General features: G+C 39.6%; 1 protein-coding gene, 1 non-coding gene and 4 pseudogenes across 7 annotated transcripts; 3 read left to right on the top strand and 3 right to left on the bottom strand.

The window, feature by feature from the left end:
• The first annotated feature begins 1,739 nt into the window (after positions 1 to 1,739).
• Positions 1,740 to 74,001, top strand: LOC145906580 (protein NLRC5-like). Of its 5 annotated transcripts, none has more exons than XM_082994012.1 (14): positions 1,741 to 2,280; positions 2,827 to 2,890; positions 3,053 to 3,162; positions 3,240 to 3,425; positions 3,690 to 3,849; positions 8,275 to 9,923; positions 13,756 to 13,917; positions 18,206 to 18,367; positions 18,614 to 18,838; positions 20,947 to 21,108; positions 65,708 to 65,869; positions 66,116 to 66,340; positions 71,026 to 71,187; positions 72,528 to 74,000. In XM_082994012.1, the coding sequence occupies exons 2-14, from the start codon at positions 2,863 to 2,865 to the stop codon at positions 72,690 to 72,692; spliced, it is 3,558 nt and encodes a 1,185-aa protein (XP_082850138.1). In that variant the 5' UTR covers positions 1,741 to 2,280; positions 2,827 to 2,862; the 3' UTR covers positions 72,693 to 74,000. The 5 variants fall into 5 exon arrangements, with proteins under 5 accessions (XP_082850140.1, XP_082850138.1, XP_082850143.1 ...); XM_082994013.1 differs by lacking the exon at positions 1,741 to 2,280 and adding an exon at positions 2,306 to 2,442 and having other exon boundaries at positions 72,528 to 74,001; XM_082994014.1 differs by lacking the exons at positions 71,026 to 71,187; positions 72,528 to 74,000 and adding an exon at positions 70,262 to 70,658 and having other exon boundaries at positions 1,740 to 2,280.
• Positions 40,396 to 41,164, bottom strand: LOC145906239 (uncharacterized; annotated as a pseudogene).
• A 1,657-nt stretch (positions 74,002 to 75,658) lies between the features above and the next one.
• LOC145906424 (small ribosomal subunit protein uS5m-like) lies at positions 75,659 to 78,451 on the bottom strand (annotated as a pseudogene).
• A 3,664-nt stretch (positions 78,452 to 82,115) lies between these two features.
• On the bottom strand, positions 82,116 to 82,189 carry Trnat-ggu (transfer RNA threonine (anticodon GGU)). The gene has a single exon. It is a non-coding gene; the product is annotated as a tRNA-Thr (tRNA).
• Positions 82,190 to 84,192: 2,003 nt separating this feature from the next.
• LOC145906425 (uncharacterized) lies at positions 84,193 to 85,116 on the top strand (annotated as a pseudogene).
• A 13,702-nt stretch (positions 85,117 to 98,818) lies between these two features.
• Positions 98,819 to 123,934, top strand: LOC145906586 (protein NLRC5-like; annotated as a pseudogene). The gene is made up of 12 exons (XR_014402830.1): positions 98,819 to 98,903; positions 98,993 to 99,042; positions 99,252 to 99,310; positions 99,475 to 99,584; positions 99,659 to 99,844; positions 100,110 to 100,263; positions 103,910 to 105,565; positions 106,622 to 106,783; positions 109,936 to 110,097; positions 110,367 to 110,591; positions 118,107 to 118,268; positions 122,940 to 123,934. The product of XR_014402830.1 is annotated as a protein NLRC5-like (transcript).
• Positions 123,935 to 144,179: the final 20,245 nt, after the last annotated feature.

A 144,179-nucleotide genomic window follows, 5' to 3' on the forward strand; every position in this document is an offset into this window, starting at 1 on the left:
AGTAGACATATTTTGAATGTTAAATTTGTTTCAAAAAAATTAAAATCATTTCTATTTTACTCTAAACTACTATGCGGATAAACAAGGAACACAGGAAATTAAGTTGCATGATGAGTTGTGGAGTGATAAAACTGTAAAAGTTATCGAGTCAAGTACCCACGTGACTGTGATTCGTCACCATCTGTTGAAGGATTTGGTCTGGACAACATTTATCACCAAGTAACAACACGCATATAAGATATGTCCGTTACAAACACTCCAATACAATTGTGTTTGAAACGACGCTAGGTGTCGCTCATGAGTAGAAACGGTTCGCATCAGATGTCGGTGTTTGACGCCAACCACATCGTCCCACTGTGCGGTGAACTTTCACCTAAATCTCCTTCCCTTCTTCTCTCCAGACACAGTAGGTGATTCTCCCCGCCTTCAATCTGATTCGCGGTGAATATTTTTCGCTTCAAAACAAATTTCAGATCATGGTCCAAACTTGAATTTATATTTTATTTTCTACATCCTTGTGTGTCAATGAAACATTTTACAAAAATTAACAATTCCACAACCGAAAATGTTTTTTCGCTCCGTTAAATTTTTCACTGTTTTTTTGTTTTTTCCGGCCTTACATTAAATCCCCACCATTCGTAACCAGGCGAGTTGTTAATTGAAAATCGAAATTTATGTCACAAATATTTTAATATTAAGATTTGAATTCAACGTTTTTATTACATTTGATTTCTTTAACTAAACAAATTGGAAATTTACCCACTTCAAGATGTTGAAATACGTAAACATGATACGTGCTATAGGTTTATTGACGTCACATCAAACGTATTGCGGCCAGTCTGGTCAGTTGGACAATCCTGTATCGCAAGTGGTTGCATGAAATGCTTATGCGTTTTCAGATACAAGTTTCATTGACATTCCTATAATGCATTAAAATCGTTACAGTTCGTATAAGTTGACGAAACCTTAATCGTTACCAAGCGTTCGTTACAGGTGGCTGCTCACAGAATGTGGCGTCTCCCGACGTTCCTCTTGACTTATCCTGACTTATCCTAGTTCAGATAAAAGCTCCCAACCTGACTGTATTCGTTCTAAAACCATTCCACTCAAACAACGCGTTTTGAATTCAGGCGTCATTTGTAAAGTTTGGTTGTCATTCCTCAGATGCATTTAAATAAGAATCACCAAAAAAAATATTTAATCGAATATTTAATTAAGGAAGCACATGCCTGAATTTGTGCGTTACTTGTAACCGTACCAATCATAACGTCCATACAAACCGTTTCCGCACGTATACAATATCGCGAAAACTAAAGCACAGTTTTTCTCACTTATTGAGAAAAGCGAAACCAACAAGATATGTGTTTGGTTGACGTTCTCATGCAAATTCTGGATTACTAACAATTGTATGGTATTGAACTGTCATTTGACTCATTATTTAAAACCAACTCGCAACAGCAATTGAAAAATCTTTAATATTGAAGTCCAAACAATTCTTGTACATTTATCCGGTAAAGGTTTATACGCTTGAGCGACGATGTGCGTGTCTGGGGCAAACGTGGCTGGGGTAAACCTGACTGGGGTAAACGTGACTGGGGTAAACGTGACTGGGGTAAACGTGGCTGGGGTAAACCTGGCTAAGGTAAACCGTTGGCTGGGGTAAGTGTGGCTTGGATAAACCGTCGGCTGGTTAAAGTGATGCTTATGTTCCACTCTGATGAACACAGTAGAGTCGGTTGTGATTAAATAGCTTTTGACAGGCTGGGTTTAGATGAACGTGAAGTTGCTGTGGTTGCGAAAGTTTAAGAACTACTTTAAGGAAAGTACATTCGTGATATTTTGTTGTTTATAACTTCAGTGAATCTTGCTCAAAGTTTGCAAATATGCCATCGCCTTATCAGTTTTAGGTTAGGTTGATGTTTGTCAAATAAGGATTTGTGAATCCAACGTCAGATAAAAGTTGTGCAGCAGTTGGGTTTGGGCGTCTTGTCAATATCACTTTGCTGGGATGTTTAGTGCGAATCTATAAATTCCCTTTAATGGGCGGTGGTCAGGTGATATTGCAACCACCATGCCTACGTGACTGCCAATATCTTGCCAATGACCTTGGTAACACAATAAAGTTAGCTTTAGGTTGTAGACAATGTAATTTTTCGATGAAAATGTTTGTTTTTTTTAGGTTACTTATGTACTAGTTTCTTTAAAATCTCCATTCCGCCTAACGTCCAAGTGGCGATTGGTAAAAGGATTAAACTTTATTCAAGCTAAACCCGCGGCCAGGTTGGTTATCTTTATATTCACAAGGACCGTAATGCGTCTAAAAACGATAAATGCATAGGAGTAACTCAACTTTCGTTCAAACTGGCCGCTAGCATTAAACTGTACACCACTGCAGCAACAAAACTTCGCATCATTTTTTCTGCCAGCATCCTGACCATTGAGGTTTAAACCACATTACTATTATCATTATCATTACATTCAATTATGTTGGAACAAACTTACACCGTTAATTATCAACAATGTTGTCGTGTCACAAACTATCCAATCAAACTGGTTGTTGATCAAAACTCTAGTGTATGTTGTTATAATATCTCTATGATAAGAACAAGTTATGTAACTTCCACGGAATTAATGTTACAGACGTATCGATTGTTACTACAATTATTCTCAATGTGAAATGCAGGCCAGCGGAAAAAATGGTGCGGTGATCATTGTAACGACCGAAACGTCGTAAAATGAATATCTTAACTGTCACATGGTCTTTGTTTGTCTTGAAGATTTATAAAATCGTGAGTTTTATTTTCACATTAATTTTTTTATTTTCAGCAAACATAGAAGTAACGTTGAAACTTGAAGACAAATATGTCATCTCCTGCTCCACAAGAACCAGGTGACGACGAGTCAACCTTTATAAATATATGAGCGCTCCAGAAATCCACATGAAATAGTTTAACTGCTGTAACTTTAGCTTCATGCAAGTTCACAAATTAGTTAAATGCGATTAAAATTAACATGTTCCATACAACACTTAAACATATATCTATCAATCAAGTTGGGAGTTCAAGAGCTGTGGAAGATCTCTCACAAACGTTGGATGTTCTACCAACGACCAGCCAACATGACATAGTTGATGTTCCAGGGACATCTGCACGTCGTGTAGTGGTAAGACAGAACAATGCAGAGATTGCAATTAGAAAATATAACTTTACTACAATGTTGTAATGTGTGATTTTGCTTAGTCATCACGAACGACGGATGACTCATCACAACATAGCTCCAGTAAGGAATCGAGTGATGGAGATGAAGATGTGAATCAAACTGTTCCTAAACGTGAAGAAAATCCAGAACAAATGTTGGATGTTGTACCAACGACCAGCCAACATAACGTAGTTGATGTTCCAGGGACATCTGGAGAACGTGAAATTGTAAGTCGGTGACTCCCCTGTGTGGTAAACGTTGCTGGGCCTGCTGGTATTTTCAATTACTGCGTGACGACGTTAGATTTTCCTTTGAGTCCCAACCCATATGTTGTTTATTTCTGATGAACTAGAATAATTTGTTGATACAAAATATTCTGTTTAAGATTGGTGTAACTTTTCGATAGAAAAGTTTCGTTACATCAACTACACATCGAGTACACGTAACAGCCTCTTATGCTTTTGATTTTTATACCACATTACAACGTGCAGAATATCCAGAAACCTCGCAAAGTTCATTTCGGGGAGAAACACATCCACACAACTGGACCGGTCTATACCGGACCTGTTATGATGATGGGACAACAGGTCAACGTTGTTCAACATACAACACCACAACAGCCCAACTTACAATCACAAATACAGGAAAAATGTGAGTAAACATTGGTAGAATAAAGTGTTGTCACACATGGGTTACTTGCCACCCCAGAATGAACAAAGGCTGTACAGTACGTCAAAATCCTTGGACATATAAGCGCATTGAACACAACAATTTGTGACACAATGCATTTTAAATACTTAAAAATACAGTTACATACTGTTTCGGTCTCGATCGAAAGTACCATGCTCGCTTCACGCGTTTAGGTTGCGATACAAATCCGACATTTCAGCGGCGTGGAATAGGCCAAGGCATGTCATGATAACAATTACTTGATACAAGGTCTGATGAGTAAAAGGAGAAGATTTATGGTCAAGCCCTGCAGCGCTATCAGTTCCTCAGCAAGGAGCAGGCGAATAAACCCATGGAGGTGACGATAATCGAGCGCCCAACCGACGACGCTACCGAACGAAAGCAGTCGATTGCACAACGCGTCATCCGGACGATGCCCAAAACACTTCAAGTTAAAGCGGATTCTTTAGTTTCGTTTATTCGGGAAGCGCCAGGTATTGATTTTTTGCCGTCGGGCGAATTAGTTTTGAAAGGAAAACGCGATCTCATATATATTGATGACCTGATACACAGTGTGTTGCGGAAAAGGGAACCGCGAAACTTGCAACCGACCGGTGAGGCTGAATTTATCGTGGCTCTAAATCACCAGAACGCGCCCAAGACGCTTTTGGGTAAAAGGTCTGCGCCGGCTCCAATCCCTTCCACTTCACACATTGTACGTGAGTCATTGACGCGACGGCAAGAGATTTAGGTGCTACTTACCTTAATCCTGCTCATCCTGGTAGCTTGGATGGCGTGGACCGTCTGCGTGCCGCGGTGGTCGTCAGCCATGCTATTGCGAAGCGCTGGCTCTCCAGTCGACCGGATCCGTTTCAAACCGATGAGGGTCGTGAGTTTTTGAACGGGGTCTTTCAGATATGGCTTTCAGGCATCAAATTCGATTTTACGTCCCATATATTCAGGAAACGAAAACGTCTGTCGTGGAACGATTTAATCGAACGCAGAAAGATCGAGTGTGGCGCTATTTGACGAGCGTCGACAGTGAAAAGTTTATCGATGTGCTGTCGCAAATAGTGGCGAGTTACAATCATAGCCATCATCGTAGCAATGGCATGACCCTGGTCGCGGTCAGTCATGCGAACGAGGAAGAAGTTTGGAATAATTTGTACGACGAGTAGTCTTGTCCGGATACCTGTGGGCTTCCGATCGATGCACCCGTTCGCGCCACAGCTCGCTTTAAAAAGAGCAGCGTTCCCCAGCGGAGTCAGGAGATATTTCTTATTCATAGTAGTGGGCGCATACCGACTTACTAAGTGCGTGATTACAGCGGTGACATTACAAGGGGAACATTTTACGAGCAGGAATTACAGCATGTGGAAAGGAGACATACATTGGAGGAGCTGAAAATTTTGCGAACGAGAAAAAGGCGTGACGTCAAACAATACCTGGTGAAGTGGCGACATTACGGCGAGCAGTTTAACTCCTGGATCGATGGACGAGCGATTAGAAGGGTTCTCAAGAAGAAGCGTTGAGTGGTGCTTTTTCGGCTGAGACGTACCTCAATCGAAGGTGGTGTTCGTGCTTCAGATTATCATGAAATACTCCGAGGTTGTGACGAGCTTGCTTAACCTAACGGTGGGGAGCCCTTACCAAACCCCGTGGACGCCGATATCACAGGGGCACCGTCGAAATATTTTGCGCACGCGAATTTCTGTCAAATAGAACTATCTCTCAATAATAAGACAGTGAGTCCAGCCAGCAACAATTATGCATACAAAGGGTAAATCGAAAATCAATTTGGTCTATCAGAAAACGTTTCAATCTCATTCGGCCGTGTACCCACTGCGTCGTTCGGAAGTTCGCGTATATTTACGATCGTCGGTGGGAGTTTAAGGACCGTGTGCGATACACTCTTGACCGGGCAGGTTCCTGTCAGGGTTGTCGTGGACTTCGTGAACGGCGTCGCTTACAACGGCGCTTGGGGACGAAATCCATTTGAGTTTAAGCACATGAACATTAATCACTTATCGTTACACGTGGTCGGACGTATACATCCTGCAAAAGCATACCAACCGGATTTTCAAAACGGCCGATACAGTGGAAGCTGTTTATCGCTATTTACAGAGACAAACACTCGTCACACGAATCAATCAAACGGAATATCGCTCGTACCCGCGCGGCTACTGCCTTTTCTGTGTGGATCTGACGCCCGACCACTGTGACTTGGCAACGTTTGACCTCAGACGTTCCGGTTCGGTGCGCTTGGAAGTGCAATATAAAACGGTGCTCGCAACACCAGTGGCTATAATTGCATTTTGCAAATTCGACAATATCATCGAGTTGGACCACTTTCGAAAAGTGATTACGAATTTCCCCTCGTGAACTTATGGACGAATTAAGAATCGACGGCTTGCTGGCACGTGACCCTGCAACGTCACAAGTATTTCGCAGTGTTTACGCACGTGACGAGCTGGCGTCAATACGACCGCAATCGACGGCTTTGCATGTTGCTAATAGTGGCTTGTTTTTATCGACCCAACAACCTTTGGTTTGTATTTTATTTTGATGTAGTAGGGTATAGTGAATCCTTAATAATATCTTTGGCATCAATCTTTAGTAACCCTTTTTTTTTCAACACAACACATGACACGTTTCCATGTGAACCTTTTACAAACGTAGTGTGGGCAGAACCACTTACCTCAACAAATAAAGAAATACAAAGGGGTGGCCATTGAATCCCACGCCGTTGTCCAGCCTGCAATTTCAATGCAACGTCATTCCTTACATTCGCCCCGTGGTCATTCCCAGCTATTGTGTTGGTTTAGTTCAGGAATTTCGATTCTTTGGCTAATTATGCCCCCTTCATTATAATCATGCATACACGATTACCTCACATGCAATTTGAATGTTCATAAATTATCGATGACTGGATTATTTCATGACACAGATTATCTGCTTTCGGCTTTGTAGTATAACGGATTGTTCTTATTATTATGCTGGTACTCACATTGATTCGATACAAACTGGGATTGCGTTGTTTTTATTAACTCACTCTTGCAATGTAATATTGTTGTTTGATATTTTATTTGATATTTTAGCTGTAGTTTGCTGTTTGTTTCATTTTCCTTCTTTTGTTTATGTTGTAGACATTTGTGTACAATTTAATAAAGTTTGGGTCGCAGCTATTAGAATTTCTCGTATACCTGACCATAGTGGTGCTCGCTGATAAGGACTTCATTGTCCTCCTGTCAGCATCAACCGACAAACATTTAGTTCTTCTCTCTCAAATCAGTTATGTGATTATTCTTCGTTGTTTGCGGAATAAATTCACTTAAGATTATTCTGAAGGGAACACAAAACATTACAATAATCTACCTGCACAATTTAGCCCCCAAGTTTATCTCAAAACAATTTCAACATCTTTATGAGCCACCACAAGTAAACAACCGGGTTATGTCACTGAATATTTAGCCCGCCATCATCTCGACCAATCAACGCGTCACACATCTACCTTAAAAACAAAACTACTCAAGCGTATCAAACTAAGGGTAAAACAAATCATGACAAACAATAAAGTGAGTGAAAAAAATAAAACGTATAAGTAGACGTGAATAACGAATAAAGGACCTAAGTGGGTATTAAATTGCAGGAATCCTGTTTCACTTTGGCACTTTTTCAGTAACCAAATTCGATGCCATTGCATAGAGAAGAGTTGGAAAAATGCAAATGAGTGGGTAGTTGAACGATTCATTTTTCTGCAAAATCAAGCTTAAATTTTTTGTTGCTTTTTTGTCAAAATATTGACTAACAGGGGGTGGCTAAACCAATTTTTGTGGCTATTTTTGAATAAAATATGTTGATCTAGAATGGACCTTTCATAAAATCACGAAAGATCGGCCACTCAAAAAACGATTCATTTTTCCACAAATACAGCCTGAATTTTTGCTCCATTTTTACCATAATTTTCAGCAGCACCCGCCAGTTAGTAACAACCTGATTGAAATAGCCCAAAACTCCACCAAAACAGCCCCAAACACGCTAAAATTCGCCATGGCAACGGCACACGCATCTGCGATCAATAAACTGAAAAATTGAGCCCTATGCATCCCTGGTTTGGTTTGTGACGTGTCCTTTCCATTGTGACAAAGATGTACACGGTGGGCATTTCCCGCGTCCAACACTTATTTTCATAAAAATACCAATATGCGTCCTTCAGGTGAAAATAAAGATCGATGAACCTCTTTATTTAAAGAAAAAAACAAAAAAAGAAAACGAAGAACAAGTGGTTTATACTTTAACTTACAACTACGATCACTTGTACAAAAACTAACGAGTAAGCAACCATTTTTTGTTCTACTAAAAACCTGACACGCTATACAAAAAAAAGTAAAAAAAACCTTGTTGTAGGCGAAGAACTGAAGTCAATTTTATTAGATAAAGTGGAATCCATCGCCAGTGAAGAATCATCACTTGCAGAATTTACCCAACGAAACATAACACCAGTCAACCTATCCATAGTCAGCAAACCACAACAAATTGATGACGAGTTTCAAGCAGAAGGACATTACCATCGTAGAGAGGAGTTGGCTAAAGTTTTTGATCGACCATCTGGTGACATCAGCCCTGAAGAAATGTTTACTCGTGCAAAGCAAACAGCACAGAGAGAAGCAGAAACGAAATTTGAACCCGAACAAGTGGAAGCAAAACTCGAGTACGTGGAAAAGCATGGAAATATTGTTGGCGTTCTCGGTCAAGCGGGTATCGGAAAAACTACTTCATGCAAAAAATGGGCTTTACAAGCTTTGCATAGAGAGTTGTTTGGGAAAATATCCTTCATCTTCTACATTGTAATCCGAAATATAAATTTCAAAACAAACATGACTTTCCTTCGGTTTCTCCTCCATGCAATGCTACTTAGCTGGGAATACAATCCAGAGGTAGCTCTGGGCATAATGCAAGCAATCAATGGTGATCCAGACGTTCTCTTGGTTTTCGACGGAGTTGATGAAGCAGCTTTTAAATTCTCAAGTAAAGCTCCCACACCCCTGTTGGATAAAGAGAACAAAGCAGAAGTTTATCTCAAGCATTTATTGAGTGGAAATTTGCTTCCACGTTCCCGGAAGATATTCACGTCACGACCAGCTCCATTCTACAAACTCCATCCTTCACATCGACCAAGGTTTATTGCTCAGATACTCGGCTTAACGCCAAACTCACAGAGAGAACTTGGACAACAGATATGCGGTGCAAGATATGACTCTGTACAGAACAAACTTGAACAAAGCACCAATATGTTCTCTTACTGTTACGTTCCGGTTAATTTCATACTGACTGTCAACTATCTGATGAGTCATGATGATGATATTCAGCATATTTCGCTTACCCGTGTTCTGGCATCTACTTGTGTTCAATACTCACAGACTGAACACCTTAAGGATGAAAATCCACAGTTGAACAAACTATCAAAACTGGCCTGGGACGGGTTTCGGAACAAGAAAGTTGTATTCAAAGTACAGGATTTCAAAAGCGCAAAACTGAATGACTCCACAGTTCATGCTTTTCTGAATACCTCAATTACAAAGCAGGGAAACTTAAAGTTGACAATACTGGACGGACATAAACGTAGATATTTTTCACATCTCATTTGGCAAGAATTCTTCTCCGCGGTTTACCTGATGACGATCATGCCTTTAAAAGAATTCAAGAAACAATACACCCGACTTACCAAGGACAGATGGGAGGTTGTTGCCAAGTTCGCGTTCGGAATTTGTGATTCTTCAGTTTTCAACGATATTGAAGCCGTAGTTCCCGGATGTTCACTTGAAGATTGGAAAGCTAAGAAGAAGCTGCTGAAGAATCTCGCATCGTCGTATGTGGGGGAACCAACCAACCAAGCGATACTTCAATGTTGCAGCTGGGCTCATGAAGCGAACGATGAGGAGATAACTTCATCCGTGTCCTCCTTACTCCCTGATGAGCTCGACCTCAGTCGTTCATCGCTCATCCCGACCGACCTAGAGAATCTCACCTTCGTGATTCAAAGGAGAATCAAACCGGTAAGATGTTGTTTGTGCATTTCTGTAGTCATGGCGGAAATCCTGGGGAGGGGGATTCATTGGACTTTCCCAAATATTTGGGTTGGTTGGGACATAATATGTTTGGTCCGCAATAAAAAAACCACGGTATTTTGTGTATGGTGTTTTAACTCTTTCCAATATAAAGTCTTCTTCGTCAGATAAATCAATTATTTAAAAGAAGCGCGTCCATAGCTGCATCGTTTCGGTCCTAGTCGTCATTTTGATCGCAATATGACACCACAGTCGTCAATTCTTGTTGCACAAACAACTGAATATTGTCATTGTTTGTGCGCTTAGTTTTGGCGTTAGATATGTGTTATTTCGATGTTTGGTCATTTTGTGATAACGGCATAAAAGATTAGAAAAGATTAATTTCGTTTTAAATCAAATCTTCTGAATAACGTCCACGATAATAACATGCGCAACCACGACGGAGTAAAGTTATAAACTCATGGTAGCTGTTTACTCGTTGCTGACGCTACCAGACATAGTGTTACCTTAACTCAAAACAGATTTTCTGTCTTTGTGTGCAATGTGTATTTCGACGATATTATTCGCCATCATATTATTGACGGTGGTAATCGAACAGAGTTTAAGTGGTGTCAGATATAAACAACACATCATATTTTGTGTTTCCCGTCTTGCAATGTCAAACATAAGTGAATTTAAATGGAGCCGGTGCCCATTCTTGCAAACAAACACGTATTCACGAGTGATTTTGTACTTATGAAACGTAATGGTGCGACGGGTAAATGTTATGGTGAACGTAATAACGGTAGGGATTCTATCCTATTTCAACAATAAAACTGAATTGATGAGAAAAGCGCTGTGATAGATTTCGGGCATCCGCATCTGACGGCTGAAGAATGCAAGTGCCTGCAACTATTTTTTTGTGTGTTCCACACGGATGGAGATAATGTGAACTTGTTAATATTATCGAGAACGACCGCATTCGGAACATGGTAACTAACTTAGCTTTATGACGAGCGAACGGACGAGCTACAAATTGGCCTCGCGCTCTCAATCGACCCCGCAACAGCGCGCGTGTCTCGCGGTGTGTACGCACGAAACGAGTTCACATCGTTACGTCGTCGACACCGTGACAACAGACGCACACCAAAGCGAAAAACATTGCTCAAAAATGTTGTGACGAGAATGATTTCCGTTCTACGCTACAATGTCGGTTTCTCAGCAATTCCTTTTGATCCGATATCTCGGACCAAGCTGAGAACATAATTGCTCGATGATATTCATAACCGTAACAGACACACAATCGGTGAGCAATCTATAACCGAAACATTAATAATACTGGCAATCCAGAGCAATCCTAGCTAAATATTTCATCGAGAAAAAACGCTTTTGGCCTAAATATTCTCACAGGAATCGAGGTCAGAGTTCAGCATCGTCATAAACTTCATGCAAGCTGATGTGAAAAATATCGTCGAACACAGTACAATTTCAAATGACATGTTTATATTCGCGAAAAATTACACTTGTTGCAAGGAGTAAATAATACATAGATTATTTCATGAATCAAAATGAACAAGTACGATTGGTAGCGGCAAGTTGCATCGCAAGATACCGGACAAATGCGAGCAATTCGCAACACCTCCGGGAGGCCTATTTGCTCGTCCCCAACATTGGCGGTGGAACCGGTAACTGTGGCACATTGTAAAGAACTTTAAGTCGAACCAAGAACCAACTCGTATTTATAACAACACGGGTGATTCATTCCAACGTATTTGGAATACTGCACACTCGTGCTTTGGCGCATACTTTGATAAAAGACTTTTAATTCAACCACAAGACAAACGTCTACTGGATCGGTAATTGGGGATGGTCTGCTGGTGTTTGACAATCCGTAACAGTCTTCGATTGTTATGATGTTCGACATTACTTGGAGTTCGACACCGGTAAAGCCAATAGTCTGGTGTCAACTTTATGGCATTTATTTCTCCTATAGATGAAGATTTTTTCCATTCTCCTACGACTCAGGCAGTGTCTGGTTAGACGCACAATAATTCCCTGTCGATCATTAGGTTAACAAACGCGGAAGGGATCCCGGGACAACTGTCTCGGTTGCGTAGATTCACGCGTTTCAGTTCGTTGATTTCGAACTACATCGCCCGACAGTGGCTGTTAGTTCTTCTGCCGATTCGTTTCCGTCTCAATACTTTCTGGATTATTTTTATTCAGCGTTTATTCTAGTTTTATGTGATTGCACCGCGGAAACCTCCAAAGTGGCTGGGCAAAGCAAGTCCAAGCCAACTTAAGCGGATGCAACAAACCTTCGCTCGTAACTTGATAAATGTCGGAAAGGTTTAGACTTAACGAGAATCCTGCATTTCTCGTGTTAGAGTGATGTACAGTACCTGAAGAAACGCACCATTCCGACAGACAAAGTTGCCTGCGCAATCCAACCAACCAAAGTTGGATGCAATAAGCTGCTTGGTGATGCGGATAGATGGGTGAGAATGTCCATGAATAACGTCAAACACACTTTTCGTCCATGTTGCTGGGACGACCAAAATAAATTTACAGGCGAAATTTTTTTGTCATAATCTTGTGGCCGTGGTGGATGCAGCAATCGAACTTAGCAGATTTCAATGCAATATCTCTAGTGTTTGTGGAGACATGGCACTCACTTCGATGCCCGTGTCGATTAGAAAATTTCGGCGGGAATGGCGTGCAAGGAAAAGGCCGGCTGGTTTGCCATTACAGGCAACGACTTCGGAGTTTTGCTTGAAGATGGTGGACAACATTACCGTGCTTTTTGACCGAAACGTTTATGGTAAAAGCACATGTCAGGAACGTCGGGCTTGCCAAATGTTTGCAGAGTTGCGCGACTCTTTTCTCTGTTACAAAAAAAACTCGGACGTTGTGGTTCGTGCCTGCCACAATAAATCCGCACGTTGAAACCCAAGGTCAACCAATTACTCACTTGCAATAACAATACGAATGTCTTCGGGCATGTTTGCTTAACAAGTGTTTAAACAGGAAGCACGTGTAATGATCGGCTAACAAAGCCAGCATCTCGTGCATTAACGCCGATGGATTACGGTCGCCTAAGGAAGGTAAGTTGAATCAGCGTGAAGCGCGCTCCTGGCGAAAAAGATCAAAAGTGTCTGCACATTTGTCTCTATCAGTTGGTGATTCCAAAATACCAATCTGTCGACGCACTGTGTCCTAATCTACTACAAGCACTACGCGGAAAAGCTTTGTTTTATCGGCCTTGATGTTCCTAAGTGTAAACTATTCTTTTACATGCTGTAGGGATACATGTGGTTATGAAGGCCAAGATGTGGTTAGCTTGACGGTATCGGCATTTTCAGATTCCAACTTGCGTGGAATATTCCAGTAAATCTTCACCAGTTAAAGTGGTTGCAACTTTATGTTAGAACGCCTCGAAGCGAGTCCATAACCATTGACATCCCATGTCATTAGGTTTTCGTGAACCTAAAATCTAGCCTTGATAAAGTAGGTTACTGTAGTTAGTGACGTTGGTGTTTTCACATACGCCATGTTCAGTTACCAATCTGTTTAACTGTTGGCGCACAGATCTTACAAATGGAAGGGAGGAAACCAGGTCGATTCCAACGCATTAAAACGTAGTTGGTTTCATCTGTACGAAAGTACCTTGGAAGCTTGCGGTTGCAGCTTTTATTTTTAGCGCTAAGAAATAGTCAGTTACAATGCATGCGAACAGCAGATTTAAAGTGCGAAAAATGCATGGGTAAAAGGCCAATATATGTTTGATTCCTTGTGTTTTTTATATTTGCATCATGTTTAACTTGGATGGTATTTCATTCAGCTGAAGATGCTCAACCTCTCTCTCAACAATATAGAAGACCGTGGGGCGGTTTACGTGGCCGACTGCATCCGAAACATTGAACAAGTGGATCTGGGTAGATGCGGTCTGACAAGTCTTGGTGCCAAACATTTATCCGAGAAGATTAAACTGTTGACGAAACCGGTGAGTGATTTCATGTCTTAGTCGGAATTCGTCCAACACACACGAACTTTTGTAAGTGTCGCGTGCATAAATCCACGCACGAAGAGAAACAAAGTTACAGAATTAGTTCTTTAAATGTTTACTGTCGTCATATCGCTATGTAATGCTTCACCGTTGTATTTCCACTATACCCCAACTATAATTTAGTGACATTCTGAAGATTATGCCATTTTTAGATCTATCCTATGCACCAAACTCGCTACAAGCTGCTAAGTCGTTGTTCCCGTAGACTCACGCTGATGTTTTTTCAGTCGTGTTCGTAATGCGCGGTCAGTCTCCCCAATATCGACCACGTCGTAGTTGCCACAGTGTGTTTAGTACACCACACCTTACTCATCGGGCATAATTCCTGCGCAGTCCGAAGCACGTAGTGTAACATGCGGGTGTTCAAACACTTGGATGTGAAAATCTGTAGAAGGACGCATCAAGGTGTCAGATAGTTCTGCAATATAATGCAACACAATCACACCCATGTGAGTCCCTTCATCACATGTAGATGGGAAGGACGTTCGTTCGCCCTCTTCACGTTACCAACGTCCTGCTCCTCTGCCTCCTCCCCTGAAATCAGGGTCTCCCTTGGGAGCATTATACGTACTACAGCGGAAAACCCTTTGACATAAATTAGTGTCCAACTCCAACTAGCTTCTAGTTTTGGTTAACCTGCAGTAACAAATAACCGCTAAAAGCAAGGCTAGAAGCCACACAAAAATTAGCGGCTCTGTTTGTTTTAAAGACCGTAAATAGAAGTTAACAAAATAGATAGAGTTGTATTGAAATCTTCGTAAATACATGTAAAAGTTAGTACCAGTGAAAAATTGAGGTGTGTTGAAACAAACAAAACCACAGAGATGATAAAAAAGAAAGACGAATTATTTTCACAACCACTTGTGACATTTGTTCGGTCGTCGGTTTTCGGTCCAACTTGATTCCCAGTAACTCCTCATCGTCACGCATCGTTGGTATCACCATCGCCATCTATAACACTCACTGGGAACAACCGGTCGTCTGTTCGTCCTAAGTTTCATCGTTGGTTTTACGTGAACTCATACCACATGTTCACATGATACGTCCGCTCATTTCCATCGATATCCTGATCAAAGTCATTAAGTTTTATCGTAGGTTTCACGCAAACTCATCCAACATGTTCACATGATACGTCCGCTCATTCCCATTGACATCCCGAGCAAAGTCATTAAGTTTTAACGTGAAACTCAAATCTAGCTTTGTTGAAGTAGCTTACTGTAGTTAGTGACGTTGGTATTTTCACATACGCCATGTTCAGTACAAATCTGTTCAACTGTTGACGCACAGATCTTCCATTAGCAAATTGAAGGGAGGAAGCCCCCGTTGAATCTTTCGAAACAAAAGCAAAGTCTAAATTGCCTTTGGGTCCTTTAACGTTTTCAATCCTTACGAGTCTTCGAGGTGGTTTCAGGGGATAGCGAAGACACTGAAGTCGTCTTAATATTTTCTTACATCGTGCGAAAGTACCTTGCCATGTATTGTTAGCATGAATTCATCAAAATTGTGGATTGCATCACCCCCCTCCAGTAGCGGGCAGTCGTCACGCCTGGTAACGTTCTGGTTGGCGTACGTGACGTGAATGTCTTCCTAGCGGCCTCGGGCGCGCTACCTGAAGTGGATTACCAAGTGACACGTCGCGTAAAAGCTTAACACCAGAAATATTCACGTCCCAAAGGTGAAAGCCATTCAAAGCTGTTCTATACGTCTGTACTTCGCAGGTTTGTTGCATAGTTGACTAAGTTTCGAAGATGAAATCCAAGGTTTGCGTTTGCAAAGTAGACATGGTAGCACGCGAAAGAGTATCGGCGACTTTATTGCATTTCACGTTGATTTGCTGCACATCAGTGGCAAACTCCGAGGTTTATGGTATGTTTACGCAGAAAAATAAACTTTTAAACTTTTTGTGGTCAGCAATCAGTTTACCTCCGTCAATCATTCTGATACAAACTTTCCAACTATTTTGTCGGGTTTTCCACACGGATGGAGATGATGTGAATATGTTAAAATTATCGAGATTGATCGCTTTTGGAACGTAGTAACTGACTTTGCTTCACAACGGGCGAACGGACGAATAACAAATTGGCGCCGCACTCGCACTCGACACCACAACAGCGCGCGTGTTTCGAGGTGTGTACGCACGAAACGAACTCGCATCGTTTCGTAAATATACCCCCTGTGTTGTATATTGTGAACAGCGATCTTCAGGAGTTTAGCACTTTTTTAGAAGCCTCACAACCGACTTTTGACGAATGCGCGATGCGAAACGCATCCATAATAAGGAACAGCGTGATTTGGTGACTGCAACACAATAAGAACGATTGTAAGTGGTGTCGCTTCAACACGTTTTCTTTAAAGCCACAGAAACACAAAGAGAGAGTTTACTCAAATTGTGATACGATATACACACCGAAAAGCGGTTTATTTACACGATTCCATGCGCTCTCGACAAATGGCAGCGACAACTTATCTTGTGCGCACCCAGGTCAGCGCTTGAATCTTCTTGTTTGGTATTTTTGCAATAGTTGCAACAAACGGGATGGAAAAAACATCGCACGAAACTTCAAACTTTAAAAGCAAGCTAGAAAAGAACACGGAAATTGTCAGATAGACGCTTCTGTGTGCGTGTGCTCATATGGATTAATGTTTTGTCGGCCACTTGTTTCCTTTTTGAGACTTTCGGGCCAAATACTCATGTAACGATATGTACTAGGGATGATTAACATGTCAGCGAATACGATCGACAAGAAAACATTCGATTTGCGTCGAGTTTCGCAAAGTAGTTTGCGAGTAGTTGCCTTCCTATACTGAAATACAATCGTGATCGACGTGTTGGCCGCCTGTAATGTGTAACAAATATTTGTTTCATGATGATGTCCAGATCCAGGTTTCGCGTCGTAAAGACTTTTAGTAATTACCTGCTGCATTACTCTGTGCAAATTTTACGACATTTTCCATTTGAACAGAACTAAGGGCAACGGTGATTGGCAAAAGTCACTTTTAACCCTTAAGGTGAACTTATAGAGGGGATTCTACATTCTCACATGAATCGTGGTCAGAGTTCTGCATCATCATGTCCTTTAACGCAAGCTAATAGCAGATATGAAAAATAACGTCGAACACAATGCAATTTCAAATGACATGTTTATATTCGTAGCAAATGAAACTTGAAGCAAGGAGTAAATAATACATAGGTTATTTCATGAATCAAGATAAACAAGTACCTGTGGTTGCGGCAAGTTATACTGGACAATTACCAGGAATTCGCAACCCCTTCGGCAGGTCGCGTTTCAGTTCGTTGATTTCGACCTGCATCGACACTGGGTGTTAGTTCTTCTGCCGTTTCTTTTGCGTCTCAATTCTTTCTGAATTATTTTAATTCAGCTTTTATTCAAGGTTCATATGGCCTTGCACCGCGAAACCTCCAAGGCGGCTGGGTTAAGCGAGTCCAAGGCAGCTGAAGCGCTGCAACAAAACTTCGGTATTTCGTAAGAATGACTTACACACATCTGTTTGCTGCAACCATAGTTTACACGTATTGTTTGCCTAATATTTATGTAACTTGGATGGTGGATAGTTTATTAACTCTAGGGCTACGGAATATTTATTGGTTTAATTCATATGTTTGTGAATAATTTCATTGAAACATTAAACATCCTGCAGTTTTGAAAGTGGCGTCGCTCATCAAAATGAATGTAATTATATAAGCGCAAAACAAAAACGGTTAATAACCAAAGTTCTAAACCATCTCTTTATCCAAACCCGATCTTCGATGTAACTTGGTTTCTAACTCCAAATTGCGTAATTAAGTTCAATCCCTTGAAATGTTGATGTTTCGTCATTAGAAAATTAAAATAGAGAAAATCTTGTCGTTATCTGCGATGCAAAAGCAAAGCGTAAAGCGCCAATAATTCTGCCCCGATCACAATGCAGTTCTATTTTGGGTAGTTGTTAAATGTTTTATCATCAGGAATCAGTTTACCTCCGTTATTCATTCTAAAACAAACTTACCAACTCATTCGTCGGGTGTTCAACACGAGCATACAAAAATCAACCATTAAGTTTTCAGCGTAATGAGACATTTATTTATATCGGGAGAAAAAATATTTATGTCAAAGTTAAATAATTATTATTATTTTGTTTCGTGTTATCAAGCTATAGTTTTAATACCGCTCATTTGTAGTGTTGTTATTCATACCATGTTTTACTTGGATATTATTTCATTCAGCTGGAACTGCTCAACTTCTCCTACAACAAGATAGAAGACCGTGGGGCGGTTTACGTGTCAAAGTGCATCCGAAACATTGAACAAGTGGATCTGCGTGAATGCGGTCTGACAAGCGTTGGTGCCAAATATCTGTACGAGAAGATTAAACTGTTAAAAGAACCGGTGGGTGATTTCATGTCTGTCCAACGGAACAATGTTTATGTTTGTAATGCGTCCAACACGTATGAAAATGTCAGCGAACTAGATGTGTTGTTATAAGAGGAGCCCAGTGACGCAAAACAATACAAACAATAAAGCATGGTCACATTTCAGGTACTTTTAGCCAATTAAGTTGTTTTTCAATTAAAACATTTTGTCACGATGCAGGATTCAAGCTCTACTAATTTGATTTGTCTGAAATGTACCAAGGAAGCTGAGAAGAAGCTGCTGAAGAATCTCGCATCGTCGTTGTTGGGGGAACCAACCAACCAAGCGATACTTCGATGTTGCAGCTGGGCTCATGAAACAAACGATGAGGAGATAACTTCATCCGTGTCCTCCTTACTCCCTGATGAGATCGACCTCAGTTACTCATCGCTCCTCCCGACCGACCTCGAGAATCTCACCTTCGTGATTCAACGGAGAAGCAAACCGGTAAGATGTTTTTTGAGCACTTTTATACCAGTAAGATATTAGTCCAGTTATGAGACTTCGAAACGAAAATGAAATTTTTTCGTGAGCGACAAATTATACAATCTTTGACTGCCAGGGATCTGGGAACAAATTCAAGTGTTTTCCAACTAGTGGAACGTTACCCCCAAATGGGTCACATGCTATTTATTTTTTTGAGGGTGGAAATATGTGGGTCATTCATTATGACATCTATTAAACCCAGTTGTTGCAAGGAATGTACTAAAACAAAAACAAAAAAAATCAATTGGAATTTGTAAGAGTTTGGTTGTTCATGCTTGTAACGTAATATAATATGAATTGTTTTTGTCATACAAGTTTTCATAAATTTCTGCAAGTTTTTGTCGGAATAATGAAGCATGCTACAATTTTTGAAAGGGGGGCGCTAATGAAAATATATGGAATTATTGAAGCACAGGAAAGAGAATAGTTAACAAACCGATGCCAACTGGTTAAATGTTTGTTTTTGTTTTAGTGAAAATACTCATATGGTTAACATTTATGTTTCCGGTCTTAACTGGTTCCTTAATTTCTACAGAATCTACCCCTTCAGTTGGCATTGTACAACAACATGAAACAATTGTATATAGTTTGCTGCTTTTTTTTTTTACAAGAAATGATTTGTTGATTTTCGAATGTGGGTCCTTATAAACACACAAGATATGACATGATGCATTATGTAAAAAACAACCCAATTTCCAGACTATAAATATGTGGGTCACTTTATTGCCAACTGCTTGAAAATATAATCTTTTGTTTTTTTTTCTTCTGTAAACAAAATGTGTCAATTTAATAAAGAACTAAAGATGTTATCAGGAATACGTATAAATATCCGACAATAATAGTCCTTAAGTATCAAGTACAATCCAAATTGTGAGTATTCTGCAATCACTGTGCCATAAGATGATTTATTTTTTCGAAGTGACAAAACAGCATAGCTTTGTGGCAAACCATAAACAGCCACTGACACTACAATATTTAAACTTTATGTAGCTTGATTCTGTTTTAAAAATTCAATTACAGGTATATGCAATTGATGTACAGTTAAATTCCTGGTCCTAGTAATAGTAAATGACTGTAACAAAAGCACTTTTTGATAAACTACCGCTGCTACGTGCTAACATCTTGTACATATTTACTCTTACATATGTTGACTCTTAAAATTGCATTTATTTGTAAGCTATTACAATTGTTATAATGATAGTTGTTTCAATATAACAGATGTAGTTTAATAACACAGGAATCATTACAAATTTGCTGTAAAATTCATACAAAATGAGAAACAAATATTTTTTATATAAACTTCATTATTCACCAGTAGTGAGCATTAAAACAATCCTGAAACACTTTTGAACAGCACAGCGAATCATATTTTCAACTCTGCAACAAGCTATTTCGCTACGATGTGCTTACGACGTACGACGGAGTAGAACTCAATTCTAATCGATCGTAGCGTCGTTAGATCGACTTCTTTCGTCGTATGCTTCTTCGACGGCGCTCCGACGCAGTGGGCATATAACTGCTCCGACGGTCGTAACCGACGTATCGTAAGGACCTTACGACGCGCTTACGACGGCAGTGGGCATCAGCCTTTACCTGGAAACAACCGTCGCCTCTACAAGAGTCAAAATTCATGCAAACAGCGGTTTAACAAAATAGATACGAAAAGGCACACTGCACGCTTCGGAGCACACAGTGTGTAGAACGTTCAATGACGCCGCCACAGGACCCCCATCCAGTAGCGGGCAGTCGTCACGCCTGGTAACGTTCTCCCGGCGGCCTGGGGCGCGCTACCTGAACTGGCACGGACAAATTAACGTGAGCTGGTTCCAGCCGATTGATGGATACGTGTTGGTCGCGACTGCCAATAACAAGTTTGAGCATGAAACTGACACAAAGCTCACATCTGACACAAAGCCTACAATTACTTTTTCCATTCTTTTAAACAAATCGGATATATTTAAATCTGGTCAAGAATTATTCGCGCTTGATCAAAATAATTATTGCTTTTTGATATCACTTATCTGTGTTGTTATTCACGCTTTGTTTAACGTTGATGTGGTTTCGTTCAGCTGGAGCTGCTCAAGCTCCCTTACAACAATATAGAAGACCGTGGTGTGGTTTACGTGGCAAACTGCATCCAAAATATTGAACAAGTTAATCTGCGTGGATGCGGCCTGACAAGCGTTGGTGCCAAACATCTATCGGAGAAGATTAAACTGTTGAAGAAACCGGTGAGTGATTTCATGTCTTAGTCGGAATTCGTCCAACACACACGAACTTTTGTAAGTGTCGCGAGCAAAAATGCAACGCACGAAAAAAAAGAAAGCTTCAGGCTTGGTTATTTTAATGCCTTTACTGTCGCCATATCGCAATGTAATGCTTCACCGTTATATTTCACACTATGCTCCAACTATAATTTAGTGACATTCTAAAGGTTATGTCGTTTTTAGATCTATCCTATGCACTAAACCAGCTATAGACTGTTAACTCGTTGTTCCCGTAGACTTCTGGCAGTTAATTTAATCACCCTGATGTTTCTTCAGTCGTGTTCGTAATGCGCGGTCAGTCTCACCAATATCGACCACATCGCAGTTGACACAGTGTGTTTAGTACACCACACCTTACATATCGGGCATATCTCCTGCGCAGTCCGAGGAACGTAGTGTAACATGCGGGTGTTCAAACACTTGGATGTGAAAATCTGTAAGAGTTCGCAACAAGATGTCAGATAGCTCTCCAAAATAAGGCAACACAATCATATCCATGGAACCTCCCTTCGTCACATCTAGGCGTTGATGCCTGGTTACGCCGCATAAAGGAAGGTTGATAATACTTTGCCATCCACAACAACTTCCGCAGTGTTTTATATTTACCTGCTTTCTTGCGTCCTGGGATACTTTCAGTTTGTAACCTGATCAATCCTGGCTTCTTACACTAAACTTTATTTTGAGCAAATTATACGCTTTAGACAACAAAGAAAAGCTCGTGGCACCCCTGAAAGTTACAAATGGCATCCTGGTTGGTAACCACGGCTGTATTCGTTTGAAACAAACAAAATATAAAATATGGAAACTGCAATGAAACAAATGAACCTGACATAACCACATTAAAAGTGTGAAGTTAAAAACAACACCAGGAATCTGTAATAAATATACCAGAAAGTAAAATCGGCTGACATAACCACTCCTTATCCAAGTATAAGCAGGACGAGGTCACACCGATAACGCTAAAGAATTACAGCTAAATTTATGCTATAATTTTGCTGTTACAGGTGACTCAAATATTAACAAACCATTGTCTATATGCAAACAATAGCGGTTATTTCAAGCAATCAGCACTATTTCCAAAATCATTGTGATTTCCTTCATGACAAATATTTGAACCCAAATGTTGCAAACAATGATGAGATCACTGACGTAATAATCAGATGAGAAGAAACTTGCTGTGTTTATTTTTGACTTTTTAGTTTATGTTATTACAAGTTCACTCTGGCCATTTTATAACAACATAATTAGATATTTACGACCATAACATGATCCTAATCTCCAAGCTTAAGTTATTTTGTTGTTTAGATGGAGTTTCTTGATCTGTCCGGAAACGATTTGACGGATAAAAGTGCTGAGTCATTGGCTGCATGTGTTCAAAACATTGAGAAGTTGCGTGCTTGGAGATGTGGCTTCACACAAGCAGGGGAGAGTCTCATCAGATCAAAGTCGGGAGGAATAGTTTTCTTGTAACTTTCCATTCTAGCTTGCAGTTCCTTAAGTTATTTCCGACGAGATATTTGATGTAGATTCAACTGAATATCACCACACTACGCTAATTCAATAACGTAACACGTGATGCAATAATAACCAGGATTTACTGTGTGTTACGCATATAATTTGTAAACTCCTCATTTCGCAACATTAATTCTTATTCACATGTGACGTATACGACGTAAACTCGCCAATGAACCCCGTGACGCGTTAGGGTTTTCCGCTTATCGCCCGTCTGTGAAGTGTTCAAAGTTTCCACCAATTCTCATTGACTCTGTTACGCCACCACGTGTACAACTGTTCTTGCATCAATTTTATTTCTCAATTTTTTTTATTTCTTTCTGGGATCGTGAGTTCGAACCTTACCGAGAACTTGATTTTAAAAATCTCGCTCCGACTCATCGAGAAAAAAAGAGTGAACCTATTACCCACACTATAATAAACAAATCCATCAGAACCTGTATAATGTTTGTGGAAATTTCGGTACCCCGGTCCATTCTTAACTTATGCGCGATTAAATTTGAGATTTGTTTTTATTGGTTTGTGAATTATTTGTGGATTACTGACACGCTGTTTTTTGATTTAGCGTTTTTCAGCCACGTTAGTTGATTGTGACGTCAATCTATGTTCTGCATGATTAACTTCATAAAGTGATAAAATAAATCCAGTTAAAGATATGCATGAATGAACAAGATATAAAGTAGCTGCAGAAGGGACGAGAATATTGTGTGTTGACGACGTTGGGTATAGTTAAGTATTGTCACGAAAATAAAAACCTACTTCTACTCTGCACATATTTTCGACTCGTTTAGTTTAAACTTTCCTTATAGCTGTGTGCTGTGATCAGTGGAAGCATTTGAGATTGGCTTGGTGGGATTGTAGTGAACACGCATGTGTATGTTTAATATGTATTTCTATAATGTGCCGGTACGTTGTATTACTTGCCGATGTTATGTTTGTGCAAATTTTATACCCTGGAGAGTTTACGCACGCATTCACGTAACTCTAAACGACTATTTAAAACTTTCACGACCATCGCTCTAAAACAATTACCTCGTTTGCGACCCCGATAAAAACGTGTCAGTGTCTCCGCCTTGTCTGGACGCAGTTGTAGTGCGCTGGCACATCATGACTTGACCTGAGGGATTTTTAACTTGAAGAAGTTTATTGTTCGAAAGAAAGTTGCAAGCGGGTTTAAAAAGCGATGTAATGCATTGTCAAAAAAACAGTCATTCAGTCATTCAGATCAGACCACTCATTCTAACTATTTCGGTGCCGAACTTAAATTGATAACTCAAATCTTGGATTTTGCTGTTTTGATGTCTGTGAAGTTTTTGCCATCTCAATAAAAGATTGTTTATTCTGAAATGGTGTCAGATCTATACGGAGTTTTCTGAAATAGAACACGGATTAAAATTCGGTTAAACTTGTTTGTTAGCTCAGAAGATCACTTTCTGTCCTCGCTTTCGCACTCGTTTTCACATTTCTGTAAGTGGCGATCACAGGCCGTTTGAAAGATCGGAATGATTAAACTTCCACAGTTATCAAAAATCACTGATTCTCGTTAAAGTTTAAGAAGTTCGAGAGCTATCTTGGCATTCCTAAGCTGTTAAATCTTACAACATTCTCATATTCAGCAGCTCTGCTTTCTATCAAGTCTGTGTGGAGCTTATTCAGTGCGTAAAACTGTTTGAGGGCGTTCCCTTTCCATCTATTTTACTGTCTTTGCTTCGTTATTAAAATTGCATTCCATTGGTGCAGTTTGGCTGTTTGCAATTCTCTATGAGAAGTCATGTTGCCAATAAAGCGAAATTCTGTGCGACTAAAAACAGACTTATTTCGTGTAAGGATTCTTCTTTGATGCAAATGAGTTTCTTGCGGGGTTTTGATTTGATTGAACGTCACACTAACATCAATAGTTACGTCACAAACAATGGCGAATTACTTCAGTACAACATCAGACGATGAAACATATTAGAGCGAAGATTCAGCAAACTGGTACATGAGGAGAGTGGGAAGATTCAATTTAATTTAGTAAAAGTCCATCGGCCAGGACCAAATTTTCACGGTTTCCGTGGCCTTTTTTTCATGGTCTTTTTTAAGGCCAAATGACCATACTTTAAATGTGCAAATGACGCAAATAGAAATATCCGAACGACAAAATTGATTTTCGTTCGCGCTTTCCTCGGAACGCCACGTGGTCGACTTACATGGACATAAATCACGACGTGCGCGCGTTGTGGTTCCACTTACCCGTTGCGGTACTAATTAAGTTTTTACGATTTGCTCAATTGCGACTCATAGCTTTAGGTTGTCTGGGCTATGGTGACATCAAGGTCATAGGTTTTGTTTACTTTCTTGAGCGTCAGAGTGGAAATATTTTTCGCAGTAGTAGTTTTTATTTTTAGTTTTGTTTCATTCAATTCTTCACTTCCTACACAGTTTTCTTTGTCTTCTGCCTTTCCTGTTTTTTCCAGATATTTGCGGATTGTGCGATTGGTGAGAGCTTTGTAGAAAATGTTGGGTCACTGAGAGAGGAGCAAATATTAAAACTTCTCGCTTTGGTGGAAGTTCTAAATCTACATCTGCTTTGGTTCTCCGCAGTAGAAACGGTGCAAGGATTTTATGAAGCATCAAAACAACATTCTTCTCTTTATCTGAGCTCACTGTTTGACTGCTTTTCTGGATTTTGTTAAAATCCAACTCGTTTAGTTTGTTATTAGTTTGAAACATTTTTACGGAAGCAAAATGCATCCAGCCCTAATCATTACTTATCATGAAAAAGGTTTAATAGCAATTGGCTACATAATAGTTGGGCATAGGTTGAACAATACATAATGGTGAAAATACCGATGTACATGTCTGTGATTGCTCTGTAACACCTATGGTGACTAACGTACATGTTATCGTACGCTGTGCGTTCTTCATATCTGAAATGTTAAGGGTGTCTTTTCATCCGCAACACACGTCTAATCTTTAGGTATGTATGTGTATTACATAAATTTTTACTGAAAAATTTTTCGTCCTACAGTAACCTAGTGCACAAGCCTGGCAGTGTCATTTATGAAATATTACAGATAAATGTTGTGCTTTGTGTGGTAAACTCTTGTTATTGATAAAATTCATCCTGAAACCGCAGTTTTAAAAGTCCTGTCCAAATATTTACTAATGTAGAAACCTTTTTATAACCAGCAGGCTGTTAAATGCTGTATTCCTAGCTTTGCGGACTGCAGCTCCAATGTCATCCGAAGTGTTGCTGGCAACTACACCCTTTCCATTTCCAACAGCAATCATGCATCGCTGCCGATAGATTCGACCAACTTTCTTATCACGATGTGCGTCTCGTGCAACCTCCAACAACACACATTGAAAATCATCAAACGAATGTTCTTCAGTGGATGGGGTGGAGGGATTTTAATCCCACCCCATTTTCCCCCAGTCCAACCTCTAACTGCATCATCGCGCTTGAATTTGAACTTCCTTTCTTCCCGAACTGTTAGGTATTGTTCTTGTTCCTCAGGCGTGCGTTGGTAAACCTGATCGTTGGGTTTTGCATTGAGTCCAGGCCACATCATCCCCAACGTTCCTTCACCAAACACTTTATCACGACCGAGATCGATTTTCTTTCTGCTCTGCCCACGTTTTCCTCTTCCTGACAGTTTTTGACGGGAGAAACAGAGTTCCATAGTGCGGTGGCCGTAACTTGGTTGGTGAAAACATGACGTTGTCTCTGTGGTTGCAGCGTAAATGAAACCGTTTTCAAAAATGCAGCTGCCTATAGGAGTCCTTTCATTTTGAAATATCACAAATATCAAAGTGTCCTTTTTGCATTTTTATGCCTAGAAACTGCAAAAAATGGAAATTTAATGATCTTCCAGACAATAGGCAGCTTTTTGTAACAAAAATGTGGGACAGTGAATTAGCGTTCATGGTTCGGTTAACTCGGTCATTACTATCTGCAAATTTTAATATGAAGGAAGTTTACAATTTGCATATTCTTACAATGAGAGAAAAATCACGAAAAATAACTGGCTTTTGCATGAATTTTGTACAAAAATTTATTGGGGTTGCCGTTATTTAGTCATCTAAAGTTTAGATTCTAAACAGACAAATTTATTTTGGGTGGGAATCCCAAACGATGACGCCATTCAGTTTTCAGCACTACCTAACCGTTCACATAAATGCTGTTGTTTTATAGTGACTAGAAACACCAATTTATGCCCAAATAATTGTTCTTCGAACCAATTCTACCACCAGCATCTACGGTAAAAAAATGACTTGTTAATAGGAGAATCGTTGGCGTCCAATCTCCGAAAAAAAAACTATTTAGATCGATGTGAATGTTGCAAGATTGGCGTGACCGATATGTTAGGCTTCATTAAGTTATTATAGTAATTCAATTTATAGATTTTGGAAAAAAAACAATAGCGTTGGTCTGTTCGTGGTACTGCATACAGGTAAATTAACATTTATTCACGCCGCCCGTGTCGAAGAGTGGCGCCTCGTGTCGAACACTTAGAATGTCAAAAAAGGCATAAATCGACACCCTGCTCATCATCTGTAGCTGACATCACTTTGCGATCTAAAAGCTTCTCCAAGTCTTGGTCACTGATCGGCTTGCAACCTTTTTCTTCATCTGCCGACTTCTTCAGCATGGAGAGAATCTTTGTGGAAGTTGATGTTGAACTAAGTTATCAGATTTTATGTCTTCTTCCAGTTTCCCCTTAAACTTGGATCTATTCATGATTAACCGCTCAAGGACACGCTTGGCTTCAGCTCGTTCAACCATGAACTGGTCAATAGTGTTTGCAGACACAAATCTGTAAACTATCACAGTCCGTGTTTGGTCGATACGATGACAACGGTCTTGGGCTTGCAAATTATTTTGAGGATTCCAATCAGAGTCATAAATGATCACTCTGTTGGCTGCAGTTAAATTTATCCCAAGTCCTCCAGCTCTTGTTGTGAGCAAGAAAATAAACAACTCCGGGTCAGAGTTGAAACAATCAATGAAGTTTTGTCGAACTTTACACGGAGTCGATCCATCTAATCTTACATGATTGTGATTTCTATAGAGACAATAATCCTCCAGAATATCAAGTAGTTTTGTCATCTGACTAAACAAAAGAACCTTATGCCCTTTTGCTTTTTTACATCAAATGCGGTGAAAATTATTTCGTCAAATTTAACATTCTTTCGTCCGAAGAAAAAGTTAAGTACAAAAAACATTTACAAACATAGAGATTTCCAGCTTTCCTTTATCTTCCATCATTTTCCCAGGCCACCTAAACAAGCAAAGTATAATAAACGCAACATCACAACGATTTCAAGAAGGTCGGAAGCTTTTTCAACCCTTAACTCCTTATAGCGTGTCAAATGCCCAGCCTGCTGTATTGAAGTTAGGGTATTGACAGCACGTGGTTTAAAGTATCAGCATTGCTTTTGCTTCGAGCGATACAGGAAAGCTTTTCTCAACATTTAAAAGTGTTTAGTTTCGCAGTGCGCAGATTTTTCTTAACCCAGGCAAATATCCCAACCAACCTCATTAATAAAATAAGTAATATTTATATTCGTTTGAAAAGGACTGTTGCAATTTATTTGCGACTTATTGAATAGCAATCTTCGGTTGCAACACTATAAGTTAAAAGAACGTGCTTGCCTACAAGTTCGCGACAACTTGGAGAACAGGATCTGCAGTTGAAAACGTCGAGACAGTTGGGAGAACAAACCTTTCTGAATCTGCAACCGCCACAATTATCTGTGGAATGAGATCAGAATGGAGGAAAAACACTTTCGTAAATTGTATTGGTAAAGTGGTTGTAATTTTGTTCGGCACGACTGTGTTATTACAATACGTTTCTTTGTCTGTTTAACCAAATCTAATAGCAACGCAACCAATAAGACTGTTGTTTCGTCAATAAACCTCTGCTGTCATAACATACAATAGCTGATGGCTTGTATCAGGAAATTATGGTTGACTTAATGATAGGGTTTCCATTGAAACAAAGTCTAAAAGCGTGGGTTCGATTCTAGTTGTAGCCATTTTAACCGAAATTAAATTTTTTCAAAAAACAATCAAGTTCAAATATAGTCACAGATGACTGCTTTGTGGTCACGTGATATTCCAAATGTCAGACAGGAAATGTTTTAATTTCCCATGGCAGAAAAAATGCAACTTTCTCAGTGCTCGGTTAACGAAGAAGATAATTTTGTGGCCAAAATCGCTTCTAAACTTTAGACGAATATTATTTGAAAACCTGCCGTCGTGATGTACTCTTGTAAAGGTATTGAGGTTTGATTGGCATTTAAACTTTTTCTATCAGCTTAAGTGACCAAAGTAAATCCAGGTTTTGTATTTTCTGACAACCAGTAACGTTCGCGATTCTAAAGGAGCACTCACGTGTGATATTCCTGCCTCGGCACGACGACATATCGATCGCGAGCTCTAGGATTGTTCTGGGTTCTCTTATTGAGACGCACTGGGATCTTTCATCTCTGCAGTAACCTTTCTTGCACAAACACCCGTCCAGACACAAATCAGGGCAGACGCTGGTGGAGATGGATTGCCGCAAAGTCTTGCAAGATCTACAGCCTTCCTGGCAGTCGTAGCGTTGATGGTAAACTTCATTGCTGTAACAAGCTGTGAAAAAGAAGGTTGGACTTTTATTAAACACAACTTCAATGTTTAAAATTGGCTGAAAACTAAATTAACTTATTTTTTACAGGTACTAATAATCCTTAGTTTGTTTGTTTGAGAATATTCATACGTAATAATTTTTTAGTAAAAGAATAGTTTGTGACTTGCAAATCAGGGAAAAATATCGTATCTAGGTGTCCTTAATCAGCTTAAACAATTCCGGTGGATTGCCGAAGAAAAATAGAGAAGGTATGAACCTTCTGATGGGGACACAGGCGTTTGTTTCATCTCTGCAGTATCTAGGCTTGCAAATACAACCACTGCGACACCTCTTCGAACACTCCCTGAAATGAACTTGCTTTCTCAATGAAGTGCACGTGACACACCCGACCAATCGGTGTAGTTTTTCTTATCTTGCTTAACAAAGAGAACCTTTATTTTTACTTATGGAAAATTTTGTTTAAACATCTAACCTGGTTTAACCGACACACACTGGTTATTTCTGTCTCTGCAATACCCCTTCTTGCAAAGACAACCATCCGTACACACACTGGGACAAACTCTCTCCTCCGCCGAAAGTCTGAGAGACGCGCAGTTTGTGCAGCCGCTCTGGCATTTCTCAGGTGGATGAAATTCCTCGTTTATTCCACATTCTGTTGCAGACATATGTAGGTTGTTGCGTTAGTGCTTACAGTTATGATGTAACTGCAGTTCATTCTACGCATGAAGTTTTGAAACACATGACAAGTTTTGTGATGCAGACCATCCAACAACAAACAAAATAATATGCACTAAGAAAATGTATAAGTTTCTGTTTATGTAATACTGGCACACATCTGTTGTTCCCATCCCGGCAATATCCAGGTTTACAAAGACACCCGGATGCACAAGACGTTGGACAGAATTGAGGTTGAGGTTGACGACGAAAATCACAACTTTCGCATGGACTCTGACAACTCCATGGAAGGAAATAACGCTCATTCTGTCCACATTCTGTATTGTGACGAAACAATGAAGTTGCAGTTATCCGACATTATCAAGAATTATTTGTAAAACTACATAATCATTAAAACTGTTTGTTGGGTGTATAAGGATTATGTAAAAAAATTAAGAGACTTGCTGATAACGAAGATATCACAGTAAATTTCGTTTTTTTCATATATTCTTATGTATGTTTTCATGTTAAAAGTTTCATGATGATCTCGTTGAAAAACATAAGTTTTTGTAATTTTATTTCCCCACTTTATTCTCTTGTTTTATCATTGATACAAATATACATCACCTGGCACAGTTAAGACGCAAGTGTTATTGAAGTGTCTGCAGTACCCAGGTTCACATAAACAACCGCTCCTGCATTCTTGAGTGCAAACTCTGTTTCCTGGTGGTTGTCTTAACGACACACAATCAACACATCCTGATTCACAGCTCTCAGGGGTTCGATATGCTTCATTGACTCCACATGCTGTATTTAAAATATATTTACTTGCAAACAAATCTATTTTCAAGAATTATTTTAACTTAGAATCAAAAGCTCCAATAATGGTAAGTGTATGAAATGTAACTGGTGACCCGTGACGGTTTTACTCTCCAAATAAGCACACGGACGAATTTGGATGAACTTTTGATATGTCGAAACAGTGGCGCTGTGTGCAACTAATGTTTGTATCGCTTTTATATTTAACAGGGTGTTGCTGTAGGAGTTGAAAGGAAAGTGATTGATTTGTCTGAAACGAACCGCGCACTAGCGGGCTACAGTGTACAGAATATTTGTAAATTCATAGAGTTTTAAATGTTGCAAAATATTGTAATGTTCTGGAATAATAAAGCCATCAGTACATCAAAATATTGTGTATATTCCAAAAGTTTTAGTGTTGTAACCATCTTTAGCTGTTTTTGTATATATTTTTTTAAATTTGGGGTTCAAGTCTTTAAACCAACATGGTCGAAACTTAAAACTTTTCCGTATTCTGTGTATTTGGACTTTGATTTCGCTATATAAATATACAGGACACCTGACTTACGATTGTAATCACATTCTGCGGTAGTCATCCATCTCCCATTCGCGTAAAACCGAACAGAGCACCAGTAGATTCTACATACAGCTGTTGGGTATCTTGAGCATGTTCTACCGGTGCACGACGGACAATTCCATAAAACTGAAGAAGAAACAAACTTCAAAAATTCTATTTTAAGTTTCTGCTTTATTTCGCTGCTGGAAATATTTTTTGAGAAAAAAGCATGGAAGAAAATTGTGTTCAGATTAATAATTTTCCCAATTAGCCCTGAATCGACCAAGTTGAGGATTACGGCTGTGCTAGCGGGTCAGTCCGTACTTAGTAAAACGTTCTAACTGGCCTCAGGGGCTCAGACAACAAAAACATAATGCGAAAATATTTCGGAAAAAAAATCTACTCGCTTCCCAACAAACCCGCCTCAGGCAACAACTTTTCTCTTCAACAGAAAGTTTGTTGTGTCCAGAGTTGAACTTGAAACCTTATATTTGAGCCTTGGGATATTTTCAGTTTGGAGAAAATTGTATTCTGTGAAACAACAAAAATGACGTCGCGTGTTCGACAGAAAAAACATAGAGATCACAACAAACTTCATGTAAAGGTAAATTCGGGTACTTTCCCCAATTGGTTTCCCAAAAATTGTCAACGGTTAAAGTGGTTAATTATTAAATTATTTGTGGTCTGCTATTTGAAATACAACTCAACACCTTTTAGTAAATTCCTCATGTCAGTTCAGATAAAGTGTGCATTTATAACTTGTATTTGGTGGCAAAAATTTCGTATATCGATACTCTCTAAGGTGCAAAATACTTGGAGTAAATCAACTTGAATAAGAAAGCCAAAGCTATTATGCTATTGATCATTTTACGTAAGTTGGTATTGATCATTTTACGTAAGTTGGTATTGATCATTTTACATTCTAGTACTGATGATGAACCAGTTCGATTTCGAAACGTCTACTTACTTACGTAAAATGAACAATCGCATATTATACTCTCTAAGCTTGTTCATTATATGAACTTATTACTACGGGTAAAAACTATGCCTTATTTTATTTGTGTTAAATCCTCACTTAAAAGTGCATGTGACACGGAAAATTAAAACATATTAATAATTAAACTAAGAGATGTTCATAACTTTAAACCATTTTTGGCGAAAATAATAGCTTGATACGGCGACGTGTTTCTGAGATACAGCTGATCAAAGTCGCATTTTTACCGCTGCGAACAAAATCGTGCGAAAGCGAGATTGTTGTTACGTGACGTCATAGAAGGCGCTTTGGTCGTGCGAGTGCTGGCAGCAATCCTTATGCGTAGAAATGGAAAACATTGTAAAACTGGTTTAGTATAGTTTTGTATTAAACAGGGGACAATAAGTGAACAAGTGCAACAAACGGATTTTGATGTTAATTTGAGCTGCAGACAGACGGCCGCTGTTTCGACCTATTAATTCATATTTAGTTGTGTAATAATAAAACAGTTACTGGGACAGGGTGTTCTTGTGGTTAAAGCATTTATGATCGCTAACGTGATACATGGACTTTTGAAAACACGACAGAGAGAATTAAACATTGTCGTTTTGTCCACTCACAACAAAGGATATATTAATTCGCCACAATCAACCACCAATGTATTTTTCGCAATATAGTTTGTAACTAGAAATGTTGGAATTAACAAATTAAAGTCAACACACGGATGAGGTTAAAGTTATGACATCACACTCAAAATAACGCCATGTAATGTCACTGAGCAAAGAAACGCACCATCCCCGTCTTATCGAAGTACAGAGTAATGTCGTTGCTGCTATACCCTTCAGTCTTCCAATAATCAAAATTGTCTTTGGTTTGTGACGTCACAGTGACATATTTTTGTTTCTTTGTTGTAAAACCTTGACCTATTTGAGGTAACGTAATCTGTGGATTCTCCTATGTTTGAAACTATTCGATATCTGCAACATAAGGCGCCTTCTCCTAACTAAACAATGCATTTTGCTGACGTGAGCGCCTTGTGTAGCGTCTAATTCGTTGCAGTGAAAAAGGTTTTTAGGCTTGGCAGCCCAGGCATTGCAGCCTAGCTGGATCAGCCTCTTTTTCCTGACAAGTCGGAGCAAGATTTGAAAAATCAAGCTCCCGGTGAGGTTTGAACTCACGACCCTGGGCTAACCAGGCCTAACGCTCTACCAACTGAGCTACAGGAGCTCAGTGGTTTCAGGTGGTATACTGTGGCCAAGGTACACTGGTGAGCAAGCGCACAACTTGCCAGGCAACCTCCACATATACGTAGGGGATCTCTACCACCGTATCAGATAACGCAGTAATATTTCATGCAATGGCATGATTGGCAGGATCGCCCCACAGCGCAGGTCCTTGCTTGGCGAGATCACAGCTATAGTATCGCGATCATTAGGTTTGCAGGCTTGGCAGCCCAGACATTGCAGCCTAGCTGGATCAGCCACTTTTTCCTGACAAGTCGGAGCAAGATTTGAAAAATCAAGCTCCCGGTGAGGTTTGAACTAACGACCCTGGGCTAACCAGGCCCAACGCTCTACCAACTGAGCTACAGGAGCTCAGTGGTTTCACGGGGTATACTGTGGCCAAGGTACACTGGTGCGCACAACTTGCCAGGCAACCTTCACATATACGTAGGGGATCTCTACCACCGTATCAGATAACGCAGTAATATTTCATGCAATGGCATGATTGGCAGGATCGCCCCACTGCGCAGGTCACCAGTGTACCTTGGCCACAGTATACCCCGTGAAACCACTGAGCTCCTGTAGCTCAGTTGGTAGAGCGTTGGGCCTGGTTAGCCCAGGGTCGAGAGTTCATACCTCACCGGGAGCTTGATTTTTCAAATCTTGCTCCGACTTGTCAGGAATAAGTGGCTGATCCAGCTAGGCTGCAATGCCTGGGCTGCCAAGCCTGCAAACCTAATGATCGCGATACGATAGCTGTGATCGCCAAGCAAGGACCTGCGCAGTGGGGCGATCCTGCCAATCATGCCGTTGCTAGAAATATTACTGCAGTGAAAAAGGTTTACGATTTTTTGTCGACGCTACTTTTCGTGCAGTTTTCTACATTTTTATTTGACGTAGAACCGAAAACCTTTGGATATATGTTTGTTGTAGATGTACCTATAGTATTACGCAAAGTTGCCATGGCCGCGTCAAATGCATTTACCCCGTTGAACCAAATTTACCATAACATGCTAAAATTCCTACTGACAACTGTCCTAGTGACGCAAGATTGAACAAAAAAGGAATTTCCCATCAAAGAAACACATTCCAAATCAAACTCTGATATCAATTTTGGTCTTTCTTTGACTGTCTCAATTTAGGAATCTAAAAGAAATCCACTCTAAAACAAATTTCGAATGTGATTTATGTAAGAGCTTACACTGAAGAAAGCTTTAAGACAGATGTTAGACTTGTAATATATCTCCAATATGAATTCGGATATGGATTCACATTTGTTGGTGAACTTTCTTTACGTGTGAATAAAAATAAGAATTCTTGCTGAATGTATTTGAACATAAAGTGCACTTGTAAGGTTTCACTCCAGTGTGAATTCGTTCGTGTGTCGTTCGATGGCTTGATCGACTGAAAGCTTTGTCACATATTTTACACTTGTACGGTTTCTCTCCAGTGTGAATTCGTTCATGTATCGTCCGAGAGCTTGATCGGCTGAAAGCTTTATCACAAATCTTACACTTAAATGGTTTCTCTCCTGTATGAACTCGATGATGGGTTTTCATATTTTGACGAGTTTTGAAACATTTTTCGCAAAATTCGCATCTGAAAGGTTTCTCTCCAGTGTGAATTCGTTCGTGTACCGTTCGATCGCTTGATCTACTGAAAGCTTTGTCACATATTTTACACCTGTACGGTTTCTCTCCAGTGTGAATTCGTTCGTGCTCCGTTCGAGAGCTTGATATGCTGAAAGCTTGATCACAAATCTTACACTTAAATGGTTTCTCTCCAGTATGAATTCGTTGATGGATTTTCAATACTTGACGAGTTTGGAAACATTTTTCGCAAATAATGCATCTGAATGGTTTCTCTCCAGTATGAATTCGTTCGTGTGCCGTTCGATGGCTTGATCCACTAAAAGCTTTATCACATCTGTTACACTTAAACGGTTTCTCTCCAGTGTGAATTCGTTCGTGTGTAGTTCGATGGCTTGAATGGCTGAATGCTTTATCACAAATATTACACTTAAACGGTTTCTCTCCAGTATGAATTCGTTGATGGATTTTCAATTGTTGGCGAATTTGGAAATATTTTTCGCAAATATTGCATCGGAATGGTTTCTCTCCAGTATGAGTTTGAACGTGTTTGCTTAAATGGCTTTTCCTGGTGTATGCTTTGGAGCATAATGTGCATTTGTAGGGATTCATTCTTCAAACTTCGTCAACGAAATATTTCTGATAATTTGTATCCCAAATATCAGTATGGTTCGTCACTGATGCTACAACAGCTTTTGTATTTCGTTTGTATTTCGTCTTTCTTATACCTCACATGTATTTATTCCCAAGTTTTTCGCGCATATTAAAAGTTTTTCGCTGCGAAGCAAGTATATTCTCATAAACCATGATTGAAATCATTAATAAGGCAAAATTACTTTACTTGTTATTCCAATAATAATATCAGCGCGCAAAACAATATCTTGCATTTAAAATATAAATTAATCTGTCAATTCACCATTTGTTTTGTCTCTGTTTGTTGCCTTGTCGGCTTTAGCAAATATTAAGTTGTTTCAATCTCAACTCTTACTATCCAATCACTATTGTCTTTCCCTTTTTAAACTGCAAACTTAGCGTCACCTTCTAATCTTCTATGTGTAAAATACTTCTGCTTCTATTAAACGGTTGTTACGCGAATTCTTTCTTGCCTTGAACGAAGTGATTTTAACTGAGGCCAATGTTCCTCCACATGCTCGGTGTCAACACTGTTACGCTTACCCGAGGTTCACACAGTACCATGCGTAACTTTCACGTAGTTTGGTGACTTGTTGGCCACAAACACCGCAGCTTTACTGGACAGGAAGTTATTAATCCTTCACACTTAGTTCCCACCACGGCATGCATACATTTGCTGTTATTGTGTAGTATGTAGTAATAGATCTACCATACGTGTTTTGCACGTATTATCTAAAAGCATTGGGCGATATTTTAACATTCAAATATTACGTTTTCATCCACGTCAGCACCAAAGGAGACAAAACATTTAGATTTCCAAACAAACGTAGAAATGATGCAGAATCCACAATCGAACTCATACTGGTGGAAGAAATGTAAGCGACTAAGATACGTTGGAACTTACAACAAGAGAATCTAAAGGAATTGAAAGGTTTTGTAATGAGTTCGTCTGTTTGCTTCCCATAAAAAATGACCAGCGATCTCCACTATAGGGTGTAGAATGTTTAACCACCAGTAATCTTACTAACCGGATAAAGGTAGATTGACGTAAGATTCCAAAAAGAAATAATGTTTAAACAAGTTAAATATTAGAAATGTATATTGGAAATGCAAGGATTAAAACGGCCCAAAAATAAAACGGTGATAAATTGTTTATTTTGCGTTTATTATTTACTTCTGTCAATAAAGCTATTCTTGTTTATAGAATGTTTAGCAACATATTTGCTTTAGCTTTCTTGTTCAAATAATTAAACTCCACGTATTTTTCAAGTTGTTGTGTTTTGCAAAAAAATCGACACCATAGAATATATTCATAATATATAGAATGCAAATTTCATAAATTTCTCCGAAATGCAAAACGCAATAAACGTACGAAATAAAGCTTTGGTTTTTTTCTAACAAACTTTATCAAGATACAAAAGAAATATGCTTATTATTAAAGAAATTGCAACTTACGAAAATTTTCAAAATATTCAGAATCACAATGACTTTGTCGGCACGCAATATGACGATGTTCTGGTTAGCAAAATTACAAAATAAAATAACCTTGTGTCAAACACATTTATTGTAAATCTATTTGAATAAGAACTGAGGATGGTTTTGGCGAAACATGTATTCTTTACAATAAATGTAACATTTATATTTGAATTACTTTGAACAAGCCTACTTTCTATTTTGAAGTGAAGAATATTTTATTTGAATGTGAGCATGCCTTCGCTAACAATAAACAAGTGTTAGAAAATGTTGCTGGTTTTGATCACACCATAACAAAGGTTGATCATGTTTTGCATCATCTACCGTTTAGCTTTAATAATTGCTTTATATGATATTGTGGCGAAAATCACACACGGCACTAATGCTTTTCTTTATGCGTTGTTTGATTATGTGCGTTGTTTATTTAAAGCACTCCTTATTACACATATGTGCACAACACATCGCACTATGCTTTTGTTTTTCTTTTGTTTCTTGCACACACGTTTTATCAAATTTCCCTTGGTATTCATTTCCGCACTATAGTCGCATTCTATGTTTGCCACATTCCGCAACGCTCCATTGGTTCATGTGCAAGTCGTTGATTGGTTAATTGGTCGGTGTAAGGAGTGCATGTGTATGACCCGTTAGTATTGAGATGGGCGTCGCGCTGTATGGTTGTTTTTAGTGTTGCCAAACAAGTAGTTTGTATTGGAGGGTTTATTGGCGTTCACTGGTATTGTATGTACGTTTTATCGTCGTTTTTGGTTCGTTTATTAAAGAGACGCCCATTTAGTGAAATCAGTGTGAGATACTTTAGCTTTAGTGGTGAGCCGTTATTGCAGGGTCATGGCCTTTTCTAAACTAGGGATGCAGCGTTGGGTCGCAGCACATTTCTCGCGTTAGTGAATGCTTTACAAAACAAAGCACCAAGTGTGATAACTGGCAGCGAAAATACGCCGAGCGTGAGTGAGGACCCCGATTTTTCTTTACTTATATATTTTTACCGAGTGCAAACAAGCTATATACGTCAAAACTTGAGTAACCATTATTTGTAGGGTTATATTTATTCTTTGCTATGGTTTGAATTGAAACTCAAATATTCTTTCGAATTTAATTAAAATACACGTTTGGAAAGATATCTTCATTATAACTTGAGTTGGTCTTTCTTTGACCGCCTCAGTTTAAGAATCTAAAACAAATCCACCCTAAAACAAATTTCCAATGTGATTTACGTAAGAGCTTTAACTGAAGAAAGCTTTAAGACAGATGTTAGACTTGTGATATACGTCCAGTATGAATTCGGATGTGGATTCACATTTCTTGGTGACCTTTTTACGTGTGTATTTAAATTTGAATTTTTGCTGAATACTTTTGAACATAAAGTGCATTAGTAAGGTTTCTCTCCACTGTGAATTCGTTCATGCCTCGTCCGAGAACTTGATTGGCTGAAAGCTTTATCACAAGTCTTACACTTAAATGGTTTCTCTCCTGTATAAACTCGTTCGTGAGCAGTTCGATGGCATGAATGGCTGAAAGCTTTATCACAAGTCTTACACTTAAATGGTTTCTGTCCAGTATGAATTTGTTGATGGATTTTCAAATCTAAGCTTCTTTTGAAACATTTTTCGCAAATTTCGCATCTGAAAGGTTTCTCTCCAGTGTGAATTCTAAGTTGACTTGTTCGTTTGCTTGCATCAGTAAAAGCTTTGTCACAAATATTACATTTGTAAAGTTTCTCTCCAGTGTGAATTCGTTCGTGCGCCGTTCGATGGCCTGATTGACTGAACGATTGATCACAAATCTTGCACTTGAATGGTTTCTCTCCAGTATGAATTCGGTTGTGGATTTTCAAATCTATGCAAGTTTTAAAACATTTTTCGCAAATTTTGCATCTGTAAGGTTTCTCTCCAGTGTGACTTCTAGCGTGTATACTTAGATATTCTTTCTCAGTAAATGATTTAGAACATAACGTGCATTTGTAGGACTTCATTCTTCAAACTTCGTCAGAGTAATTGTTTAGGTCACTTCTATCCCAAATGAATGAGTGTTTCGTCAGTGATTGTGATCTATCAGGCTTTTACCAATTATGAGAAATAGCTTTTCTTGTCTGCTGGGGTTTTCGTTTCTAGTTACACCTCAAATATTTTAATTCGTAAAAACTTCTTTCTGCTGTGAAGCAATAAAATTGTCATGAACCACAACGAAAAGTATTAATACTTTGAACCTAAATCCTTCTTGTAAAACAACAAATATTAATCATACCAATTTTACCACGCAGTAATATTTCATGCAATGGCATGATAGGCAAGATCGCCCCACTGCGCTTGTCCTTGCTTTGTGATCATAGCTACCGTATCGCGATCATGGGGTTTGCAGTCTTGGCAGCCCAGGCATAGCAGCCTAGCTGGATCAGACAAAGTCGGAGCAAGATTTGAAAACTCAAGCTCCCGGTGAGGTTTGAACTCACGAGCCTGGGCTAAACAGATCCAACGCTCTACCAACAGTGGTTTCATGGGGTATATTGTGGCCCAGGTACACTGGTGCGCAAGCGTACAACTTGGCATGCAACCTTCACATATACGTAGGGAATATTACTGCGTTATCTGATACCGTGGTAGAGTAATTCCGCACAAATGTTGGACGAACAAGAAATGTTATACACATACATTGGTGTTAGATTGGGTAGCAAAAACCCTTGCTGTTATTATTTTTATTATATTATTATATTAGAATTATTAGATCGAAACATCAGTAACTTTGTCTGCAGCACCTAAATAACTGACTTTGTTTTGTTTGAAGCAGAAACAAGGAAACAAACATTCGCCCTAGTTGTATTCAAAATGTGCTGTTTCATAGCAATTCGTCACTTATCAAAAATCCAATTAAAACATCAATGGAAAGCAAACGAACGAAACAGCGAACCTTCACCATATCGCAATGAAAAAACAAATCGATAATTTTTGGACGAATAAAACCTTCAGGACGAATTTAGACGTAAACACGAAAGTAAAACATTTATCTGGTTTTACAGCAATGATTTGTGCAAGATTTGTACAATGCAGAGTACCGGAACCACAGTGGGCGCATGATTGGTTTATAATCGACACGCATCTTGTTTCGATAACGTTTTTTGTAGGCGGGTGATTGGCAACATTGGTCGAGCGCCCGACCCGTATACCAAGAAAAAAACCTGATCGGCCTTGAATCGTTTTTTCGTGTCGTGTCATAAAATATGCTTGTTCAGATTTCCTGCTGTATTAAATCTCTTCTCGCAGATGTCACACTTATACTGCTTTTTATTTTCGTGTTGCAGCAAATGCTGGGTGAGATTAGAAGCTTGGCGAAAACGTTTCTGGCATATCTTGCATTGGTGAGGTTGTTCACCGCTGTGTAACATCATGTGCTTTCTAAGGTGGTCGTTGCTTTGAAAGGATTTCTCATACTTCGCACCTATGTTTTTTCTCTTCTGTATGCACAGAAAAATGAGACTTCAATGCTGCCGTGGTTCGAAATCGCTTTTCACACACTTGACATTGGTGTGGTTTTTAATTACTATGAACCTTCATGTGATCTTTCAGATTGCTGGAGGTTTTGAAACTCTTGTCGCAAACACTACAACTGTGCAACTTCACATCTGTGTGGGTAAACATGTGGATTCTGCAGTGGCCAGCTTGGGTAAATCTTTTCTCACAAATCTCACATTTGAAGGGTTTTTCTCCGGTGTGAATATGTTGGTGCTTCAATAGATCAGAAGGACATTTAAACTTTTTTTCACAAACGTTGCAAGTGCGTGCAAAACGTTTTGTTTGACGCTTCGGCATTTTGAAAGTCTTTTCTTGATATTCTTCAACTGCATAACGTATAGTATCCAATAGAACCTCGTCAGAAACTCTCGGTCGTTTACTTTTTGGTGCACAATTTTCATCAATCTTTTCTCGTTTTGTCCAGTTGAGATTCTTATGTTGGATGAAGTCTTTTGAGGGATTTTGCATTTTAACTTTTCTGCCACAAATGATACTGCTTTAAAACTTCTTCGTGGTCGAAACGCAGGTTAAATGCGGTCAACTAATCATCAGATTACGTTTGATTGTGATTATAATTTATTATATCTTCCCAGTCTTAAGTTCCATTAAAAGAAAGAATAATTCAACTTTGAATACATTACGTTGCATACAATCCACTTCCTGGTACACAATCCTCGTAATATATGTTATCTTATTTGACTTCCCCCCCACTTCGCAGCACTTATACTTGGCTATCACAGCTATCGTATCGAGATCCCAGTCATTACAGCCGAGCTGGATCGGCCAGTTTTCCGATAAGTCGGAACGAGGTCTGAAAAAATCACAAAACTACTGTCGTTTAAATGGCAAAGTAAGCCCTGGGGCGGTATGATGAGCACACCTCGCTGAGTTTAGCGAGCTTCGCTATTGACGCAAAACCTCGCTAACGCAACTTTGGTATGACTAGCCGCGTTCTCGCCAAACAATTCTCTTTAAGTTCCTCGCCAACTAACGAGGATCCCAGATCTCTCGCTAAACTCATTTTTGTCGAAAAACTGCATTATGGCAGCATATTTTGCAATTATTTGTTATAAAAATAGGCCAAAAATAACCAAGTATTCATGGGATATGTTTCACTTGAGGGTAATAATTTAATTTTGCTTGCCTACATTTGCAATATCATTTTGTTTTATTAATTTTGCGGAGATTTGCAAAAGCGATAAAATAAAAGGTATTTAACAGCAAAACAATATATTTTAATAAGAAACAACAGTAATCCGTATTTAATCGTAAAAAGGTTTCCGATCGTTTAAATTCGAAACGATCAAGAAACGGCCGTTTATCAAAATGCCCAACACAACCAAGGCGGTTGCTGTCGTCAAAGGAATAGTTTTTTGCGGTTGCATTAATACTCGGCGTTGTGAAAATGATCGACAGAACTTTACACCACTCGAGAATACATTAGTGTCTTTTTTCAATTGGTTGTTTGATTGATTGCGCCGTTGTAGGTTATTGGTTCAAGTCATCTTATGCCATAAATTCATTGAATATTGTAACGTTTTTGCTATGCATTTATTCTCCTTGCATTTAAAGGAAACGTAACAGGTGACGCCATATCGACTCACCAAAGTACTTCTTATCTTAACGGCAAACTTCACACCATCTTCTAACCTACCATGTTTGAAATACTTGTGTTACTGATAAAAGCAGCTGTTACGAATAATTTCCATACCTCCCCATGCTTGGTATCCACACTGCTACTTACCAGTCGTTCGTTCACACAATTCCATGAGCAACTTTCACATAGTTTCGTATCTTGCTGCCAACAAACGCCACAGCTTTGCTGAACAGGAAGTTATTAATCCTTCACACTTGCTGTTGTTTTTGTGTGATGTAGTGATACAACTGCTACACTTATTTTGCACGAATTAACTGGAAGCATTTGGCGATATTTAAGTATTCAAATATGTCGTTTTATCCAAAGAATATATTTCATGCGTTCGAATGTTTTGAATCTATCACCATGGCTTATATACACTTTCACGTCAGTGGTTTACACAGTTGGCAAATCTATCTTGTGTTTTTACAAAGTTAATTTAAGTCAATCTTGTACAACGTTTTTTCTCGAAACTTTTTCCATGTTCACGTTTTTTTTTATCTTTGTGTGATTTTTGTGGGGTCTCATTACGTAGTGCAACGCACGTACTAAAGTCTTGATCATTTGCATTGTTCGCTAATTTACGCATTTGCCAAACGTAGTTGAGTTGTTTGATCAACTTGGTCTAAGCAACCACGTTCAATATTTGTAGAAAAAGCATTCAGTTGCTTAGGTTTCGTAATGATTTCGTCTGTTTGCTACCGATAACATAATGATAAGCGGTCTCAACAAACTTGTAATTGCAAAGTTAAATAAGTGCAATAATGTAAATTGTTACGTCATCACCAACATCAAGATCAACGCTTAACTATGCAATGTGTTTCTGTTATGCAAGCCACGTTTTCCCATGTGGAATGTGAACATTGTACAGCGTAATTTCCTCTGCTCCTCAACAATAAGTCTTTGTATTTTACTTTGATGTAGTTCTTCGTGTAGATCGATTAAAATTTAATCTATGACCTCCGAGTATTCGAAACAATTTAAATGTATACCCGCCATATGGAACGGTGTATAAACACCAACTTATACCAAACTAAGGGATTGTTTGCATTGAGAGTTTTGAAAGATAGTTGTTATGACATAAAAGCCTGAAATGGAAAAATCCTCGATGGCAATAATCTTCAGAAATCTTTACCACGTACTAGTTACTCTGAAACTGTTTCACGGGAAGTGTAGAAATTTCACATTATTGACTACTTACATGGGGCTAGACACTACACACTGGCAAAATTAAGGAACCAATCTTACATCTTAAATATTGTCACTATAACTTGACATGGTCTATCTTCGACTGCCTCAATTCAAACAGCTCAAAGAATTCCACTCCATGTGTTCTAATATGCCTTGTGTAAGAGCACCAACAAACCCACGTGACTTATTCAGCGGTTTGCTTCACTTCAATTTAAATAAATGACAAAAATAATCAGAAGGATTGATAAATTTTGCTGGTTTTTAACAACTAATCTTTTTATCAACCAGCAACAAGATATACGATGTATATATTTTTTATGTGATGGAGTCCGGTTGAGTGATCACGGTTAACAACATGTGGAAACCCGAAAACTTGTGTCTTGCTCAATTCTGTAGTCTGTAGATTTCTGTAGATTTAAATATTATGGAAACTTCGCAATTTCAATGGAGAGCGGGAAATTTAATGGCCGCCAATAACTTTGAAGTATCTCGCAACATTACGTAAGTTAATGTAAGTAAAAAATAATTTTGCTCAAATGACATTTATGTGCAACTTGATTGCAGTGGTATAAGTTTACGAATCATTCGTAAACCAATATGAAAATACGTTGACGAAACATTCGTTGTCAATGTTACTGTCCGCAAAAAGTCTCAACTTTCACAAAAATGTATTAACTCCTGTCTTGTTGTATGTTTTGTGCAGATGTGTCATCAGTTGCCATGGCAACCCCAAGCAAAACCTCAACTCCACTAAGGACAAAAATAACTCGCTCTGGTGCAGTGGTTCTTAACCTTTTTTCTATCACTCCTCCTCTTAGTAACGGGCTTGTGCCTTACGCCTCCCCCACCCCTCAAACTGTAAATAGGTTTCGTACCACAAAGCAATTGTGTTTTGTCGATGGCGCAATGGTTTCTTTGTGACGTAACAGTAACTTAACTGCATAGGCGGATGTTTTTTTTAAAGTAAAATATTTTTGTACCAAAACTCTAAGAAAAATATAACAGACAGCATAGGACATTAAAGTCACTACAAAAAATGTTTTGTTATCGAGCTTGCGTCCCCCATCAGAACAGCAAATCCACTGGAAAATGACTGGGTTTAATTTTTTGTGTATTTTTATGTGCGCAAAAGAGCCATAATATGTATTTTTGTTTCCTAAATCATCTTTTTTATGGGTAATAAGCAATTAACAAAAAACAAACAAAATAAACAAAGTAGAAAAAAAATCTGAATAATCCACAAGTTGTTCTTGATTATTTATGTGTAAAGTAGTTGCCATGGAAACAGGACCGACAAGTTTAATCAACCATGACCATAAGTTTTTCACAGTTTATTTAACTCTCGCACGTTGTAATTGCTCATGAGTAGAATGTCGCTCATGAGTAGAAACGGTTCGCATCAGATGTCGGTGTTTGACGCCAGACACATCGTCCCACTGTGCGGTGAACTTTCACCTAAATCTCCTTCCCTTCTTTTCTCCAAACACAGTAGATGATTCGCTAGATGTCGCTCATGAGTAGAAACGGTTCGCATCAGATGTCGGTGTTTGACGCCAACCACATCGTCCCACTGTGCGGTGAACTTTCACCTAAATCTCCTTCCCTTCTTCTCTCCAGATACAGTAGGTGATACGCTAGATGTCGCTCATGAGTAGAAACAGTTCGCATCAGATGTCGGTGTTTGACGCCAGACACATCGTCCCACTGTGCGGTGAACTTTCACCTAAATCTCCTTCCCTTCTTCTTTCCAGACACAGTAGATGATTCGCTAGATGTCGCTCATAAGCAGAAACGGTTCGCATGAGATGTCGGTGTTTGACGCCAACCACATCGTCCCACAGTGCGGTGAACTTTCACCTAAATCTGCTTCTCTACAGACATAGTAGGTGATTCCCCTTGTTGATAGTAAACGTCTTCTTCTTTGATTTAAGACGCTAGATGTCGCTCATGAGTAGAAACGATTCGCATTAGATGTCAGTGTCTGACGCCAACCGCATCGTTTACTGTGCGGTGAACTTTCACCTAAATCTCCATCCCTTCTTCTCTCCAGACACAGTAGGTGATACGCTAGATGTCGCTCATGAGCAGAAACGGTTCGCATCAGATGTCGGTGCTTGACGACAACCACATCGTCCCACAGTGCGATGAACTTTCACATAAATCTCTTTCCCTTTTTCTCTCAAGAGACTTCTTTGTTTTCACTGAAGCGTGAAGAAACGTGGTAAAACCAATACCTCGTATGTGGAAAGCACAGGTGATTTCAACACTTACAAACTTACAATTATTATCTCAAAAGAATGCACGAAAATTCGTCTTCTGTTTCCTGGGATTTTTAGATTAAAAATTGCCGCTAGTGGTCGGTGCCAATTCAACCATGGCGACAAAGTCTCCTTGTGAAAAAAACACTGAGTTTGGGATCATGTTGAAAATATATCGCTGTATGTTGAGTTTTGAGAAACAATTTGGACGTTTAGATATGATGTGCGCAAACTTTACAGAAAAAACTGTGTGTTGTCACCAATACCAACATCCCAAGATGTCGAGCTGATGTTCGATCATTTCATTCAAGTTTCCAAGTTAAGATGGGAAACTGCCTTCAAACTACTTTCATTGTTTGGTTGAAACCACTCGTACCTGATCGAACGCTCACGTATCGACAAACATTAATGTTTGCCATCATTCGTTCCATGCCCTTATATGGTGTTAACTGACTCTCGCGTATGTTGGACGAGCATCGTTGTTCTATTGATAAAGGGTAATGAATAGATATTGTCCCGTCATAAATCTGACTAAGTCTTTGTTCTGTTACCACGTTAGTTTGACGAGTAAGAAATGTTCTCCATCTGGTAGAACATCGAACCTTCGTCATCCTACAGTTAAACACAAGCCACATCTTTAAACTTTTGCCTTTTCGATTGAATACAAGTATCAGCCAATGCTTTCCGGCACAAAAGTCGATGTTGTTAGTATAATTTGTTTATTAACCAAATAAGTTTTAACAAAATAATTTGTTTTTTCAACAATGGAAAAATCACGCATTTGCATAAGTGTATTTCTACACAACTTTGTGATATTCCATTGCGTGAATGTAAAAGTTTTTAGACGTTTGACCTCAGGTTTGTTTCATTAATGATCCCTACAAGATTACTCTGTCTTGTCACTATTTGGAAATTATAACGTGTTTCTTACGTAATTCAGAGAGTTAAGTAACTTATAACAAGCTAAAAACAATACAATATAGATTGTGCACCAGAATTACCGATAATTTTGCACTGGGCTTGTCTAGAGCATGCAGGTGAACGTGATATAAGTTAATATACCAACCGGCATTACTTTTTTTGTGGAATAATTTTGACGTTAAGATATGATGTTTGCAAACTTTGAGGAAAATAACTGTGTTTTATCATAAATTTTCACATCCTTAGATCTCGCGCTGATGTTGGATCATTTCATTCAAGTTACCAAGTAAATATGGGAAACTGCCTTCAAACTACTTTCATTGTTTAGCTCAAACTATTCGTACCTGATCAAACGCTCGTAGCGACAAACAGGGATGTTTGCCATCATTCGTTCCAAGCCCTTATATGGTGTGAACTATCTCCCGCGTATGTTGGACGAGCATCGTTGTTCCATTGATAAAGGGTAATAAATTGCTATTGTCCCGTCATAAACCCGACTTGTTGTGTGTTTTGTTACCAGCCTTCGTCATCCTGATGTTAAACAGGGACCACATACTTACTTTGTCGTTTTTGATTGAATTCAAATATCAGCAAATGTTTCCCTACACAAAATTCTATGTTGACAGTATGCAGTATTATGTATTTCTATAGAACTTTGCGATATTCCATTGCCTGAATGTGAATGTTTTGAGACGTTTGTCCGCAGGTTTATGGCATTGATGATTCTTACAAATGATCTGAAAGTAATATTTCTTCTAAAATCTAACATTTACATGGAAAAACTAAAGAAAATGATTTTATTGAAGTTTTAGCTTGTCTGGTTTGAGCGAAACAAACACGAAAATTACAAATGTAATTGTGAACAAGGGTTTAAAATATCAGAGCATTTAAATCTGTAGCATCGCGGCCAAAGTTAATGTTTGACGTGAACCATAGCTGGCTACCTTTACGACCAACTTTTCCATCAACCTCTCTCCAGAAAGAGCAGGGTATTCACTGAAGCGTGGTGTGTTTTGGTGAATGTTTTTTAACGAAGGTTTGTTGTTGTAAAAGCTAAGAATTGAAGATTATTATCATAAATGTATGACGTCCAAAGGCATCTAAATGCTTGGGGTTGGTTTCAGGATGTTAATGTTTGAATTGCCAATGGAAACTTTTATTCAAACAAATTCAAAGCGTCGACCAAATAAATAAATTCTGCCAGAATAGCTTTGAATTTATTCAATATTATGCCCGGTAGAGTCAGTAACAAATTAAAACTTTAATTGTTGCAAAAATTCGGTTTTTGTTGCTTTATTAATCGAGCCTGCATTCAAATAAATTGTTATTAATGCTGCCAGGCATATTTTATTGCTGAATACTGCCCTTCTGGCAAACTTTATTTTATTTACGATTCTCAACGTTTCGGTTGTTATGCAACAGCTTTCATCAGGAGGAAGAATCTGACCAAGACCAGTTATAAGGTAAGTTATGCATCGTAATTAAACAGGCGAATGAAAGTCATTGCGACCATGTATAGACCAAGACGTGTTTTCATACCGGAAAAGGTAATTGTAAATACACAAACCTATCTTCTCTCCATGACTTGATGATTGAATTCCATTTTTCACTGCGCCTAAAGACAAACTTTGTTTTTCTTTTTGTAAATTATTTGTGTGCGTAAAAATGTTGCTGTTCCATTGGTAAGTATAAAACTTTAAACATTTTTCACAACTTAAGGTTCACAGGCTTCGCAGCCAAGCTGGATCAGCCACCTTTCCCGACAAGTCGGAGCGGGATCTGAAAAATCAAGCTCCCGGTGAGGTTTGAACTCGCGACCCTGGGCTAACCAGGCCCAACGCTCTACCAACTGAGCTACAGGAGCTCAGTGGCTTCACGGGGTATATTGTGGCCAAGGTACACTTGTGCGCAACGCACAACTTGTCAGGCGACCTTCACATGCATAGAGGATTTTTGCGGTCAAACATGTCATTTTCACCACCTCAACAACAAGGTAGCGTAAAATCAAATCTTGCGAACTCATTAAGAAAGACGCACTGAATCAGTAAATGATAATGTCCAATGCGGCCGGTCGCAACCCATTACCCCCAACCTCCCAAGTGAAATCGGCTGCGATCTTGCGGCAGATGGTGATACTCCGTGAGGAAATCACCATTATATGGGCGCCTGTTTATCAGTAGCCATAACATTTGGCCTTTTGCAAGGATGAACTTCCATTTGCAAAATTTATACTTGCGTGTTATGAATATATTTCCTTTGCTAAGTTCTATGGCATTGAGACACACTCACAGACTAGTTTATTGTGATTAAATTTTACTTGCTCGATTCAACACTAATACATTCATCAATCATTCAAGCTGGGAGTTCAAAAGATGTGGATGATCTCTCACAAATATTGGATGTTCTACCATCGACCAGAAAACAAGACGTAGTTGATGTTCCAGGGACATCTGCACAACATGTAGTGGTAAATTATAATGTGGAGATAGCAATTAGAAAATATAATTTTACTACAATGTTGTATTGTGTGATTGTGCTTAGTCATCAGAAACGACGGATGACTCATCACAACATAGCTCCAGTCAGGAATCGAGTGATACAGATATAGATGTAAATCAAACTGCTCCTAAATTTGTAGAAAACCCAGAACAAATGTTGGATGTTCTACCAACCACCAGCCAACATAACCTGGTTGATTTTTCAGGGACATCTGGAGAGCGTGAAATTGTAAGTCGGTGACTCCCCTGTGTGGTAAACGTTGCTCTGGTATTTTCATGGACTGCATGAAGAATAATTTGCTGTTACAAAGTATTCTGTATATGATTAGTGTAACTTTGCGATAGAAATGTTTGGTGTTATCAACTACACATCGGGTACACCTAACTGCTTATTTCAACCCCAACTTTTACACCACGTCACATGCAGACTATTCAAGGAGAAGGCTCTGTTCTTGGCGACCAAAACATCAACACAACTGGACCAGTCTATACCGGACCAGTTGTGATGATCAAACAAAAAGTCAACGTTGTTCAACATGCAACACCACAACAACCCAACTTACAATCACAAATACAGGAAAAATGTGAGTAAACATTGGTAGAATAATGTGTTGTCAGACCCGGGCAACTTGCCACCCCAGAATAAACAAAGGCTGCACAGTACGTCACAAATTCTACATGGGCGTGGGCTGCCAAGTCGCTAGCCCGAAAGAAGTGACTTTGTTTACATTCATGCAATGAATAATAACAAGATTCCAGAATAAATTCGCGGTGTGCTACTGTGCTATTCTACATATAGGGGAGTGTTTGTTTGTATTATTACGTACAGTTTTTCTTCTTCCAATTGGGGGACAGGGAAGATATGTTCCGTTTCACACCCGTGCATTTTAAATCGCAAATCGTCTTACGGAAATTACATACAGTTACATACTGTTTCGGTCTCGACTGGGAGTTCCATATTCTTCTCCATAAACCGGGATGAATCTGTCATTCTGTTTATTGCGTTGTCCCCTGACTCACCCTTTTCCATCCATCGCCGAGTATAAAGAACTTTGTAAGCCTAGGGCTGGTGACAAGTGATGACCTGGTTCTTTGCTGAGCTGAATCGTTTTGCCCTGAGTAAACAGCTTCCTGTGTACATCAGTGGAAAAATAATTTGCCTGTAGCATTATTTTAATGACATCACGAAGGTCGTGACCTCTTCATTCCGACACAGTTGTCGCTAGAGCAATAATTCTGATTTACGAGCATTTCGTTGTTTGTCCCTAGAAAAACTGCTGTCAACACTTGTGACGTCATACGAGTGAAATTTCATTCTTCTGCGGATTTATTCCACTCGATTTACCGCGGAATTTTTATAACCTCTGTAGTTAATTTCGGTGTAAGATTTTCGGGCGTTGTGATTAATTTTGTTGTAATTGTTGGTATTTTGTAACTTGTCACATCATCAAGTAGCCCTGACCTTGTGCAGGTCTTAGACGCTGATTTGAAAGCAGGACAAGGAATGAAAAGCGTTTGTTCGGTCAGCTGATCGATCAGATTACGTTGAGAGTGAAAGGATTTGTTTAGTCGCGCGTCTAACAAAGGAAAATCTTGTCGTGCCGCGGCCGAAGTAAGATTTTGGGGCGTTGTGATTGATTTTGCTGTAATTGTCACGCATTTGTGTTCCGATTCAAGCCCGACATTTCAGCAGCGTTTGCAACGCTGGTAGTGGTTTGCCGCATTTCGCTGATCCGGTCTCACAACGTCGACAAGTGTTAAGTAACTTGTTTGCAAGTTTAGGCCGCGCCGTGTTGCCTGTTCTATTGTTGAGCACACGGCAAGTGTGAAAGCAGTGTTTAGAATTGGGGGTGAGTTTTGCAAGTCATGGTGGGTAATCGGTTATAAGCCACTTTTGACATGACTTGGATCGAACCAACTCAAACCTGCTGTATTTCGTCATCACTTCTCGTCAAATATCTGCCTTTAATAACAGGCGCGGGATCGTATGATTTTTATTTTGGCGCGGAAACTACTTTAACGCCACGCTGCCGTTTGAAGTGGACTGTTAAAACTTGGACGAGGATGTCGCAGTGCCATCACCTAACTATTTACCTAATCTCTAATTGAGGCAAAAAGAACTGTCTCAGTAATGAAACAATGCCTCCCGCCAGCAACAATTACAAATCTTACATAGAAACCCTTCATCCGGATTGAAAGTGAAGAATACCCAGCTGCGATCCATTTTCGTCATTCGCTTGTGTCTTACGCGCAGTAAAGACCAGTTGGGGGCAATGGTCTCTGGCAATTCAATTCTCAAAATCAATGTAGCAGAGTTTCAGGTTCGTCGATTTTGCCTCGTGGACAAATTACAAACTGGAGCTTTCACGTCGTCGATTTTCCCGGGGTTTCAAATTGAGACTCGTCCTATTTTCCTATAAACCACGGGAGGTGTTTTGCTACCAGGAAATCTTGTTCAAATTCCGTTTCGTCCATACAAGTTAGCAACCATCGTTGACTTCTTAAGAAAAGCTCTCACACATTAGTGAAAAAGTCAATTTGCGCGGCAATTATAGTTGACCACGCGGCCAAGGAATTCAAAATTCAGCGATGGTCGGTGATCAGTCGACCGCCAATCTTATTATGAAATGTGTTGAGGCCAACGTTGAGGCTAGGACGCCTTGAGAAATTGACAGGATTCCATACCCATGCTTGCAGTGCGTAATACACTTATAGAGCAATATTTGAGTTGGGACGATGTTTTCAAATATCCTCCAAGTGTTCTTCGCCCTTGAGTTTTGTCAGAATGCGAAAAGTTCATACTTTAATGTCAGACAAGGGAAATGAACGCATTTAAAGCACACACAAAGTCTAACACTTTCCCGGTGTTAAAGGAACATTTTTTATACATCGTTCATTAAAAGTTGCACACATTCAACAACATGTAACAGTAGTTGCAAACAAGGTTACTTATGTACACAATACACTAGTCAACAGTGCATACCTCCTGTTTGAACTAAAGTTGCCAACGTGAGTCATTGACGCGATGGCAAGAGATGTAGGTGCTGCTTACCTTAATCCTGCTCATCCTGGTAGCTTGGGCGGCGTGGACCGTCTGCTAGTGCGAAGCGCTGGCTCTCCGACCGGATCAGTTTCAAACCGATGAGGGTCGTCAGTTTTTGAACGGGGCCTTTCAGAAATGGCTTTCAGGCATCAAATTCGATTTTACGTCGCATATATTCAGAAAACGAAAACGTCTGTCGTGGAATGATTTAATCGAACGCAGAACGATCGAGTGTGGCGCTATTTGACGAGCGTCGACACTGAAAAGTTTACCGAAGTGCTGCCGCTAATAGTGGCGAGTTACAATCATAGCCATCATGGTAGCAATGGTCGCGGTCAGTCATGCGAACGAAGAAGAAATTTAGAATAATTTGTACGGCGAGCCGTCTTGTCCGGATATCTGTGCGCTTCCGATCGATGCACCTGTTCGCGTTACATTCGCCACAGCTCGCTTTAAAAAGAGCAGCGTTCCCCAGCAGAGTCAGGAGATATTTCTTGTTCATAGTAGTGGGCGCATTCCGACTTACTAAGTGCGTGATTACAGCGGTGACATAATAAAGGGAACATTTTAAGAGCAGGAATTACAGCATGTGGAAAGGAGACATACATTCGGGGTGCTGAAAATTTTGCCAACGAGAAAAATGCGTGGCGTCAAACAATACCTGGTGAAGTGGCGACATTACGGCGAGCAGTTTAACTCCTGGATCGATGGACGAGCAATTAGAAGGGGTCCCAAGAAGAAGCGTTGAGTGGTGCTTTTTCGGCTGAGACATACCTCGATCGAAGGTGGTGTTCGTGTTTCAGATTATTATGAAATACTCGTGGTTGTGACAAAGCTTGCATAACCTAACGGTGGGGAGCCCTTACCAAACCCCGTGGGCCGCACTACTTTCCAGCTCAGTGGGTTACATATTATCGGCCTGTAAATTGATTAAAATGCGCGATGTAAGTGACCCTTCCGTCAAACAATTCGGTCGAACACTACCCGAACAATTTCACGAAAACTACCGACGGTCGTTTCCTTGGAGTCCGGTGAATGGGAGATCGGCCTCAGCGAAATAATCTTCCCGCGCTCTTGGAATAATATAGACGAATTCAAGGGCTGGTTTGATATTTCGCATAGTGGAAACACGCTTCGATACACGCTCGAAGCCATTACGAAACAGGTCGAATTCTGGTGCAAGGAATGCGATTTCAAGATCCAGCGCCTGACCGGTCTATTTACTTTCGACGAAACAACGCAACGCACCTCAGCACACATTTCGTAAGGATTTGCAGTGGCGCTTTCGCCCAAACTCGCCTCAATGCAAGCGTAGCGATATTTTCGCTTGAAGGATGGCGCTGATCAACGGGCACTCGATGAGATGCACCAAAATCGAGTTTGATTTATTCGCGATGAAGCTTGCTGGCACGTGACCCTGTAGCGTCACAAGTATTTCGCGGTGTTTACGCACGTGACGAGCTGGCGTCAATACGACCGCAATCGACGGCTTCGCATGTTGTTAATAGTGGCTTGTTTTATCGACCCAACAACCTTTGGTTTGTATTTTATTTTGATGCTGTAGGGTATAGTGAATCCTTAAAAATATCTTTGGCATCAATCTTTAGTAACACAGTGTTTTTCAACACAACACATGACACGTTTCCATGTGAACCTTTTACAAACGTAGTGTGGGCAGAACCACTTACCTCGACAAATAAAGAAATACAAAGGGGTGGCCATTGCATCCCACGCCGTTGTCGGGCCTGCAATTTCAATGCAACATCATTCCTTACATTGGCCCCGTGGTCATTCCCAGCTATTGTGTTGGTTTAGTTCAGGAATTTCGATTCTTTGGCTAATTATGCCTCCTTCATTATAATCACGCATACACGATTACCTCACATGTAATTTGCATATTCATAAATTATCGATGACTAGATTATATGATTACACAGGTTATCTGCTTTCGGCTTTGTAGTATAACGGATTGTTCTTATTATTATGCTGGTACTCACATTGATTCGATACAAATTGGGATTGCGTTGTTTTCATTAACTCACTCTTGCAATGTAGTATTGTTGTTTGATATTTTATTTGATGTTTTAGCTGTAGTTTGCTGTTTGTTTCATTTTCCTTCTTTTGTTTATGTTGAAGACATTTCTGTACAATTTAATAAAGTTTTGGGTCGCAGCTATTACAGTTTCTCTTAAACCTGACCATAGTGGTGCTGGCTGATAAGAACTTCATTGTCATTCTGTCAGCATCAACCGACAAAACAATTAGTTCTTCTCACCCAAATCAGTTATGTGAATATTCTTCGTTGTTTGACACAAAAAATACCAATATGCGTCCTTCAGGTGAAAATAAAGATCGATAAACCTCTTTATTTAAAAACATATAAAAAAAGAAAACGAGCAACAATTCGTTTCTACTTTAACTTACAACTACGATCACTTGTACAAAAACCAACATAGTAACGTTACCATTTCCTACATACTATTGAAGTTACAGAATCTTACAAAGTATTCATTGGTTTTCGGACTTCGCGTTTCGACGACAAATCGTTTCGGGGCTTGGGTTTTGTCGAATCCCAACAACATGAAGAGACAAGTGGCGGAACATTGTCCGTTCTAGAAGGAACATATTTTTTCGTCATAACGCAATATAATCAAGCATATGGGTGTCCGATATTGCTGATTTAAACAGGAAGAACAATTTCGACATTGTTATGTCAGCACATGCAAATTGGTTACGTTATATTTTCGTGTTGGTTACTTGGAAATAACAGTGTTTCATGTTCAAAAACACGAATTTACGGTTTTATTTTTTCCTTACTGTGTGAAATCACAAACCAACGAATAAGCATCCATTTTTTGCTCCACTAAAAACCTGACACGTTTTACAAAAAAAGTTAAAAAAACCTTGTTGTAGGCGAAGAACTGAAGTCAACTTTAAAAGATAAAGTGGAATCCATCGCCAAGGAAGAATCAACACTTGCAGAATTTACACAACGAAACATAACACCAGTCAACCTATCCATAGTCAGCAAACCACAACAGATTGATGACGAGTTTCAAGCAGAAGGACATTACCATCGTAGAGAGGAGTTGGCTAAAGTTTACGATCGACCATCCGGTGACATCAGCCCTGAAGAAATGTTTACTCGTGCAAAGCAAACAGCACAGAGAGAAGCAGAAAGGAAATTTGAACCCGAACAAGTGGAAGCAAAACTCGAGTACGTGGAAAAGCATGGAAATATTGTTGGCCTTCTCGGTCAAGCGGGTATCGGAAAAACAACATCATGCAAAAAATGGGCTTTACAAGCTTTGCATAGAGAGTTGTTTGGGAAAATATCATTCATCTTCTACATTGTAATCCGAAACATAAATTTTAAAACAAGCATGACTTTCCTTCGGTTTCTCTTCCACGCCATTCTGCTTAGCTGGGAATACAATCCAGAGGTAGCTCACGGCATAATGCAAGCAATCAATGGTGATCCAGATGTTCTCTTGGTTTTCGACGGAGTTGATGAAGCAGATTTTAAATTCTCAAGTAAAGCTCCCACACCCCTGTTGGATAAAGAGAACAAAGCAGAAGTTTATCTCAAGCATTTACTGAGTGGAAATTTGCTTCCACGTTCCCGGAAGATATTCACGTCACGACCAGCTCCATTCTACAAACTCCATCCTTCACATCGACCAAGGTTTATTATTCAGATACTCGGCTTAACTCCAAACTCACAGAGAGAACTTGGACAACAGATATGCGGTGCAAGATATGACTCTGTACAGAACAAACTTGAAGAAAGCACCAATATGTTCTCTTACTGTTACGTTCCAGTTAATTTCATACTGACTGTCAACTATCTGATGAGTCATGATGATGATATTCAGCATATTTCGCTTACTCGTGTTCTGGCATCTACTTGTGTTCAATACTCACAGACTGAACACCTTAAGGATGAAAATCCACAGTTGAACAAACTATCAAAACTGGCCTGGGACGGATTTCGGAACAAGAAAGTTGTATTCAAAGTACAGGATTTCAAAAGCGCAAAACTGAAAGACTCAACAGTTCATGCTTTTCTGAATACCTCAATTACAAAGCAGGGAAACTTAAAGTTGACAATACTGGACGGACACAAACGTAGATATTTTTCACATCTCATTTGGCAAGAATTCTTCTCCGCGGTTTACCTGATGACGATCATGCCTTTAAAAGAATTCAAGAAACAATACACCCGACTTACCAAGGACAGATGGGAGGTTGTGGCAAAGTTCGCGTTCGGAATTTGTGATTCTTCAGTTTTCAATGATATTGAAGCCGTAGTCCCCGGATTTTCACGTGAAGATTGGAAAGCGAAGAAGAAGCTGCTGAAGAATCTCGCATCGTCGTGTATGGGGGAACCAACCAACCAAGCGATACTTCGATGTTGCAGCTGGGCTCATGAAGCGAACGATGAGGAGATAACTTCAATCGTGTCTTCCTTGCTCCATGATGAGATCGACCTCCGTGACACATCGCTCCTCCCGACCGACCTCGAGAATCTCACCTTCGTGATTCAAAGGAGAAGCAAACCGGTAAGATGTTGTTTATGCATTTCTGTAGTCATGGCGGAAATCCTGGGGAGGGGTGTTCAGAGGACTTTCCCAAATATTTGGGTTGGTGGGGACATAATATGTTTGGTCCGCAAAAAAAAAAACACTTACGGTATTTTGTGTTTGGTGTTTTAACTCCTTCCAATATAAAGTCTTCTTCGTCAGATAAATCAATTATTTAAAAGAAGCGCGTCCATGGCTGCATCGTTTCGGTCCTAGTCGTCATTTTGATCGCAATATGACACCACAGTCGTCAATTCTTGTTGCACAAACAACTAAATATTGTCATTGTTTTTGCGCTTAGTTATAGCGTTAGATCTGTGTTATTTCGATGTTTGGTCATTTTGTGATAACGGCATAAAAGATTAGGAAAGTTTAATTTAGTTTTAAATAAAATCTTCTGAATAACGTCCACGATAATCACATGCGCAACCACGACGGAGCAAAGTTATAAACTCATGGTAGATTTATCCAATTTGTTGCAAAGTCGGTTTTAATCTATGTATTCATCACCAAATGTTAGGTTGTTTGTGTTTGTGACGTAACACACTTTCCCATATGTCTTTGATCACTTTTAAAATGGATTATTGACCTGATCGTGGTGGTTGGATTATTTTTCCGAAGCCAGATTTTTTTGTGGATGATTTTTTCTGAAAAATGAAGCATGCTGCAATTTTTGGCCAGCTGTTTACTCGTTGCTGACGCTACCAGACATAGTGTTACCTTAACTCAAAACAGATTTTCTGTCCTTTGTGTGCAATGTATATTTCGACGATATTATTCGCCATCATATTATTGACGGTGGTAATCGAACAGAGTTTAAGTGGTGTCAGATATAAACAAAACCGTCTTGCAATGTCAAACATAAGTGAATTTAAATGGAGCCGGTGCCCATTCTTGCAAACAAACATGTATTCACGAGTGATTTTGTACTTAGAAACGTAATGGTGCGACATGGGTAAATGTTATGGTGAACGTAAAAACGGTAGGAATTCTATCCTATTTCAACAATAAAACTGAATTGATGAGAAAAGCGCTGTGCTAGATTTCGGGCATCCGCATCTGACGGCTGAAGAATGCAAGTGCCTGCAACTATTTTTTTGTGTGTTCCACACGGATGGAGATAATGTGAACTTGTTAATATTATCGAGAACGACCGCATTCGGAACATGGTAACTAACTTAGCTTTATGACGAGCGAACGGACGAGCTACAAATTGGCCTCGCGCTCTCAATCGACCCCGCAACAGCGCGCGTGTCTCGCGGTGTGTACGCACGAAACGAGTTCACATCGTTACGTCGTCGACACCGTGACAACAGACGCACACCAAAGCGAAAAACATTGCTCAAAAATTTTGCGACGAGAATGATTTCCGTTCTACGCTACAATGTCGGTTTCTCAGCAATTCCATTTGATCCGATATCTCGGACCAAGCTGAGAACATAATTGCTCGATGATATTCATCACCGTAACAGACACACAATCGGTGAGCAATCTATAACCGAAACATTAATAATACTGGCAATCCAGAGCAATCCCAGCTAAATATTTCATCGAAGAAAAAACGCTTTTGGCCTAAATATTCTCACAGGAATCGAGGTCAGAGTTCAGCATCGTCATAAACTTCATGCAAGCTGATGTGAAAAATATCTTCGAACACAGTACAATTTCAAATGACATGTTTATATTCGCGGCAAATGACACTTGTTGCAAGGAGTAAATAATACATAGGTTATTTCATGAATCAAGATGGACGACGATTGGTAGCGGCAAGTTGCATCGCAAGATACCGGACAAATGCGAGCAATTCGCAACACCTCCGGGAGGTCTATTTGCTCGTCCCTAACATTGGCGGTGGAACCGGTAACTGTGGCACATTGTAAAGAACTTTAAGTCGAACCAAGAACCAACTCGTATTTATAACAACACGGGTGATTCATTCCAACGTATTTGGAATACTGCACACTCGTGCTTTGGCGCATACTTTGATAAAAGACTTTTAATTCAACCACAAGACAAACGTCTACTGGACCGGTAATTAGAGATGAAAATGCTGGTGTTTGACAATCCGTAACAGTCTTCGATTGTTATGATGTTCTACATTACTTGGAGTTCGACACCGGTAAAGCCTATAGTCTGGTGTCAACTTTATGGCATTTATTTCTCCTATAGATGAAGATTTTTTCCATTCTCCTACGACTCAGGCAGTGTCTGGTAAGACGCACAATAATTCCCTGTCGATCTTTAGGTTAACAAACGCGGAAGGGATCCCGGGACAACTGTCTCGGTTGCGTAGATTCACGCGTTTCAGTTCGTTGATTTCGACCTGGATCGCCCGACAGTGGCTGTTAGTTCTTCTGCCGATTCGTTTCCGTCTCAATACTTTCTGGATTATTTTTATTCAGCGTTTATTCTAGTTTTATGTGATTGCACCGCGGAAACCTCCAAAGTGGCTGGGCAAAGCAAGTCCAGGCCGACTTAAGCGGATGCAACAAATTTCGGCTGGAATGGCATGCAAGGAAAAGGCCGGTTGGTTTGCCATTTCAGGCAACGACTTTGGAGTTTTACTTGAAGGTGGTGGACAACATTGCTGTGCTTTTTGACCGAAACGTTTATGGTAAAAGCGCATGCCAGGAATGTCGGGCTTGCCAAATGTTTGCAGAGTTGCGCGACTCTTTTCTCTGTTACAGAAAACTCGGACGTTGTGGTTCGTGCCTGCCACAATAATTCCGTACGCTGAAACCCAAGGTCAACCAATTACTCACTTGCAATAACAATACGAATGTCTTCGGACATGTTTGCTTAACAAGTGTTTAAACAGGAAGCACGTGTGATGATCGCCTGACAAAGCCAGCATCTCGTGCATTGACGCCGATGGCTTGCGGTCGCCTAAGGAAGGCAAGTTGAATCAGCGTGAAGCGCGCTCCTGGCGAAAAAGATCAAAAGTTTCTGCACATTTGTATCTATCAGGTGGTGATTCAAAAATACCAATCTGTCGACGCACTGTGTCCTAATCTACTACAAGCACTACGCGGAAAAGCTTTGTTTTATCGGCCTTGATGTTCCTAAGTGTAAACTGTTCTTTTACATGCTGTAGGGATACATGTGGTTTTGAAGGCCAAGATGTCGTTAGCTTGACGGTATCGGCATTTTCAGATTCCAACTTGCGTGGAATATTCCAGTAAATCTTTGTTGAAATGCGGGTTCACCAGTTAAAGTGGTCATTAGGTTTTCGTGAACCCAAAATCTATCCTTGATAATCCTTGATAATACCCAGCACAAGTCCACTTTTGCAAATCAACCGAACATGGCGGATTGTTTTTATGTAATTTTTGTGGAACAACCACATTTTCGGGATTTTGACATGTGCGAGGCAAAGTGGCTTCACCTTACAGGTGCCACCATTAACATACAAAAAATGATATTGCCTAGGGTGCGTTGATGTGTTTTCTTAAAAATCTTTCTCTTTTTTATTGCTTTTAATCGTTTTAATGGCTACATGTTTTTTCGTATTTTTCGTGTGTGTTTTTAAGGTGGTTTTACGCCGTTCGACTTATCGCCGCGTTCCTTATCTCCACCCGCGTCTGATGCTGTTTCTCCACCGTGTGTGCAAATCTCTTACCTTCTCATGCAAGGCGGATAACTCAGTGTTTTGCCTTGGCACAGTAGCATTGCAAGAGGTCGAAGTTGTTGTTGTTTTTTTATCACTAGCCCTTTCTCTAATGTTGCTGTTTTTCAGACGTTTTTAATATCATTTAATGTGTTTACTGAAGGAACTGAAGATGCCCATGGGGCGAAATATATATTCCTGATTTATAAGCCAGGCTGATCCTGTATAAAAAGCTACTGCTTTTTTTAGTACTATCCTTGATAAAGTAGGTTACTGTAGTTCGTGACGTTGGTGTTTTCACACACGCCATGTTCAGTTACCAATCTGTTTAACTGTTGGCGCACAGATCTTACAAATGCATGCGAACAGCAGATTTAAAGTGCGAAAAACACATGGGTAAAAGGCCAATATTTGTTTGATTCCTTGTGTTTTTGATATTGGCACCATGTTTAACTTGGATGTTATTTCATTCAGCTGAAGATGCTCAACCTGTCTCTCAACAATATAGAAGACCGTGGTGCGGTTTACGTAGCAGACTGCATCCGAAACATTGAACAAGTGGATCTGCGTAGATGCGGCCTGACAAGCGTTGGTGCCAAACATCTATCGGAGAAGATAAAACTGTTGAAGAAACCGGTGAGTGATTTCATGTCTTAGTCGGAATTCGTCCAACACACATGAACTTTTGTAAGTGTCACGTGCAAAAATCCAGGCACGAAGAGAAACAAAGTTACAGAATTAGTTCTTTAAATGTTTACTGTCGTCATATCACTATGTAATGCTTCACCGTTGTATTTCAACTATACCCCAACTATGATTTAGTGACATTCTGAAGATTATGCCATTTTTAGATCTATCCTATGCACCAAACACGCTACAAGCTGCTAAGTCGTTGTTCCCGTAGACTTCTGTCAGTTAATTACGTCTCGCTGACGTTTCTTCAGTCGTGTTCGTAATGCGCGATCAGTCTCACCAATATCGACCACGTCGCAGTTGCTGTACACCACACCTTACATATCGGGCATATCTCCTGCGCAGTCCGGAAAACGTAGTGTAAGAGACAGGCGTTCAAACACTTGGATGTGAAAATCTGTAAGAGGACGCATCAAGGTGTCAGATAGCTCTCCAAAACAAGGCAACACAATGACACCCATTTGAGTCCCTTCATCACATGTAGATGGAAAGAACGTTCGTTCGCCCTCTTCACGTTACCCACCTCCTGCTCCTCTGCCTCCTCCCCAGAAATCAGGGTCTCTCTTGGGAGCATTATACGTACTACAGCCGAACAATTTGACATGAATTAGTGTCCAACTCCAACTAGCTTCTAGTTTCGGTTAACCTGCAGTAACAAATTAACGCTAAAAGCAAGGCTAGAATCCACACAAAAAACTTTAAAGACCGCAAATAGAAGTCAACAAAATAGACAGAGTTGTATTGAAATCTTCGTAAATACATTTAAAAATTAGTAACAGTGAAAAATTGAGATGTGTTAAAACAAACAAAACTACAGAGATGATAAAAAACAAAGACGAATTATTTTCACAATCACTTGTAACATTTGTTCGGTCGTCGGTTTTCGGTCCAACTAAATTCCCAGTAACTCCTCATCGTCATGCATCGTTGGTATCACCATCGTCATCCATAACACTCACTGGTAACAACCGGTGGCCTGCTCGTCCTAAGTTTCATCGCTGGTTTTACGCGAACTCATTCAACATGTTCACATGATACGTCCGCTCATTCCCATTGACATCCCGAGCAAAGTCATTAAGTTTTATCGCAGGTTTCACGCGAACTCATCCAACATGTTCACATGATACGTCCGCTCATTCCCATTGACATCCCGAGCAAAGTCATTAAGTTTTATCGCAGGTTTCACGCGAACTCATCCAACATGTTCACATGATACGTCCGCTCATTCCCAATGACATCCTAAGCAAAGTCATTAGGTTTTATCTCAGGTTTCACGCGAACTCATCCAACATGTTCACATGATACGTCCGCTCATTCCCATTGACATCCTGAGCTAAGTCATTAAGTTTTAACGTGAAATTCAAATCTAGCCTTGTTGAAGTATCTTACAGTAGTTAGTGTCCTTGGTATTTTCTCATACGCCATGTTCAGTACAAATCTATTTAACTGTTGGCGCACAGATCTTCCATATAGCAAATTGAAGGGAGGAAACCCCGTTGATTCTTTCGAAATAAAAGCAAAGTCTAAATTGCCTTTGGGTCCTTTAACGTTTTCAGTCCTTACGATTCCTCGAGGTGGTTTTAGGGGATAGCGAAGACACTGAAGTCGTCTCAATATTTTCTTACATCGTGCGAAAGTACCTTTCCATGTATTGTTAGCATGAATTCATCAAATTTATGGATTGCATCACCCCCCTCCAGTAGCGGGCAGTCGTCACGCCTGGTAACGTTCTGGTTGGCGTACGTGACGTGAATGTCTTCCTAGCGGCCTAGGGCGCGCTACCTGAAGTGGATTACCAAGTGACACGTCGCGTAAAAGCTTAACACCTGGAATCGTAATGTCCTGAAGATGAAGGCCATTCAAAGCTGTACGATTCGCCTGTACTTCGTAGGTTTGTTGCACAGTTGACAAAGCTTCAAGGTCGAAATCCTAGGTTGGCGTTTGCAAAGTGGACATGGTAGCACGCGAAAGGGCATCGCCGACTTTATTGCATTTCTCGTTGATTTGCTGCACATCAGTGGTGAACTCCGAGGTTTATGGTATGTTTACGCAGAAAAATTGCGCCCATCAATAAAGCACTGTAAACATCTGATTGCTGGGCAAAGTGCCAACAGTTCACAATCAAATGCGCTGTACTTGATTTCGGGGTTCCGCAGTTGACGGCTGAAGAATGCAAGTAGCTGTCACTTGCCGTCGATAAACTTTTTATGGTCAGCAATCAGTTTACCTCCGTCAATCATTCTGATACAAACTTACCAACTATTTCGTCGGTTGTTCCACACGGATGGAGATGATGTGAATATGTTAATATTATCGCGATTGATCGCTTTCGAAACGTAGTTACTGACTTTGCTTCACAACGGGCGAACGGACGAATAACAAATTGGCGCCGCACTCGCACTCGACACCACAACAGCGCGCGTGTTTCGCGGTGTGTACGCACGAAACGAACTCGCATCGTTACGTCATATACCCCCTGTGTTTTATATTGTGAACAGCGATCTTCAGGAGTTTAGCACTTTTTTAGAAGCCTCACAACCGACTTTTGACGAATGCGCGATGCGAAATGCATCCATAATAAGGAACAGCGTGATTTGGTGACTGCAACACAATAAGAACGATTGTAAGTGGTGTCGCTTTAACACGTTTTCTTTAAAGCCACAGAAACACAAAGAGAGAGTTTACTCAAATTCTGATACGTTATACACACCGAAAAGCGGTTTATTTACACGATTCCATGCGCTCTCGACAAATGGCAGCGACAACTTATCTTGAATCTTCTTGTTTGGTATTTTTGCAATAGTTGCAACAAACGGGATGGAAAAAACATCGCACGAAACTTCAAACTTCAAAAGCAAGCTAGAAAAGAACACGGAAATTGTCAGATAGACGCTTCGGTGTCCGTGTGCTCATATGGATTCATGTTTTGTCGGCCACTTGTTTCCTTTTTGAGACTTTCGGGCCAAATACTCATGTAACGATATGTACCAGGGATGATTAACATGTCAGCGAATACGATCGACAAGAAAACATTCGATTTTGGGTCGAGTTTCGCAAAGTAGTTTGCGAATAGTTGCCTTCCGATACTGAAATACTCTTTGTAAAGACACAACAAAATCTGACGCAATCGACCAGTTAAACGATCGGCTGAACAATCGTGATCGACGTGTTGGCCGCCCGTAATGTGTAACAAATATTTGTTTCATGATGATGTCCGGATCCAGGTTTCGCGTCGTAAAGACTTTTAGTAATTACCTGCTGCATTACTCTGGGCAAATTTTACGACATTTTCCATTGGAACAGAACTAAGGGCAACGGTGATTGGCAAAAATCACTTTTAACCCTTAAGGTGAATTTATCAAGGGGATTCTACATTCTCACATGAATCGTGGTCAGAGTTCTGCATCATCATGACCTTTAACGCAAGCTAATAGCAGATATGAAAAATAACGTCGAACACAATGCAATTTCAAATGACATGTTTATATTCGTAGCAAATGAAACTTGAAGCAAGGAGTAAATAACACATAGGTTATTTCATGAATCAAGATAAACAAGTACCTGTGGTTGCGGCAAGTTACATCGCCAGATACTGGACAATTACCAGGAATTCGCAACCCCTTCGGCAGGTCGCGTTTCAGTTCGTTGATTTCGACCTGCATCGACACTGGGTGTTAGTTCTTCTGCCGTTTCTTTTGCGTCTCAATTCTTTCTGAATTATTTTAATTCAGCTTTTATTCAAGGTTCATATGGCCTTGCACCGCGAAACCTCCAAGGCGGCTGTGTTAAGCGAGTCCAAGGCAGCTGAAGCGCTGCAACAAAACTTCGGTATTTCGTAAGAATGACTTACACACATCTGTTTGCTGCAACCATAATTTACACGTATAGTTTGCCTAATATTCATGTAACTTGGATGGTGGATAGTTTATTAACTAGGGTTGCGGAATATTTATTGGTTTAATTCATATGTTTGAGAATAATTTCATTGAAACATTAAACATCCTGCAGTTTTGAAAGTGGCGTCGCTAATCAAAATGAATTTAATTATATAAGCGCAAAACAAAAACGGTTGATAACCAAAGTTATAAACCATCTCTTTATCCAAACCCGATCTTCGATGTAACTTGGTTTCTAACTCCAAATTGCGTAATTAAGTTCAATCCCTTGAAATGTTGGCGCACCGATGTTTCGTCATTAGAAAATGAAAACAGAGAAAATCTTGTCGTTATCTGCGATGCAAAAGCAAAGCGTAAAGCGCCAATAATTCTGCCCCGATCACAATGCAGTTCTATTTTGGGTAGTCGTTAAATGTTTTATCATCATGAATCAGTTTACCTCCGTTATTCATTCTAAAACAAACTTACCAACTCATTCGTCGGGTGTTCCACACGAGCATACAAACATCAACCATTAAGTTGTCAGCGTAATGAGACATTTATTTATATTGGGAGAAAAAATATTTATGTCAAAGTTAAATAATTATTATTATTTTGTTTCGTGTTATCAAGCTATAGTTTTAATACCGCTCATTTGTAGTGTTGTTATTCATACCATGTTTTACTTGGATATTATTTCATTCAGCTGGAACTGCTCAACTTCTCCTACAACAAGATAGAAGACCGTGGGGCGGTTTACGTGGCAAAGTGCATCCGAAACATTGAACAAGTGGATCTGCGTGAATGCGGTCTGACAAGCGTTGGTGCCAAATATCTGTACGAGAAGATTAAACTGTTAAAAGAACCGGTGAGTGATTTCATGTCTGTCCAATGGAACAATGTTTATGTTTGTAATGCGTCCAACACGTATGAAAATGTCAGCGAACTAGATGTGTTGTTATAAGAGGAGCCCAGTGACGCAAAACAATACAAACAATAAAGCAGGGTCACATTTCAGGTACTTTTAGCCAATTAAGTTGTTTTTCAATTAAAACATTCTGTCACGATGCAGGATTCAAGCTCTACTAATTTGATTTGTCTGAAATGTACCAAGGAAGCTGAGAAGAAGCTGCTGAAGAATCTCGCATCGTCGTTGTTGGGGGAACCAACCAACCAAGCGATACTTCGATGTTGCAGCTGGGCTCATGAAACAAACGATGAGGAGATAACTTCATCCGTGTCCTCCTTACTCCCTGATGAGATCGACCTCAGTTACTCATCGCTCCTCCCGACCGACCTCGAGAATCTCACCTTCGTGATTCAACGGAGAAGCAAACCGGTAAGATGTTTTTTGAGCACTTTTATACCAGTAAGATATTAGTCCAGTTATGAGACTTCGAAACGAAAATGAAATTTTTTCGTGAGTGACAAATTATACAATCTTTGACTGCCAGGGATCTGGGAACAAATTCAAGTGTTTTCCAACTAGTGGAACGTTACCCCCAAATGGGTCGCATGCTATTTATTTTTTTGAGGGTGGAAATATGTGGGTCATTCATTATAACATCTATTAAACCCAGTTGTTGCAAGGAATGTACTAAAACAAAAGCAAAAAAAATCAATTGGAATTTGTAAGAGTTTGGTTGTTCATGCTTGTAACGTAATATAATATGAATTGTTTTTGTCATACAAGTTTTCATAAATTTCTGCAAGTTTTTGTCGGAATAATGAAGCATGCTACAATTTTTGAAAGGGGGGCGCTAATGAAAATATGTGGAATTATTCAAGCACAGGAAAGAAAATAGTTAACAAACCGATGCCAACTGGTTAAATGTTTGTTTTTGTTTCAGTGACAATATTCATATGGTTAACATTTATGTTTCCGGTCTTAACTGGTTCCTTAATTTCTCCAGAATCTACCCCTTTAGTTGGCATTGTACTCTGTCAGCGACACCAATTCATTTTGATAATAAGTTAATGTTATCAGATGTTTCAAATTGAAGTCAACTGATTTGTTAGCAATATTGAACAATTGATTTCGAATGCACGGGTATTCTCAGTTTCTGCAAATACGAAATTGCAAGTAAACACAGAAAGCTATGCAGAAATTGGTAAAATAAACAAAAAAAAGAAATAAAATAAATAAAATCAAATCAAAAAAATCAAAGTAAAAAGCAAAATGTCCCCTACTGCTGCCTTCCCGGTGTACTACATTGCAATGGAAGGCGTTGCGGATTCAGTGGCGCTTAGAAAATATTTGGCGAAAGACATGAACACGCAACGCAACAACACCGCAGAACGAACGCACGACGTTAACACAACACAGAACGTGAAAAAACCAATGAAGAAAATTACGTTGCAACCGAAGGTCAAATGGATAACACGTCAAGAATTCTGGTATTGATCATTTTTAGACTTGCTTAAGGCCGTTTCTCAGAATTAAATTTTGAAAATTGAGTTTTAGAGGTCTTTCGCCTTCATGCACCTGGTAACATTTTTCATCGTTGCCAAAAAAAATTTCCGGGTATGATGACTCATGAAGAGGGGCTACCATTGCTTGACCGAAAAAAAAATGATTGCAGCTGCATTAAGACAGAGCATGGGGGGTTTTGCAAAGGCTTACTGCCAAACTGCCAGTCCTAGAGGGGGTACAAACAGCCCTGGGTGACCCATAAACAGTTACAATACATCTAATTCTTAATGAATTGTGTAGAGGATGGTTGGTGACTTTACTAAATCGCAAATACTTTCTGTTATTCATTTTTTCACAAAAACAAAGGTTTCACAACCTACACTTTTTGCGTTTTCATACCTGTAGAGAAGTTGGTGGCAACGCGGCAAATCCTTTCACTATCTAAAATACCAAGAGCGTCTCTGTGTCGTAAAACGTTGGTAGGAAACTACATTTAGTTTTATTAGACAACAAAACAAATTGTTATCATCGATTAACTTAATAACCAACAAATTATTCGTGTACAGAACGTTTAGTTAGAACATATGTATTATTTAGTTCGCTGTTACTGTTGGAACAGAAAAAATGACGATGTTAGTGGCACTGATCTAGAAGATTTTGTAAACCAAACGATTTTATTATGACAAAAATTAATTACTGCAAAGCAATTTAATCCATTGCGAACTATCCAATAGTGCCGTCAGGCCCCGAGTCATAATAATCATAAGATAAGCAAAGCGGAGCCAATAATATGAATTGTGTAAGCTGCAGACAGATGGCCACTCTTTCGACCTAAAAGGTCTCATCTTTGCTTGGCCATAGTGTTTCCACCTTGTTTTCTCCGTAAGGTTGCACCTAGTTTGGTGCCCAACGGATGACGGTGGTTGTATAGTCACCACAAAGTGGAAGTCTTTGCTTGGCCGTTTGGTCAGCAAAGTCGTCTGAAAGTCACACCAGCTGTACTGATGAGACCTTTTAGGTCGAAACAGTGGCCATCTGTCTGCAGCTTGCACAATAATAACAATACATCAAATATTTTGTGATAACTTATCACGAAACACACAATTTATGAATAAAAGTTGTTAAAACCACCTTAAATTAATCACAACAAATCGAACGAAAACAAACTTCCAATCATTGCAGCCGACGGAAAAGTTGAAATCAGATTTAACTCCGCCGTCAACTGCTTCAAGCGAGATAATCACACGGGATGGCTGGTGTGAATGCTTTGCCGCTTGGCGCCTTTAAAAAACCGCGCCACCTGCTGCTAACGGCGACTGGTGTAAATTCCGTTTGTAATTTTATTTCAATAATAAACTACGTGATATTTTAAAATGATTGGAATGATTATCGTATTACGCAAGCGAATTCGCACCTGAAAATATAGTCAACGCTATCAAGATTTCTCAAAAGATCATGGTTGAATTAGGGAAACTATAAAAGAATGGGTCAACATCGTTGTATAAGTTAACACAATAACACGGCAATAAAGACCCCATATCAAGTTTTAAAGGCTATCAGCATTAACACCCATACTGAGTGATTTGCCAAGAAGATCTACTGGTACCATTCAAAGAGAAAAAAAATTGTTTACAGCTGCATCGGACAAAACACAGCAAGGATCTGAGGAGCCTCCAGGAGGATCTTATGTCCTATAGGATGGAAGAAACAATCGCAGGGGGCAAACAAAGCAACTTTCCAGTGGCATTTTTCACTTTTCAATATACACAATTTGTTTTCGATTCCATTGTTCTTGTCGGTTGTAAAGCGAACACAAAGTCTGTTATGTTGTCTACATGCATATTTACATTTGTATGTGGTGATTTAATTGAGGTGTGTTAAACCAAAAATAAAACGACAGAGATGTAAAACACAAATTTTTATGTATAGTTCAAGTAATGCTAAAGTTCGGGTGCAAACCTACTTCAAAGCATCTTGTTTATAGAGAAATAATTGATAATGCTCCACAACCACAATGTTGATGCATTCAAAATTTATTCACCTTTTCAAAACACATGATCAACAACATGAAACAATTGTATATAGTTTGCTGCTTTTATTTTTACAAGAAATGATTTGTTGATTTTCGAATGTGGGTCCTTATAAACACACAAGATATGACATGATACATTATGTAAAAAACAACCCAATTTCCAGACTATAAATATGTGGGTCACTTTATTGCCAACTGCTTGAAAATATAATCTTTTTTTTTTTTTCTTCTGTAAACAAAATGTGTCAATTTAATAAAGAACTAAAGATGTTATCAGGAATACGTATAAATATCCGACAATAATAGTCCTCAAGCATCAAGTACAATCCAAATTGTGGGTATTCTGCAATCACTGTGCCATAAGATGATTTATTTTTTCGAAGTGACAAAACAGCATAGCTTTGTGGCAAACCATAAACAGCCACTGACACTACAATATTTAAACTTTATGTAGCTTGATTCTGTTTTAAAAATTCAATTACAGGTATATGCAATTGATGTACAGTTAAATTCCTGGTCCTAGTAATAGTAAATGACTGTAACAAAACCACTTTTTGATAAACTACCGCTGCTACGTGCTAACATCTTGTACATATTTACTCTTACATATGTTCACTCTTAAAATTGCATTTATTTGTAAGCTATTACAATTGTTATAATGATAGTTGTTTCAATATAGATGTAGTTTTATAACACAGGAATCATTACAAATTTGCTGTAAAATTCATACAAAATGAGAAACAAATATTTTTTATATAAACTTCATTATTCACCAGTAGTGAGCATTAAAACAATCCTGAAACACTTTTGAACAGCACAGCGAATCATATTTTCAACTCTGCAACAAGCTATTTCGCTACGATGTGCTTACGACGTACGACGGAGTAGAACTCAATTCTAATCGATCGTAGCGTCGTTAGATCGACTTCTTTTGTCGTATGCTTCTTCGACGGCGCTCCGATGCAGTGGGCATATAACTGCTCCGACGGTCGTAACCGACGTATCGTAAGGACCTTACGACGCGCTTACGACGGCAGTGGGCATCAGCCTTTACCTGGAAACAACCGGTCGCCTCTACAAGAGTCAAAATTCATGCAAACAGCGGTTTAACAAAATAGATACGAAAAGGCACACTGCACGCTTCGGAGCACACAGTGTGTAGAACGTTCAATGACGCCGCCACAGGACCCCCATCCAGTAGCGGGCAGTCGTCACGCCTGGTAACGTTCTGGTGGGCGTAAGTGACGTCGAGGTCTTCCCGGCGGCCTGGGGCGCGCTACCTGAACTGGCACGGACAAATTAACGTGCGCTGGTTCCAGCCGATTGATGGATACGTGTTGGTCGCGACTGCCAATAACAAGTTTGAGCATGAAACTGACACAAAGCTCACATCTGACACAGAGCCTACAATTACTTTTTCCATTCTTTTAAACAAATCGGATATATTTAAATCTGGTCAAGAATTATTGGCGCTTGATTACAATAATTATTGCTTTTTTGAAACTAGTTATTGCTTTTTGATATCACTTATCTGTGTTGTTATTCACGCTTTGTTTAACATTGATGTGGTTTCGTTCAGCTGGAGCTGCTCAAACTCCCTTACAACAAGATAGAAGACCGTGGTGTGGTTTACGTGGCAAACTGCATCCAAAATATTGAACAAGTTAATCTGCGTGGATGCGGCCTGACAAGCGTTGGTGCCAAACATCTATCGGAGAAGATTAAACTGTTGAAGAAACCGGTGAGTGATTTCATGTCTTAGTCGGAATTCGTCCAACACACACGAATTTTGTAAGTGTCGCGAGCAAAAATCCAACGCACGAAAAAAAAGAAAGCTTCAGGATTGGTTATTTAATGCCTTTACTGTCGCCATATCGCAATGTAATGCTTCACCGTTATATTTCACACTATGCTCCAACTATAATTTAGTGACATTCTAAAGGTTATGTCGTTTTTAGATCTATCCTATGCACTAAACCAGCTATAGACTGTTAACTCGTTGTTCCCGTAGACTTCTGGCAGTTAATTAAGTCACCCTGATGTTTCTTCAGTCGTGTTCGTAATGCGCGGTCAGTCTCACCAATATCGACCACATCGCAGTTGACACAGTGTGTTTAGTACACCACACCTTACATATCGGGCATATCTCCTGCGCAGTCCGAGGAACGTAGTGTAACATGCGGGTGTTCAAACACTTGGATGTGAAAATCTGTAAGAGTTCGCAACAAGATGTCAGATAGCTCTCCAAAATAAGGCAACACAATCATATCCATGGAACCTCCCTTCGTCACATCTAGGCGTTGATGCCTGGTTACGCCGCATAAAGGAAGGTTGATAATACTTTGCCATCCACAACAACTTCCGCAGTGTTTTATATTTACCTGCTTTCTTGCGTCCTGGGATACTTTCAGTTTGTAACCTGTTCAATCCTGGCTTCTTACACTAAACTTTATTTTGAGCAAATAATACGCTTTAGACTACAAAGAAAAGCTCGTGGCACCCCTGAAAGTTACAAATGGCATCCTGGTTGGTAACCACGGCTGTATTCGTTTGAAACAAACAAAATATAAAATATGGAAACTGCAATGAAACAAATGAACCTGACATAACCACATAAAAAGTATGAAGTTAAAAACAACACCAGGAATCTGTAATAAATATACCAGAAGAGTAAAATCGGTTGACATAACCACTCCTTATCCAAGTATAAGCAGGACGAGGTCACACCGATAACGCTAAAGAATTACAGCTAAATTTATTCTATAATTTTGCTGTTACAGGTGACTCAAATATTAACAAACCATTGTCTATATGCAAACAATAGCGGTTATTTCAAGCAATCAGCACTCTTTCCAAAATCATTGTGATTTCCTTCATGACAAATATTTGAACCCAAATGTTGCAAACAATGATTAGATCACTGACGTAATAATCACATGAGAAGAAACTTGCTGTGTTTATTTTTGACTTTTTAGTTTATGTTATTACAAGTCCACTCTGGCCATTTTATAACAACATAATTAGATATTTACGACCATAACATGATCCTAACCTCCAAGCTTAAGTTATTTTGTTGTTTAGATGGAGTTTCTTGATCTGTCCGGAAACGATTTGACGGATAAAAGTGCTGAGTCATTGGCTGCATGTGTTCAAAACATTGAGAAGTTGCGTGCTTGGAGATGTGGCTTCACACAAGCAGGGGAGAGTCTCATCAGATCAAAGTCGGGAGGAATAGTTTTCTTGTAACTTTCCATTCTAGCTTGCAGTTCCTTAAGTTATTTTCGATGAGATATTTGATGTAGATTCAACTGAATATCACCACACTACGCTAATTCAATAACGTAACACGTGATGTAATAATAACCAGGGTTTACTGTGTGTTACGCATATAATTTGTAAACTCCTCATTTCGCAACATTAATTCTTATTCACATGTGACGTATACGACGTAAACTCGCCAATGAACCCCGTGACGCGTTAGGGTTTTCCGCTTATCGCCCGTCTGTGAAGTGTTCAAAGTTTCCACCAATTCTCATTGACTCTGTTACGCAACCACGTGTACAACTGTTCTTGCATCAATTTTATTTCTCAAACTTCTTTCCCTGTGCCCAAGCTCATCATATAATCTGGTCTAAATCAGACAACATGCAATTATTCCTCTGGCAAGTTGTGCACTTGGACACCAGTGTGTCTCGACCACAATATGACGGCTGTGTTCAAGTAGATAGCAGGGCCTGGTTAACCCTGGGATCGTGAGTTCGAACCTTACCGAGAACTTGATTTTAAAAATCTCGCTCCGACTCATCGAGAAAAAAAACAGTGAATCTATTACCCACACTATAATAAACAAATCCATCAGAACCTGTATAATGTTTGTGGAAATTTCGGTACCCCGGTCCATTCTTAACTTATGCGCGATTAAATTTGAGATTTGTTTTTATTGGTTTGTGAATTATTTGTGGATTACTGACACGCTGTTTTTTGATTTAGCGTTTTTCAGCCACGTTAGTTGATTGTGACGTCAATCTATGTTCTGCATGATTAACTGCATAAAGTGACAAAATAAATCCACATAAAAGACATGCATGAATGAACAAGATATAAAGTAGCTGCAGAAGGGACGAGAATATTGTGTGTTGACGACGTTGGGTGTAGTTAAGTATTGTCACGTAAATAAAAACCTACTTCTACTCTGCACATATTTTCGACTCGTTTAGTTTAAACTTTCCTTATAGCTGTGTGCTGTGATCAGTGGAAGCATTTGAGATTGGCTTGGTGGGATTGTAGTGAACACGCATGTGTATGTTTAATATGTATTTCTATAATGTGCCGGTACGTTGTATTACTTGCCGATGTTATGTTTGTGCAAATTTTATACCCTGGAGAGTTTACGCACGCATTCACGTAACTCTAAACGACTATTTAAAACTTTCAGGACCATCGCTCTAAAACAATTACCTCGTTTGCGACCCCGATAAAAACGTGTCAGTGTCTCCGCCTTGTCTGGACGCAGTTGTAGTGCGCTGGCACATCATGACTTGACCTGAGGGATTTTTAACTTGAAGAAGTTTATTGTTCGAAAGAAAGTTGCAAGCGGGTTTAAAAAGCGATGTAATGCATTGTCAAAAAAACAGTCATTCAGTCATTCAGTCATTCAGATCAGACAACTCATTCTAACTATTTCGGTGCCGAACTTAAATTGATAACTCAAATCTTGGATTTTGCTGTTTTGATGTCTGTGAAGTTTTTGCCATCTCAATAAAAGATTGTTTATTCTGAAATGGTGTCAGATCTATACGGATTTTTCTGAAATAGAACACGCATCTACAGGATTAAAATTCGGTTAAACTTGTTTGTTAGCTCAGAAGATCACTTTCTGTCCTCGCTTTCGCACTCGTTTTCACATTTCTGTAAGTGGCGATCACAGGCCGTTTGAAAGATCGGAATGATTAAACTTCCACAGTTATCAAAAATCACTAATTCTCGTTAAAGTTTAAGAAGTTCGAGAGTTATCTTGGAATTCCTAAGCTATTAAATCTTACAACATTCTCATATTCAGCAGCTCTGCTTTCTATCAAGTCTGTGTGGAGCTTATTCAGTGCGTAAAACTGTTTGAGGGCGTTCCCTTTCCATCTATTTTACTGTCTTTGCTTCGTTATTAAAATTGCATTCCATTGGTGCAGTTTGGCTGTTTGCAATTCTCTATGAGAAGTTATGTTGCCAATAAAGCGAAATTCTGTGCGACTAAAAACAGACTTATTTCGTGTAAGGATTCTTCTTTGATGCAAATGAGTTTCTTGCGGGGTTTTGATTTGATTGAACGTCACACTAACATCAATAGTTACGTCACAAACAATGGCGAATTACTTCAGTACAACATCAGACGATGAAACTCATTAGAGCGAAGATTCAGCAAACTGGTACATGAGGAAAGTGGGAAGATTCAATTTAATTTAGTAAAAGTCCATCGGCCAGGACCAAATTTTCACGGTTTCCGTGGCCTTTTTTTCATGGTCTTTTTTAAGGCCAAATGACCATACTTTAAATGTGACGCAAATGACGCAAATAGAAATATCCGAACGACAAAATCGATTTTCGTTCGCGCTTTCCTCGGAACGCCACGTGGTCGACTTACATGGACATAAATCACGACGTGCGCGCGTTGTGGTTCCACTTACCCGTTGCGGTACTAATTAAGTTTTTACGATTTGCTCAATTGCGACTCATAGCTTTAGGTTGTCTGGGCTATGGTGACATCAAGGTCATAGGTTTTGTTTACTTTCTTGAGCGTCAGAGTGGAAATATTTTTCGCAGTAGTAGTTTTTATTTTTAGTTTTGTTTCATTCAATTCTTCACTTCCTACACAGTTTTCTTTGTCTTCTGCCTTTCCTGTTTTTTCCAGATATTTGCGGATTGTGCGATTGGTGAGAGCTTTGTAGAAAATGTTGGGTCACTGAGAGAGGAGCAAATATTAAAACTTCTCGCTTTGGTGGAAGTTCTAAATCTACATCTGCTTTGGTTCTCCGCAGTAGAAACGGTGCAAGGATTTTATGAAGCATCAAAACAACATTCTTCTCTTTATCTGAGCTCACTGTTTGACTGCTTTTCTGGATTTTGTTAAAATCCAACTCGTTTAGTTTGATAATAGTTTGAAACATTTTTACGGAAGCAAAATGCATCCAGCCCTAATCATTACTTATCATGAAAAAGGTTTAATAGCAATTGGCTACATAATAGTTGGGCATAGGTTGAACAATACATAATGGTGAAAATACCGATGTACATGTCTGTGATTGCTCTGTGACACCTATGGTGACTAACGTACATGTCATCGTACGCTGTGCGTTCTTCATATCTGAAATGTTAAGGGTGTCTTTTCATCCGCAACACACGTCTAATCTTTAGGTATGTATGTGTATTACATAAATTTTTACTGAAAAATTTTTCGTCCTACAGTAACCTAGTGCACAAGCCTGGCAGTGTCATTTATGAAATATTACAGATAAATGTTGTGCTTTGTGTGGTAAACTCTTGTTATTGATAAAATTCATCCTGAAACCTCAGTTTTAAAAGTCCTGTCCAAATATTTACTAATGTAGAAACCTTTTTATAACCAGCAGGCTGTTAAATGCTGTATTCCTAGCTTTGCGGACTGCAGCTCCAATGTCATCCGAAGTGTTGCTGGCAACTACACCCTTTCCATTTCCAACAGCAATCATGCATCGCTGCCGATAGATTCGACCAACTTTCTTATCACGATGTGCGTCTCGTGCAACCTCCAACAACACACATTGAAAATCATCAAACGAATGTTCTTCAGTGGAATGGGGTGGAGGGATTTTAATCCCACCCCATTTTCCCCCAGTCCAACCTCTAACTGCATCATCGCGCTTGAATTTGAACTTCCTTTCTTCCCGAACTGTTAGGTATTGTTCTTGTTCCTCAGGCGTGCGTTGGTAAACCTGATCGTTGGGTTTTGCATTGAGTCCAGGCCACATCATCCCCAACGTTCCTTCACCAAACACTTTATCACGACCGAGATCGATTTTCTTTCTGCTCTGCCCACGTTTTCCTCTTCCTGACAGTTTTTGACGGGAGAAACAGAGTTCCATAGTGCGGTGGCCGTAACTTGGTTGGTGAAAACATGACGTTGTCTCTGTGGTTGCAGCGTAAATGAAACCGTTTTCAAAAATGCAGCTGCCTATAGGAGTCCTTTCATTTTGAAATATCACAAATATCAAAGTGTCCTTTTTGCATTTTTATGCCTAGAAACTGCAAAAAATGGAAATTTAATGATCTTCCAGACAATAGGCAGCTTTTTGTAACAAAAATGTGGGACAGTGAATTAGCGTTCATGGTTCGGTTAACTCGGTCATTACTATCTGCAAATTTTAATATGATGGAAGTTTACAATTTGCATATTCTTACAATGACAGAAAAATCACGAAAAATAACTGGCTTTTGCATGAATTTTGTACAAAAATTTATTGGGGTTGCCGTTATTTAGTCATCTAAAGTTTAGATTCTAAACAGACAAATTTATTTTGGGTGGGAATCCCAAACGATGACGCCATTCAGTTTTCAGCACTACCTAACCGTTCACATAAATGCTGTTGTTTGATAGTGACTAGAAACACCAATTTATGCCCAAATAATTGTTCTTCGAACCAATTCTACCACCAGCATCTACGGTAAAAAAATGACTTGTTAAGAGGAAAATCGTTGGCGTCCAATCTCCGAAAAAAAAAACTATTTAGATCGATGAGAATGTTGCAAGATTGGCGTGACCGATATGTTAGGCTTCATTAAGTTATTATAGTAATTCAATTTATAGATTTTGGAAAATGTTTTAATTTCCCATGGCAGAAAAAATGCAACTTTCTCAGTGCTCGGTTAACGAAGAAGATAATTTTGTGGCCAAAATCGCTTCTAAACTTTAGACGAATATTATTTGAAAACCTGCCGTCGTGATGTACTCTTGTAAAGGTATTGAGGTTTGATTGGCATTTAAACTTTTTCTATCAGCTTAAGTGACCAAAGTAAATCCAGGTTTTGTATTTCCTGACAACCAGTAACGTTCGCGATTCTAAAGGAGCACTCACGTGTGATATTCCTGCCTCGGCACGACGACATATCGATCGCGAGCTCTAGGATTGTTCTGGGTTCTCTTATTGAGACGCACTGGGATCTTTCATCTCTGCAGTAACCTTTCTTGCACAAACACCCGTCCAGACACAAATCAGGGCAGACTCTGGTGGAGATGGATTGCCGCAAAGTCTTGCAAGATCTACAGCCTTCCTGGCAGTCGTAGCGTCGATGGTAAACTTCATTGCTGTAACAAGCTGTGAAAAAGAAGGTTGGACTTTTATTAAACACAACTTCAATGTTTAAAATTGGCTGAAAACTAAATGAACTTGTTTTTCACAGGTACTAATAATCCTTAGTTTGTTTGTTTGAGAATATTCATACGTAATAATTTTTTAGTAAAAGAATAGTTTGTGACTTGCAAATCAGGGAAAAATATCGTATCTAGGTGTCTTTAATCAGCTTAAACAATTCCGGTGGATTGCCGAAGAAAAATAGAGAAGGTATGAACCTTCTGATGGGGACACAGGCGTTTGTTTCATCTCTGCAGTATCTAGGCTTGCAAATACAACCACTGCGACACCTCTTCGAACACTCCCTGAAATGAACTTGCTTTCTCAATAAAGTGCACGTGACACACCCGACCAATCGGTGTAGTTTTTCTTATCTTGCTTAACAAAGAGAACCTTTATTTTTACTTATGGAAAATTTTGTTTAAACATCTAACCTGGTTTAACCGACACACACTGGTTATTTCTGTCTCTGCAATATCCCTTCTTGCAAAGACAACCATCCGTACACACACTGGGACATACTCTCTCCTCCGCCGAAAGTCTGAGAGACGCGCAGTTTGTGCAGCCGCTCTGGCATTTCTCAGGTGGATGAAATTCCTCGTTTATTCCACATTCTGTTGCAGACATATGTAGGTTGTTGCGTTAGTGCTTACAGTTATGATGTAACTGCAGTTCATTCTGCGCATGAAGTTTTGAAACACATGACAAGTTTTGTGATGCAGTCCATCCAACAACAAACAAAATAATATGCACTAAGAAAATGTACAAGTTTCTGTTTATGTAATACTGGCACACATCTGTTGTTCCCATCCCGGCAATATCCTGGTTTACAAAGACACCCGGATGCACAAGACGTTGGACAGAATTGAGGTTGAGGTTGACGACGAAAATCACAACTTTCGCATGGACTCTGACAACTCCATGGAAGGAAATAACGCTCATTCTGTCCACATTCTGTATTGTAACGAAACAATGAAGTTGCATTTATCCGACATTATCACGAATTATTTGTAAAACTACATAATCATTAAAACTGTTTGTTGGGTGTATAAGGATTATGTAAAAAAATTAAGAGACTCGCTGATAACGAAGATATCACAGTAAATTTCGTTTTTTTCATATATTCTTATGTATGTTTTCATGTTAAAAGTTTCATGATGATCTCGTTGAAAAACATAAGTTTTTGTAATTTTATTTCCCCACTTTATTCTCTTGTTTTATCATTGATACAAATATACATCACCTGGCACAGTTAAGACGCAAGTGTTATTGAAGTGTCTGCAGTACCCAGGTTCACATAAACAACCGCTCCTGCATTCTTGAGTGCAAACTCTGTTTCCTGGTGGTTGTCTTAACGACACACAATCAACACATCCCTATTCACAGCTCTCAGTGGTTCGATATGCTTCATTGACTCCACATGCTGTGTTTAAAATATATTTACTTGCAATCAAATCTAATTTCAAGAATTATTTTAACTTGGAATCAAAAGCTCCAATAATGGTAAGTGTATGAAATGTAACTGGTGACCCGTGACGGTTTTACTCTCCAAATAAGCACACGGACGAATTTGGATGAACTTTTGATATGTCGAAACAGTGGCGCTGTGTGCAACTAATGTTTGTATCGCTTTTATATTTAACAGGGTGTTGCTGTAGGAGTTGAAAGGAAAGTGATTGATTTGTCTGAAACAAACCGCGCACTAGCGGGCTACAGTGTACAGAATATTTGTAAATTCATAGAATTTTAAATGTTGCAAAATATTGTAATGTTCTGGAATAATAAAGCCATCAGTACATCAAAATATTGTGTATATTCCAAAAGTTTTAGTGTTGTAACCATCTTTAGCTGTTTTTGTATATATTTTTTTAAATTTTGGGTTAGTCTTTAAACCAACATGGTCGAAACTTAAAACTTTTCCGTATTCTGTGTATTTGGACTTTGATTTCGCTATATAAATATACAGGACACCTGACTTACGATTGTAATCACATTCTGCGGTAGTCATCCATCTCCCATTCGCGTAAAACCGAACAGAGCACCAGTAGATTCTACATACAGCTGTTGGGTATCTTGAGCATGTTCTACCGGTGCACGACGGACAATTCCATAAAACTGAAGAAGAAACAAACTTCATAAATTCTATTTTAAGTTTCTGCTTTATTTCGCTGCTGGAAATATTTTTTGAGAAAAAAGCATTGAAGAAAATTGTGTTCAGATTAATAATTTTCCCAATTAGCCCTGAATCGACCAAGTTGAGGATTGCGGCTGTGCTAGCGGGTCAGTCCGTACTTAGTAAAACGTTCTAACTGGTTTACAAAAGATCAAATCTAAAAACTGAACCAAAACAAAACGAAACCAAACTGTTGTTAGTTTTACTCACATGCATCTGCACCGAGAACAAGCAGAAAAGCGAAGATAATGAAGTTCTTCATGATTCAAAACAACTGCTTCCTTCAAGCTTCGGATGCAGTTGACGTTCATTGCCGTCCTTATGTGTGGACATTTTGTTGGAAGAAAAATATTTGCCTCAGGGGCTCAGACAACAAAAACATAATGCGAAAATATTTCGGAAAAAAAATCTACTCGCTTCCCAACAAACCCGCCTCAGGCAACAACTTTTCTCTTCAACAGAAAGTTTGTTGTGTCCAGAGTTGAACTTGAAACCTTATATTTGAGCCTTGGGATTTTTTCAGTTTGGAGAAAATTGTATTCTGTGAAACAACAAAAATGACGTCGCGTGTTCGACAGAAAAAACATAGAGATCACAACAAACTTCATGTAAAGGTAAATTTGGGTACTTTCCCCAATTGGTTTCCCAAAAATTGTCAACGGTTAAAGTGGTTAATTATTAAATTATTTGTGGTCTGCTATTTGAAATACAACTCAACACCTTTTAGTAAATTCCTCATGTCAGTTCAGTTAAAGTGTGCATTTATAACTTGTATTTGGTGGCAAAAATTTCGTATATCGATACTCTCTAAGGTGCAAAATACTTGGAGTAAATCAACTTGAATAAGAAAGCCAAAGCTATTATGCTATTGATCATTTTACGTAAGTTGGTATTGATCATTTTACGTAAGTTGGTATTGATCATTTTACATTCTAGTACTGATGATGAACCAGTTCGATTTCGAAACGTCTACTTACTTACGTAAAATGAACAATCGCATATTATACTCTCTAAGCTTGTTCATTATATGAACTTATTACTACGGGTAAAAACTATGCCTTATTTTATTTGTGTTAAATCCTCACTTAAAAGTGCATGTGACACGGAAAATTAAAACATATTAATAATTAAACTAAGAGATGTTCATAACTTTAAAACATTTTTGGCGAAAATAATAGCTTGATACGGCGACGTGTTTCTGAGATACAGCTGATCAAAGTTGCATTTTTACCGCTGCGAACGAAATCGTGCGAAAGCGAGATTGTTGTTACGTGACGTCATAGAAGGCGCTTTGGTCGTGCGAGTGCTGGCAGCAATCCTTATGCGTAGAAATGGAAAACATTGTAAAACTGGTTTAGTATAGTTTTGTATTAAACAGGGGACAATAAGTGAACAAGTGCAACAAACGGATTTTGATGTTAATTTGAGCTGCAGACAGACGGCCGCTGTTTCGACCTATTAATTCATATTTAGTTGTGTAATAATAAAACAGTTACTGGGACAGGGTGTTCTTGTGGTTAAAGCATTTATGATCGCTAACATGATACATGGACTTTTGAAAACACGACAGAGAGAATTAAACATTGTCGTTTTGTCCACTCACAACAAAGGATATATTAATTCGCCACAATCAACCACCAATGTATTTTTCGCAATATAGTTTGTAACTAGAAATGTTGGAATTAACAAATTAAGTCAACACACGGATGAGGTTAAAGTTATGACATCACACTCAAAATAACGCCATGTAATGTCACTGAGCAAAGAAATCGAAAGTACAGAGTAATGTCGTTGCTGCTATACCCTTCAGTCTTCCAATAATCAAAATTGTCTTTGGTTTGTGACGTCACAGTGACATATTTTTGTTTCTTTGTTGTAAAACCTTGACCTATTTGAGGTAACGTAATCTGTGGATTCTCCTATGTTTGAAACTATTCGATATCTGCAACACAAGGCGCCTTCTCCTAACTAAACAATGCATTTTGCTGACGTGAGCGCCTTGTGTAGCGTCTAATTCGCTGCAGTGAAAAAGGTTTTTAGGCTTGGCAGCCAAGGCATTGCAGCCTAGCTGGATCAGCCTCTTTTTCCTGAGAAGTCGGAGCAAGATTTGAAAAATCAAGCTCCCGGTGAGGTTTGAACTCACGACCCTGGGCTAACCAGGCCCAACGCTCTACCAACTGAGCTACAGGAGCTCAGTGGTTTCAGATGGTATACTGTGGCCAAGGTACACTGGTGCGCAAGCGCACAACTTGCCAGGCAACCTCCACATATACGTAGGGGATCTCTACCACCGTATCAGATAACGCAGTAATATTTCATGCAATGGCATGATTGGCAGGATCGCCCCACTGCGCAGGTCCTTGCTTGGCGAGATCACAGCTATAGTATCGCGATCATTAGGTTTGCAGGCTTGGCAGCCCAGACATTGCAGCCTAGCTGGATCAGCCACTTTTTCCTGACAAGTCGGAGCAAGATTTGAAAAATCAAGCTCCCGGTGAGGTTTGAACTAACGACCCTGGGCTAACCAGGCCCAACGCTCTACCAACTGAGCTACATGAGCTCAGTGGTTTCACGGGGTATACTGTGGCCAAGGTACACTGGTGCGCACAACTTGCCAGGCAACCTTCACATATACGTAGGGGATCTCTACCACCGTATCAGATAACGCAGTAATATTTCATGCAATGGCATGATTGGCAGGATCGCCCCACTGCGCAGTATGAGTTTGAACGTGTTTGCTTAGATGGTTTTTCCTGGTGTATGCTTTAGAGCATAATGTGCATTTGTAGGGATTCATTCTTCAAACTTCGTCAACGTAATATTTCTGATAATTTGTATCCCAAATATCAGTATGGTTCGTCACTGATGCTACAACAACTTTTGTATTTCGTTTGTATTTCGTCTTTCTTATACCTCACATGTATTTATTCCCAAGTTTTTCGCGCATATTAAAAGTTTATAGCTGCGAAGCAAGTATATTCTCATAAACCATGATTGAAATCATTAATAAGGCAAAATTACTTTACTTGTTATTCCAATAATAATATCAGCGCGCAAAACAATATCTTGCATTTAAAATATAAATTAATCTGTCAATTCACCATTTGTTTTGTTTCTGTTTGTTGCCTTGTCGGCTTTAGCGAATAGTAAGTTATTTCAATCTCAACTCTTACTATCCAATCACTATTGTCTTTCCCTTTTTAAACTGCAAACTTAGCGTCACCTTCTAATCTTCTATGTGTAAAATACTTCTGCTTCTATTAAACGGTTGTTACGCGAATTCTTTCTTGCCTTGAACGAAGTGATTTTAACTGAGGCCAATGTACCTCCACATGCTCGGTGTCAACACTGTTACGCTTACCCGAGGTTCACACAGTACCATGCGTAACTTTCACGTAGTTTTGGTGACTTGTGCCACAAACACCGCAGCTTTACTGGACAGGAAGTTATTAATCCTTCACACTTAGTTCCCACCACGGCATGCATACATTTGCTGTTATTGTGTAGTATGTAGTAATAGATCTACCATACGTGTTTTGCACGTATTATCTAAAAGCATTGGGCGATATTTTAACATTCAAATATTACGTTTTCATCCACGTCAGCACCAAAGGAGACAAAACATTTAGATTTCCAAACAAACGTAGAAATGATGCAGAATCCACAATCGAACTCATACTGGTGGAAGAAATGTAAGCGACTAAGATACGTTGGAACTTACAACAAGAGAATCTAAAGGAATTGAAAGGTTTTGTAATGAGTTCGTCTGTTTGCTTCCCATAAAAAATGACCAGCGATCTCCACTATAGGTTGTAGAATGTTTACCCACCAGTAATCTTACTGACCGGATAAAGGTAGATTGACGTAAGATTCCAAAAAGAAATAATGTTTAAACAAGTTAAATATTGGTAATGTATATTGGAAATGTAAGGATTAAAACGGCCCAAAAATAAAACGGTGATAAATTATTTATTTTTCGTTTATTATTTACTTCTGTCAATAAAGCTATTCTGGTTTATAGGATGTTTGGCAACATATTTGCTTTAGTTTTCTTGTTCAAATAATTAAACTCCAAGTATTTTTCAAGTTGTTGTGTTATGCAAAAAAGCCCACCATAGTATATGCTGATAAAGTATAGAATACAAATGTTCGAAAAAATCAATTTACATCAATTGTGTTCGCAGAAGCAGTACGTATGCGCCGCCTAAACGAGGTAGACAAGGACTTCATCCACAGCCTTGAACGGTTGAAGCAAAAATTTCTACGGTCTCATTTCCCCAAGAAGATGACATCAGATGTCGTAGCAACAGCGGCCAACTGGAAACAACGGCTTGGCCCCGCAACACGGAAAAGTCCCACAAAAGGGTAGTATGGGCCACTACATTTCCAAACCAATTAAAACTCTCCACAAATGAAAAAGCTCTTAAAACCTGCAGCTTCCGTCACTTTCAAGCGACCAAAAACACTTTTTTTGACAATCCACCGTGCCCTTGCACTTGGAAACACACAGGCTGGTGGGTATTCTCGACCTTGCGGAAAATGCGCATTATGCAGCGGCCGAAAGAATTTTAAGACAAAGGTTCACTCTACCACCTGTATCACTATCCTTTTCCACCACACCATCCCTCTACGACAAAAACTTACATGGAATTCACATCGTTCCACATGGCAAGCAGGACGTTTCAAAGATGCCATAGGCGACAAGATGGCGCTAGTAAAACACCATCAAAATAAGCACCCCATCATATTTAAAAGCAAACCGGATATTGCAGATTGTTTTACGGCAATTTTCGTCCAAGAACCTCCCACGGTCCTTATGGATAATTGTGAAGACAAATGGTTAAACGACCTCAGGGCGTGAATAAACATTCAGCATATGATTTTCCCCCCTCATGAAATGACCATTTTCGCGCTCTTCCATCTTTTTGTCTTCATTTCCATCACTGTTTTTGTATTCTGTGTGCGTTATTGCGTAATCGCCTTATTGCAGTTCTACGTCACTGCCCTTGCGTCCACCACCTATTTTTGCGTTTGGCCACAAACACCTTCAGTGCAGTCTCTCGTCGCTTCTCTTGCTACCACAGCGGCGTGTCGCAGAAAACAGTTTTTATCGTTTTAATCGCATTGGCTTTTTGTCTTGGCAATCCCGAAAGTGGACTTGCTGTTGAGTTTTTTGTTTTTGTCGAGATTTTTAATTTTTTATTGCTATTCTGCTTTAGATAGAAACTGAAGATGCCAATAGGCGAAATTAGTATTTCTGTAATAAAGATCTTACACTGATACTGCTATTGATCGTCTTTTACTCCTTTTGGAGCTCTAGAAATATTACATTTCAAAAGATATCTACATTAAAACTTGAGTTGGTCTTTTTTTGTCTGTCTCAATTGAAGAATCTAAGACAAATCCACTCCAAAACAAATTTCTAATGTGATTTATGCAAGAGCCTAAACTGCAGAAAGCTTTAAGACAGATGTTAGATGATATATTTCCAATATGAATTCGGATATGGATTCACATTTCTTGGTGAATTTTTGTTACATGTGTATTTAAATTAGAATTCTTGCTGAATGCTTTTGAACATAAAGTGCACTTGTACGGTTTCTCTCCAGTGTGAATTCGTTCATGTGTCGTTCGATGGCTTGAATGGCTAAAAGCTTTATCACAAATCTTTCACTTATATGGTTTCTCAACAGTATAAATTCGTAGATGGATTTTGAAATCTGAGCTACTTTTGAAACATTTTTCGCAAATTTTGCATCTGAAAGGTTTCTCTCCAGTGTGAATTCGCTCGTGCGTCGTCCGATGGCTTGATTGTCTTAACGCTTGATCACAAATCTTACACTTAAATGGTTTCTCTCCAGTATGAATTCGCTCGTGCGTCGTCCGATGGCTTGATTGTCTGAACGCTTTATCACAAATCTTACACTTAAACGGTTTCTCTCCAGTATGAATTCGTTGATGAATTTTCAATCCTTGACGAAGTTTAAAACATTTTTCGCAAATTTCGCATCTGAAAGGTTTCTCTCCAGTGTGAATTCGTTCGTGGGTAGTTCGAGAACTTGATTGGCTGAAAGCTTTATCACAAATCTTACACTTGAATGGTTTCTCTCCAGTATGAAATTCGTGGATTTTCAATTCTTGACGAGTTTTTGCTGTTATTGTGTGGTCTGCAGTAATGGATCAGCCACACGTGTTTTGCACGGATTATCTAAAACTGTTGGACGATATTTTAACATTCAAATATTACGTTTTCAACCACGTACAGCTCCAAAGGAGACAAAATATTAAGATTTGATTTCCAAACAAACGTAGAAGTGATGCAGAATCCACAATCGAACTCATACTGGTGGAAGAAATATAAGCGACTAAGATAGGTTGGAACTTACAACAAGAGAATCTAAACGAACTGAAATGTTTTGTAATGAGTTCGTCTGTTTGCTTCCCACAAAAAATGACCAGCGATGCCCACTATAGGTTGTAGAATGTTTAACCACCACCCAGCTAACAAAAAAACGTCCCAACAAATCCAGTATGAATTCGTTCGTGTCTCTTTCGATGGCTTGATTTACTGAAAGCTTTATCACATATGTTACACAAATATTGCATCTGAAAGGTTTCTCTCCAGTATAAGTTTGAACGTGTTTGGTTAGATGGCTGTTCCTGGTGTATGCTTTAGAACATAATGTGCACTTGTAGGGATTCATTCTTCAAACTTCGTCAACGTAATTTTTCTGATAATTTGTATCCTAGATGTCAGAACGGTTCGTCACTGATGCTACGACAGCTTTTCTATTTCGTTTGTATTTCGTCTTTCTTATACCTCACATGTATTTATTCCCAAGTATTGCGCGCATACAAAAAGTTTTTGGCTGCGAAGCAAGTGTGTTCCCATAAACTATAATTGAAATCATTAATAAGACAAAACTTACTTTACTTGTTATTCCAATAATAATAATATCAGCGCGCAAAACAATATCTTGCATTTGAAATATAAATTAATCTGTCAATTCACCATTTGGTTTGTCTGGGTTTGTTGCATTGTCGGATGTGACAAATATTGAGTTATTTCAATCTCAACTGTTTAAAAACATTATCGACTCACTATTGTCTTTACCTTTTTAAACTGCAAACTTAACGCCACCTTCTAATCTTCTATGTGTAAAATACTTCTGCTTCTGTTACACGGTGGTTACGCAAATTTTTCTTGCTTTGAACGAAGTGATTTTAACTGAGGCCAATATACCTCCATATGCTTGATATCAACTCTGCTACGCTTACCAGAGGTTCACACAGTTCCATGCGTAACTTTCACGTAGTTTGGTGACTAGTTGGCCACAAACACCGCAGCTTTGCTGGACTGGAAGTTATTAATCTTTCACACTTAGTTGGCACCACCGTATGCGTGCTGTTATTATTGTGAGGTCTGTGGTAATAGATCTGCCACACGTGTTTTGCACGTATTATCTAAAAGCATTCGGCGATATTTTAACATTCATATATTACGTTTTCAACCTCGTCAGCACCAAAGGAGACACAACATTTAGATGCGATTTCCAAACAAACGTAGAAATGATGCAGAATCCACAATCGAACTCTGTTGGAAGAAATGTAAGCGACTAAGATACGTTGGAACTTACAACAAGAGAATGTAAATGAATTGAAATGTTTTGAAATGAGTTCGTCTGTTTGCTTCTCATAAATAATGACCAGCTATCCCCACCATAGGATATGGGTATTAAATTGGAGAAATCCTGTTTTCAAGGCCCTCGGCTGTAATGCATCTAGCGACTGTTCCGCTGAATTCCCAATGACCGTTGATGGATCTTGTGACTTACAAAGGGACCTAAAATTTTAAAAAGTTGAAAAAAAAATTTTGCTCCTGGATGAGACTGTACCGAGGGCCTCCTGGAAGATCATATGACCAACAGGGGGGTATACCCAGCCCTTGGGGAAGGGCTTTGACACTTTTTCAGCAACTAAATTTGATGCCATTGCATAGAGAAGAGTTGGAACTTACAAAAAATGCAAATGAGTGGATAGTTGAACCATTCATTTTTCTGCAAAATCCAGTTCCATTTTTTGTTGCTCTTTTGACCACAATACTGAGTAACCAGGGGGACAAATGGCCCTAGTGGGTGGCTAAACCATTTTTTCGGAGACTAATTTTGATCAAAATTTGTAGATATGAAATGGACCGTTCATAAAATCACAAATGATTGGACACTTAAACGATTCATTTTTCCACAAATACAGCCTGATTTTTTTGCTCCATTTTCAACATAAATTTCAGCAGCACCCACCAGCAAATTACTACCTAATTGGAATAGCTCAAAACCCCACTAAAACTGCTCCAAACACCCTAAAATTCGCCATGACAACAGCACGCACATGTGCGCTCATTCAACCGTAAATTTAACTTAATTGCGTCACTGCTTTGATTGATGATGCATGACTTTCCATTGTGACACAGGTCTACCATAGGGCATTTCCCAGCACCAAAACTAATTTTCATACAAATGTAACCGAAATTAGCTTCTCTCTAAACCGGCTAACGCCCAGGTTACTCCGCACTAACGGCCTATCGCCAAGACCTGGAGTCACACGACCAAGGTGGCTAGTTTTGTAATAAAATGGAAGCGCTAATAGGTATAAAAGCGTAAAATGGTAAAAGTACGGATAAAACAACGGTTGTTTTTTTATACAAAAAGGACTTTCCACTGCACATATAGCGTTCACAACAATTAGTTCTCGCCACAATAAAAACAGTGCTTTCTACTCGCCACCACCAGAGAACTGCCTGGCTTTTCGCTTATTCTTTTCGCCGCCAGCACTTACACCAATTATCACTGTCCACGTTTGCCACGCAAGCGTGACTGCTCGGGCGTATAAAAACGAGTAAAATAGAAATAATTACAAATATATTATAAAAGGTGAGTGTAAGTAAACAAAGAAAAACATGTGAGTAAAAGTGAAGGTGAAGTGAAAATACAAAAAGAAATAAAGCGTGTGAAAAACAAAACGAACAAAGACGTTTACACCCCCCACGTTAAAAATTGTCCTACTCCGTTAGGACGCTTGATAAAATTTGGTTTGTCGCCGATTTCGCTGTGGCCGGCTATCATTCATCGTCGCCGCAGCGTCATTTATGTCGGCGCCCAAACCTTGACCAACGTCCATCAATGGCCGTGTAGGCAACCCAGTATCCTGCGCAGTGGGTGCGTTCGTGCGTGTTTCGCTTTGTGGTGTGTAAATAACAAAATTGTCTGTGTCGTGCAGCCCGAGCTCATCCGGCTGCGTGCTTCGGCGTTCTTTTTCATGGTAAGGCATGTTTGCCTTTTTCAAGCGGTTAAAATGTACTTGCTGCTGTTTGCCATCCTCTCCTTCAATAAGGTAATTCACCATACCGTGTTGCTCAATAACTTTAAAAGGGCCTTTGTATGGTCTGATGAATTTTCGGCACTCGCCAGGCGGAACCACCGGATTCTCCAACAGAACGATGTCGCCTTTCGTGATTTCGTCTCCATGCCGTCGTCTATTATATTGTTCTTGCATGTGAACTCGTTGGGTCGTCAGGGTTTCTCTGGCTACCTCTTCGGCCAGTCGCAACCGAGCTCGTAGCCCATCCAAATGAACCAGCGGAGTCGTTGCCACTTCATGATCTGGAGAAATGAGATCGGCGGGTAGGCGCAGTTCGTGTCCTGTAAGTAGAAAGTGAGGGGATACCCCCGTGCTTTCATGCCGGCTTGCGTTGTACGAAGCCACCACCGCCGACAGTGCTTCATCCCATTGTTTACTATCGCGTTGGACGTAATTGCGGAGCATTGTTATGATGGTGCGGTTGTTGCGTTCGACTCCCCCATTGCTCGCGGGGTGATATGGCGTCGTTCGGGTCTTTTTACAACCCATCAACCTCACCAGTTCTGCAAATAATTTGCTTTCGAAATTCCCCCCTTGATCTGAGTGAATTACCTCAGGTACCCCATGTACCGTTAGCCACCTGTGAAACAAAATGCTCGCTGTTTCATGTGCGGTTTGATGCCGCATAGGCCACGCTCTGACATATTTTGTGAATAAATCACAAGCGACTAGGATATACTGGTATCCTGTCCTGGTTAACGGAAGTGGACCAAGCACATCAATCTCAACGCGTTGCATCGGTCGCATTTCTTGTGATGGAACTAACGGTGCTCGGGTGGTAGTGGTTGGTTTCTTGTTTCGTTGACAGTGTTCGCATTTACGGCAATAAGCCTCGGTCTCTTCTCTCCATTTTAGCCAGTAAAAACGCTGTGACAGTTTGCTCAGGGTTTTAGCCATTCCCAAGTGTCCCCCGCCGTGTACCTGGTCGTGGCACGCGGACAGCACATCGCTGCGCATGGCAAAGGGTACCAACACTTTCTGAACATCGTTTAAACCTGGCACCGCACCAGGGTCAGTAATGAATAGCACCCCACCGTGACATGATAGCCGCTCGAAAAGGCTCCATAAGTGTTTTGTCTCTGCCGACAGGCGTTTGACGTGGCGAAAAGACGGCCTTATACCCTGTTGCACCCATTTTACTACAGGACGCAAACTTAAGTCCCCATACTGCGCTTCTGCTACATGGGTGGACTCATACCCGTACTCCGCCTTTAAATCAAGTGCAAGTACCTCTTCCAATGACTCATCCTCACGAACTGTGTAAGGGAATCCGTCATCTTCCGGTTGCCTCCGGCTAAGCGCGTCTGCGTTTGTGTGCTTCTTTCCGGGCCGGTGTTGAAGATCAAAATTGTAACTAGCCAGGTGTTCAACCCATCGAGCACATTGTCCATAGAGTTCCCTGGATCTCCACAGCCAGCGAAGGGATGAATGGTCTGTGCGCAACAAAAATTTCGATCCGAGCAAATAACTGCGATACAACTTAGTCGCAAATATGACGGCCAGCAATTCCTTGCGAGTTGTGGAATAATGCTTTTCAGCTTTGCTCAATGACCTACTGCCGTAAGCGATCACATGCTCCTTACCGTCAATTTCCTGACCGAGAACACAACCTACGGCTGTGTCCGAGGCATCGGTGTCCAACACGAAGGGTCGGCTAAAGTCGGGATACTGTAGGACTGGAGCTGTTGTCAGAATTCTTTTCAGTCTGGCGAACACCTGCTGGCAACTGTCCGTCCAGACAAAACGACGTCCCTGTTCTGTCAATTTGTGCAAGGGGGAGGCAATACGAGCGTAATCTTTAACAAACTTTCTGTAATACGATGTAAGACCCACAAATTGACGCACCTGTTTTACAGATTTTGGTACTGGCCAATCTTTAACTGATCGTACCTTATCGGGGTCGCATCGTATTCCATGTTTTGACACTACGTGACCAAGGAATCGCACTTCATCTTTGAACAGGTCGCACTTCGTGGGCTTTAGTGTAAGTCCAGCCGACTCTAGGCGTGAAAGAACATCTTCAAGACGCTGCATGTGTTCGTTGAAATTTCTACCATAAACAATCACATCGTCTAAGTATGCGAGTGTTCCTTGCCACTCTATACCCTGCAGCACAATACGCATTAGGTGTTGGAAGCTTGCCGCTGAGTTGCATAATCCCATAGGCATCACGGTGAATTCAAACAAACCCATGTGACTGGCAAAGGCTGTCTTCTCCCTTGATTGTTCGTCCATGGGGATCTGCCAGTAGCCAGATTTTAGATCAAGGGTGGAAAAGAAACGTGACCCAGACATTTCATCCAGGCTATCATCAACCCGGGGAATAGGGTAACTGTTTTTTTTGGTTGCTTCGTTTACTTGTCGATAGTCGACGCAAAATCGTAACTCACCAGACTTCTTTTTCACCAGAACAATCGAACTTGACCATGGCGAGGTTGAAGGTCTCACGAGTCCTTGGCTTCGCATTTCGTTGATGATCTTCTCAACCTCCGTTTTATGATGGATGGACATTCTTCGAGGATGTTGACGGATTGGTGCCGCATCCCCGGTGTCGATCGAATGTCGAACAAGATCAGTCCGGCCTAGGTCAAAGTTACATGTCGAAAATGCTTTTTGATGGCGACGAAGAAGTTTTAAAACATCCTCCCTCTGGGTTGCTGACAACCCATCTCCGATACTCACGCCTTGGTGAATGCATTCCCAACTTTCTTCATTGGTCGGTGTCTGTGCATAGGAGATATTGCAAACTTCCTCTGTAGGTTGCACACTGCTATCTTCAACAACAACACACCATTCCGATAATGGACATGCAACGTTGCCAAAAGCGTGTACTGGAATCGCGACAGCAACCCTAGTTGCTGATGGTACTAGGATTGGGTCATCGGTAAAATTGGCTATACGTATATTTACCTCATTTTTCCGCACAGTTGAAACACAGTTCGCTGTACAGAGTCCAATCTTTTCTGTAAACCCCGGTCTTCGCGCAATATACACTTCAAAGTCAGGGATGTCTTCTCCGCAGACGTCAAGGTGGTAACGACATGTGGCCCACACCTCCGACATTGGAGGGACTTCTGTGGCATCGGTCACACAAATATCTCTGGTACGTTGTACGAAAGACGACGAGAGTAATGGTACCTGGGCACGGCCCGCTGACAACAAATTTTGGTCGTAACACACACTGCAGCGGTTCTTCTGCAGAAAATCCAATCCCAAAATTAAGTGGTGAGTGACGCCCGACGCGACATATAAACACGTGGGTGCATCTAGCCCTCCCAGTTTAACATTCACAGTGATTTTTCCAATAACTGAAACCAAACTACCATTAACTCCAGAAAAGCGTTCGTTTTGGCCCAGCGGGGAGATTTTGAGGCGATCATTGTTCAACGTCTCTAAACACTTTTGGCTAATCAAAGAGACACTTGCACCAGTATCAACTAAAGCACATACCGGCTCTGAAGCGATAGAAATGTTGACAAACCGTACTAATCGGGGTTTGGTGGGATTCTCGCTCGTGTTCTGATTATTGGTAGGATTCGAAGTTTTGGGTTCGGTGTCCTTCAAACATACGCTTGCTTTTGCCTCTTGGGTCACAGGGGTACCAGGTCTTTTATTGAAATTCCTGCGAGGCGTAAAACTGGTATGAAAGCCGCGCTTACCTTGCATTGGGCAAAATCTTTGCAAGTGTCCTGGTTTACCACAGGCATAACAGCGTCGATCCAACCTGTCTGCCATCTGATGTGGTGTTGGTTTCCCCAATCGCTGCACCTCGCGGCGTACAAGCTCAATGTCCTTCTGGAGCGCGGTCACAGTTTTTTTGAATTCTCGAACGCTGATGTCTGCATCCTTTTCCGGTTGTTTTGATACTGATGGACCTTGAACATCACGACGACACACGCCTAAAACCTGGGACATTTCCGGTACATGCGTGGACAAGACCATCTGAGCGGCCGTCCAAAAGTCCCGTTTATATTCCAACCGTTGCGGCAGGGATCTGGCCATGTGCTGGTCCAACATGCCAACAAAGAGTAATGAATATAACACCTCATTTTTAACAGCCTCCTCCGTAGGATAAGCCTTGTCGCCAAGAGCTTTCAAAGCATACACAAAGTCCTTAATGCTTTCCTGTGGCAACTGCCGCCGGCCAAACAACATTGCGCGTGTTTCATGGAGGCGCGAGTGGTCAGAACCTTGCTTTAGGGCGCGGCTAATTAACTCATCGTACTTCAGTTGAAAAACATTATTGTCGTTTCCCTGAACTAGCCAGCGGAGGTCATCATCAATTGATGTCAAAAAAAGATGACGTTTAACTTCCTCACTAGCTTTCACACTCTCACAGTACGATTCAAATAAGGCAACAAACTGGCCAACATCTTGTCCCGGTACAAAGCGCGGTGGCGATAAAAACAAATTAAACGACATTAAGTTCTCTGAAAGCCGTGTGACCCCTTATAAGCGATAGCAGAGTCCTGGCGTGCTCGCCAAATGTAACCGAAATTAGCTTCTCTCTAAACCGGCTAACGCCCAGGTTACTCCGCACTAACGGCCTATCGCCAAGACCTGGAGTCACACGACCAAGGTGGCTAGTTTTGTAATAAAATGGAAGCGCTAATAGGTATAAAAGCGTAAAATGGTAAAAGTACGGATAAAACAACGGTTGTTTTTTTATACAAAAAGGACTTTCCACTGCACATATAGCGTTCACAACAATTACTTCTCGCCACAATAAAAACAGTGCTTTCTACTCGCCACCACCAGAGAACTGCCTGGCTTTTCGCTTATTCTTTTCGCCGCCAGCACTTACACCAATTATCACTGTCCACGTTTGCCACGCAAGCGTGACTGCTCGGGCGTATAAAAACGAGTAAAATAGAAATAATTACAAATATATTATAAAAGGTGAGTGTAAGTAAACAAAGAAAAACATGTGAGTAAAAGTGAAGGTGAAGTGAAAATACAAAAAGAAATAAAGCGTGTGAAAAACAAAACGAACAAAGACGTTTACACAAATACCAATATGCGTCCTATAGGTTGTAGAATGTTTAACCACCAGTAATCTTACTGACCAGAAAATGTTAGATTGACGTTAGATTCCAAAAAGAAATAATGTTTAAACAAGTTAAATATCAGAAATGTATATTGGAAATGTAAGGAATATAACGGCCCAAAAATAAAACGGCGATAAATTGTTTATTTTTCGTTTTTGTTTACTTCTGTCAATAAAGCTATTGTAGTTTATAGAATGTTTAGCAACATATTAGCTTTAGTTTTCTTGTTCAAATAATTAAACTCCACGTATTTTTCAAGTTGTTGTGTATTGTAAAAATGGCCTCCATAGAATCTATTCATAAAATATAGAAAGCGAATTTCGAAAAAATCCCCAAAATCAAAAACGCAATAAACGTACGGAATAAAGCTTTGGTTTTTATCTAACAAACTTTATCAATAATCAAAAGAAATATGCTGATTATAATTGATGAAATTGCAATTTACGAAAACTTTCAAAATATTCAGAATCACATTGACTTTGTCGGCACGCAATATGACGATGTTCTGGTTAGCAAAATTACAATATAAAATAACCGTGTGTCAAACACATTTATTGTAAATCTATTTGAATAACTGAGGATGGTTTTTGGAGAAACATATATTCTTTACAATAAATGTAACATTTTTATTTGAATTATTTTGAACAAGCCTGCTTTCTATTTTGAAGTGAAGAATATTTTATTTGAATGTCAGCATGCCTTCGCTAACAATAAACAAGTGTTAGAAAATGTTGCTTGTTTTGATCACACCATAACAAATGTTGCTCATGTTTTGCATCATCTACCGTTTAGCTATAAAAATTGCTTTATATGATATTGTGGCGAAAATGACACACGGTAATAATGCTTATCTTTATACGTTGTTTGATTATTTGCGTTGTTTACTTAAAGCACTCCCTATTACACATATGTGCACAACACATCGCAGTATGCTTTTGTTTTTCTTTTGTTTCTTGCACTCACGTTTTATCAAATTTCCTTTTGTGTGTATTTCCGCACTATAGTCGTTTTCCATGTTTGCCACATTCCGTAACGCTCCATTGGTTCACGTGCAAGTCGTTGATTGGTTAATTGGCCGGTGCAAGGAGTGCTGTGTGTATGACAAGCAGTTGTATCAAAGGGTTAATTGGCGTTCACTGGTATTGTATGTACGTTTTGTCGTCGTTTTTAGTTCGTTTATTAAAGAGACGACCATTTAGTGAAACCAGTGTGAGGTATTTTGGCTTTGGTGGTGAGCCGTTATTGCAGGGTCCAGGCCTTTTCTGAATTAGGGAGGCAGCGTTTGGTCGCCGAAATAATTCCGTGACGATATTGTAAATAACTCGAAGTGTTTCTGAGATATTTAACAGTGTCTCGATGGCCTGAGCGGTTATTGAGTCTCTTTGATGGTTAAACCTGCTTCTGCCCCGTTCTATAAAGCACCCAGAACCAAGATCTCTTCCCGAATAATTGTATTCATTTCTGTTATCTTCTTCATTACGACGGTACATTACAACTTTCAATACAACGTTGATAGGATGCCAGCAAATAGAACGGCGAAGACTAGATTTGACTTGACTGAATTTACTGGTAAAAACTGGGCTCTTTAACGCTCTCCATTATGAGAGCTGAAGTAATATAATACAAGAACATAGGTGTGATGTGACATAAGCATAGGAGAACATTTTATGTGGTAAACAGGATGTTGAATGAATCACTTTACTCGAGAATATTCGATGGCTCAATCATTTGGGTCACATTGTGGGATTATGCAGTACATGTGCAAAGCAGCGCGCAAAACACTACGCAATACAAGCACTGGTTTCTGTGACGTATGTTACACACGCAAAACATTACGCAATACAAACACTGCTTTCTGTGACGTATGTTACAATATAATGCTTTCAGTGATACATTGTATTATTTTATTCTGCTGTATATTTGTATAAAATATGTGCTTTTGTTTCTTTTGGAGGTTCTCCTCAATGTTGTGCCCATACGTTTTTCTGTATTTATTCAGCGCTCGTTGCGAAAAATCAGCAGCATTGTTCAGAAAAATTTAAAAACAAACACAATAAACTCAACAACATGAATGAATTCAGTTTGCCAAAACAATCCACTTCAGTGTTAAAAGTAGTCATAAACATAATGATCATAATACCCGCCACCGAACCAGTAACTTCTCATTTTATTTCTCGTATTGCTTGTTCATTTGTGTTTTAGTCAATTGCACAAAATAAAAAGGTTTCATTTGGTGTAATTGTTCCTCTGTAGATGCAGGCAAATGTTTTTGACCAGGGTCTTGTGAATGTGGTAATTGCAGGAGTTGTGCAAAACCAGACAAACATACTTTAGGTAATAAACAGCACAGTTCTCGCGTTTTTGAATGCCATACAAAACAAAGTGTTCATTAACAAAGGAAGATCATATGCTAATTATCAGTATTTCTGGCAGCTTCAGTATCAATTTGTTTATACTCTTTTTTTTTGTGGTTTTGGGCTATATAAATCAGGTAGTTACTTGGTGGTGGGTGCTGCAGAAAATCATGGTGAAAATGGAGCACAAAATTCAGGCTGTATTTTTGGAAAAATAAATCGTTTAAGTTGCCGATTATTCGTGATTTTATGAAAGATCCATCCCAGATCAACAAATTTTGATTAAAATTTGTCTCCGGAAATGCTTTAGCCACCGCTCTGCGGGCATTTGCACCCAAGGTTAGTCAATATTTTTTGAGTAAAAAGCAACAAAAAATATATCTTGATTTTGCAGCAAAATGAATCCAACTGCCCACTCATTTGCATTTTTGTGTAAGTGCCAACTCTACTCTATGCAATGGCATCAAAGTTAGTTGCTAAAATTTTGTTTAAGAGGCATGAAAGCTTGAAGAAGACTCTATAAAAACCCTGCTTTGTGTTCTCGAATATGGCTAATATTTTTTTCGCTAGATGACGCTCATGAGTAGAAACGATTCGCATCAGATGTCGGTGTTTGACGCCAACCACATTGTCCCACTGTGCAGTGAACTTTCACCTAAATCTCCTTCCCTTCTTCCCTCCAGACACAGTAGGTGATTTCCCTTGTTGATAGTAAACGCCTTCTTGTTTAACCTTAGGCGCTAGATGTCGCTCATGAGTAGAAACCGTTCGCATCGGATGTCGGTGTTTGACGCCAACTACATCGTCCCACGGTGCGGTGAACTTTCACCTAAATCTCAACTTTAGCTCTAGATTCAGGTGATTCCCCACCGCCAAGCAGTGTGATGGAAATCGTCATCATTACACTTTTGTCACGTGGTATCACACTATAGATGACCAATATATTAAGTGTTCACTTTGGATGTCATATGTAATAAGTACAATGGCGACTCTGTGTCAATTCTGATACTATGGTTCCGGGGTCGATACTATTGTTCCGGGGTCGATACTTCAAAACGCTTGGAACGATCAGAAATATAAATACAGCCCTTACACAAATATTGCAAGCCCGGTTTTTATCAGCCATAGAAATAGGAAAGTCATATTATCCCTAAAATAAAAGATTTTGCACAAAAACGGATGTTACGAGTGTTTAGATCCAATTTCATACAATGTGACCGTTTGATATGATCGAATGATTTATAAAATGAAGTTCACCGTGAGTCAACATTCAGTCAGGATTCGGCCGAACATTGGCTGCCAGTATTCTGTTTAGTATCCGGATACTTGCTGTGTTGTTAAATCCTTTATATTTTATCGTTTCACGGTTTTCATTCCGGCGAATTCGTTCAGATTCTGTCTTGTGTTTTCCACTCGATGGAGGTTCGCGACTTTTCGGTTCGAGTTACTCCAGACACGATTGTTCCTTTTGACAGGAATTTTCGACAAACAACAACTCTCGCTCGCGTTTCTGTAGCGACGTTCTGTTGAACAAAAGATGAGGAGCGACGTTTGTTTCGTCATTAGGCCGATCTGTTGTTTGTTCTGATATCAGGTTTAGTTTCCCGGCCAAGAAATGTTTTCCACCAGGAAGGCAGACAAGCTTTCGCCGACTGTTTGAGTTGTATAATATTTGGAATGTTACTTTTTAAAAAAGTTGTTAATTTTAGTTTCTTTGATTTCTGAGAAATAAAACCGAATTGTCAAAATAATGAAATTGGATCAACTTTCGTTTGCGGCGTCTACAGCATTCCACTCCGCTTTTATATGTTCTCTCGCCTTCCTTTTAATCATCCAGACAGAGAAAGTGTTGATGCTTTAATGTCCAAATATTATATTATGATGTATTTCGTGTTGCACAACGTCGGTTCGTTGCTGAAAACATAGTTGCAAGATTGTCACAAAATAAGTCGATTGTGTCAAGTTATCTCTGCGTATCAAATAAACCTTTTCAACTTCTTTCAGTTCAGGAAGTGAGTTTTGTGTGAGAAACGAGTTAGTTGTACGAACGACAAGTGAATGAAGCTTGGTCCATTTTCATCACTCAGGTTTGCATAGATTTTTTTACAACTGACATCAATACATTGCAACTCACTTTTGACTAAAATAGTTTTCAACTCAAATTCAATAATTGCAGATCCATTAAAGCTTATCGTCTACATGTTAAGCCTGCTCACCTAACACAAGGTGGGAAACTTTTGTATTGAATGATGTTGTTGATTCAAATTTTTTGACGAATACATTATTGATGTTTGCAAAGTTTTCAACTTGTTGTTACTTTCAACACTCAATTAAGCTGTAGATAGTTGAACACACTGTTTCAACCTGTAATGTCTCGTCAACCTGCAGTTCTATGGTTATTAAAGCACTTTATTTTATTTACTTATTATTTTTAGCTAAAATCGAAATAACATCAAGACTTTCCTGACAGCTATGTCATCTCCTCAAGAACAAGGTATTCCAAGTCAAATTCTGTTAATATATGTGTTCGTTTTGCTAATCTATGCTAATTTCTTGGTTTAATCACACTGGTGTACAGTATGACCTACACAAACCAGTTTATTGTGTTTAAAGTTCACATGTTCCATACAACACTTAAACATACATGTATCAATCAAGCTGGGAGTTCAAGAGACGTGGATGATCTCTCACAAATGTTGGATGTTCTCCCAACGACCAGTCAACATGACATAGTTGATGTTCCAGGGACATCTGCACAACATGTAGTGGTAAGTTATAATGTAGAGATAGCAATTAGAAAATATAATTTTACTGCAATGTCGCACTGTGTGATTTTGCTTAGTCATCACAGACGACGGATGACTCATCACAACATAGCTCCAGTCAGGAATCGAGTGATACAGAAGAAGATATGAATCAATCTGCTCCTAAAAAGGTTGAAAACCCAGAACAAATGTTGAATGTTCTACCAACGACCAGCCAACATAACATAGTTGATGTTCCAGGGACATCTCGACAACGTGAAATTGTAAGTAGGTGACTCCACAGTGTGGTAAACGTTGCTAGGCCTGCTGGTATTTTCAAGCACTGCATCACGAGGTTTGGTTTCCTTTTGAAGCCCAATCAATATGTTGTTCATTTCAGATGAACTAGAATAATTTGTTGCTACAAAATATTCTGTCTGAGATTGGTGTAATTTGTCAATAGAAATGTTTTGTTATTTCAACTACACATCAAGTACGTACACCAAACTGCCTATTTCAACCCTGACTTTTACATCACGTCACATGCAGAATATCCAAGGGGAAGGCCCTGTTCTTGGCGACCAAAACATCCACACAACTGGACCAGTCTGTACCGGACCAGTTACGATCAAACAACAGGTCAAAATTGTTCAACATACAACACCAAAACAACCCAACTTACAATCAGAAATACAGGAAAAATGTAAGTGAACATTCGCAGAATATAGTGTTGTCACACATGGGTAACTTGACACCCCAGAATGAACAAAGGCTGTACAGTACGTCACAAATTCTACATGGGTGTGGCCTGAAAAGTCACTGGCCCGATAGAAGTGACTTGTTTACATTCACGCAATGAATAATAGGACAGGGAAGATATGTTTCGTTTGACACCCGTGCATTTTAATTCGCAAATCGTGTTACATACAGTTACGTACTGTTTCTGTGTCATGTTCTTTGTCTCCAAACCGGGAGAAATCTGTCATTCTATTTATTGCCTTGTACCATGACTGACCCTTTTCCGTCCATCGCCGAGCATAAAGAACTTTGTAAGCCGAGGGTTGGTGACAGCAGTGGTGTTCTGGTTCTTTGCTAATCTAAATCGTTTTGCGGCGGGTGAACAGCTTCCTGTATACATTAATGGAAATATACTTTGCTTGTAGCACAATTTTAACGACATCACGATTTTGTTGTGTTATGATGTTAATTGTTTATTTCATACATGACGCTTTAAGTCACTGTAACTACGGGACAACTACAAAACACATAGGTCAAAAGAAAACAGTACATACGCCTGCACAAGAACGAAAAACCACACTAACAGAACACGTGTGCGACAACACACAGTCAATCACTCACGCAAGCGTTGAGCGCGCAAGGCTCAGGGCAACTTGCGTACCGCCATTGGCTCATGTCTATTAAGACAAGTCTTGTCTTAATTTCACAACATGTTGTAATTATTGGTATTTTGTGACTTGTCACATCATCAAGTAGCCCTGACCTTGTGCAGGTCTTAGGCACTGATTTGAAAGCAGGACAAGGAATGAAATGCGTTTGTTCGGTCAGCTGATCGATCAGATTACGTTGAGAGTGAAAGGATTTGTTTAGTCGCGCGTCTAACACAGCAAACTCTTGTCGTGCCGCGGCCGGATCAGTTTATTGTCTCTGTTGCTGGAGATTGTCAGAGCTTGGAGTAAAATTAACAAAATGCCACAAGCTCGTTTCACGCGGATGTCGCAGTGGCAACTTTATCCTATTTATAGCTCATGTCTGATTGAGAAAAATAGAACTGTCTCAGTAACCCTGTTTACATGGCCAAGTCGACTTGAGCATCAAGTCGACTCGTGACCGGGTCACGTGATTTTCAAATTCGACGCGCGAAAACGACGAATTTACATGGGGCTTTTAAGTCAGCTTAAGTTAATCTGTCTCGGGCTGACAGGCTGTAAATTCAGACTCTGTATTAAATAAATTATCAATACTTCTAATCTAAGCATGCAGAGAAAAGTTATTGGCTTTCTTGTCATATTCAAGTGTCATGGGATTCTTGTCATATTTGTTTTTTTTTGACAAACAGAAAAGGTTTACATAAGCCTGCTTTTGTATTTTATGGTTGATTGTTGTTCACATAATCCTTGCATAAGTAAGATGCAGTAGCCTAAATATGAATAAACAACCAGTTTGCATTGACTTGTTATATTATAGCACATCCAGCAGCAAATGAAAACAGTTAACACAAGTGCATTCTTCTTTCAAGCAAGTGTCAGCATTCCTGCAATGCATTTGTTTCCTTCAGGTCTCCAAAATGCAACTTAGGTCCTCAAAACGAATGTTGCTTTTTTGTATCTTGATGCTTGTACAATTCATTTGGGCAGTATTTATCAAAATTAACTCGAGCAAGCACATCCTTCTCGCCCCTGCAGCATAGACGATACTCACGTAGTTGTACTAGAACTAGTTTATTACTTTTAAGGTTTATTGTAAACAGCAAACCCTCAACGCACAACCTCATAACCAAATTACCTAATCCTAACTTCTTCGCGGCACTTGTCGCAACTGGGTTTAAGCTGACTTAATCGCTTAAGCTGTCCCGTAAACCACTCTCCGCGTTAGATCGAAGGCCGAGACGGCCTAAGACGCTTGCCTTTTTCTCTTCGCCGAAAACGAGAGAGTCGGATCGGCGAGACAGCTTCGAAGCCGTCTTAAACCGTCATGTAAACGGGGTTAGTAATAAAACAATGACTTCTGCAAGCAACAATTACAAATCTTGTTTATTGTGCCATACTACATCCGCATTTATTGTATGGTCTGGTAATATAGGGGGTTAAATAAAGTTCACAGTCACGAAATAATCGCATTTAAAAATAAAAAAACAAGCAGTTCTTGTACAACACATACCAGATTTATTGTATGACCAATGCCAAAAATCTTAAATTACTGTGGCGATGTTTATTGTGTCCCCAATAAACAAAATACTGAATGGGAAATTCAACGATCAACGATACGGTGTTGTATGTAAAGTGTTTCCAGTGGAATAGGTAAAGCGGTTTGGAGCAATTACTAATTCTGGAAACACTTTACATCCAACACCATAAACCAGCACTGAACGTGGATGATAGCTCCAAACCGCTTTACCTATTCAACATCTAGGTCCGTACTGCAGTCTGGCACATTGTCAATGATGACGTCGCTGCTGTGCTTTCATGTTGTTGTCACGTGACATGCCTCTGGCTTGTTGCGCGTTGTTGCTGCTGTTTCCCTTCTGCCTACCCAGTCCTTTATTACCCCGACGCTTTTCTTGCATGCACTCATTGTAGTACTGATGATGAACCCAGTTAGTGTTCGAAACGTTTACTAATGAATAACAGCATTTTAGCTTTGGCTTTCATTTTCAAAGTTATAAACTCCAATATTTGCACCTTAATAAAGTTTTGTGTCGCAATTATTACAGTTTCTCGTTAAACTGGCCATAGTGGTGCTGGCTAATAAGGACCTTATTTTCCTTCTGTCAGCATCAACCGACAAATTAGTTATGTGAATATTCTTTCATTGTTTACAGAATAAATTTAACGATTGTTTGGATGGAAACACAAAACATTACAATACTCTACCTACACAACTTTCTCTCTCAATAAAACAACATCCCGACCAATCAGTGTGCCACATATCTACCTTAAAAACAAAACTACTTAAGCGTATAAAATTAATCGAGACATTCTGGGTGAAACAAATCATGACAAAAAAATGTGTGAAAAAATTATAATATCTCTGTAGACATGAATAATGACTTCAGTTGAAAATAAAGATAGGAAAACCAAATGTGCAAAAAAAAAACAAGTTAACAAGTCGTTTTAAACTCGAACTAACAACCACGATTACTTGTGTCAGAAAAAAAAACCTAGTAACATTACCATTTTCTCCATACTATTGAAACTTTAGAACAAACTTACAAACTGATTGGATTTCGAACATTTCTTACCTCGCGTTTTCGACGACAAAAAATCGTTTCAGGGATTGGGTTTTGTCGAATCCCAATACCATGAATCGACAAGTGGCGGAACTTTATCCATTCCAGAAGGAACATATTATTACGTCATAACGCAATATAATCAAACATCTGAGTGTCAGTTATTGTTGATTGAAACGGGACCAACATTTTCACCATTGTTTTATAAACACATGCAAATTCGATTACATCGGAATAACTGTGCTCCATGTTTAAATAGACGAATTTGCGGCTTTATCTCCTTACTGTGTGACATCACAAACCAACGCGTAGGCATTCAATTTTTGTTCTACAAAACACCTGACACGTTCTACGAAAAAATTTAAAAAAAAACTTGTTGTAGGCGAAGAACTGAAGTCAACTTTAAAAGATAAAGTGGAATCCATCGCCAGTGAAGAATCATCACTTGCGGAAATCACCCAACGAAACATAACACCAGTCAACCTATCCATAGTCAGCAAACCACAACAAATTGATGACGAGTTTCAAGCAGAAGGACATTACCATCGTAGAGAGGAGTTGGTTAAAGTTTACGATCGACCATCCGGTGACATCAGCCCTGAAGAAATGTTTACTCGTGCAAAGGAAACAGCACAAAGAGAAGCAGAACAGAAATTCAAACCAGAACAAGGGGAAGCAAAACTCGAGTACGTGGAAAAGCATGGAAATATTGTCGGTGTTGTCGGTCAAGCGGGCATCGGCAAAACTACTTCCTGCAAAAAATGGGCATTACAAGCTTTGCAAAGAGAGTTGTTTGGGAAAATATCCTTCATCTTCTACATTGTAATCCGAAATATAAATTTCAAAACAAGCATGACTTTCCTTCGGTTTCTCCTTCACGCCATGCTACTTAGCTGGGAATACTCTCCTGAGGTAGCTCAAGGGATAATGCAAGCAATCAATGGTGATCCAGATGTTCTCTTTGTTTTCGACGGAGTCGATGAAGCAGCTTTTAAATCATTCTCAAGTAAAGCTCCTACACCCCTGTTAGATGAAAAGAACAAAGCAGAAGTTTATCTCAAGCATTTATTGAGTGGAAATTTGCTTCCACGTTCCCGGAAGATTTTCACGTCACGACCAGCTCCATTCTACAAACTCCATCCTTCACATCGACCAAGGTTTATTACTCAGATACTCGGCTTAACTCCAAACTCACAGAGAGAACTTGGACAACAGATATGCGGTGCAAGATATGACTCTGTACAGAAAAAACTTGAACAAAACACCAATATGTTCTCTTACTGTTACGTTCCGGTTAATTTCATACTGACCGTCAACTATCTGCTGAGTCATGATGACGATAGTCAGCATATTTCGCTTACCCGTGTTCTGGCATCTACTTGTGTTCAATACTCACAAACTGATCACCTCAAGAATGAAAATCCACAGTTAAACAAACTTTCAAAATTGGCCTGGGACGGGTTTCGGAACAAGAAAATTGTTTTCAAAGTACAAGATTTCAAAAGCGCAAAACTGAATGACTCAACAGTTCATGCTTTTCTGAATACCTCAATTACAAAGCAGGGAAACTTAAAGTTGACAATACTGGACGGACATAAACGTAGATATTTTTCACATCTCATTTGGCAAGAATTCTTCTCCGCGGTTTACCTGATGACGATCATGCCTTTAAAAGAATTCCAGAAACAATACACCCGACTTACCAAGGACAGATGGGAGGTTGTTGCCAAGTTCGCGTTCGGAATTTGCGATTCTTCAGTTTTCAACGATATTGAAGCCTTAGTTCATGGATTTTCACGTGAAGATTGGAAAGCGAAGAAGAAGCTGCTGAAGAATCTCGTATCGTCGTGTATGGGGGAACCAACCACACAATCAAGTAATACTTCGATGTTGCAGCTGGGCTCATGAGGCGAACGATGTGGAGATAACTTCAATCGTGTCCTCCTTACTCCCTGATGAGATCGACCTCAGTGACTCATCGCTCCTCCCGACCGACCTCGAGAATCTCACCTTCGTGATTCAAAAGAGAAGCAAACCGGTAAGATGTTGTTTGTGTATTTCTGTACCCATGGTGGAAATCCTGGGGGGGGGGGGGGGCGCAGAGGACCTTCCCCAATATTTGGGTTGGTGGAGACATAATATTATTGGTCCGCCAAAAAACTTAAAGTGTTGAATGTTTTGTGTTTTTAATCCCTCCAATATAAAGTCTTCTTCGTCGAATAAATGAATTATTTGAAAGCAGCACGTCCATAGCTGCTTCGTTTCGGACCAAGTCGATCGTAATACGACCTCACAGTCGTCAATTATTGTTGCACAAACAACCGTATCATTGTTTTGTGTTACTTCGATGTTTGGTCATTTTGTGATAACATATAATACGGTATAAAAGATATGAAAAGTTTAATTTTGTTTTAAATCAAATCTTTAGAATTACGTCCACGATAATGACAGGAACAACCACGAAGTGTGGTCGCTATTAAAAAGCGCAAAAAATAATTGAAAACCAATATATTAATCCAGCTGCTTGTTGCTGAAGCTACCAGACATAATGTAAACTTGACAGATTTTCTGTCCTTGGTGTGCAATGTATATTTCGACGATATTAGTCGTCATCATATTATTGACGATGATAATCGAACAGAGTTTAGGCGTGTCAGATATAACCAACACATAATATTTTGTGCTTACCGTCTTGCAACATAAGGATGTCAATCGTAATTGAATTTAAATGGAGCCGGTGCCCATACATGTGAACAACCACGTATTCACGAGTGATTTTGTACTGAGAAACATAGTGGTGCGACATGAGTAAATGTACGGTGAACATAATAACGGTCGGGATTCGTGGCCAGGATTTCCTGGGTTCAAATCGCGATGTAGTCCCAAAAAATAAATTGTGCTAACCTCTGTTGGAACTGAATGAAAGTTAGGCTTGTTTAAACTTTGTATATCAACCAAAACACGCAATTATATTTGTATGAAGCAAACTCTAAACAATACGGAACGACATCCTTATAGGTTATGCCATTATTTGTTTGATTCATTGTGTTATTGTTATTCAAACCATGTTTTACTTGGATATTATTTCATTCAGCTGAAACAGCTCAACCTCTCGCACAACAATATAGAAGACCGTGGGGCGGTTTACGTGGCCAACTGCATCCGAAACATTGAACAAGTGGATCTAAGTGAATGCGGCCTGACAAGCGTTGGTGCCAAACATCTATACGAGAAGATTAAACTGTTGAAGAAACAAGTGAGTAATTTCATGTATGTCCAAAGGAACAATATTTATGTTTGTATTGCAATGAATGCGTCCAACATGCACGAAAATGTCAGCGAACGAGAGGTGTTGTGCGTTAGGTTCATTTGTTTTATAAGAGGAGCCGAGTGACGCAAAACAACACAACCATTAAAGCAGGAGCACAATTTAGGTAATTTAGAAAATTACCTTGATTTTCAATTAAAGCGTTCTGTCACGATGTAGGAATCATGCTCTACTAATTTACTTTGTCTGAAATGTACCAAGGAAGCGGTAAGATGTTGTTTGTGTATTTTATACAAAAAAAAAATTGAAAATTTTTCATGAGTGACAAATAATACAATACTTGACTACCAGGTTTCTCGGCATAAATACAAATGTTTTCCAACTATTGGACCGTTTCCCAAAGACGGCGGTCGTTTGTAAACAATTCTCGCTTGGCTTTTCAATTCTTTCTCTTTGTGCATTAGTTTGAGCGCTTGAGTAAAGGCGATGCCCCAAGCAATCATTGAGATTTTGCCCTTTACGGTGGCATCACGAAAGCGCTGTGTCCAAGTTCGTGCCTCTGCAATATTTTCACTAATAACTTCCTTCGAGAAGCCCGATTTTATACATATATCCTGAAGTTGATCTAGGCATTGTAGGTGGTTGTCTTGTCTATCATACAGGCGATGTAAACGACATGCTTCATCTAGAATAATGGACTTGTAATTGTGTCCGGGTGATAATATGTTCCATGAAGGAAACGCCGCTCTTTTGCTGCCTCCTTAACAAAGTTATTGGTGACAAACCCAAAACTAGATTCGCAATCCGGCACATGCGCAGTCTTGTAGATAAAAATTCTTACGGCCGTTAGTCGAAAATTCTTACGCATTTACTTGGAACGATTCGATGCACATACGATTACACCTGTAGTTTTCTTTGTTTGGAATTGTTTTTTTAAATCCAACTTACTCCTCGTACTTAACACATGATGTGAAAGCGTTTCCATAAACATCAGGCAGTTAATCTGCAACAAAGCTTCTCTCCTAACATGAATAATGCTGCAATGGTTCAGACTAAACGACGATAATGTAACCCCCGTATTGGAGTGATGCACATTAACGTCGTTTTAAAGGGAGGTCCCCAAAGCACTGATGTTAGCCATATTACAAGTGTGTTTTTTAGGCATGAACCAATCGGCGTCGGTAATTGCACGCGCCTCGTCAGTACTTCGCGTTGGTAAATAGTTTGGTGACAAGTTTTACGCCCATATCGCGGTTGACGGTTGCGACTAAAAACTTTGGTACGAAACTTCATTTAGTTTTATTAACCGACAAAACAAGTTGTTATTATCGATTAACTTAATATTCAACAAGTTAATCATGTACAGAGCGTTTACTTAGAACATATGTATTAGTGAGTTCGAAGATTTTTTAAACCAAACGATTTTACTGTAGCCAAAAATTAATTAACGCAAGGCAATTTACGCCATTGCGAACAATAATAATACATGAAATATTTTGTGTCAAACTAATCACCAAACACTCAATTTATAAATAAAAGTAGTTAAAACCCCTTTAAATTAATCATAACAAGCCGAGCAAAAACAAGCTTACAATCATTACAGCTGACGGAAAAGTTAAAATCAAATTTCGGTCAACCACTTCAAGCGAGAAAATCACGCCGTCACGGCATGATGCAGATTGGTGTGAATACTTTGGCGCTTGCCGCTTGCCGCGTTTAGAAAACCACGCCGACAGCAGCTATGGTGTGATATTTTGCATTGATTGTAATGATTATCGTATTACGCAAACCAATTTGCACCTGAAATATAGTCAACACTATCAAGATTTCTGAAAAGATCATGGTTGAATTAGGAACACTCGAAAAAAATGCACCAACTTATTCTATAATTTAACACATTAACACGACGGCAATTTACGCCATTGAGAACAATAATAATACATGAAATATTTTGTGTCAAACTTATCACCAAACACACAATTTATAAATAAAAGTAGTTAAAACCCCTTTAAATTAATCATAACAAGCCGAGCGAAAACATGATACGTCCGCTCATTCCAATTGACATCCCGAGCAAACCCATTAAGTTTTATCGCAGGTTTCACGCGAACCCATCCAACATCTTCATATGATACGTCCGCTCATTCCCATTCACTTCCCGAGCAAAGTCATTAAGTTTTATCGCAGGTTTCACGCGAACTCATCCAACATCTTTATATGATACGTCCGCTCATTCCCATTGGCATCCCGAGCAAAGTCATTAGGTTTTATCGCAGGTTTCACGCGAACTCATCCAACATGTTCACATGATACGTCCGCTCATTCCCATTCACTTCCCGAGCAAAGTCATTAGGTTTTCTCGCAGGTTTCACGCGAACTCATCCGACATGTTCACATGATACGTCCGCTCATTCCCATTTACATCCCGAGCAAAGTCATTAAGTTTTATCGCAGGTTTCACGCGAACTCATCCAACATTTTCACATGATACGTCCGCTCATTCCCATTTACATCCCGAGCAAAGTCATTATGTCTAATCGCAGGTTTCACGCGAACTCATCCAACATGTACACATGATACGTCCGCTCATTCCAATTGACATCCCGATCAAAGTCATTAAGTTTTATCGTAGATTGCACGCGAACTCATCCAACATGTTCACATGATATGTCCGATCATCCCCATTGACATCCCGAGCAAAGTCATTAGGTTTTCACGCAGGTTTCACGCGAACTCATCCAACATGTTCACATGATACGTCCGCTCATTCCAATTGACATCCCGATCAAAGTCATTAAGTTTTATCGTAGGTTTCACGCGAACTCATCCAACATGTTCACATGATACGTTCGATCATCCCCATTGACATCCCGAGCAAATTTATTAAATTTTATCGTAGGTTTCATGCGAACTCATCCAACATGTTTACATGATGCGTCCGCTCATTCCCATTGACATCCCGAGCAAAGTCATTAAGTTTTATCGTGTAACACAAACCGAGTCTTGTTGAAGTAGCTTATTATAGTTAGTGACGTTGGTATTTTCACATACGACATCCTTATAGGCTGTGCCATTATTTGTTTGATTCATTGTGTTATTGTTATTCAAACCATGTTTTACTTGGATATTATTTAATTCAGATGAAACTGCTCAACCTCTCCCACAACAATATAGAAGACCGTGGTGCGGTTTTCGTGGCCGACTGCATTCAAAACATTGAACAAGTGGATCTGGGTAGATGCGGCCTGACAAGTGTTGGTGCCAAACATCTATTCGAGAAGATTAAACTGTTGAAGAAACAAGTGAGTGATTTCATGTCTGTCCAAAGGAACAAGATTTATGTTTGTATTGCAATGAATGTCCAACGTGTACGAAAATGTCAGCGTACTAGAGGTGTTGTGCGTTAGGTTTATTTGTTTTAAAAGAGGAGCCGTGAGGCAAAATAACACAACCAATAAGCAGGGGCATATTTTTGGTAATTTTGGCAAATTAAGTCCATTTTCAATTCAAACAATCTGTGACGATGAAGGATTCAAGCTCTACTAATTTGCTTTGTCTGAAATGTGCCAAGGAAACAAAGAAGAAGCTGTTGATTAATCTCGCATCTTCGTATATGGGGAAACCAACCAATCAAGCGATACTTCGATGTTGCAGCTGGGCGCATGAAACAAACGATGAGGAGATCACTATAATCGTGTCCTCCTTACTCCCTGATGAGATCGACCTCAGTAACTCATCGCTCCTCCCGACCGACCTCAAGAATCTCACCTTCGTGATTAAAAGGAGAAGCAAACCGGTAAGATGTTGTTTATGCAGTTTTATACCAGTAAGATATTGTTCCAGTTGTGAGTCTTCGAAACAAAAATTAAAATTTTTGAACAGTGACAATTCATACTATACATGACTGCCAGGGATTTGGGCACAAATGCAAGTGTTTTCCAACTAGTGGACCGTTACCACCATATGGGTCGCATGCTATTTATTTTTTGGTGGCGGAAATGTAACTTGAATAATGCTGGAATGTTTGCAAAATGAAACCCCCGCATTAGAGTCATGTACATAACCTCGTTTTAAAAGGAGGTCCCCAAAATACTGATGTAAGCCATAATACAGATGGTGTGTCTTTTTGGCGTAAACAAATCGGCGTATGTATTTGAGTTTGATGAAAACTTCCTTTTAACGCCTATATCGCGGTAGACGGTTGCGGCTGGCGATGCATGAAGGTCGCGTATTCACACCTGCAGTGCGGTTGGCACCAACGCGACAAATCATTTCAGTATCTAAAATACCATGAGCGTTTTTATGCCGAATAAACGTTGTTAGGAAACTTCATTTTGTTTTATTAAGCTACAAAACAAGTTGTTATTAACGATTAACATAATAATCAACAAATTAATCATGTACAGAGCGTTACTTAGAACATATGTATTATTTAGTTCGCTATTGCTGTTGTAACAGAGAAATGACGATGTTAGTGGCACTGATCTAGAAGATTTTTGGAAAACCGCGCCACCTGCTGCTAACGGTGACTGGTGTTAATTCCGTTGGGAATTTTATTTCAATAATGAACTGCCGACGCCGACAGCAGCTATGGCGTGATATTTTAAAATGATTGTAACGATTATCGTATTACGCAAGCGAATCTGTAACTAAAAATATAGTCAACGCTATCTAGATTTCTCAAAAGATCATGGTTGAATGAAGAAAAAAGGGGAAAAAATGGACCAACATCGTTGTATAATTTAACACAATAACACGGCGCTAAACGAGGTCACAGTGTTTGAGCATTATTTGCGCTGAGTACTTTTTAACAGAAAAAAACATCAACGGTAAATTGAAGGAAGAAAAAGGAAAACAACTTTTTTCTACAATTTTTTTTGGCGAGAAATCGGTATCGAACACGAACTACTTGGGTTAAGTCAAGCACGACCACTTTCCATTACAAAAACATTTAGTTCGTTTCTACGATCGATTTTCGATTCAATTGTTCTTGCCGATTTTAAAGTCAACACAAAGTCTGTTATAATGTTTTTGTTGCTGCCAGGCATATTGTAACTTAATAATCTGTTCCTCTGGCAAAGATAAAACGTAACTTTATTCACCGACGTTTCGCCTGTTATTCAACAAGGCTTCCTCAAGGTAATGGTACGCCACACACTAACGCCAAAAAACGTGCCAACAGGAAAAAGGGGATAACGCTAACACCGCTTGCAAAATCATGTGATGTATAAAAAATAGGCGGGAAAACTACTGTTAAAGTAAGTTGTTATACTGTGTTACAAATCGCTGTGTTAATGATAGGGAACAGTGCGTTTACTTCCCGATGCTCTATAACAACTTACTGTAACTGTAGTTTTCCCGCCTATTTTTTATACATCACATGATGAACTGATCCAACATGTTCACATGATACGTCCGCTCATTCCCATTGACATCCCGAGCAAAGTCATTAAGTTTTATCGCAGGTTCACCGGGAGCTCATCCAACATGTTCACATGATACGTACGTTCATTCCCATTGACATCCCGAGCAAATTTATTAAGTTTTATCGCAGGTTTCACGCGAACTCATCCAACATGTTCACATGATACGTCCGCTCATTCCCATTGACATCACGAGCAAAGTCATTAAGTTTTATCGCAGGTTTCACGCGAACTCATCCAACATGTTCACATGATACGTCCGCTCATTCCCATTGACATCTCGAGCAAATTCATTAAGTTTAATCGCAGGTTTCACGCGAACTCATCCAACATGTTCACATGATACGTCCGCTCATTCCCATTGACATCACGAGCAAATTCATTAGGTTTAATCGCAGGTTTCACGCGAACTCATCCAACATGTTCACATGATACGTCCGCTCATTCCCATTGACATCCCGAGCAAACTCATTAAGTTTTATCGCAGGTTTCACGCGAACTCATCCAACATGTTCACATGATACGTCCGCTCATTCCCATTGACATCCCGAGCAAAGTCATTAAGTTTTATCGCAGGTTTCACGCGAACTCATCCAACATGTTCACATGATACGTCCGCTCATTCCCATTGACATCACGAGCAAAGTCATTAAGTTTTATCGCAGGTTTCACGCGAACTCATCCAACATGTTCACATGATACGTCCGCTCATTCCCATTGACATCCCGAGCAAACTCATTAAGTTTTATCGCAGGTTTCACGCGAACTCATCAAACATGTTCACATGATATGTCCGCTCATTTCCGTTGACATCCCGAGCAAAGCCACGTTTTTTCGAGAAACTTAAATCTAGTCTTGTTGTAGTAGCTTACTGTAGTTAGTGACGTTGATAATTTCACATACGCCATGTTCAGTACAAATCTGTTCAACTGTTGGACCTTCTATATAGCAAATTGAAGGAAGGAAACCCTGTCGATTCTTGCGAAACAGAAGCAAAGTCCAAAATGCCTTTGGTTTCATCTTTTAACGTTATCACAATTGACAAACCGTCTGAAGAAGTTGTTCTCTAATTAGGTTTTCTCAGTCCTTACGAACCCAAGTGATTTTCGGAGATTTCTTCTCACATCGTGCGAAATTACCTTGTCTTGAATTGTTAAAATCAATTAATCTGCGTTGCTAATTGCATCCTTTATATCAGACTGAAAGAGTTTAAATGCATGCGAACAGCGGTTTAACAAAAATAGATTCGAAAAATGCACGCTGCACGCTTCGGTGCACACAGTTTGTGGCACGTTCAATGACGTCGCAATAGGACCCCCTCCAGTAGCGGGCAGTCGTCACGCCTGGTAACGTTCTGGTGTGCGTACGTGACGTCGAGGTCTTCTCGGCGGCCTGGGGCGCGCTACCTGAACTGGCACGGACAAGTCAACGTGCGCTGGCTTCAGCCGATTGATGGATACGTGTTGGTCGCGTCCGCCAATATCAAGTTTAAACGACTTGGCCGCTCGCTGCAACTTTGAAGGGACCGTAAGGAGTCGTTGAAGGGGGTCGGTGGGTGTCGCATCGAACAAACACATATTCACTCGTCTTAATGTATTTTGGAACGCTTACGCGAACCTGGTTGTGTCTCGACATGGGCGTCGGAAGAATCTGTTAAAGAGATCTTGGGAGTGCAGGCAAAAACGTACTGGGTTCTTCTTCAATTGGTGAAATGAATTGCCCAGGCACTGCCAATGTTGTGTCATAAACCATCTCCGCCGAAGTTGTCTGCAAATCATATTCTGGTGTAGTTCGTATTCCCAACAATACCCAAGGTAGACATGTGGGCTGGAATACCGACACAGCATATCCAATGGTAGATGAAAGCGCGGGCGCACGTAATCCAGCATGGGAATTTCCTCTTGCCTGCGAGTAAAACGGTCTACCACCGTGAGTAAATACATCTTGCCATGACATTATGGCAAAAATATTTGGCTAATAGAAAATAATAGAAAAAGGTAAAGTTAAAAATTATGTACAACGCTTTAATTAATCTCAACAAATCATATATGTGGAAAAGAGCCAATCAAACTATTTTCAACAAATAAAAATTAACCGAATTTAACCGCCTTCGGCGTGCCAAGGTAAAATCGGGCGGTAAGAAAAATGCGTAAAGAATATACGAAATTAATACATTTGGGAGTCAGGCGAATCCGGCATCTCGGACCAGCGTAATTTCGTGACTGGAACACAATAACAACGATTGTAAGTTGTCTTGCTGTATTTTTTTCACGGCACATAAACACACAGAGAGAATTAATCGAAACTCTAATACGATTGTCACACACCGAAAAGCGATTTACTTACACGTTTCCTTGCCCCGATCTTTGAGGCAACGCAATGTAGGTGTTTTGATATATTTGAAACTATGTTGCATCTTCAATACAAGACGCATTCCTAATGTAAACAAACTTTGTTGTACCAGGATAACTTGTGTGACAACAAATTCGCTACAGCGAAAAAGGTTTACGATTATTGGTCACCGCTACTTTAGCGCAGTTTTCTGCTTTATTAAGATGAAGTAGAAGCTTTTGAAATAGGTTTGTTGTAGTTGTACATTTATTTGTACGCAACGCTGCCGCAACCGTGTTGCATCCACTTGAAATTGATCGAATAGCAATTTGTTGTGAAGATGCATTCTGTATTTTCTTCCACCAACATTGAATTCCCTTCAGCATTTTCTCAGCAGCTTGTCTGTTGTCTCATCCTCTTTATACGATCAACCAACACATAATATTTTGTGTTTACCGTCTTACAACATGAAGATGTTAATCATAAGTGAATTTAAATGAATCCAGTGCCCATTCTTGCGAACAACCACGTAATCACGAGTGATTTTATACTCAGAAACGTGATGGTGCGACATGGGTAAATGAACAGTGAACGTAATAACGGGCGGGATTCTATCGAATTTGAACAATAAAACTGAATCAATGAGAATTTGCAAGGGTTTGGTTGTTCTTGTTTGTGACGTAATATACTTTGGATTGCAAAAAGCGATTCCTAGCTTTCATCTGGAGCATTTCAGAAAGAGTCAGATAAAATGCATGCGAACGGCGGTACAAAAAATAAGTGTGAAAATAGGCACACTGCACGCTTCGGTGCACACAGTTTGTGGCACGTTCAATGACGTCGCCACAGGACCCCCTCCAGTAGCGGGCAGTCGTCACGCCTGGTAACGTTCTGGTGGGCGTACGTGACGTCGAGGTCTTCTCGACGGCCTGGGGCGCGCTACCTGAACTGGCACGGACAAGTCAACGTGCGCTGGCTTCAGCCGATTGATGGATACGTGTTGGTCGCGACCGCCAATATCAAGTTTAAATGGAGCCGGAAAACTGAGGCATGGATAAACGTGGAAAGACGCCAATAATTGAAACGTTGGCAACAGTCATCAGCTGTGGAGTCAAATAAAAGCCTTTCTTCTTGGGCAGCTTCTCTACAAACGTGTATGTGCAAGGCGTTGTCTGTGTATATCTGCCAACATCATATTAGGGTTAAATTTTTTGGCCAGCTCGCTGCAAAACCTTGAAAGGATCGTAAGGAGTCATTTTTAATCAAGCGACTTGAAATTTTACAAACAAATACTAGAGTCAAGTAGAAAACGGGCAGTGAAAATCGACTTTGCGTATGTCCTTTACTTTTTTGTTCCTGTGCGAAAACGTATTTTTGAAATTAGGGTGGCTAAGGCGAAATTGACTAATTTTGACAGTTATTCGCGAGTCATTTGAACATTTTCAAATTAAGCTACTGTAATTTTACACACAAGCTCTGCAGAACATGAGCAGTGAAAATCGACTTTGCGTATATCTTTTAGTTTTTCATTACTGCACGATAACACATGTTTGAAACTAGGGTGGCTAATATTCAGCGGAATTGACTAAATTTGGCAGTTAATCTCCTGGATCTATTTCAGTTCGTTGATTTCGACCTGCATCGCCCGACAGTAACCCTGTTTACATGGCCAAGTCGACTGAGCATCAAGTCGACTCGTAACCGGGTCACGTGATTTTCAAATTCGACGCGCGAAAACGACGAATTTACATGGGGCTTTTAAGTCAGCTTAAGTTAAGCTGTCTCGGGCTGACAGGCTGTAAATTCAGACTCTGTACTAAATAAATTATCAATATTTCTAATATAAGCATGCAGAGGAAAGTTATTGGCAGCTAGTTTACGCAAATGCTTGCTGCAAATTGGTCCCTGATTATAATGTGAGTTTACTTTGCCAGATATAATAGATGATTAAACTAAAAGTCTGCATTTTCCTGAAATGTGTTCACAACAACACCATGGTAAGAGTATTCAAGTGAAAATTTCATGTATAGTAGTATTAATTATCTCTGTCCTTCACAGGATCCTTTTCAGAAGCTGTCTAATCCCGTAATCCCATATACAATTGAGTGTCAGAAAAGGCTGAATGGAATGTTTCATAGCAGCCCAATGTTAATTAAATTGAAACAAATATACAGAAGATGTGATAGTTACATAACATAAACTTGTGTCATGTCATTCTTGTCATATTTGTTTTATTTTGACAAACAGAAAAGGTTTATATAAGCCTGCTTTTGTATTTTATGGTTGATTGTTGTTCACATAATCCTTGCATAAATAAGATGCAGTAACCTAAATATGAATAAACAACCAGTTTGCATTGACTTGTTATATTATAGCACATCCAGCAGCAAATGAAAACAGTTAACACAAGTGCATTCTTCTTTCAAGCAAGTGTCAGCATTCCTACAATGCATTTGTTTCCTTCAGGTCTCCAAAATGCAACTTAGGTCCTCAAAACGAATGCTGCTTGTTTGTATCTTGATGCTTGTACAATTCATTTAACACTTGCGCAGTATTTATCAAATTTAACTCGAGTAAGCACATCCTTCTCGCCCCTGCAGCATAGAGCATACTCAAGTAGTTGTACTAGAACTAGTTTATTACTTTCAAGGTTTATTGTAAACAGGATACCCTCAACGCACAACCTCATAAACAAATTACCTAATCCTAACTTCTTCGCGGCACTTGTCGCAACTGGGTTTAAGCTGACTTAATCGCTTAAGCTGTCCCGTAAACCACTTTCCGCGTTAGATCGAAGGCTGAGACGGCTTAAGACGCTTGCCTTTTTCTCTTCGCCGAAAACGAGAGAGTCGGATCGGCGAGTCAGCTTCGAAGCCGTCTTAAACCCTCATGTAAACGGGGTTAGTGGCTGTTAGTTCTTCAGCTAATTCGTTTGCGTCTCAATTCTTTCTGAATTATTATTGTTCAGCTTTTATTCAAGGTTCATATGATTGCACCAAAACCTCCAAAGCGGCTGGGGTATGCGAGTCCAAGCAGGATTAATCGGATGCAACAAAGCTTTGGCTGTAACTTGATAAATGTCGGAAAGGTTTAGACTTCACGAGAATCCTGTAATCCCGTGTTAGTGCGAAAAACACATGGGTTAAATGCACACAGTTTGTGACACGTTTAATGCGATGCCTACAAAACAATGGCCCTTTATTTTATCACAAATAACAAGAAGGCGATTGTTGGCAAACAAAACTCCCTGGATTGTAATCTTATAACTTGGATCGCCGAGTCTTATTAGCAAGCTAGTTCTACACTGGGTGGTCGTAAGATGTTTTATTATCAGGAATCGGTTTACCTCCATCATCTGAACCTCACAATTACTTCGTCTGTCCCAGTTTCTATTCATTAAATCAATCGGATTTATTTAAATAGGGATAAGAATTATTCGCGCTTGACTAAATATAATTATTACTTGTTTGATTCGTGTTTTCAACTTACTGTTTTTTGATATCAATTATCTGTGTTGTTATTCACACTTTGTTTAACATTGATGTTATTTCATTCAGCTGAAGAAGCTCAACCTCTGGTGCAACAATATAGAAGACCGTGGTGCGGTTTACGTGGCCGACTGCATCCACAACATTGAGCGAGTGCATCTGCTTGGATGCGGTCTGACAAGCGTTGGTGCCAAACATCTATTCGAGAAGATTAAACTGTTGCGGAAACCGGTGAGTGATTTCATATCTCAGTCGGAATTCGTCCAACACACACGAATATTTCTGAGTGTCGCGAGCAAAAATCCAACGCACGATGAGAAAGAAAGTTACAGGCTGAGTTATTTAAATGCCGACTGTCGCCATATCGCTATGTAATGCTTAACGGTTGTATTTCACACTATATACCCCAACTATAATTTAGTGACATTATGAAGGTTATGCAATTTTTAGATCTATCCTATGCACTAAACCAGCTATAGACTGCTAACTCGTTGTTCACGCAGACTTCTGTCAGTTAATTACGTCACTCTAATGTTTCTTCAGTCGTGTTCATAATGCGCGGTCAGTTTCACCAATATTGACCACGTTGTAGTTGCCGCAGTGTGTTTAGTACACCACACCTCACACATCCGGCATATCTCCTGCGTAGTCCGAAGAAGGTAGTGTAACAGGCGGGCGTTCAAACACTTGAATGTGAAAATCTATAAGAGGACGCATCAAGGTGTCAGATAGTTCTCCAAAATAAGGCAACACAATCACACCCATGGGAGTCCCTTCGTCACATCTAGACGGTGAAGCCTGGTTGCGCCGCCCATGGAAAAGGATGGTAACCGTTCGCTCGCCCTCTTCACGTCACCCACCTCCTGCTCCTCTGCTTCTTCCCCAGAAATCAGGGTCTCTACTCAGTGTACATTGTACGTATTATACCGGAACCCGAACTTCGACATAAATTGGTGTCCAACCCCAACTAGCTTCTAATTTTGGTTAACCTGCAGTAACGAATCACCGCTAAAAGCAAGGCTAGAAGCCACACGAAAAATAGCGGCTCTCTTTGTATTGAAGACTCGTAAATGTCTGCAAATCATATTCTGGTGTAGTTCGTATTCCAAACAATACCCAAGGTAGACATGTGGGCTGGAATACCGACACAGGATATCCAATGTCAGGTGAAAGCGCAGGCGCACGTAATCCTGCATGGGAATTGCCTGAGATCGTAATGTTCTGAAGATGAAGGCCATTCAAAGTTTTACGATACGTCTGTACCTCGTGAATTTGTTGCACAGTTGACGAAGTTTCAAAGTCGAAATCCAAGGTTGGCGTTTGCAAAGCAGACATGGTTGCATGCCAATGGACATCGGCGACTTTGTTACTTTTACCGTTGATTTGCTGCACATCAGTGGTGAACTTGGCGCCGCGCTCTCAATCGACCCCGCAACAGCGCGCGTGTTTCGCGGTGTGTACGCACGAAACGAACTCGCATCGTTACGTCATCGACCCCCTGCGTTGTATATTGTGAACAGCGATCCATCCAGTCAACCTGGAATACATTGGAACTCCGTACTTCCAGTTTAACGCTTTTTCAGAAGCCTCACGCGGCTTTAGCCTGCAGGAAATGTATTCAGTTGATTTGCGTGGGAATGATTTATTTGCGGAGCGTTTTGTATGGGATTTGTAAGTACACGGGCATGATTTATTTGCGGAGACTTTTATATGGGATTTGTAAGTACACGGGCATGATTTATTTCCGGACCTTTTGTGACTGACAAGGGCAGGGGAGTCCATATATGTTTTTTTTCAACGCAGATAAAGGCGAGCTTACAAACCAACAGACACACACCAAAGCGAAAAACAATGCTCAAAAATTCTGCGACGATAATGATGTCCGTTCTACGCTGTAATGTCGGTAACTAAGCGATTCCTTTTCCCCCCAAAAAAATAAAACTAATTAAACTATTTTAATCAAATAAAAATTAACCGAATTTAACCGCCTTCGGCGTGCCAAGGTAAAATCGGGCGGGGAGAAAAATGCGTAAAGAAAATACGAAATTAATACATTTGGGAGTCAGGCGAATCCGGCATCTCGGACCAAGCTGAGAACATAATTGCTCGATGATATTTATAAACACAACAGTCACGCAGTCGGTGAGCACTCTAGAACCGAAACATGTATAATATTGGCAATCCAGAGCAATCGGAGCTAAATATTTCTCCGAAGAAAAAACGCTTTTGGCCTAAAGCAAATCGTAACACCGGTGACTAGCATTTCAACCGACTTTTGACGAATGAGCGATGTGATAATGCATTCGGTATCGTCAGGTGGTGTCGCATAATACATTAACAATAACCGTTCAAATCCATCCTCGATATTCGGGAAAATCACCACCACCTGACTTTCGAGCATAAGCGTCTATGCCACGTTATAGAGGTTCTGGAGTTTAAATCACTGCCCCTCGTATTTCATAATAAGGAACAGCGTAATTTCGTGATTGGAACACAATAACAACGATTGTAAGTTGTCTTGCTGTATTTTTTTAACGGCACATAAACACACAGAGAGAATTAACTGAAATTCTGATACGATTGTCGCACATCGAAAAGCGGTTTACATACAGGATTCCTTGCGCTCTCGGTAAATGGCAGCGACAACTTGTTCCGTGCTTTTAGCGAAGGGGCAGCCCTGCACCCAGCCCAGCGCTTGAATCTTCTTGTTTGGCATTTTTGCAATTGTTGTAACAAATGTGATATCTGCTTAGTGATGCGGATAGATGGGTGAGAAGGTCCATGAGTAACGTCAAACACACTTCTCGTCCATAAATTTATAGGCCTGGCGAGAAAGGTCAAAAGTGTCCATCAGCAACCGTGCCTCGATGGCTGCTGTAGTTAGTTTGGTATTTTCGCATGCGTATACGGAGTTGATTGCTTCTTAATTCTTTTCATGTTTTTTTTTCATTTTGTGGAGCAACAGGATTACCTTAACTCCACATTTGGTCGGGTTTTTTTGGATCCCATCTTTTCCTCAACGTTTCTGTTCCTTTGGTCATGAAAATTGTTAAGCAGACACAAAACCTCTGCATCTCCAGTAAAGTAATATATTTAACGACATCTGTACAGTTTTTCATTACATATTTTGGACCCCAACAAATTCGTTAGCTGCTCGTCATCTACAAAGGTTTCGTCCAACAATAAATGTTGTATCTCTGAGGACGACAACATCTTACTCACAATTTTACATAATTATTTGCTGCCCACAAAAATAAAGAACATTTAAAATACCAAGTATGCGACAATAACGTGTAATTAACTCTGGTAATTTCACCCAATCCTGAACAATGTCATTGAGTATTCTCTGGTAAATTCTGATGCCCACTGATTAACAATGCGACAAATATATGGAAAATCCGCGTGGGGCAAGATTACTCTTCTCTGAAACGACATTTGTGAAATCCCACGCTGAGTTGACCCCAGTGCGTTATTTACAGTGTTATGTTAAAACGTAACGCTTATAAACACGGCGTTAACATGAAGTCTACAAGATGTCCTACCTGGTAACGTCGACTTCCGTACTGGAACTACCAGTGTTACCCTGGCGTCCGTATTCCGTTCCGTATTCCAGCTTCGTAACATTGATTCAAATCATCGAGCAAACAGAACATATTTTATAGACAACTCCCTTGTTACATAAAATATTGGGTCCAAAGCTAACTTCAGTTTCTTAATAAAGTTTTTTGTTAAGTTTTCCCATTAGCTGGCTGGTGGTATCCGAAATTGCAATGTGAAATTTTAAACGATAGGAACCAATAATATTTAGAGAATTACCCGAAGTTGATCGGTGACCAAATTTTGTTGCTTTAAGTTTCGGTCGTCGAATACTTGTCCAAACTTTGGTTGCGAAAATGTTGCCAGTTGCCATTGAATCGAGCTCCACTTTGAACCATTTCGAGTCGACATGTGGAATTAATATTTTTGGCACGACTTTGCATACGAGAGTTGCCACTAATCTCACACATGAAATCTGTTTGCTTTCACGACTCACAACTGTCAGATATCCTCGCCTGAAAAAATTACACCTGTGAGTTTTTGAAGCAACAGTTTGATGCAATATGCCTAGGTTTTGAAGCTATGGCATTTCAACGATACCCCGGAAACCTAGACTGCAAACACAAGGTGCGAAATTAGCAATACGTTGCCATCCATAACAACTTCCGCAGTGTTTTATATTTACCTGCTTTCTTGCGTCCTGGGATGCTTTCGGTTTGCAACCTGTTCAATCCTGGCTTCTTAGACTAAACTTTATTTTAAGCAAATAATACGCTTTAGACAACAAAGAAAAGCTCGTGGCACCCCTGAAAGTTACAAATAGCATCCCGGTTGTAACCACTGCTGTATTCGTTTGAAACAAACAAAAAATAACATCTGGAAACTGCAATGAAACAAACGAACCTGACATAACCACATAAAAACTGCAGTTAAAGATCACACCAGGAAACTGTAATAAATATACCAGAGGATTAAAATCGCCATACATAACCACCCCTTATCCAAGTATAAGCAGGACGACGTCACACCGATAACGCGAAAGAATTACAGCAAAATAACAAGTTTGACTCAAATATTAACAAACCATTGCTTATTTGCAAACAATGTCAGTTGTTTTGGAACAATAACCACTATTTCCAAATTCATTGTGATTTTCTTCATGACAAATATTTGAACCAAATATTGTAAACAACGATGAGATCACTGACGCAATAATCTGATGAGAAGAAACTTGCTGTGTTGATTTTTGACTTTTTAGTTTATGTTATTACAAATCCACTCTGGCCATTTTACAACAACATAATTAGATATTTACCACCATAACATGATCCTAAACCTCCAAGCTGAAGTTATTTTGTTGTTTAGATGGGGTTTCTTGATCTGTCCTACAACCATTTGACGGATGAAAGTGCTGAGTCATTGGCTGCATGTGTTCACAACATTGAGGTGTTGCGTGCTTTGGGTTGTGACTTCACACAAGCAGGGGAGAATCTCATCAGATCAAAGTCGCGAGGAATAATTTACTTGTAACTTTCCATTTCAGCTTGCAGTTCCTAAAGTTATTTCCGATGAAACATTTGATGTAGATTCAACATAATATCACCACGCTACGCTAATTCAATGGCGTAACACGTGATGCAATGTAAACCAGTAATTATTGTTTGTTACTCATATAATTTGTAAATTTCTCATTTCGCAACATTAATTCTCATTTACATCTGATGTATACGACGTAAGCTCGCCAATGAACTGAAGTAACCCCGTTACACGTTGGGGTTTTCCCTTTATCGCCCGTCCGTGAGGTGGTTAAAGAATCTACCAATTCTCATTGACTCTGTTGCGCCATCACGTGTAAAACTGTTCTTGTATCAAATTTATTTTCCAAATTTCTTTCCGTATTTTTAACCTCATCATCTAATCTGGTCTTAATCTTGACAAAATGAAATTATCCCCCTGGCAAGATGTGCGCTTGAACATCTGTGTGTCTCGACCACAATATAACGGCTGTGTTCAAGTAGATAGCAGGGCCTGGTTAACCCTGGGATCGTTCGAACCTCACCGAGAGCTTGATTTCTCAGATCTGCAATGCCCGTGAACCTTATAACCTGCATAATATTTGTGGATATTTCGGTAACCCTGTTAATTCTTAACTTGTGCGCGATTGAAATTTAGATTTTTTTTTATTGGTTTGTGAATTATTTGTGGATTACTGACACTCTGTTCTTGATTTACAGTTTTTAAGTCGCGCTGCAAGTTAGTTGATTGTGACGTCATACTATGTTCTGCATGATTAACCACACGTGTTAAAATAAATCAAGATAAAAGACATACATGAATGAACAAGATATAAAGTAGCTGCAGAAGGGATGAGAATATTGTGTGTTGACGATTTTGAAACTTCTAGTTATGACTTTACCACGCGTTGTCACGTAAATAAAAATTGACTTCGACTCCGCAAATATTTTCCACTCCGTCTCATTTTGTTTGAACTTACCTTATAGCTGTGCGCTGTGAAAGCATTTGTGTTTGGCTTGGTGGGATTAAAATTCGGTTAAACTTGTTTGCTATCTACGCGCAATCACGCCTTTATTACAGAAAATCACTTTCTTTCCTCGCGTTCGCACTTATTTTCAACTTTCTGCGATAAACTTCAGTGGCGGTCACCAGCAGTTTAAAAGCCTACAATGAATAAACTTCCACAGTTATGAAATTTAAAGTGTATGCGACACGTAAAAATAAAACATGTTAATAATCAAACTAAGAGATGTTCATAACTTTAGAACATCTTTCGCGAAAAAAGAAGCTTGATACGGCGATTGGTGTCTGAGATGCAGCTGATCAAAGTCGCAATTTTACCGATGCGAACGAAATCGTGCGGAAGCGAGATATTGTTGCGTGACGTCATAGAAGGCGCTTCGGTCGTGCGTGAGTGTTGGCAGCAAGCCTTATGCGTACGAATGGAAAATATTGTATAACTGGTTTAAGCATAATATTGCATTAAACAGGGGACAAAAAGTGAACAAGTGCAACAAACGGATTTTGATGTTGATTTAAGCTGAAGACAGATGGCCGCTGTTCGACCTATTATGTCTTATTTAGTTGCGTAATAATAAAACAGTTACTGGGACAGGGTGTTCTTATTGTTAAAGCATTTATGATCGCCAACGTGATACATGAACTTTTGAAAACACGACAGAGACAAACCGTTAGTTTACCATTGTCATTTTGTCCACTCACAGTTATTTCGTTTCTGATACACCCTATGGTCTTCCGTTAATTAGGGACAAATAAGCCTTTGATTCGTGACGTCACAATGACAAATTTTTATGTGATGCAAAACCCTGTCCTGACCTTTACGGTAACGTAATCTGTGGATTCTCCCATGTTTGAAACCTTTCGAAATCTGCAAAAAAATGGCGCCTTCTTCTATCTACAATGCATTTTTTCGACGCGAGCGTCTTGTGTGATGTCCGTTTCTCCTCAGCGCAAAAGGTTTACGATTTTTGGTCGTCGCTTCTTTCCGTGCAGTTTTCTACATTTTTTAGTTAACGTAAAACCGTGAAACCTTGGATATATGTTTGTTGTAGATGTACCTTAAGTATTACGCAAAGTTGTCATGGTCGTGTCATATGCACTTTAAGCTGGTTAAACGTGTTTGTTATCGCCGCGCAATCACACGCCTTTATCACAGAAAATCACTTTCTTTCCTCGCGTTCGCACTTATTTTCACTTTTCTGTAATAAAATTCAGTGGCGATCACAGGCAGATTGAAAGTTCGGAATGATTAAACTTCTACAGTTACCAGAAATCACTGATTCCCGTTAAAGTTTAAGAAGTTCGAGAGTTATCTTGGCATTCATAAGCTGTTAAATCTTACACCATTCTCATATTCAACAGATCTGCTTTGTATCAAGTTTGTGTAGAGCTTATTCGTTGCTTGGCATTGTTTGGGAGCGTTAACTTCCCTTTCCGCCTATTTTACTCTCCTTGCTTCGTTATAAAAATCACATTCCATCCGTGGAGTTTAGCTGTTAGCAATTCTCCATGCGAAGTTATATTGCCAATGAAACGAAATTCTGTTCGAGTAACAACAAACTAAAATATATTCGTTCCGAAATCGACCTTTTTTTTACGCCAGATGTTGTGCGTGACAGAGTTTGCAAAATTACAATATAAAATAACCTTGTGTCAAACGCAGTTTAATGGGTCAGAAAACCCTAATTTGACCAAGCGTGCAATGAGAGCAATACACTGGTTGGTCTTTCCCAATCCCATTTCATCTGCTAAAATTCCATTTACTGCATTTTCAAATAGAATTTTAAGCCACTCATAGCCAGCAATCTGGTAATCTCTCAGGATTCCCCCAGTTAGTAGAGTTGGTTGCGAATCATGAACAGCTTTTCCATTCAAGTATTTCACTCCATCAACCACAGTAATTTCATTTTCTCCAGACTTTCCTAGGTGGAGTTTGGATTCAAGCAAAGCTTCTTTGTCTATTTTAGAATTTGTTTTTTGTTGGTTGGAAAATCATGAACAACCAAATTCAGTCGATGTGCAGAGCAGTGCACAAAAGTGGCTTTGGGGTAGATGCTTCTGATACAGGCCTGAACTTCGTTGTCTTTTCCTGCCATTGAGCATCGTCCAACTTGTTGAGGAAACAACACACAATACTTGCACAGAGCACCTTTTAAAAGACTTGAGTAGGCCAGCCATGGAGAATATTGGCCTATCCACGCGTGACGGAAGGAGCGGGAGCCATGAGAATCGTTGTTGTAATTGTATTCAATTGGTGGAACATATGTGTTGATCAGGAAGTCGTATAGTTTTTCATCAGTCAAATGTTCTGTGATTTTCACGTATAGCCCTATGTCCCTATCTTGAGGCAAGTGATTGGCCACTTTCGCAGGTTGTGTTTCGGGTGGAATTTGGTTGGTTACAGTGACCAACTGTTTGTCCACTTTAAGCTGCTTTTCTGGTTCAGCAAGCGTTTCTGATGGTTTGTATCTATTTTCGTTTATTTAGGAACCTTCTGATATCCATTTTTTGTTCCTGTCAAAAAATTACTAAAGTTTTACCTGCTAGCGAAAAACAACAGCAGCTAAACAAACTCGCGTTAAAAGCAGTATTACGACTGCAACTGAATAGAATGAGGTTTCACAACAGATTACATGAATCATGCATTATTATCTATCAATAGCTCTGCAACAGGCATGTTGTTACGTCACTGATGAATGTGTCAATAAGCCATTATGTGATATCAACACTGTGTCTGTTGTTACATCTGATGAGGTTCGTATATGTAAACCCACTTCCGTTGAAAAGCTTTTGCCATTCCACCACATACTTCAGTGATAGTTAATATTGTGTTTGTTGTGTTATTTTTCCATATCGGGATTGGCAGCATTGTCAGATGATTTTTCTTCTGAAATACCGTTTCTGAAACGGCGATGTGAAGATAATATTGCCCCCCCCTGCTTTGTTTCCTGCGGACGCCCATTGCTGGAATGTAGACGATTAGAGATGTCTTCATCTTTAGTTATGTCGGATATAATCGAAGAAACATCAACCCATTTGTCTTTTGACTTTTTTTTCCGATGTGGTGGACCAAATACTTCCACTTGTTGTTTGCGAAACAAGTGTCAACGACCTTTGCTGCAACCAGATCTTCTTCTTGTTCGTTGTTTTGCATCACCTGAACTTTTTCGCCGATTTCAAATTCTGCTTTTCCATGTGTTTTTTCATCAACAATATTTTTCTGTTTGCATTTTAATTTCGCTGGAGTTCCAACTTCCATCTCCCCCGGACTCCGCACTCGTTTCCTGGTTTGTGGCTTTACTTCATTTCCTGCTTTAGGTTTCACCTCACTTTCCTTTGCTTTTTGGAGCTTTTGTTTTCTCCTCTTTGCTCTCTTTTCTTTCTTTTCCTTTGTTTATTCAATAATTTCAAGAAGATAATTTGCATAAACACCACTTTTTTCCAATAAATGATGAAGTTGATTCATTCTCATATCTTCTGATATCTCCCTCCATTGATCAATAGCTTGTTTTTTAATCTCTTCTTCCTCCTTCTTTCCTTCCTCTTTCAAATTTTCCTCTTCTTCAATCATGGAAGATGTAAAATCTCCTGGTTGCAATTTCTTAACTTTGCATCAGATGTGGATGACTCAAAATCTTCAGCTGCCACATCGTCTACCCCAGTTTCCCAATTTATTTCTTTATTTTCTGTTTTGTTTTCCTCCAATCCGCTCTGAACTGGAGCTGGGGAATTAACCCTCAAGCTTGGCTTCGATTCAAAATCATCATGTATTTGGTTTGAATCCAATTCACTAAATATTCGATGTGAATTTGAATCGTTGTCAACTTCACTTCCTGTGATGCTGTCAGGTTCTGACTTCACCATTGTTAACTTTCTATAACGTTTAGAACTTAATTTCGTCTAAAATAAAGTTTTCGTGAAAATGACTTCACAAACAAAGCAAGTGTAACGTATGATGTCTATGGTATAAAAATCTTGGTGTCGAGATTATTGTGCGTTATTGGGTCTTGATAAATTGTCGTCGGATGGTATAGTGGTTATCGAGACTATCGTTGTTAATCAGAGATTTCACATAAATAAACATTCGTTTCTGATTTGGTGACGAACCTTCTGTGGCGAAGCAAGCAACAATTTGTATGAGAAATCCGCGTGCAGTGAACAACATTTTTAATACCAGGTTGTAATAAAGAAATAAACTTTGCATGTTTGTGAAACTTTCACATATTAATTCCAAGAATATCCGACTTTTTACAATGAAGCACCAACAAACCCTGACATATTCAGCGGTTTGCTCCCGCGTAACTGGTGAAGCGTGACAACTTCACTTCAATTTTAACAAATAACAAAAAAATCGGAAGGTTTGTTAAATTTTAACTTGCTGTTTTTTTAACAATTATTTTATCAACCTGCAACAAGACATACGATGTCTATAGTTTTATGTGATTGGTTCCGGTTGAGTGATCACAGTTAAAAACATGTGGAAACCTGAACACTCGTGTCTTGCTGAACAGATATCTGTAGATTTAAATATTATGGAAACTTCAACCACCTCCTCTGATAAAATAACTTTGCAATTTCAATGGAGGGCGGCAAATTTAATTGCCGTCAAACACTGTCAAGTATCTCGCAACATTATGTAAGTTAATTGAAGTAAAAGTATTTTGGTCAAATGATATCAATGTGAAATTTAATTGCAGTGGTATAAGTTTATGAATCATATTAAAAAACTTTTAAGAATATTTTTGTTTGTTTGCAGGTCTCAATTCATGCAAAGCAAATGTGTTTTGAAGCTAGGTATGTTCTACATGTTTTTACACATGAAACTGTAAACATCACATAAGATCTTCAACTTATTTCAGATGATTTATATTCTGACAATGATAACTTTGTTGTCCTATGGATTAACTCATATTTACTTAAATGGTTCTGATGTTTTTTTCATATAAAGTTTACTATTGGTGAAAAGTTTTACCCTTTTGATATTTTGTAGAAAATGTGAAAGCCTCTGCCCAGTTCTGCCAGAAGTGTGGAAGCATTTTTACCCCGAATAATTCCATGTTGACAATCAAACCAAAGATGAGGTTTGTCAAAAAAGTTTAGTGGAGTCTAAACAGAATGAAAAGGAAAATTGAAGTGAGAGCAAATGCAAAGGAAAAACGTTTGGTGAAAAAATATCTTGAATCTCAAACATGCATAAGTTTGACGTGCAAAGTTTGTGGTTACGTTAACAAATTGTTTGGTTCAAGTCGAGAATACCTGAATGAAATCAATGGAGAATCACAACTTCACGGTAAAACCATTGTTTTAATATATGTTAAGGTAAACGTAGTGCATTGTTGTAAACTTACATGGCAATATATGGTTCCAAGCACTTGCTTAATGTGTTTTACTGTGGTTCATATCTATGAATTGACATAGATTGCAAAGTCACCACAATGTGGAAAAACTGTCTGTAGCTCACAAGTGATTTATTTTGTACCAAACTTACCACCATGTTTTCTTATATTTGTTGCTAATCTGTGTAATTCTTTTAACCTGGGTTTTATTTGAGCTGCAGACAGATTACCATAGTAGTTTGCAATCTGACTAAAATGCTCGGGGGTGGGGGTGCGTTATCAATATTGCCGTCAGCAAAAAGTCACAAAGAGTTTTTGTATTAACTCCTGTCTTGTTATATGTTTTGTGCAGATGTGTCATCAGTTGCCATGGCAACCCCAAGCAAAACCTCAACTCCACTAAGGACAAATGTAACTCCCTCTAGTGGTAATCGGATGAACAAGACAAAAATAAATTCAAACTCAAGATTATCGAATCTTTTACGGGAACAGAAGAAGCTTCTCTGTGTGGCGTTAACTGAACAACGCTTATCACCAAGTGACAACAAAGATATGAGATATGTCTGTTACAAACCCTCCAGTATGCGTGTGTTTGAAACAACGCTAGATGTCGCTCATGAGTAGAAACTGTTCGCATCAGACGTCGGTGTTTGTCGCCAATCACATCGTCTCACCGAGCGGTCGGGGCACTTTTTGCTGGATCTCTGAAAGGAAATGATCAGTTTAATATTACAGTGTAAATTGTAGAGGTATTTTGAACAAAATAAAGTTGTACTTGAAATAAAATGTCCCTCAGTCGCATTCTCGAACAACGTAATAAACAGTGATAAGTCTTGAATGTGAAACTAGTACAGGTCGATTGAGATATTACAGAGTTTGGTTTTATTCCGCGGTTGGATTATCGATGTCTGGTCTGGATGTTTGCGTTATAACAGTACAGGTTTCGCCTCACATTCATCACCAGCTCAAGGAAGCAATCATGCAACCTCAGCCACCGCTTGAAATCTCCCTACTCAGGAAGCAATCATGGTATTGAGTAAATATAAAGTTTTCAGTCATAAGCCGACCCATATTAACCAAATCTTCTAATTTCTTTCTTCACACAAAATAAGAGGTAGCCGTTATATCTCCGCTTGGGAAGTTCAATATTAGGCCTCATATAATACTTTACAGCCTAATATCTCGACCGGCTGAGACGACAGCGGCCAACACGATGGTCGCTGTGCAATCAAGTTCGTGTAGTGAATATGATAGAGTTAGCGAGGAGGCGAGAAACCTTAAATATACCATCGACGTCATATCACGTCGAGAAATGCAAGTAAGACTAGGTTGGTGAGTTAATTCGTCGAACCTGGGTCGCCTCAGACGAGGTCGAGGTTCTATGGAAAGGGACGAATCACAACAAACGCTTACAGGCAACAATTTGTGTTTTTGTTGTTTTTTCAACTACTTCTTATATTTTGTCGCAGCACCGCCTTTGGTTCCTTGCATTGAAATGACGTCGCATTGGTTCGGGCGCCACAAGCTTCTACTTGAAGGATTAACGAATTTTATCCCATATCATATTCCTTCACCTTTTCGCTGCTGCAATGATAAAAGTTTTGATATACGTTGGTGAATTCATACCTAAAGAAGTTTAACAAAACCGTAGTTTCACTGCCTCTAAAAGTGGTCAACATTTTTTGTTGAATCTGCGTAACATTTTGTTAGCGGGAAATGCGTCACCGGGTTCATGAAAGTTGAGAGTCACTGATCCATTGTGTAAAGTTGAGCGGACCTGCGCGAGATACTTTCTGTTTCGTGTTTAGAGCTTTTATGGAAGTTTCCTTGATGGTTGAATTCACCCCAGTAGTTGAATATTGTTACAGACAGTGGAGGGCTAAACTAAACCCTCTTATTGCTTAGCACGAGTGAAGGAAATGTAATGGATTTACCCGTGGAATGAATAAGCACTGAAACTGATGTGTTGAACTTATCAGTGTTTTGTTGTGAGTAAGGATGTGAGTTGACAGAGGTTTCAACCAATTGTGAAGTGTTGGAGTTTAAAGGCCAGGTGCATAATATGGATATGATTCCATTAAAAATAGAATGAAGATGAACAAATCAAATATTTGGCAGCTAAAGACTGGTGTAAACACTGTTTCTACCTGTGAGGTCTCATCAGTGCAGCTTTTGACTGAGACACTGGTCTCGCTTTTACATTAACAGACAGAGAGATTTGTTGTTTAAAGATTATTTCATTTAAGTTTGAACAAAACTACTTCGTGAATGAAAAATAAACACAAGAAATAAAGTCAAAAAAAGTTAAAACAGCGGAGACGTGACTTCAAATTTGTCGCAGTGAATCAACCTCTGACGTAGAATCACAGAGAGTCACACTGGCGATGGGTTGCGACCCGCGCGTTAGATATTACAAACCAAGCAGTTCAATAAGGAATTGTTTGACATAAGACGGTAGATGTCGCTCATGAGTAGAAACGGTTCGCATCAGATTTCGGTGTTTGTCGCCAACCACATCGTCCCACTGTGCGGTCGGGGCACTTTTTGATGGATCTCTAGAAGGAAATAATCAGTTTAATATTACAATGTAAATTGTAGAAGTATTTTGAACAAAATAAAGTTGTACTTTGAATAAAATGTCCAAAGTCACATTCTTGAACAACGTAATAAACAGTGATGAGTCTTGAATGTGAAACTAGTACAGGTCGATTGAGATATTACAGAGTTTGGTTTAATTCCGCGGTTGGATTATCGATGTCTGGTCTGGATGTTTGCGTTATAACAGTAAAGGTTTCGCCTACATTCATCACCAGCTCAAGGAAGTAATCAAGCAACCTCAGCGTTCGCTTGAAATCTCCCTACTCTGGAAGCAATCGTGATATTTAATAAACACAAAGTTTATAAACATGTATTGATCAAGACAAAAGTACTCATGCATTGATCAAGCACACATTTTTCGATCACAAGCTCATCAACCAAAACTTCTCATTTCTTTCTCCACACAAAATAAGGGGGTAGCCGTTATATCTCCGCTTGGGAAGTTTAATATTAGCTATCATATAATATTTATAAAATTCTGAAAACGATAAAAGATACAAAAACGCACGGTTAAAACAACATTTATTTTAATGTGAGTTCGTACAGGCTCCCATGTGATGTTGGTTTCCATTGAATCGCCCATGGGTTGATAATTTTCAACAGGTTGCACAGGACGTGCTGTTTTGATTGTATTACAAATAACTTATCAATATCCCGAAGACTGAGAAATAGTAATGGAGAATTGTTTGTCAGTCTCTTGTATTGTGAAGGTGCTTTGTACCAAAGTGTTAACTAAACCTTTGCTCATTTTACATGTTTGTTGATTTAGGAAATACGTTTTCTTCTTGTGTAAAGAATGAGACTATATGTGATTTTGCCTAACATTGTGCAAATTAAACTTGCATCACGTGGTATTTGAAAACCAGATCAACCGCAACTTTGAGGTAAGAGTTTCGACAAAAATCATAGCGACCAAATTTTATGAGGGTAAAGTGGCTGATCCAGCTAGGCTGCAGTGCCTGGGCTGTGAAGCCTGTAGACCTAGTGTCTTTAGGTTTTATTTTTCACACCAATAATCAAAACAATGATTGACCTCAATGCAATGATATCAGCTTAAAATTTTCCTATTTAATTAATATAATCGTTACGAAAGTTTGTAATATATTGTTGTCTGTTGCTAAACTCGTAACAAGCATATTTCCTAGCGAACATCGAAGGAACGTTGAAACTTGCAGACAAACATGTCATCATCTGCTCCACAAGAACAAGGTGATGTTAAGTCAACTTATATAAATATATGAGCGCTCTAGAAATGAGTTGGTTCAGTAAATATAATCCCTTTGCTCTGTCCACATGAAATATAACTGCTATAACGTAAGCTTCAAACATGCTCACAAATCAGTTTAATGTAATTAAAATTAACATGTTTCAAACAACATTTGAACATTCATCTATCAATCAAGCTGGGAGTTCAAGAGATGTCGATGATCTTTCACAAATGTTGGATCTTCTACCAACGACCAGCCAACATAACGTAGTTGATGTTCCAGGGACATCTGGACAACGTGAAATTGTAAGTCGGTAACTCCCCTGTGTGGTAAATGTTGCTAGGCCTGCTGGTATTTTCAATCACTGCATGACGAGGTTGAATTTTCCTTTTGAGGGCCAATCCATGTGTTGTTTATTTCTGATAAAAATCAGTTTATTTCTTCATTGTGTTTTTCATTTCTAATGAACTAGAATAATTTGAAATTCCTGTTGCCGCCAGGCATATTGCAATTAACTACCTGATGAAGTCTCGCCGCATGGCAGACGAAACGTCGTAAAAATACAGTACGTTTATGCTCAGTACATTTTTAATTAGAATAACTTGTTGATACAAAATATTCTGTCCGAGAAAGGGGAACTTGTCGATAGAAATGTTTCGTTGTATCAACTACACATCGAGAACACCTAACTGCCTATTTCAAACCTGAATTTTACATCACGTCCCATGCAGAATATCCAAGGAGAAGGCCCTGTCCTTGGCGACCAAAACATCCACACAACTGGACCAGTCTATACCGGACCAGTTACGATCAAACAACAGGTCAACGTTGTTCAACATACAACACCACAACACCCCAACTTACAATCACAAATAGAGGAAAAATGTGAGTAAACATTGGTAGAATAAAGTGTTGTCACACATGGGTAATTTGCCTCTCCAGAATGAACAAAGGCTGTACAGTTCGTCATAAATGTTACACGGGAGTGCCCGAAAGAAGTGACTTGTTTACATTCATGACAAATGCAATGAATAATAATAAGATACCAGGATAAATTCGTGGTGTGCTACTCTACATATAGGGGTGTGTTTGTTTGTATTATTATGTACTGTAACGCACAACACGATTATGAAGATGTCAAAGCGACCACGAATGCCTCCAAGAAACCTAAGGGCATATAAGCGCATTAAACACAACAATGTGTGACACAATTTTTGTAGTCATTTTTAATATTCTTCCTTCCTGTCTCTGTGTTTCTTCGTCCGACTGGGGTACAGTGAACTGAAGATATGTCCGGTTTCACACCCGTGCATTTTAAATCGCAAATCGTGCTGTGAGGATACAGTTACATTACACAAGTCAAAAGTGCTTACCTTCTGTTTGAACTAAAGTTGCCAACGCTTCATTCAGAGTACGAACATAATATTGAGATTAGTGAAAACTCATACAAACACCGGTGATGGAATGATTACTTGTGTGACCGATGTTAGTTGGCGACCCAGAAATTCTTAGTGATCCACTCACGGCCATCCGCTAAAACCTGGAAGTGTGATCATTACCGACATGTTAAACACTGTTGGTTAATCAAACATAATCATCACCGAACATAATAGTGTTGTGTTTCTTTTTATTTTGTTCGTATCGTTGCAAATCATAGAATGGAAAACAAAGCAAGCACACACCCATTTATAGGGAAGTAATTGCATTTTAAAGTAACACTCACACAAATAATAATCACGCGGAAAGGACTGCGGCACGTTCCACGCATCACGCGACTGTGGCATGCAAGCGCATTGTTGCCGCCGTATGTATTGTGGCGTGACCTCAACACCTCCCCACCGAAGATAGAAAACCCTTCATCAGGTTAATAGTGAAACCGCTCTGGAGGTTTGCACGATCGCTTGCCACTTTGTGGATTGCTGGCACCGAACGCAGAAGTGCTAGGATTGGTTGGAACGTCTATTGCTGGCACCGAACGCAGAAATCTTCCTTTTTCCACCGGTTCCAAATCTTGGTCAGAAACGTATCGAACGCGTAACTGGTCAATGTGACGTCGCCAGATTGGGCCTCGGGGAAACACTTTCACATGAAACATTCGACTGCCAAAACACTTAATAATAGTGGCAGGAACCCAGCGACCTCGGGCCCATGTATAAAGCATAACATGGATCTCCAGCTTTAAAAGAAATTGCATCTTCGGATTTTCGTGTCGGCTTTACTTAATTACGTTGCATCACGTGTGCTGGTGAAGGTAACAGAGTATCAATTTTTGCTCGGATTGGTCTGCCGTTAAGGAGTGCACTTGGTGAAAATCCATTTGCGTTGGGAGTACGCCTGTACTGCAACAGAAACTCCTGCAATGCTTCTTTAGGGGGTTTGGAAGACTTCTTCATTGCCTTCTTATTCTGACACAAAACATTGCAATACTCTACCTACACAATTTAGCGACCAAGTTTCCGTCAAATCAACATCAACCTCTTTACGAGCAACCACAAGTAAACAACCGAGTTATGTCACTGATTATTTCGACCGCCAACATGCCGACCAATCAATGTGTTACACATCTACCTTAAAAACAAAATTACCAGAGGTAAAAATAAAGATAGGTAAAATAAGTATGTGAAAAACAAAACCGACAACAGGTCGTCTAAACTCGAACTAAAAACAACGTTCACTTGTACAAAACCAACATAATATATGTGCAAACAACATAATAATTGAGGGCTGCAGACAGGGTGTACACGCACTCTTACGACCTGTAAGGTCTCATCACTGCAGCTGTTGCTTTAAGACTGGCGGGCACACAGATTTCCACTTTGTGGTACCTTTCGGTCAGCGTCAATCCGTTGGGTACCCTATGAGGCCTTACAGGTCAAAACAATGTGTAACCCCGTCTGCAGCTCATACAACAAAATAATAACTTTTCCATTTCCTCCATGCTATTGAAACTATTGAAACTACAGAACAATCTTACAAAGTATTGATTGGTTTTCGGACATTTCGTTCTTCGCGTTTTACTCGTTTTGACGACAAATCGTTTACGAGCTTGGGTTTTGTCGAATCCCAACACCATGAAGCGACAAGTGGCGGAACTTTATCCGTTCTAGAAGGAACATATTATTACGTCATAATGCAATATCAGCAATTACTGAGCATCAGTTATTGTTGAGTGAAACAGAATGAACATTTTCGCCATTGTTTTATCAACACATGCAAATTCGTTGTGTCATACTTTTTATTTGGTTTCGTGGGATTAACTGTGCTTCATGTTTAAGAACATTAATTTAAGGGTTAATCTGCTTACTTTGTGACATCACAAACCAATGCGTAGGCATCCATTTTTTGTTCTACAAAACACCTCACACGTTCTACAAAAAAAAACATATTATTGTAGGCAAAGAACTGAAGTCAACTTTAAAAGATAAAGTGGAATCCATCGCCAGTGAAGAATCATCACTTGCAGAAATTACCCAACGAAACATAACACCTGTCAACCTATCCATAGTCAGCAAACCACAACAGATTGATGACGAGTTTCAAGCAGAAGGGCATTACCATGGTAGAGAGGAGTTGGCTAAAATTTACGATCGACCATCCGGTGACATCAGCCCTGAAGAAATGTTTACTCGTGCAAAGCAAACAGCACAAAGAGAAGCAGAATCGAAATTTAAACCCGAACAAGTGGAAGCAAAACTCGAGTACGTCGAAAAGCATGGAAATATTGTTGGTGTTGTTGGTCAAGCGGGCATCGGAAAAACAACTTCATGCAAAAAATGGGCTTTACAAGCTTTGCATAGAGAGTTGTTTGGGAAAATATCCTTCATCTTCTACATTGTAATCCGAAATATAAATTTCAAAACGAGCATGACTTTCCTTCGGTTTCTCCTCCACGCCATGCTACTTAGCTGGGAATACAATCCAGAGGTAGCTCAGGGCATAATGCAAGCAATCAATGGTGATCCAGATGTTCTCTTTGTTTTCGACGGAGTAGATGAAGCAGCTTTCAAATCATTCTCAAGTAAAGCTCCCACTCCCCTGTTGGATAAAGAGAACAAAGCAGAAGTTTATCTGAAGCATTTATTGAATGGAAATTTGCTTCCACGTTCCCGAAAGATATTCACGTCACGTCCAGCTCCATTCTACAAACTCCATCCTTCACATCGACCAAGGTTTATTACTCAGATACTCGGCTTAACTCCAAACTCACAGAGAGAACTTGGACAACAGATATGCGGTGCAAGATATGACTCTGTACAGAACAAACTTGACCAAAACACCAATATGTTCTCTTACTGTTACGTTCCGGTTAATTTCATACTGACTGTTAACTATCTGCTGAGTCATGATGATGACAGTCAGCTAGTTTCGTTTACCCGTGTTCTGGCATCTACTTGTGTTCAATACCCACAGACTGAACACCTGAAGAATGAAAATCCACAGTTGAACAAACTTTCAAAATTGGCCTGGGACGGATTTCGGAACAAGAAAGTTGTATTCAAAGTTCAGGATTTCAAAAATGCAAAAATAAAAGACTCAACAGTTAATGCTTTTCTGAATACCTCAATTACAAAGCAGGGAAACTTAAAGTTGACAATACTGGACGGACATAAACGTAGATATTTTTCACATCTCATTTGGCAAGAATTCTTCTCCGCGGTTTACCTCATGACGATCATGCCTTTAAAAGAATTCAAGAAACAATACACCCGACTTACCAAGGACAGATGGGAGGTTGTTGCCAAGTTCGCGTTCGGAATTTGCGATTCTTCAGTTTTCAACGATATTGAAGCCGTGTTCCCGAATGTTCACGTGAAGATTGGAAAGCGAAGAAGAAGCTGCTGAAGAATCTCGCATCGTCGTATATGGGGAAACCGACCAACAAAGCGATACTTCGATGTTGCAGCTGGGCTCATGAAGCGAACGATGAGGAGATAACTTCATCCGTGTCCTCCTTACTCCCTGAAGTGATCAACCTCAGTAACTCATCACTCCTCCCGAGCGACCTCGAGAATCTCACCTTCGTTATTCAAAGGAGAAGCAAACCGGTATGATGTTGTTTATGTATTTCTGTACCCATGGCGGTAATCCTGGGGGAGGGGGCGCAAGGGACTTTCCCCAATATTTGGTTTGGTGGGGACATAATATGATTGGTCCGCCAAAAAACTTACAGTATTTAATGTTTTGTGTTTTAACTCCCTCTAATATAAAGTCTTATTCGTCGGATAAATGAATTGATTGAAAGAAGCGCGTCCATAACTGCATCGTTTCGGTCCAGGTCGTCATTTTGGTCGTAATATGACCCCACAGTCGTCAATTATTGTTGCACAAACTACCGAATAATGTCATTTTTTGTGCGCTTAATTTTAGCGGGAGATTTGTGTTATTTCGATGTTTGGTCATTTCGTGATAACAGAAAGTACGGTATGAAAGATAAGAAAAGTTTAATTTTGTTTTAAATAAAATCTTCTGAATAACGTCCACGATAATAACACGCACAACCACGTCGGAGTAAAGTTATAAACTCGTGGTAGATTTAACCAATTTGTTGCAAAGTCGGTTTTTATATATGTATTCTTTATCAAATATTAGGTTGTTTGTGTTTGTGACGTAACACACTTTCCCATATTTTTTTATATCATAACAATTTTTCTAAATGTATTGTTGACCTAATAGTGGTGGCTGGATTATTTTTCCGAAGACAGTTTTTATATTTCTGGATGTTTTTGTCTGAAAAATGAAGCATGCTGCAATTTTTGAAAAGCCGGCCAGCTGTTTACACGTTGCTGACGCTACCAGACATGGTGATAACTTAACACAAAACAGATTTTCTGTCCTTTGTGTGCAATATATTTTTTCGACGATATTATTCGTCATCATATTATTGACGGTGATAATCGAACAGAGTTTAAGAGGTGTCAGATATAATCAACATAACATTTTGTGTTTACCTTCTCACAACATGAAGATGTCAATCATAAGTGACTTTAAATGGAGCCGGTGCCCATTCTTGTAAACAAACCCGTATGCACGAGTGATTTTGTACTTAGAAACGTAATGGTGCGACACGGGTAAATGTTATGGTAAAACGTAATAACGGTCGGGATTCGTGGCCAGGATTTCCTGGGTTCAAATCGCGATGAAGTCCCAAAAAATAAATTGTGCTAACGTTTGTTGGAAAGGCTTACACATCACTAAAATGGAGTTTTGTCCAAAATAATATTAGGAAAATCGATTTATATTTTAAATAAAAGGGCGGGTGATACGTCCACGTGGGGAACCTTCCCGCTTCACTGATTGAAACTTAGGTTTGTTTAAACTTTGTATTTCAACCAAAACAGGCAATTATATTTGTATGAAGCAAACTTTAAACAAAACGGAACGACATCCATATAAGCCATTATTTGTTTGATTCCTTGTGTTATTGTTGTTGACACCATGTTTTACTTGGATATTATTTCGTTCAGCTGAAACTGTTCAACGTCTCGGGCAACAATATAGAAGACCGTGGTGCGGTTTACGTGGCCGACTGCATTCAAAACATTGAAGAAGTGGATCTGGGTGGAAGCAGCCTGACAGTTGTTGGAGTCAAACATCTATACGAGAAGATTAAACTGCTAAAGAAACCGGTGAGTGATTTCATGTCTGTCCAAAGGAACAATATTTATGTTTTTTTGCAAAGAATGCGTCGCACGCAAGTGTCATCGTACTAGACGTGTTGTCCGTTAGGTTCATTTGTTTCATAAGAGGAGCCGAGTGACGCAAAACAATACAACCAATAAAGCAGGGGCACATTTTAGTTAATTTTAGCAAATTAAGTTGTTTTTCATTGAAAAGATTCTGTCACTATACAGGATTCAAGCTCTACTAATTTGATTTGTCTGAAATGTACCAAGGAAGCTGAGAAGAAGCTGCTGAAGAATCTCGCATCGTCGTATAAGGGGGTGCAGCTGATACTTCGATGGTGCAGCTGGGCTCATGAAGCGAACGATGAGGAGATAACTTCTTCCGTGTCCTCCTTACTCCCTGATGAGCTCGATCTCAGTTTCTCATCGCTCCTCCTGACCGACCTCGAGAATCTCACCTTCGTGATTGGAAGGAGAAGCAAACCGGTAAGATGTTGTTAATGTATTTTTATACCAGTAAGATATTAGTCCAGTTGTGAGACTTCGAAACGCAAATGAAAATTTTTGATGAGTGACAAATTATAAATACAAATCATACAATACTTGACTGCCAGGAATCTGGGCACAAATTCGAGTGTTTTCCAACTAGTGGACCGTTACCCCCATATGGGTCGCATGCTATTTATTTTTTGGTGGCGGAAATGTGTGGGTGTATTTGGTTTCAAATTTTGTTTTCATTTATGATAACATTTATTAAACCCAGTTGTTGCAAGGAATGCACTTGAACAATAAAATTGAATCAATAGGAATTTGCAAGGGTTTGGCTGTTCGTGTTTGTGATATAATATACTTTGAATTGTTTTTTTCATACAAGTTTTCATAAATTTCTGCATGTATTTGTCGGAATAATGAAGCAGGCTGCAATTTTTGAAAAGGGGGGTGCTACTGAAATTGAATGGAATTATTGGAGCACAGGACGAAAATAGTTAAGAAACTAAAGCCAACTGCTCAAATTTTGTTTTAGTTACAATACCCACGTGGTAAACATCTATGTTTCCGGTCGTGACTGGTTCCATAATTTCTCCAGAATCTACCCCTTTAGTTGGCATTGTACTCTAGTTTGTATTGTTTTTTCGTCGTTAAATTGGTCGTTTCAATAACCATAGATTTATGGTTGCCATGGTGTCCGCACATTGGGCACCGTCTGCAAGCGTAACTCCCCGCAGTCCTGCTACAGTCTGTTTGCTGTTGCCGGTAATTGGTCAGAATATTTCCCAAAGATGGCGGTCGTTTGTAAACAATTCTTGCTTGGCTTGTCAATTCTTTCTCTTTATCCGTTAGTTTGAGCACTTGAGGAATGGCGGTGTCCCAAGCAATCATTGAGATTTTGCCCTTATCGTTGGCATCACGAAAGCGTTGTGTCCAAGTTCGTGCCTCTGCAATATTTGCATTATTTGCCTCATAAATAGATTCAGAAACTCTACGGAAGTGTGATGCTCATTTGACAACCCGCAGTCCTGCTGATGAAAATGCTTCCGGTCTTTAGTCGAAAATTCCTTACGCAATTATTTGAAACGATTCGTCCATACGAGGTCCCGAATTACTGATGTGAACCATGTTACGGGTGTGTCTGTTAGGCGTAAACAAATCGGCGTCGGTAATTGCACGCGACTCGTCAGTGCTTCGCGTTTGGTGAAAACTTCCTGTTGCGCCCATATCGCGGTTGACGGTAGCGGCTGGCGATGTATGACGGTCGCGTTTTCACACCTGCAGTGCGGTTGGCGTCAACGCGACAAATAATTTATACATCCAAAATACCATGAGCGTCTTTGTGTCGTAGAAACGTTGGTAGGAATCTTCATTTAGTTTTATTAAGCGACAAAACAAGTTGTTATTATCGATTAACTTAATATTCAACAAATTAATCATGTGCAGAGCGTTTACTTAGAACATATGTATTATTCAGTTCGCTATTATTGTTGTAACAGAAAAATGGCGATGTTAGTGGTACTGATCTAGAAGATTTTTTAAACCAAACGATTTTATCATCGCCAAAAATTAATTAACGCAAGGCAATTTAATCCATTGCGAACAATAATAATACATCAAATATTTTTTGATAACTTATCACCAAACTCTCAATTTATGAATAAAAGTAGTTAAAACCACCTTAAATTAATCAAGTGCATATGACACGGCCATGGAAACTTTGCGTAAAACTAAAGGTACATCTACAACAGACATATATCCAAAGTTTTTCGGTTTTACGTCAACTAAAAAATGTAGAAAACTGCACGAAAATTAGCGGCGACCAAAAATCGTAAACCTTTTGCGCTGTGGCGAAAATGACATCACACAAGACGCTCGCGTCGAAAAAATGCATTGTTTACATAGGAGAAGGCCCCTTATATTGCAGATATCGAATAGTTTCAAACACAGGAGAATCCACAGATTACGTTACCTCAAAGGTCAGGACAAGGTTTTACATCACTGTGATGTCACAAACCAAAGGTTTATTTATCCCTGATTATCGGAAGACCAAAGGGTCTGACAGCAACGACATTACTCTGTACTTCGATAAGACGGGGATGGTGTGTTTTTTTTGCTCAGTGACATTACATGACGTCATTTTGGGTGTGATGTCATAACTTTAACCTCACCTTTGTGTGGATTTTAATTTGATGATTCCAACATTTCTAGTCAAAAACTATATTGCGAAAAATACATTAGTGGTTGATTGTGGCGAATCAAATTAATCATTTATGACGCGAACTTGTAGGCAACGCTACTGTCGGGCAAAAAGTGGTTCTATGACAGAATAACAGTGTTGTGTTGCATAATCAGCTAATTTGTTCGGCCTTTCTCGGCGGTCTTTGCCAGCTTCAAAATTCAATTAACCTACTTCTATCTTTAGCTGTAAGTGGACAAAACGACAATGGTAAACTGACGGTTTGTCTCTGTCGTGTTTTCATAAGTTCATGTATCACTTTAGCGATCATAAAAGCCGTAACAACAAGAACACCCTGTCCCAGTAACTGTTTTATTATCATACAACTAAATAAGACATAATAGGTCAAAACAGCGGCCATCTGTCTGCAGCTCAAATTAACAACAAAATCCGTTTGTTGCACTTGTTCACTTGTTGTCCCCTGTTTAATGCAAAACTATACTAAACCAGTTTTACAATGTTTTCCATTCCTACGCATAAGGCTTGCTGCCAGCACTCGCACGACCAAAGGGCCTTCTATGACGTCACGCAACAAAATCTTGCTTCCGCACGATTTCGTTCGCAGCGGTAAAAATGCGACTTTGATCAGCTGTATCTCAAAAACCAGTCGCCGTATCAAGCTACTTTTTTCGCCAAAAAAATTATGAACATCTCTTAGTTTAATTATTAACATGTTTTATTTTTCCGTGTCACATGCACTTTAAAGCCACCTTAAATTCATCATAACATGCCGAACGAAAACAAGCTTTCAATCATTGCAGCTGACGGAAAAGTTAAAATCAGATTTAACTCCGCCGTCAACCGCTTCAAACGAGAAAATCACGCCGTCAGGGCATGATGCCGAATGGTGTGAATACTTTGGCGCTAGAAAACCGCGCCGGCAGCCGCTAACCGTGACTGGTGTGAATTTCGTTGGGAAGCATTTTGTATTGTTAGCATAAAGTCAAGTGCATTGTTAATTTCATCCTTGTCTTTTCAACATAAAAATGCGGTTACAGCTTGGTAGATGAAAGCGCGTGCGCACGTAATCCTGCATGGGAATTGCCGCTTGCCAGCGCGGTCTACCACCGTGAGTAAATACTTCTTGCCTTGACATTGTGGTAATGGCCCAAATATGTCAATGTTGACATGACTGAAACGGTTTGATGGACGTTGATATTCCATTCATGACGCTTTGATGAGCTGTTGTGCTTTGGCTCGCTGGCATAAGAGTCACTGCCACACTCATATACCCACTTGCTTGCACAATCCAAGCCAATCAAACTTGGAGGCAATAAGCTGCTTGGTGATGCGGATAGATGGGTGACAATGTCCATGAATTACGTCAAACACACTTTTCGTCCATGCTGCTGGGACGACCGGAAATGGATTACCCGGTGACACGTCGCAGAAAAGCTTAACACCTGGAATCGTAACGTCCTGAAGATTAGGGCCTGCCAAAGCTGCTGTACGATACGTCTGTACCTCGTGAGTTTGTTGCACAGTTGACAAAGCTTCAAAGTCGAAATCCAAGTGTGTTGTTTGCAAAGTAGACATGGTAGCACGCGAAAGGGCATCGGCGACTTTGTTACTTTTCA

The sequence above is a fragment of the Ascidia mentula genome, chromosome 6 (assembly GCF_947561715.1).
Source record: "Ascidia mentula chromosome 6, kaAscMent1.1, whole genome shotgun sequence".
In the NCBI taxonomy this organism is placed as follows: Eukaryota; Metazoa; Chordata; class Ascidiacea; order Phlebobranchia; family Ascidiidae; genus Ascidia; species Ascidia mentula.

What these genes read in the sequence shown, in the direction of transcription:
- LOC145906580 (XM_082994012.1), top strand. Translation starts at nt 2,863, where the DNA reads ATGTCATCTCCTGCTCCACAAGAACCAG. An exon ending in CATCTGGAGAACGTGAAATT is followed by an intron (nt 3,426 to 3,689) that starts GTAAGTCGGTGA and finishes TACAACGTGCAG; the next exon opens with AATATCCAGAAACCTCGCAA. An exon ending in TTAAACTGTTGACGAAACCG is followed by an intron (nt 13,918 to 18,205) that starts GTGAGTGATTTC and finishes TATTTCATTCAG; the next exon opens with CTGGAACTGCTCAACTTCTC.